At 46.2% G+C, this 144,179-nt stretch overlaps 1 protein-coding gene across 1 annotated transcript; it reads right to left on the reverse strand.

The window, feature by feature from the left end:
- Positions 1-31,256: 31,256 nt before the first annotated feature.
- Positions 31,257-94,655, reverse strand: LOC138489459 (zinc finger protein 135-like). Its single transcript, XM_069617180.1, has 3 exons — positions 94,584-94,655; positions 86,082-86,528; positions 31,257-32,898 (listed from the first exon to the last, which is right to left on the reverse strand). The coding sequence occupies exons 2-3, from the start codon at positions 86,470-86,472 to the stop codon at positions 31,637-31,639; spliced, it is 1,653 nt and encodes a 550-aa protein (XP_069473281.1). The 5' UTR covers positions 86,473-86,528; positions 94,584-94,655; the 3' UTR covers positions 31,257-31,636.
- Positions 94,656-144,179: the final 49,524 nt, after the last annotated feature.

Below are 144,179 nucleotides of genomic sequence, written 5' to 3' on the forward strand. Positions count from 1 at the left end.
TGTTGGGAGGAACTTCCAGGTATGTCTGAGTGATGACCGAAGTCCAGGGACTTGGAGAACCAAACTCCCTCCCCAGTATACACAGAAGACTCAGTCAATGGCAAGTTCAAACTGCGATTTATTACAAATAAAACCAACAGGGATAGATATCAGAGCACAGGTGGATTCCAATACTTCTCGGCTTCTCCTGGCTCGCAGGCCAGTTTTACTCTAAAAACACATCACTACTCCGTCATCACTTAGGCCTTTCTCCAAAATCCTATTGATGTGTGGGATTGGCTGTCTAATAACCTATGTGGTCACCTATACATGTTATTCTACTGGCTCTCACATGTCAGGTGGCTGGCCTGCCCCGTCCCCAATTCACTAACTATTACATTGTTGCAGAGCAGTGGGCCTACCATTGGTTCTCGGCCATTGCTAGTCACCCCTGAAGTGCTAAACTGTGATTGGCTAGAGCTGATCTCCCCAGCCCTGGGACTCGAACGAGTTCTCAGCTCGGAGTGTACCTCTTCAAGGTAATGTGAACAATTATATGTCTGTATTGTAAATTGTGTCCACCACCTTTGCCATATGAGAATATTTTCCTAACGGTAGCAATCGGGGCCAGGCTGCTGGGACTGGCTTCTTTTTCCCACCGTGCAAGTCTGTGCATTGTTCCATTCAGCGGTAACACATATTTAGTGACCACAAAATCGAGCTCTGTAGCTCAGAATTATGAGGATTTATTCTGTTTCTCTGCAGCTGGTCCCGTTGTCATCTGGGGATTGGAATGTCTACATATCTCTTGACCTTGGCTGTGGGTCCTGTCTCATGCGTCTTGCTCTCTTGTCCAGCCTGAATCGGCTCAGCTTGTTTCCTGCTCAGGGATTTGAGGCCTGCTGTAATGTTCCTAAACCTTATAATGTGGTTTCTACATTGTCCATGTTATACTACATTCCCTATGGGTTAGCTATACATGGTTTGATCAGGTTCCATATGCTCTCCTGTATGTCCGCGTAACTATTGGCTTTAAGCATTAGCAAGCTCGCTCATGATCTCTTGTGCCTTGCAGTTTCTGCATTTGGCTAATGACAAAATAATAAAAGAAATGACAGTATGATATGGATCTGTCCTCTAACTATAGAACTGTGCACTCATGTTCTTCATGTATTCCGGTGTGTGTTTATGTGGTGCAGTGCGAAATGTACATGGGCTTCATGTCTAATGCTGCTTTGTCGTGGTGTCTCTTATGACGGCAGTAGCATGGCTTCTTGGTGCTTAGTCCAGGCTGTCCCTATAGATGTCTCTCACCAGTCACCGGCTCTTTTCCCACTCAGGGATAGATCTGTATCACACCTGGTCTGTATGGCTGACTGAGAGGGTATTTGTCATTCATTGGTGCATTTGGGATGTGTACGAAATAGAATGGGTGGTTGCGTTCTTTTCTGGCCTTCCGTCTTGTCATGAACTTACTGGGACGGGGGAGTGGTCTCAGGATCCCGACTCGCTCTTCACTTTATTGCCAGTGAGGCTCCGGAGTATAGGTTTTGTGATTTGCCAGAAACTCAGGAATCGCTTAAGATATTTAGTGACAGATTGTGCTGCTCTGTCTGTAAAACATCTGTTATTTCAGCACATTTGCACATATATATCATGTTGGTGCGGAGGTAGAATTTCTGAATTAATGTTTATCAGGCTGCACCACCTCAATGGTTACAGCGTTTGTGGGTTTTATGAAACGTTTACAGATGGAGGAAACGTTATAATCTAGTGATGGCTAGTTTAATAGGAGTCTTGTCTATCAAGTCCTTTTGAATATGATGAAATGTTTTAATTGGATTATGAATTTTTCTTTTGACGGCCAAGATTTTTATGGATTGTAAACTGTCTCTTTTTGAATATGGTGAAATGTTTTAATTGGAATATGAATGTTTCTTTTGACAGCCAACATTTTTATGGATTGTATGAATTGTTAACTGTCTCTTTTTAGATCTGTGATGACATTGATGTATTAAGTGTTGATGTGAATAATTATTCTGGTTTTAGTATCAATTGTAATTTTGTTGTTCTAGAACTTGTCAAAAGTTATTTGATAAACCAAATAACTAATAAAAAATATAGGAGCACTGACCCTACCGTAGATCTATATACTTCCAGTATTTCTCAATTTTTCAACTCCTCTGCTCTCGCGGAGCATTCTTTGGCAGCTCTGAAATTGTTATTACAAGGCCTTGTGAGATTGTATGATTAAATTTGTTATTAAGTAAAGCCGCACTCGTTAGCATTATCAGATATTAAGGCCTCACTAACTGTTCTTATTAATAATCTGGAACCGAACCAGGATCACCACTGAAATACAACCTTAAAAACAAAGGAATCAGATTTCCTGATTGTTGGTAGCCCAGTTTTCATCCTGGCATCAAGAGCCCCAACTAAATTGAAAACGAAGTGAGTTACCTCACTCCTGCCTAAGAAACAATCTACGAATGTAGAGAATTATGCCATGTGGAGTCGAGCTGGCTCTCGTACATTTTTAAGAAATATAAGAGCTTCTAAAGATACTACTTCTTCGTCAGTGCCTTCCTTAGTTAGCAGGAAATAGATTGTAAATGTGGATTCCCATTGACACAACACCATAGACATTACTAACATTGAAGACACTCTGAAATATGACAAACTCTGAGGAAAGCGTCCAGGGTCCTGTGGAATCTGTCGTTTTAAGGGCTCCTAAAGAGAGTCTGAACAGTCTAATACAGGGGAAAATAAAAGGAAGAATTTCTAAAAGAAAATTAAGGACATAAGACGCTTTGTCTGGCACAAATTGAGGGACCCCAACCAGAAATGGCTATAACCCTCTATTAGAGTCGCTGCTATTTATGTCTTTATTGTGCATTTGTAAGGCACTTATAAATCAAGTAAATTGTGTTTCAAAGCGCCCTATATTTATGTTATGTGACATTCATTTATAATGTGCACCTCTACCACCCAAGGGCAGTCTCCAGGCGCTCACATGCATGGCTCTGCATGAAAGAGGATGGGGTCGGTTAGTGAGAGATGTGAGAAACCTAAAGGTGTTTCCCAGTCTAGTTCCTGGGGATCTGTCATCCAGGTGGCCAGGACACGGGCATCACCATTGGATCCAGCTCCTGGGCGTGGACCAGTGCGGGAGGATCACCTGGATGGGGGGTCCTCGGGGAGTAGAAGTGGGACACCGATGGTGAGACGTGGTATTCCCCTTCTTCTAACACCTTTTCCCCATTCTATTACGTAGGATACTCGGAAACTGCACCCCCCCGCCACCCTTTCCCGAGACAAACACTTTCTCACGACACGAAAGACAACAGACTAACACTGTTTACCTAACATGTCCCAACACAAGGGTCAGGTGAAGTCAGGCAATTGACCAAAACCACACACACCTGATGGCCCTTTCCCTTCCCCACAGGTATAAAAGTTGGAGCATGAGATCAATCAAGCAGACCGCACAATGAGACGGCTACCCCAGGGCGGCAGTTCAAGAAGAGGAGAAAAGCAGCGAGAACAAAGGGGCGACAAGGAAGGAAGCGACCTTGCCCTTTTCGAGCTAGACCCACAAAGCCTCTGGGAAAGGAATCATAAGACAGCAAACAATAGCCAGCGTGTGTTGCAGCAGATGTCAACGGTACACAGAGCCATCCTACACTGATAACCAGGACAGGGAGAGACACTTGCTCGCGTGGTACTGTCCTTGATTCCAAAGACAAGAAAAGTCAAGTGGTTCATCACAGCCGGTGAGTCGAAAGAAGAACTGATAAGAAACCACACTATGTTGAACAAGTGTTGCGAATGGCAAATTAAGGGAAAATCAAAGGTACATGGTGGTTATTGAATGGAATGAATAAGCATTAAATAACTTCTCAGATAAACTGTATTGCTGAATAGGACTGGCTAGCTTTTTATGCAATGGTTTTTACAAGGATATAGAGTGCACAGAATTTGTATCTACCGAGACCAAGGCTTCCTGGTTTTAAGAATTTTGATTACAGTGATTTATTAATAGCCCCTTCAAAGTTAAAACCTCAAGAGCCTGTGGCCCAGATGAACTTCGTAATATGACCCTTAAGAGTAATGTGGAACTGTGGATGAAGATTCTTTGGCAACTCTCCTCAGATTTCTAGTTCATTGGAGCTACTGGAGTCCTGGGTTGTTTCCATCATCGTGCCCATCTATAAAAAGGGTGATCAGACATCCCCTTTGAATTATAGACTCATTTCTCTTATAGGCTCCTCCTCAAAAGTTTTAGCAAATTTCATATGGAAAGGTCTAATTCAATGGGCTTACAAGACACATAAATTCAGAATCTATCAAAATGGGTTTTTAAAGGGTGTGGGGACCACAAGAAATGCTTGTATACTCTACTTATTACAAACTAACACCTCTCAGAATAAGCTATATAAGTGGCTAACTTAGATATGCCCTTCACCTTTGAGAAAATGGACAGAGGCCATTTATGTTCGAAATTAAGAGCTTGGGACATACCAACAAGCTTGCAACTATGCGTATCCTTTTTCATTTTAATAAATTGAGAGTGCGATTTAACTCTGATGAACTACTATCGAGGGAAGTGTTGGTTGACACTGGATTGAGACGGGTGTGTTCTTGCACCAGTTATATTTCATTTATATGTTTCTGATTTATCTATTGCATTTGTGAACGCCTCTTTCCACCAAAAATAGGATTGTTAAATGTGGGTTGGTTATGGTATGCCAATGAGGCGGCTTATGGTTAATGGATAGGTTTGTCCATGAATAAAAGCTCTTGATTAATCCAGCAATGGAAAATCTAAAACCTTCACTTGGCCTATTAAGTCAAAACTATTCCACAAGTAGAAAGTTTTGTTTCAATTAATTTCTACCTATGATTAAATTCTTCAAGGCCAAAGTGACTACAGCTATCCTTTATGGTTGTGAACTGCTTCCTCCGTCCATAATAAAATGGATGGGCCGATATGAGGGCAACATCTGGTGTTAAATCCTGGAACTCTCTTCATTTGTTCCGGTTGAAGTTATTCGGTTGGAATTGGGACTCCAATCTTGGTGGACTATTTTCAAATGGAAGAAGTTATGCCTCTACCGCAAACTTCATGTTAAGGGTGCTTCGACCATGCTTGCCAAATTATGGGACTCTGCTAGATTAAACTCAGACAAGGCACTGTCTCCCTACACATTAGAGTGTGAATCATTCCTCTGTGAGATTGAGTGACTTTCTTCAGGTTAAGAAAAGATTGTGTGCTCCCTGGATAGAAGTGAATCAATAATGCAACTTAAACAGTAGATACTAATTAGTTTTTATTTTTTGCTTTGTGTGGTTTATTACAAATCTTATACAAATATACTTCACAATTTAAAAGAGAAAATGGCACATTACATAATAAAAACTAGTTACAGTAACATTGTCGCGCTCCCGGGTAGCTGACGCCTTTGGAGGCAGTGGAGACACCGCCTCCATTGATTGCGCCGTCATGTTTTGCTACACGACTGCGGAACACTATAGTTGCTGGTTCCAACATGGCCGCCGCTGGGAGGCTCTTATTCTGCCTCCTCCGGGGGTCACCGGGTTCAACCCTTAGCGTTATTTTCCTCTTTGGGTTCGTCTCGCTCAAATTTCCCGTTAGCTACTCGCTACTCTTTCCTGCCTTTCACTTACCTTCTGAGCCCTTTTTGCAAACCCCGTTTTCCCTGCGGCGGAGCTCTCTCTCTCCCCCGTGGTCTCTCTCTCTCTTGTTCTCCCTCCGCTTTCTCAGCTTCGCTGGGATTCATCATTGTTTACTCTCAAGGAGCTTTCTTTCCTGTTTTCTGAATTCTCCTTCGCGTCTCGGGTCTCTCTCTCTCCGGTCCACGGCTTGGCTCTCTGGTTCCACGGTGGCCTTCGTTCCCTCTGAGATTAGGCCTCTCCCAGTCCGTCTTGTCTCTACTTGTTACCTGGTTGCTGGGGGATCCCTTTTCTCTGCTGTTTACATTCTGCTTTCCTGCAGAGCTGTCTCACTACCCTTTCTGCTATGTGCCTGGAGGCTTTTTCCCCTATTTTTCTGGCTACTCCAGAAGCGAGGTCACTGGCCTGCTGAAATCCCGCAGCCACAGTGGCTTCCTTCCATGGTAGGCCCTATCTACTAAACAAAACGGATTACCGCCTCAGAGGAAGGAAGAAGATTCCCTCTCCCGAGTCCACTTCTTCAGGTGAGGAGGAAGAAGGGGACTTTGTCACTGAATCTGACGAATCAGAAGGAGATAACATTGTCAAACATATCATACAATGTTTCACCATCCATTAATAAATAAGATAGAAATGTGTATAATTCCTTTAACAATTCATTTAACCAATCCCCATCATAATAAAAATTCATCCTTTAGCTTCATCATGTTTGGAAATGCTATCACTTTAATTAATTGCGGCATAGGTTGCCCTCCTAAAATACGATACCAGAAGGAATCCGCAAATAAAAAAGACACATCATGTAGGTACATGCTAAAAATGTCACAGGTTTCCCCTTTTCTCACATGTTTTCTCTGTTTTGCGGAATCCTTTGTCAGGGTTTTCTTTCGAGCACTTCGGGTCTTGTACAAGCCCGCTCGACCGTCTTCGGATTCCAGGATTCGATCAGCTTCTTCGTCCGGGATCCAGGAAACTCCAGGAAGCTTGGAATGGAGACAGCACACGGAGGCGGTCTGCGCGGAACGCGGAAGAGACAGGATCAAGGAAGGTAGTAGGAAAGGAGAAGGAGGAAGGTCCGGGTACCAATAAGCAACACAGTTCAGGAGTACGATCTATGGAGCACGTCAGGCCACAGCTATCAGTAGCATTGAGACGCGCAGAACCGCAGGGGAGTGGCTAATTCATAGAACGTGCTGCATAGGACGTAAAGGTCGATAGACCGCGTTCCGTGTATACGGCCATGTTGGGTGTACTACAGCGAGTAACCCCCGATGTGCCAGGGACCAGGAAGACCAGAAGGGGCGTGATCGATGGATCATGACAGCATGCCCCCTTCTAAAACCTGTTGCACCGGGTTTACCTGGATGTATTTGGTGGAACCTTCTGAGCAATCTGGGGGAGTTTAAATTCGAGACTGGTTCCCAGGTACGTTCACTGGGTGGATAGCCCTTTCATTCCACCAGGTATTGAAGCCGGCCTCGTCTATATCGGGAGTCACAAATACGACAAACTTCATATTCCAGCTGGTCATCGACAATCACAGGACTAGGTCTAAGAGTAGTCCGGGTGGTTTGGATGAATGGCTTCAACAGAGATTTGTGAAAAACTGGATGTATCTTCTTCCAGGAGTCCGGAAGTTAGAGTCGAAAGGCCACAGGATTAATGATTTCTTTTATAGTGAAGGGCCCATAATACCGGGGAGCCAACTTATTCGGTCTGAGATGTCGGGGCAGAGGTTTCGAGGATAGCCATACTTTATCCCCAATAGAGTAAGAAGGTCCTGGTCTTCTCTTTGAATCTGCATAGTGCTTGGTTTGGAGTCACGCACTCTCAAGATGTTCCTGGGCGCCTTTCTGTACATTGATGAGTGTTTAGATCCAGGAATCGACAGTTGGAACAGGTGTTGGATGTGGAAGAACAGAAGGTAAGACCGAAGGGTGGAATCCTTGGCTACAGAAAAAAGGGCTGGTCTTAACAGCCGAATGATCCGAATTATTGTAGGCGAATTCGGCCACTGGTATTAAAAGTGACCAATCATCCTGGACTTTGGTAGAGAAGCAACAAAGATATTGTTCAAGGGTTTGATTCACTCGTTCTGTGATACCATTGGTTTGGGGATGATATCCCAAGGAAAGAGCTCATTGGATCCCTAATATCCTGCAGAGGTGTTTCCAAAACTGAGAGATATACTGTGGTCCTCTGTCCGATATGATCTTGGAAGGAAGTCCATGCAGTCGGAAGATGTGTCCCAGGAAAATGCCAGCAAGTTCTGATGAGGATGGTAATTTATACAGAGGAGTACAGTGAGCCATATGAGTGAATGGGCCAATGGTGACCATGATAGTGGTATAACCTTGCAGTCTATGGCACACTCTTGCAGTCTTTTTCCTGTTGCTGTAGTGGGAGGAGTGACCCACACAGACTTCATAATCTCTTTTTGGCCGCGGAGCGGCCGCGGAGCTGCTCGCTGAGGTGCTCGCAGTCTACGGCACACTCTTGCAGTCTTTTTCCAGTTGTTGTTGCTGTAGTGGGAGGAGTGACCCACACAGCCTTCATAACCTCTTTTTGGCCGCGGAGCGGCCGCGGAGCTGCTCGCTGAGGTGCTCGCAGTCTACGGCACACTCTTGCAGTCTTTTTCCAGTTGCTGTTGCTGTAGTGGGAGGAGTGACCCACACAGCCTTCATAACCTCTTTTTGGCCGCGGAGCTGCTCGCTGAGGTGCTCGCAGTCTACGGAACACTCTTGCAGTCTTTTTCCAGTTGCTGTTGCTGTAGTGGGAGGAGTGACCCACACAGCCTTCATAACCTCTTTTTGGCCGCGGAGCTGCTCGCTGAGGTGCTCGCAGTCTACGGCACACTCTTGCAGTGTTTTTCCAGTTGCTGTTGCTGTAGTGGGAGGAGTGACCCACACAGCCTTCATAACCTCTTTTTGGCCGCGGAGCGGCCGCGGAGCTGCTCGCTGAGGTGCTCGCAGTCTACGGCACACTCTTGCAGTCTTTTTCCTGTTGCTGTAGTGGGAGGAGTGACCCACACAGCCTTCATTACCTCTTTTTGGCCGCAGAGCGGCCGTGGAGCTGCTCGCTGAGGTGCTCGCAGTCTACGGCACACTCTTGCAGTCTTTTTCCAGTTGCTGTTGCTGTAGTGGGAGGAGTGACCCACACAGCCTTCATAACCTCTTTTTGGCCGCGGAGTGGCCGCGGAGCTGCTCGCTGAGGTGCTCGCAGTCTACGGCACACTCTTGCAGTCTTTTTCCAGTTGCTGTTGCTGTAGTGGGAGGAGTGACCCACACAGCCTTCATAACCTCTTTTTGGCCGCTGAGGTGCTCGCAGTCTACGGCAGTACGCGGCCGCTCCTCGGCCCGATGGGCCCCAAGATGCCATTTGGGGACACAGACTGTGAAGGGCTCTGGCTGAGAAGCCAACGCACCAGAAGCGAAGATAGCAGCCTGGAGAGGCGCAGTCCCCTGAAGCGGAGGACTCGCGCCAAAAAACCGCCCTCTTCAAAAACGGCCACAGATTTTAAAAAAACTTTTCGCTTCCAAAGGCCAAGCGCGACGGCTACCGGACAATTCCAACGAAGTTATGGCCAACGTACCAACCGGCTTGGAAGATAGCCATATGCCTACATTACCAGCGTTATTGCCCACTAGGGAGGGGGTGAAAATTCAACCAGACCTGGCAGAGCAAACAGCGGCTACCCCTAACCAGGTCTTGCCGGCGGACTACACCATCGTCCCCCCCGGACGCCAGCGAACTTGCTTATCGGGGAGGGGGAGAGAACACAGCCAGACCCGGCTGAGCTGACAGCGGCTGCCCCCAAGCAAGTCGCGCTGAGAGATTTTATCAACATCGTCCCCCCTACCCCCAGCGTACTTGCAAACAACGCGTGGGGACTTACCTGCTTTGTTGCGCTTGTCGGTGAAACTTTTGCAGCGGACCCACCCGGCGCTATTACCACTGAGGAGAGGGCTACTGAGGCGGAGACGGGGACTGGAGTGCTCTGTCCCGCTTCGGAGAGTCTGCCAGTTGCGACCGACTGTGGACCGCCTCCTTTCGTGCTTGGCGCCGCCGCCGACCAGGAGCTCGCCGCGAAGGTGGTGAGCCCTGTTGCTGACGTGCCGCGCCCTGCCCAGAGTGAGATGGAAAAGAGGAGACGGACCGGTGAACCGGATCAGGATCCCCAACAGCCCGAGAAGCGGCCTGAAACAACGTCAGACTCGAGCACAATAAGGACACTAAACTCCTCAATGCAAGGCCAAGAAGGCCTCCGAAATCAGCCTGTTTCAGGGAGTTCTGAAGAAGTCCGCGCCACAAAAAACAATAAGGAGTCTCAAAAACCAAGAAGGAACTCCGATCAGGGGGGACACTCAAACTATCACCCCAATGAAAACACAGCCCTCACAGAGGCCTTTGGTAATTACCATCTCGTCAGCTAAACCAGCCGACACTCTGGAAAAAGTAATAACCAAAGTGCAAATCCACCAGCCGCACAAACCCGAGGACTCTCCTAGCCCCGGGACAAATAATGTTGCAGACAAAAGCCTGGAGGATGACTCGTACTCCACAATCGATTACTCTGAAGATGAATTGGACGTCTCAGGAGAGGTAATCGAGCCTATATCTATCCCTTTAAGACTTAACTTCTCGGATCCTATCTCCACGCCGATAGAAGCAGTCTCAGCAACTTGCCTCAACCTCAAGAGCGTAAACTACACTAAGCCCCAGTCCCAACGATGCCCCACAAAGCCATCACACAGAAGCCTGGGGAAAAAACTCAAATAAAAGGCCTAACACCATTACGAACGGGCAAGGCCCCTAAAACACCACTAAGTGGATCGATAGCCAACTTCTTCGCTACGAAAAGCAAGTCTCAGCAAGAGGAAGACAAAGCGGAGATATCGGATGCTGAATTACTAGAAGGTACCTCCCAAGAGCTGAACCGCGAAAATGACAAGGATTCTCTGCGTAAACTCGCCTTCCTGAAAAGATGGCACTTAAAAGTGGAAAGACCTGACTCTGCAAACTCTGCGGATGCTGCTAAGTCTAACCTGCCTCATAGGTCCACGCCAATTCCTTACGACCAATTGCAGAACGCACTTAGCTTGGCCGTAGGTAAACCAACCATGGACCAGGGGCAAAGCGACATTGTACCCCATACGAAGAACCATAGTCAGAAGGATTATCCAAGTAAAATTGCAAAAAACATCAGCGAGCTAGACTTAAGGAGAGAAGCCTCCCCTTTGGATAGATCCATGGAAAAGAACACAGTGAACGCATCACGTCCAAGCTGCGGCAGCCGACGTCTATACCACAGGACCAAAATCAAACCCCTGTCATCAATACCGCAGCAGGTCCCCAATCTCCGTCATCAAAAAGGAAACCAGATCTTATGGCTCTTATGTCGTCATTGACCATAGCCCTCGCTCCGTTCACCAAGTTATACGAAGCGCTTAATGATTCGGCTTAAGACCAAGTTACGCTACTGGCGCAGATGCAAACTCGGCTTTCCTTCATTGAAGGTTATATTACAGCTAAAGTAAACAAAAAGGGATCTCCAAGAGAAGACATACTGACTCCGGGCTACCTCGTAGTACCCACAATGTGCACGAGAAACACCCAAACTGAAGAAACGGTACCTAAATTCTTCAACTTTACAGGGAAATCGAACAAAGAAAGCAGGACAGTGCCTACTAACCAAGAAAAAAACGGGTCACTTGGTCGGCAAGTAGTGTCACCGTCAGAAGCGCCCTCTGTCAAAACCACCATGCGGATAGCAAAAGAAAAAGCAAAACCTTCAAGCACTAAATCACTGCAAACCATTCCAAACAAAAGCACAGGAAAAACGAGTCTCAGATCCCAACGGAAGAATGGATGCGCATCCTGGGCTGACGAACAATCAATCCATAATGATGATGTCAACCGAAGAGGACCTATAAAGGGGAAGACGAGCAATCTGCCAATTAGACTCAAAATCAATGAGAGCAGCCTGGCTCCCTCCTTTAAACAATCCTGCCTACCATTCGAGCCCAAACTAAGTGACCTCTCTCTCTCCGACCAAAGTCTGTACGCACATCCAATACTGAAAAGATGGTCACGGATGATACCGCATGGTCAATTACGGAAAGCGAGCTGATGGACGCAGCGCTGAATGAAACTGAAACTTGGGAAGAACTGGAAGAGGCTGAGAAGAATACACCACAAAAAAGGAAGAGAAACACAATCTCTCAATCCCCTGTGCTAGTTGCCGAATGTACCAATAATAAACAAAAAAAAGAAAACAAAATCAAGGAAGGCTTACCGAGTCCAAACAGCCCAATCTTCCTAACACTGGAGGAAAGAAAGCTCAATCTCCTGGCGAAAAACAAAGCCAAACTATCGTCCCAGAAGCTACCAATTAGGAAAATTGAAAAGACTCTGGAACGATCAAAGTCCAAGCCACGCAGGGCTGCTGGGACCTACCCATCGAGACGAGATGCCCAAAAAGAAAACCTGGAACATCAAAGAACGCACGGGCCGGGCCCTGCTATCTGGTCCAAACCATTGAGACCAGTCCATCAAGAAGTAAAACAGGACCGTCCATTCAAAACTCTAACCCATTGGCGCTCCAGAGTCCAGAAAAGAACCTATAGAGAGGAGCGCTCAACTATCAGAAATCGGAGCCCAAAAAGACACTACAAATCAGAACACCCAGTCAGTCCCTCGTACGTTTCAGGTGATCGACAACTGCCCAAATCTAGAAGGCCTAGATCCCACAAACAAGCGACTACCTTTGGGGAGGATAACAACGACCGTCAAACAAAAATAGACCTTATAAGGCGCTCGGCCAGATCCACAAAGACCCGCTCTTTTGTCCTGAAAAGCATTTGGAAAGAAGACACATCTTTCATCCTCAATAGGAAAACCATCATGAAAATCTTGCACCTGGTCCCGGCGTTATCCATGCTATCGACCGATGACATTACAATTGTGGAATTTCGGGACAAGATGAGAGTCGACAACGTCTACTTACATATATGATCCGAAACCATAAAAGCTGCCTTACATAAGGACAAAGCGCTAGGATATGACCTCACAGACTACATCAGCAAAGAGGGGTACAACCTTAAAGAACAACCCTCAAATCGCCCGGAGAGGCGCTCTCCTGAAAAAAAGACAAAGAACCACGAAACAACGGATCGAACGCCCAATGGAAATCGGCTCTGTTACTAAAAAACAGGAACCAATCAAGAGTTACTACAAGGGAACAGATCGAGGGTCTTCGACCGAGTTCTCTTGAACTAGAAAGAGTACCACCAGGTCCGCAGAAAAATTGGAATATCACTATTGAACAAGACATCGCAACCAAAGGAAAGGAGAAGTCAACCATGGAGATCAACCATCTTGGCACAAATGAAGATTCAAATCGTTGGGCCTGGTTGCCGAAAGCCCTATCAACAAAAGAAAGATCTTAGCAACCAAATCTATGCCAGGATAACAAGGAATGCTCTGGCAAACCACGAACCAGGGAACTCAATTCTAACCTTACCTTGGGATCTTGGAACACCAGAGGTTTCAATCATCTGACGTACGCCTCAGATGTCAACTTAGGATCGTCATATATTTGGTATTTCCAAGAAACCTGGATCCAAAACAAGCCTTCTATAGAGGTCTACGTAATTACCACTTCTGCAGCCCTGAGAGGCGTTTCGGGCAGACCAAGAGCAGGTCTATTATCAGCGCTGCGAATTGGGTCCAACCTGCAGTTCATCAAAGTGCTAAAAGCGGAGTCACATATACTGGCTACTCTGATTCAACGTAGTAGCACCCAACAAAAAGCAACTAAACAAAAGGTAACCACTTACCTACTGGTCAATTTGTATTGGAACCCAACAGAATTTGCAACAGAGCAATTCCTACAAAAAGGTGAAAACATTTTGAAAGGCGCCCTATCGAACGAACTAATCGATTGTACTATCATCTGCTGTGACTTGAACACCACAATCAAGATGAAGGAGCACGACAAGCTCCAATCTAAAACTATCAAGGCACAACTGTCGGAAAACTCACTAGAAAGAGGAAAGAAATGGCCCACCTTGATGAAATGTTTCGATCTTCACAATGCCCACTTTCTTGGCAAAGCAGTGCACCTGACCATTCCGACCTGGGAACTAGCAGGAAGACACGCAACCCTAGACCATGTCTATCTCTCCAGGAATCTCCTGTCGAAAGTCACGGGCTTCAAGGTCATCAGAACACTCAATAGTGACCACAATCTTCTGAAAATGACACTGGCTGCCCCTAGTCTAGAAGCCCACGAGAGTGACGCCGTCCTAAGAACATCAAATATTGAGACCCATGCTAACTCGACACGCCTAAGGTTGAAAGACTCTGCCATCTCGACAATAATAATGGATTACCGTCGTGAAAAAGCTTGGGACAACGAAAAAAGGTCAGGAACCATTACGGACTACTGCCCTTTATTACAGCCTTACCATATCCAAGCAACCGGTATCCGTCCCAAAGGGAAGATCAATCACCGTAACAACGCGACACTTAGAGCAAAAAGGCTGGAGATGAGACGAGCTGTCCGAACGGCAAGACGGGCCCCCTCTATCACCAACATAGAAACAGCCAGGACCTCCACAAAGGCCTACAAGAACTGGCTAAAGGGCTTCAAACTTGAACTATATCAGGAGGACTCGGAACAAATGCTGCGAGTACTGGCCAGCAAACAAACCAAGGCATTTTGGTCACTGGTCAACTCTAAAAGTCCAGCAAGCGATGACCATTTATCATCGAGTGTGCCAGAAGAAGCCTGGATCACTCACTTCTCTGCCCTCTTCGGTCCATCGGTCAAAAGGACGGAACATCTGAAACATCAAGGATCTCGATGGGAGACTGATCCCACACCGACCAACATCGAAGCAAAAATCAAAAAATTAAAATCATCACGTGCACCTGGCCCGGACGGCCTATCAAACATGGACCTAAAATCCAACCCAGATAGTTGGTCCATTTTGATAGCTGAAATTTTCGAATCATGCACAACAGCTAAATCCATTCCGAAGTCCTGGAAGACAGGAAACGTGGTACCTATATGTAAATCGGGCGATAGAAGCGACCCAAACAACTATCGCCCGATTGCACTTCTTGACTGCATCGGCAAACTTTTTGGTTCCTTTCTCCTGGACAGCTTCGAAAAATGGATGCCCTCCACAGAAGGGTGGGATACTTTCCAAACTGGCTTTAGAAAGAATATGAACACCATGGCCAACATATTCACCATCAACATACTGAAAGCCAGAGCCCAGGAAGGGGGGCCATCTCTCTGTATAGCCTTTATCGACTTATCAAAAGCATTCGATAAAGTAAACAGAGAGAAGCTTTGGACAAAACTTACTAACTGGAATTGCCCCCCTTCCTTATTGGAACCAATACAGGAGCTCTACTCGGAAACATCCATGAGAGTGAGACTTAACGGCTTAGGGCAACCCTCCTCCTCAATCAGCACAACTGGTGGAGTAAAGCAGGGTTGCCCCCCCTGGCACCGGCACTCTACAACGCCTACATAGGTGATTTTCAACACACAGAAAGGAAGGCAAAGGCTTTCCCCCCCTCTCTTGGGTCGGAAAAAGTGAGCAGACTGCTGTACGCGGACGACATCATTTTAATAGATCAAACGAAGATCGGGCTCCAACGAAAATTGGACAACTTAAACAAATACCTTCAAGTAAATGACCTAGAAAGTAACACCGCAAAAACCAAAGTGATGCAACTAACCAAAGTGGCCAAACGAAAAACTCCAGAGGCTTGGTTCTTTAACAACACCCGCCTTGAAGAGGTAGATGCCTTCAAATACCTGGGAATCATGTTCAGTAATAAAAAGAACGAGCAGCCAATGCTAAATTCTTGATACAAAGCCAATACCTGTCAAACCAATTGATCATCATGGACAAAAAATATGGCCGCTTTTCGGTCAAGGCGGCGATAAATTTCTACAGGATGAAGGCAGTTCCAGCGCTTACTTACGGCATGGCCGCTGTCAGTAGCGCTCTTGCCCTCGTAGTGTAGCCGAGGAGTTCTTCTCGCCAATCTACCGAACTAGTCAGTACAATCAACAAACAGAACAGTTGATTGGCGGAAAGATGGAATGTCAACGAAGAATCCAGAACCCGATGGAACAGGATACTGGAACGGGATGTCTTCTCAAGGAGTACAGGCAAGACCCCCAGACAACTGCACTTCGAGCAAATATCACATAGATGCGATGTATGCAAAATAAACGCAGAAAGCAGAATAGAATCCACCACTAACCTGTGTAGTTCTTCAGACTCTCCGATTCTCCGAATATTCCCAAGGAAGGAATAAGAAGGAAGGTAGAAGCCAACCCAAGATCCAGAAATGAAGGCAAAGCAAGAAGCAGGAGAGATCCACACTGACTGTCCAAAGAGCAAAACCTAACCCGACGGCACAAGGACGCCTACAAGGTACAACAAGGCAGTCTCTAGTCCGTGTACCAAAGGTGACGAGTTCCAATGAAGGTGGACAATCCTAGCAGGGTAGGACCGTGGACGATCCGAGGGCGAAGAGCAGGGCTGGCAGCAAAAGTACAAAGGAGTGGCCAAAGCAGGTCCGTGGGCGATCCGAGGTCGAAGAGCAGGGCTGGCAGCAAAAGTACAAAGGAGTAGCCAAAGCAGGTCCGTGGGCGATCCGAGGTCGAAGAGCAGGGCTGGCAGCAAAAGTACAAAGGAGTAGCCAAAGCAGGTCAGTGGGCGATCCGAGGTCGAAGAGCAGGAAGACAAGGTAAGAGGGGACAAGATGCTGGAATACAAGAGAAAGCAAGCCGCTAGAATACAAGATTCAGAAGCGCCGGCAAAACGAACAGGCGTGGCTTATATAACAGTCACATGATCACTATACGTAAACTTAACGTGTAGAGGGAAAAATGACCGACGTGAGAGGACGCCATCGTCTCCATGCCAACTTCCAAGATCCCGGCAGACGAGATCTTAAAGGGACCGTAACCACCGTTCGTTGACGAATACAAGAGCCACACGTATTAGTTCTCGTGGAAGCCGGATAACTATGGCGTCCCAACACAGATGGTCTCTGCCGATACTTGACAGTTTCCTTCCCCAAAGAGGCCCCCACCCGCCGTGATCTCCAAAAACGGGACAACAAAACCGGGGCATGTACGTTGTCGCATGGCTCCCAGGTGCGATCCTCCGGACCATAACCCTTCCAGTCAACATAGTAGAGTCTTCTACCGTTCCGAACCTTGGTGTCCAAGATGGCTGACACCTCATATTCCACAGCACCCTGAACCCTGAGAGGCGGAGGATGGGAGGGAAGACGGGTGTTAGGACGGCACGGTTTGATCAAAGACACGTGGAATACTGGGTGTATTTTCCACGACTGGGGAAGAACCAGACGCACCACTGCCGGGTTGATGACATGCGATATAACATATGGCCCAACAAAACGTGGGAGCAACTTCCTCTGACCAGGCAGGCGTAAATTGCGAGAAGACAACCAGACGTTCATGCCTGGGAGATAAACTGGAGCAGGGGTACGATGCCGGTCTGCATATAACTTGGTCCTGTTCTGAGCCTCCAACAATTGTCTCATAACCTGGACATGGGTGCCGGAAATGTCCCTAACACAGGCAAGGGCAGCAGGATTGTGAGCCGGCAGGTCAGGTGCGAGAGGCAAGGAACGCGGATGCTGCCCATACAGGGCAAAGAAAGGAGAAACCTGTGTAGCAGTGTGGAGTGAATTATTGTAGGCAAATTCGGCCATAGACAGTACCGAGAGCCAATCGTCCTGACGCTGAAAGATGAGACACCTTATGTATTGTTCCATAGTGGCATTCAGACGTTCTGTCTGGCCATCCGTCTGCGGATGATAAGCACTCGAAAATCGAGCTTCGATACCTAATGCAGCCGACAAAGCTCTCCAAAAGCGTGAAGTAAACTGAGGACCGCGGTCGGAGATGATTATAGAAGGAAGACCAAACAACCTAAATACGTTCCGCAGAAAAAGATCCGCCAGTTTGGGAGCAGTAGGGATCCCTTGACAAGGTACGAATAGTGCCATTTTGGTGAAATAGTCGATGACCACCCAAATAGTATCAAAACCGTCCACCGGAGGTAGTTCCACAACGAAATCCATGGAAATGGAGGACCAAGGATGATCTGGAAGAGGCATAGGTTGGAGCAAACCCACGGGTTTGCCATGTGATGTCTTACACTGAGCGCAAACCGAACAAGTATTTACGTAATCAGTAACATCCTGTAATAAAGACGGCCACCAACACCATCTTTTCAGTAGATCAACCGACTTCCTAATACCGGGATGAGCAGCCAGAGAGGAGTCATGACACCATTGTATAGCAGTACGTCGCGTCTCTGGAGTAGGCAGGAATATCTTACCCTGGTAATAGGGCAAGGAATTTATGTTCTCCAGCTTGTATTTGGTTACTTCTGACGGATCGTTTCGAAGCCATTCCTGTATACAAGACTTAAGTGACGGACGTAAAGAACAACCACAAACTACCTGAGTGGGTAACAGAGGTACACCAGTGGCGTGAGAGGATTTGGCGGGTCCATGTAGACGAGAGAGAGCATCTGCCTTAGAATTCTGAGAACCAGGACGATAGGAAATAGTGAAATCAAACATAGAAAAGAATTCATGCCAACGGGCATGTCGTGCAGTAGTGCATTTCACTGACTGAAGGGCCAAGAGATTCCTATGATCCGTGAACACCTGAACAGGTACTTGAGAACCCAGCAAATGATGTCTCCAAACCAAGAACGCGTCCCTGATAGCCAACAATTCGCGCTCCGTGATAGTATAATTCCTTTCATAAGGTGTTAATTTTCTGGAATGAAAGGCTACTGGATGTAAACCCGCATCGTCTGGGCAAGGTTGGGACAGGATAGCCCCCAAGGCCACATCCGAAGCATCAGCCTCGACAATGAATGGTTGGGTTGGGTCCGGATGCTGGAGCACAGGTGCCGAGGTGAAGGCGGACTTCAGAGAGTCAAACGCCTGTTGAGCCTCCCCATCCCAACGGAAAGATCTCTTGGAGCTAGTCAGAGCCGTAATGGGACAGACAATGGTTGAAAAGTCTTGAACGAAACGCCGATAAAAGTTTGCAAAACCTAAAAAGGATTGCAACGCCTTCAGATTGTTGGGAACCGGCCAATCCAGAATAGCAGAGACTTTGGATCTGCTCATCTTGACTCCTTTGTTGGTGATGTTAAAGCCAAGAAACTCGACCTCTTGTACATGGAAGAGACACTTTTCCAGTTTGGCATATAAATGGTTGTCCCGCAAACGTTGTAAGACTCTACTGACCTGGACAACATGGGTTTCATGGTTGGGGGAGTAAATCAAAATGTCGTCTAGATAAACGATCAGAAATTGATCCAACATATCATGAAAGACTTCATTTATGAAGAACTGGAAAGTGGCGGGGGCGTTACTCAGGCCGAAAGGCATTACAGTGTATTCGTATAGACCGTATTTGGTTTTGAAGGCGGTCTTCCATTCATCCCCTTCTCGTATGCGTACAAGGTTGTACGCCCCACGTAAGTCTAACTTGGAGAAGACCTTGGCTGAGCCGAGCTGATCAAGCAAGACTGATATCAGAGGAATCGGGTATTGGTTTCTGACCGTAACAGCATTCAAGGCCCGATAGTCGATACAGGGGCGAAGGTCCCCCTCCTTCTTTGGAACAAAAAACAGAGGGGAAGCTGCCGGAGAACGCGAATGCCGAATGAAGCCGGATTTTAAGGATTTATCGATGTATTCCTTAAGGATGACATCCTCCTTGGGTGTTAACGAATAAATCCTGCCAGATGGTATCTTGGCCCCAGGAATCAATTCTATAGGACAATCAAAAGGCCTGTGGGGTGGAAGGATTTCTGCCCCACCTGCGTCAAAGACATCCCGATATTCTCGATACTCTGAGGGCAATTGAGTGTTAAGAACCGCTCCTATCGTAGAGGCGGCATCCATGAGAGCACGGCTTGGGCTGGGGGTTTTCTGAACTGATGTCAAACAGAACTGGTCACAATGTTCTGAGAGGAAGTTCACTTCCCCCGACTGCCAATCCACCAAGGGGTTGTGTAGTCTCAACCAAGGAAGTCCCAGGATGACTTTAAGCTGTGGGGCGGCAATCAGGTCAAAGGTGATCTCTTCAGAATGCCCACATTCCGTCCTCATGACCACAGTAGCAGTACGTTCAGTCACTAGACCAGAAACCAGGGTTGAGCCATCAACCGCATTCACGACCTCGGGGCAGTCTTTGGAAACGATCTGTATACCCAACTCTCGAGCATAATCACCATCAATATAGTTCCCCGTAGCACCTGAATCCAAGACAACTGGAACCACCCGTCTACCGAGGGAGGTGGAATAGAGAGTGACGGATAAATAATAAGGTGTAGACATGAGGGGGTTGCTGTAAGAACCACCCGGCAACTGAACCCCTTCTATTGCCGGGCTTTCGCGTTTCCCTGTTTCTTAGCAGGTTTCTTAGTACATGATCGTAGTAAATGATCTGATGACCCACAATAGAAACAAAGGCCGTTCTTTCTTCTGTGTTCTCTGGTTTCTACTGACAACGGTCCCCGCAATGCTCCGATTTGCATTGGTTCTGAGGACCCGGTGGCAGGACTTGACGTGGCGGTCGTAAGAGGAGGAAGCGGTCGCCGTTCCCCCCTTCTCTCTGCTTGCCTGGAGTCAATTTGAAGTACCAAATCAACCAACTCAGAGAATGCTGTAGGGATTACCGGTACCGTAGATAGAGTATCTTTAAGGGAGTCAGACAACCCTTTGTAAAACAAGGAGGCCTTCTTCTCCTGTGGCCAGTTAGTTTCGGCAACCAATTGATTGAACTTGGCTAAGTAAGCCAAAAGGGTGGAAGTTCCCTGCTGTAAGGCCAATAACTGTAAGTCGGTGGCTTGCGTAGCATAGCGAGTATCAAAAACCCGACTCATAGCCTCAATCAAGGCGTCACAGTCGTACAAGAGGTGACTGCCCTCTTCCAATAGTGGATTGGCCCATGCAGCCGCCGTACCACCCAGGTGTGACAAAAGGAAGGCTGCTTTAGTGGTTGGATCCGGAAACTGTGCTGGCCTACATAGGAAATGCAACCTACACTGGTTAAGGAAGGTTCGATAGGTCTTAGGGTCACCTAAAAACCGCTCGGGTGGAGCCAAGGGAAACTGAGCAGTCATGTACACCGGTCCCGTATCAGAACGGGCGCGAGATAGCCCAGAACCCGAGGCCACAGTGGGTGAAGGCGCCCCAGCCCCGGTGGGCTGAAAACCAACCTGTAGCTCATCAATGCGCCTTTCGGTGGCAGCATGGGCATGAGCCATTTCACTGCGTAAATCCGCCACCAATTGCATTATGGCCGACAAAGACTCGTTGGCATCCATTTATATAGAAGGCTTCTGAATATGTCAGTAGCGCTCTTGCCCTCGTAGTGTAGCCGAGGAGTTCTTCTCGCCAATCTACCGAACTAGTCAGTACAATCAACAAACAGAACAGTTGATTGGCGGAAAGATGGAATGTCAACGAAGAATCCAGAACCCGATGGAACAGGATACTGGAACGGGATGCCTTCTCAAGGAGTACAGGCAAGACCCCCAGACAACTGCACTTCGAGCAAATATCACATAGATGCGATGTATGCAAAATAAACGCAGAAAGCAGAATAGAATCCACCACTAACCTGTGTAGTTCTTCAGACTCTCCGATTCTCCGAATATTCCCAAGGAAGGAATAAGAAGGAAGGTAGAAGCCAACCCAAGATCCAGAAATGAAGGCAAAGCAAGAAGCAGGAGAGATCCACACTGACTGTCCAAAGAGCAAAACCTAACCCGACGGCACGAGGACGCCTACAAGGTACAACAAGGCAGTCTCTAGTCCGTGTTCCAAAGGTGACGAGTTCCAATGAAGGTGGACAATCCTAGCAGGGTAGGACCGTGGACGATCCGAGGGCGAAGAGCAGGGCTGGCAGCAAAAGTACAAAGGAGTGGCCAAAGCAGGTCCGTGGGCGATCCGAGGTCGAAGAGCAGGGCTGGCAGCAAAAGTACAAAGGAGTAGCCAAAGCAGGTCCGTGGGCGATCCGAGGTCGAAGAGCAGGGCTGGCAGCAAAAGTACAAAGGAGTAGCCAAAGCAGGTCAGTGGGCGATCCGAGGTCGAAGAGCAGGAAGACAAGGTAAGAGGGGACAAGATGCTGGAATACAAGAGAAAGCAAGCCGCTAGAATACAAGATTCAGAAGCGCCGGCAAAACGAACAGGCGTGGCTTATATAACAGTCACATGATCACTATACGTAAACTTAACGTGTAGAGGGAAAAATGACCGACGTGAGAGGACGCCATCGTCTCCATGCCAACTTCCAAGATCCCGGCAGACGAGATCTTAAAGGGACCGTAACCACCGTTCGTTGACGAATACGAGAGCCACACGTATTAGTTCTCGTGGAAGCCGGATAACTATGGCGTCCCAACACAGATGGTCTCTGCCGATACTTGACAGCCGCAATGTTTGGTATTCCAGACTCAATTTGGCCGAAACTGGAAGGCTCACTTTGGAAAAAAGTTCTGCCACTGCCTATCTCGACTCCGATAACCCTCATCAGAAGGGAATTGGCTCTTACCTCACTCCAAGGCTCAATATCTCTAAACAGCCTGATGTTCTATAGAGAAGTTAGGTCATCGGTGGAAAAAATCTACACCCTGATTCAGGAAGAAATCGGGAAAGGGTCAAACAAAACGCTAAAAGCCTGGATGGAAAAAAACCAAACGCTGCTAAAGACAATAGGTAGCTCAGAAGAGGAGCTCCTGGATAATCCAAAAAAAAACGCAAAAAAACTGAAAGAGCAGGACTGGTGTGAAACACAACTGAAAGCAGCATATTACAAGGCTACGGCACTTCTTCCACCTTTTGCCCAAAAACTAAATGAGCCAGTCAGCTACCTCTTGAAATTCCCGAACAAATCTGCCTGCTCGACGTTCCTGAGAGCTAGAATGAATACTTTAAAAACCAACGAGGTTCTGAAAATCAGAGGAAAAGCAGCATCGGATTCGTGCCGATTCTGCCGGAACCAAGAGGCCAAGGAGAGCCTAAAACATTTGATCCTCCAGTGTCCGGGAACCAGTGACAAAAGGGGAACCCACTTGGGCCACCTCCAGTCCATTTTTCCTAAACTGGATGAGGACTATTGGTGGTCATACCTAATGAACGGGCTAAATCGAAGACCAGTAAACGCAGTGGCAAATTTTGTACATAGTCTGAAGCTGGACGTCATATGCGACCAACTAGAATGAGCACTAAAGGATTTAGCCCGTTTTGGACAAGTACCTGGACAAATTCAGTTGGAAACAGGCATGCTTCTTTTGTAAAAACTGCTAATAACAGTTAAACACAATAAAAAAATAAACCTCTGGAAGGTGGCAATTCCACAATGAAGTCTGTAGCTATGATTTTCCAAGGTCTTGTTGGTGGATTTGGCTGTAATAAGAGACCTGCTGGCTTTTGGTTCTCATGTTTGTTCTGATTACAGACGGAACAAGATTGAATGTACAGCTGTATGTCTGTCTTCATCTTGGGCCACCAAAATTGTCTTTGTATTAGAAGGAGGGTGTTGGAAATACCACGAGTATCATGGCAGAGATTTATTATCCTTTGTTGTAGTTTCTGTGTGGGGATGGCCAGGTTTAGTATCCTTGAACAAGTATCCGTCCTTGATTCTTAAGTCCCATTGATTCTTCTCTGAAAGTCCTTTCCAAAGTTCCGAAGTCTGAGTTTGCACACAAATCTCTTCCAGGAGGTTGGTTGATTGAGCTACGAATATGGTATGAGGAAACATCTTGAGATACGTTCGATCCTTCGGAGGTTCATAGTCTGGACGACGAGAAAGTGCATCAGCTATTACATTTTGGGTTCCAGGGACATGGCAAATCTGAAACTGATATTGGGCAAAAAAGAAGGCCCACCGAGCTTGGCAACTATTCCTACATTCAAGGGCTTGCAATACTTGTGGGTTTCGATGATCCGTGCGGACATGGACCAGAAATTTGGCTCCTAGAAGTAAATGACGCCACTCTGTGAAGGCTTGGCGGATGGATAGCAGCTCTTTCTCTACGATGGAGTAATGGGTTTCACTAGGAGTTAATGTCCGAGAAAGGTAGGCGATGGGATGCTCCAAGCTATCCTCGAATTGCTGTTTTAGAACGGCTCCAATGGCGTAATTGGAGGCACCTGTCTCCACTATGAATGGTCAATTAACATCAGGCTGAGCAAGAATGGGAGCTTGTGTAAATTCAGACTTTAACTGTTGGAATGCTTTCTCTTGGGCCATGGTTCAATGAAAGGGAACATCTTTTTTCAATAAGGCAATTATTGGTTGGACAATCTCGGAAAAGGAAGGTATGAATTTCCTATAAAAATTAGCCAAGCCCAGGAAGGATTGTATCTGTTTCACTGAGGCGGGGCTAGGCCAGGATAAAATAGCCTTGACCTTGGACTGATCCATACCGATACCATCGGGAGTAAGGACAAACCGTAGGTAGTGAACAGTAGAAGTATGGAAGATGCATTTCTCGGCCTTCGCCAGGAGTTTATTTTCACGTAAGCGTTGTAAAACTGCTTTCACATGTTCTTCATGTTTGAGAGGGTCCTTCGAAAATATTAGAATATCATCCAGATAGACAATCACAAAAAGGAACAGCATGTCCGAGAACACTCGATCCATGAAACGTTGGAACACCGCAGGGGCATTAGCAAGTCCAAAGGGCATGACCAAGTACTCAAAATGCCCAAAGGGTGTTCTAAAGGCTGTCTTCCACTCGTCACCTGCCCAGATACAAATCAAATGATAGGCGCCCCTGAGATCCAGCTTGGTGAACACAAATGCGCCTCTTACTGCCTCCAGGATGTCTGAGGTCAAGGGCAATGGATAGCGGTCCTTGAGAGTACATTCATTTAGACCTCGATAATCCAGACACGGTCTGAGTTCTTTAGTGTCTTTTTTTAGGAACGAAGAACAGGGAGGCTCCTGATGGAGATTTAGATGGTCGTATGGTGCCATTTGCGAGATTAGTATCCAGGTATTCACGAAGGGCTTTCTTTTCTGGTTCTGATAGGATGAACATCCTTCCAAATGGAATCACCACGGAAGGTTCCGTCTCAATTGCACAATCTTCAGGTCTGTGGGGAGGTAAGGCCTGAACAATGGCGGAGGAGAAAACATCGGAATATTCCTGGTAAGCCTCCGGGACCCAGATGATGTTTGAAACTGAGATTGTGTTCTGATGAGTTGTAGGAAATTCCTTAGATGGTGTAGGATCAAGGTCTGGATGTAAGCAGTGGGACATACAAAACTCAGAACCCAGGAACAAGGATCCCGCTGCCCAATTGATATAGGGGTTGTGTCTTTGAAGCCAGGGCATTCCCAAAACCATGGGGTAATGGGCAGACTTGATGATGTCAAATCTTATCCTTTCTCGATGTTGATTTATAGCAAGCTCGATCTCCTTGGTCTGCAGGGTTATAGGTCCGGAAGAAAGGGGTCTTCCATCAATTGCTTCCACAGGTTGCATGATAGTCCGGGATTCATAAGGAATATGGTGTTTTAAGACCCATTCATGATCTATGAATACCCCATAGCTCCACAGTCGACCAATGCCAGGATGGGATAGATTTCTTTCTTAGATGTTGTCAAGAAGGCCTGTAAGATTACCAAGGAATTTTGTCCAGGAGAGTTCAAGGATGGAATAGAGGTGGAGCAGACATCTCTTTCCCGAACCTGCGCTCCGTTTAGGATCGGGAGCTGGCATTTCCCGAGCGCCGTGGGGGGGGCAATCGGACATTCTCTTACTAAATGTTTGTCGGATGCACAATACATACATAATCCAGCATGAATCCTTCGCATCCTCTCTTGTGGTGTAATGGATCCACGGAAGGCCCCTAATTGCATAGGTTCAGGCTCATTGCTTGGAGTAGAAATGCCTTCTGAGCTCGAAGGGGTCCCAATTGGGTTTTTCTAGAGTGGTAACTTGGTTTTCTTCTTTTCTGCCTTTCTCTCCTGAATGCGAAAGTCAATCTGTAGAGCGAGATCCATTAGGGCTTGAAAGGAACCCGGGTGTGCCACTCTGGCTAGTTCATCCTTGATCTCTTCGTTTAGCCCTCTTCGAAATAAAGTAAAACAAGCTTCAGAGGACCAATCCGCTTCCTTAGCCAGCTGTTTGAAGCGCGTGACATACGTGAGCAAGTCCTGGGTACCCTGATGAAAGTCGAGTAGACGTTCCTGGGCACTGTAAACTTGTTCCGGGCGTTCGAACATGGTCTTGAGGGTCTCTATAAAGCCGTCGTAGTCATCCAGGAGAGCATCAGCAGAGTTAACCAATCGGTTGGCCCAGGTCAAGGCATTCCCGGAAAGATGCAAGATTATAAAGCCCACTTTAGTCCTCGGCGTAGAAAAATAATACGGCTTAAATGTAAAGTGGACCAAACGAGAATCTAGGAATCCACAAAGGCTCTTTGCTGAACCGTTGAATTTATCAACGACGCCGCCTAGAATTACACTCTCCTTCGTGGCGGAATCACGGGATAATACCAATTGTTTTAAAGTGGCGTTTTCCGCCTTTAAGTTTTGCACTTCGGTCATCAGCTCTTGCATGCCACGCATAAGATCCTGGACGGCCGCTTCCATGTCTGTATCGGGGTCGGTCAGGTGGCGTCTCAATCTGTCACAGGTTTCCCCTTTTCTCACCTGTTTTCTCTGTTTTGCGGAATCCTTTGTCAGGGTTTTCTTTCAAGCAGTTCGGGTCTTGTACAAGCCCGCTCGACCGTCTTCGGATTCCAGGATTCGATCAGCTTCTTCGTCCGGGATCTAGGAAACTCCAGAAAGCTTGGAATGGAGACAGCACAAGGAGGCGGTCTGCGCGGAACGTGGAAGAGACATGATCAAGGAAGGTAGTAGGAAAGGAGAAGGAGGAAGGTCCGGGGACCAGGAAGCAACACAGTTCAAGAGTACGAACTACGGAGCACGTCAGGCCACAGCTATCGGTAGCGTTGAGACGGGCGGAACTGCAGGGGAGTGGCTAATTTATAGAATGTGCTGCATACGTAAAGATCGATAGACCGCGTTCCGTGTATACGGCCATGTTGGGTGTACCCCAACCCCCGACGTGCCAGGGACCAGGAAGACCAGAAGGGGCGTGATCGATGGATCATGACAAAAAAACTCTTCCCTTTTCTGTTTAAAGTGGGGACAGCCAACCATTAAATGTTTGATAGTTGCAGTGGTTTGTTTACAGAATGCACAAACCCAGAATATATAATATTTCACGTGCATGGATCAGATTTAGGGCCTCATCAAGAGTTGGGAGGTTTCCCCGGCGGAATTACCGCTGGGGCTATTAGCGTTACCGCCAAACCCCCTGGTGCAATTAGCTATTCCCCATTGGGCCCATTCAGGAATTCCCCATTGGGCCCAATGGTTGAATTTTCAGCGCTACTACCGTCTGCTCTCTTAGCCTTACCAGTAGTACAACAAAAGGTACTCACGGAACTCAGAGTCCTTCTACACCGGGTTCTCTTTTTATTCCTCCTGTTTGAAGTAATGGTATGTCTCCCAGAAAGCACTGAAGAGACCAGTGTCTGGACTCCAAGCGCCTCGTGGACGGCACCCTCGGGAAACCCTCTGCGGAATAAAACCCGATGTAGGTGAGACCAGCGATCCTCCAAATCTTGATTGAAGTGGTTCTTGGTGAAGGATGACTGCGTGGACAGTGCTCCGTGCACCGTAGAGAATCAGGTTGGTGCCGTAATCAGGAGTCTCAGGTGGTAAGAGGAGCAGCATGGCAATGGAAACCGGTGGTTGCCTTAATCAGGAGGCTCAGACAGAAAGAGGAGCAGCACGGCAAAGGACACATGTGGAAGGTGACGGAGCCGGAGGCTCTGAAGTGGAGATAGAATTGCCGAGAAGGAGGAGCTGCCCGGTAAGGAGGCAGGAAGAAAGCGACAAGCAGGATGCTCGGCGGGCAGCAAGAGACGCTGAGCAAGGGGCGCCTAACGGCAAGGGGAAGGCCAAGGAGTGGAACTAGGGGAATGGAAGCCTAGAGGGAGAGAAGAGGGAAAGGAGCAAGAAGGCGGATATAACGGAGGAAAAGAATAGTTAGACCGAAGTCTGAAAACAAGAAAAGGTAGAAAAGGTCTTCTTTGCAAGCAAGCGTAATGCTAAAAAGCTGCACAAGGTGTGGAGCGAGTAGCGAAGCACCTACCTGCTCCCTTGCTGGAAAGATATGGCATCTGGTGAGAGGAGGTCGCCATCTTGAGGAGAACTAGACCTGCACTTGAGATTCACAAAAAGGGAACCAAATAGACACCATCTTGGTTTCTTTATCAAGTAATAGGGATGGTGCATTTTCCAATTTCTCCAATACGACCTTTGAGTTTTCCTAACAGCCTGCGGTATTAGCGCAGCGGTAATGCGCCGAAAATTGGTAAAATTGCAGCGATCTGCCCCAGCTCAGAATGGGGAAATACAGGGTCCACCAGAGGTGTAATGGTCCAGCATTTCCCCATTGCCAGGGGCTGGAAAAATGTGCAGGTTTGGCGGCAGCCTGCCAGTTTTACCAGCAAGGCCACCACCAAACTTGTAATGAGGCATAATGTATACTTGTTTCTTTGATCACAAGTAGTGATCCAATCTAAATTGAGTGTTTTCCTTTTCACCAGTACAGGATTGTCAACCAAAACCGCCACCATAATATCCTGGTCTTTTAGGGTATCCAAACACCAACTTTTAAAGCTCACCATACACCCTGTATTTGAGTCCATGATTTGTTTCTGGACAGAATGATATAATGTATTTGAGTTAACCATTATAAGTTTCCTATACAACCATAACATTTTCCACTGTACTATACAAACTGTTGATGCATGGCCCAACTCATGACTATTAATCGCACTCTGTACACAGTTAGGCAGATATATCGCTTTTCACCATATCATGCCTTCTAAGCAATCAAACCCTAATGTCCTTGAAATAGAATTTGTTTCTAAACCATATACGATGGCCGGAACTACCTTCATATTATAATACAATATTAAATAACAAAGAAAATCGACAATATTTTTTACAAATGTAATACCTTTGGGCTCCCAACTGCGTACATTTGTCTTTAAGACTTCTTTTCAAATATAGCCCAAGCATTTCATTGTTTGCACCACTTACAATCTACTCACCCTGTGAGAAACCTGAAGGTGTCTCACTCACTAGTCCCCGGGGATCTGTCATCCGGGTGGCCAGGACACGGCCATCGCTATTGGATTTAGTTATTTAGTTCCTGGGGTGGACAAGTACAGGAGGATGACCTGGATGGGGGTCTTCAGGGAGTGAAAGATCTCTGGAAACTAGCGGGTGAGACACAGTCAAATTTTTCACAAGGAACTGGATTCCCCTATTGCTCCCATGAGATTACACAGAGAGAATTGAGCGTCTTGCGACTCCCCGTCAGTTCCTGTCGTCCTTGTGGCGAGAGTTGTGGTGGGCTAGGGAGTGCCCACCGTGTACTGGTCCATTTTGCACTGAAGCCCCGTCTTCTTTGCTTTGTCCTTCTCCGATTGCACGAGTCGCTTCTTTTGAGCTGTCGTGCTTGTCCTGCACCCTTCAGTCCCCCAGCGTATCACTGGCCTTCGCTGCCTTTGTTAACAAATGTGAGCCGGGCCTCACCACAGTGTGCCCGCCCCGCCTAGCCCCCCAGGACTGCCTGTGGGGGGCCTTGTCACAGAGTTTCTGGATCTGCAAGGGTTCAAGATGTGAGTGGCTGTGCCTGGTTGGCCTGGTTGTCCATGCTCCGCTTCAGTGTGGTTGCCAGAAGCTCCCCCAACAGCAGGCTGTCTCTCAGGATATGCTCCGGTGTCCATAAATGCTGCCACTTATAGGGCAGGTGGGTGGGGAGCTTGTCTCTGATGCATTGTCATTTGCTGGATGTGAGCCAATTCACATTGCAGCCCTCTCCGCTGAGCCCTCCAGCGTCAAACTGCAGGTCGCTTGCCCACGTGCCCCTCCTCCGCCTGAATTTCATTGGGGGGTGTTATACAGAGAGTCAGAGTCTGCGAGGGTCCACTATTTAAGTGGCTGTGCCCAACTGGCCTTGGTGTCCTCCCTCCACTTGTCGCAGTACCATGCGATCCCACAGTCGCAGGTTGAGTTCCAGTATGTGCCCTGGTGTCCCTTAAAGCAGCAGCTTATGGGGCTGGTCTGTGGGAGCGTGGTTTTGATGGCACCTCATGCACCCACCTAGTATATCTGGCCAGCGTGGATTGGCCGCAGCTCCAGTTTATTTCCCGTTACTCTGCAGTGGCACCAGAGCTGCCTGCCTCCTCCTCCTGTGCTCCAACGAGCACACCAGCACAGCACAGTGTCTCCAATGTGCCTGCTCCACACCACAGCTCCCGGGCTTTTTGCTGGGTCCTGCCGGGCCTACGCCGGTTACCATTTGCCAGAATCCTTCTTCGGCCCTGCCCCAGAAGGCCCAGCCACTTGCAGTCACCTCTCCCCCGCCCGGAGACCCCACAGCTCCAGCTCACTCAGTCTCACCAATGAGAGAGGAGGAGGGAGAACCCCGAAGGAGGGGTGGGAAGTTCTGGGTTGGGTCAGCCTGTGCCTCTCTGTTTGGACACCAGCACTGATGGCGTTGCTGGGGTGTCTCCAAAAATGGCACCCACCACTATGTTTTCCCACAGCGGTTGTTTTCCAGATTCCCCTCACTGATTCTTGTCAAGGGCAGAGCGGCTAGTAGCCACTGGCGGAAGCCAGCAAGGGACGGTTATTCCGCTGATTTCATCTGACAGGGAACAGGATTTAAACTGCAGGATATCAGTAGCTTTCACGGAGCAATGGAGGCTCATGTAAACATCTCTCCGCTGTCCAACAGCGTCCCCACACACTGGTCTTACATGAATTTTTGACTTCTGTGTATATCTATAATGAACTGTTTTATCATATATGCCACCTTTTTTAGTGTTATATTTGGTTTCTGGAATGTTTATATAATGTAACCAAAACACAAAGATGAAATTAAATGAAATATGTGCTGCAAAAAAATGTTATATATGTTACAAGAGACATTTTTACCAACTCACATTCAATGCTGGAACATCATGAAACATCTTCACTTATAAAAACCAATCAAATTCAGTGAAAAACTCTGTTAAATGGACGTTATGTTTGCATAGCAAAATTCACCAGTTATGTTAAGCTATGCAACTATAACTCGCGTCCCTGCCATACACTGCTCAGACTAACACACATTACATTGCAGATGGCTTCACAAATGACATCACATATCCTTTTGGAAGCTCTTTTAAATTTAATGCATTGAAAACATGCCAAATCTACTGTGAATGTGCTATATATGTAGGCCTTGGCCTTATGAAATGTGCTTAGGTTTGTTTTTTTACGGTTTTAGTTTTTCACTGAATGTTAAAGGGTTTTATTAGAGCAGAATACCCATAATGTCTCCTTAAAGTCTTTTCACAGGCAGAAAATATATATGTACACACACACACACACACACTCTAAAAGTGTGATTTTACTTTGCCTCTTAGGCTTTACATAATCACATATCCTAATCTGTGTGAGGGGGCTAGACAGTTACGAGCCCCTTTGCCCCCACTTGCAAGTCTCTAAGGGACAAAGACAAAGTCTGAATACTTAAAAGCGTAAAACTACTTTCAACACTCCATGCATTCCGTAAGGCTTGTTGTGAGGCTGGATCTTCTGCTGGCTTTATAGATGCAAACTCCACACTCCATACACTGGTACAGTCTTTCCTTTGTGTGGAACCTAGGATGCACCCTCGTTTTTGCTCTGTTGTCACATGCTTATGTTCTGTGGAACTAGAAGGCGTTTCCCCGGTTTTGAATTCTTTGATGCACGATTAGAAATGAGGAGTCAACAAAGCTTTTCTCTCTGTGCATTGATGTGGCCTTTCCTTTGATGCTTGATAAGAGATGTGGAGTCAATAAAGGTTTTCATACACTCTGTGCATTCATAGGGCTTTTCCCCTGTATGCGTCCTTCGGTGTTTGATTAGAGCTGTGGACTGACTGAAGCTTTTTGTACACTCTGTGCACTCATAGGGCTTCTCCCCTGTATGGATCCTTCGATGCCTGATCAGAGATGAGGAGCTAATAAAGGTTTTCATGCAATCTATGCATTCATAAGGCTTCTCTCCTGTATGCAACCTTCTGTGCTTGATTAGAGCTGAGGACTGACTGAAGCTTTTCTTGCACTCTGTGCACTCATAGGGCTTCTCCCCTGTATGGGTCCTTCGATGCTTGCTCAGAGATGAGAAGGCACTGAATTGTTTATTGCACTCTGTGCACTTGTAGGGCTTCTCACCAGTGTGGATCCTAGTATGGTTTCTCAGAGTAGAGAAGAGGCTGAATTTTTTCTTGCACACGGTGCATTCATAGGGCATCTCTTTTGTATGGATTCTCTGATGTCGGTGAAGATGTGACTTTAAAGTGAAACGTTTTTCACACTCCATACACTTGTATGGTTGCTCCCCAGAATGGATCTTCTGATGGGTGTTCAGGTGTGACCTCCGAGTGAAGCTTTTCCCACACTCCGTGCATGAGTATGATCGGTCACAAGTGTGAATCTTCCGATGCTGGCCCAACGCTGAGCTCCGAATAAAACATTTTTCACACTCAGTACACTGGTACGGTCGCTCATTAGAATGGATCTTCTGATGCTGGTATAGATTTGACCTCTGAGTGAATCTTTTGCAACACTCTGTACACTGGTACGGTCGTTCTCTAGTATGGATCTTCTGATGCTCGCACAGTGATGTGCTTTGAGTGAAGCTTTTCTCACACTCAGTACACGGGTATAATCTCTCTTCAGTGCACTCCGAGATCTTTTCCCCGGTATGAAACATGTGATGCTGGTTCAGAGTTGACTTCAGAGTGAAAGTTGCATCACACTCTGTGCACTTATAGGGTCTATCAGCTGTGTGGGTTCTCTTGTGAATGATTAGACAGGATCGATTATTGAAGTCCTCTCTACAGATGCTGCAGGTAAATATTTTCTCCTTCTTGTGGATTCTCAAATGTATCAGGAGTTGGGAATGCTCACTAAAGCTTTGATCGCAGTACGTGCATTTTCCAGGGTTCAATTGCAGGCTCCTTTTTTTGGTAATGGCCCCATTGTCTGTTAAATGAAAGAGAGGTACCAGGCATTATTATTGGTAATTATTGGTAATTGTGCAACCTAAATATCAAATGAACACTACAGCTGTGAATTATTGTTTGTTCCCTTATACACACTGGATGATCCCAAGGAAATCTAGTGGTCTCCTGTCCCTCAGATTACATGTGACATAAAACTTACAACTTTGAAATACAAACTGAGTTTACAAGTGTATAATCTCCTAAAAACAAGATACTTACGAGTAGAAATGTAGTGGTCAGTCCCCATCCCCTGCTTTACAGTGGATTTCACTGAGGTGATTAGGGAAGACCTTGGTACGAATCAGACTTTCACCACATGACAGGGACTCTTTGCTAATACTCATTTTTAATTGTACCCTGTTGAGTAAATAAAAAGGCCAAATCCAAGGTCTGGGTCTTAACCACAAATCTGTTTTGCTAAAAGTACATTAGTAATAAAAAATACTTGAATTGAAAAAGAAGAAAAGAGCAACATGAAAATATGTCAAGACTGGTAATTAGAACTGTCTAAAACAAGTTTCACCAGAATACCGAAGAAATCAAGCAAAAACTGAAAGTTTATACAAAGAATCAAAAACATACATTATTTAAAATTCATAGAGTTGAGAGCATTATGTTAATCAAAAATGTTTGCAATGTTTTTTATTCATGTTTAATGGGTTGGGCCAGTAATGACAGAACACACACACAGTTATCTTTCTTTGTGCTAGAGGGGCTTCTGGAAGAGCTGAGATATTTGGCCTCATTACAAGCCTGGCGGTCCAGGAATAAGAGTGCTGGTAGCAGCGTACTGGCACACTTTTCGGACTGCCAGTCTGTAAGTATGCCTGCACGTGCCTTTGATCCCGGCAGTTCTGTACTGCTGGAGACACCGGCCCATGCAGGCATTGTTTTCATGGAAGCACCGTTGCTGACAGTGCCAGTGCTTCCATTTCCCCATTCCCGTGGAGTCCAATGGGAGTCACGTGAGACTTCACGTGTATGGGGACACTTTCCGCCGCCTGACATCCTGGGCCTCTGTGACTTGAAATGTTCTGGTGGCACTGGGGTATCAGGCGGCGGAACAGTTACGAGTTCGACAGCAACCTGCCGGTAGCACAGGCAGGTAACCACCAGACTCGTAATGAGGCCCATTGTTGTCCATTTCTTGGATTTTTCTATGGATTTGAGATATTTCAAGCGACGACTCATGAATTAAGGACACAGAGTTTTCTTGAAGCAATCGAGGATTTTTACATTTTGTTTTGGGATCATGAGGTGTTGATGAAACACAACCAGTGGGTTGTGGTGGTAATTTGTTTAGTTTAAGGTTGGGCTATTAGGGGGAGAAGGAAACAGGGAAAGTAAGTGAGATAAAGGGTGGAGAAGCTAAAGGGTTAACATCCATTTATCACTCCCTTTTAGCTCATAGATGGTGTTTTAGCGTCACCAAGCATGGTAAAGCAATTGGCATCGGAGTGTTGGAAAGGGGAGCTGGCATACAAGAAGGGAAACAGCCTGTAGGGGTCGTTATAGCACCTACACACCAAATACAATTGCTCCCATCATAGATTTAGGTTTAGATTAGGCGTTTATCTCACCAATTTTTACAGTTTAATCAACACCCTTGAACTGTGATCATTTGTGTCTGTCTCCACTGTTGCCACCATGAGTTCCTTACACTACCCACCAAATACAATTGCCATGCTAGGACCCACATGCATTCCCGCCCACTTCCAAACCAACTCTCACCTTCTGAGTTGTCATGGTATTTTGGTGTAGAACTCCTGCAGGGTTGCTTATCCCAACATTGCGCTCTTTCTGATATGGCAGGGATTCATTGGCCCACATCAGTGTTCGATTTGGGCTCTGCCATCTGAGAGCTTTCAAGAGCAGCTCTATGTACAGTGACCTGGCACCAGCGGTGCTATGATCTGTGAGGGGTCAGAAATGAGAGGCGGACAAAACATCGTAGTATTTTCACTGTCAGACACCTTTATTAAGCAAAGATGGATTGGATAAATGCATTTCTATCCCTGTCCTAAAGAGAGTGTCCCTACCTAGGAAACTAAAACTAAAGATCATCCTGTGTCAAGTCGTTAGAAACTAAAAACTGTCCTTGTGTCCAAAACATTCTAATCCGACTCTCACACTAGAATTAAAACTAAGGTTGCAAGAACTTAAGTTTGGCAAAAAGTGCTCATAATATAAATAGGTAGGACAAATCCAACAGAACAGTATTGTCGAAGGAAAAACCCTTGGATCCAAAGGGTGGTTCTCTTCCCCTAGATATTTAGTTAGGAAGGCGAAAGTGTCTCTTTCAAATAGTTGCTTCATATTATAAAAGTGTTTTTTGTCCAAGAGTTCCTTCGTTCTTATAATCAGTTGAGAAAGCTCTTGTGTAAACAATACATTCATTGGCGTTCAGCTCTTTCTTGGTTTCTTTGTACGGGAATCATGCATATGAGAAATTCCACACTGAGTTTTCCTTTTAACTTTGTTATTTGGAGGATTGCCTGATGTGTTTCTTTACCAGCATTCCTTCTGTGAGCTCTTCAGATTTCCTGGTGTACTCCCCTGCCAGGTATCTTGCCACAATATTAAAAGTCTTTGTTCAAATTTACAACTTCAAATGCCTGGTGAGTCTGCTTACCAGGACTTCTTTCATGTGTTTCTCAATTTCCCAGGTATAAAGTTCTGTCAGTTGCTTTGCAACATGGTTAAACTTCCTCCTGCAACTTTGGTGGACTTCCTGGTGTACTCCCCTGCCAGGTATCTTCCAACAAGCTTCAAATTATTCTTTACAATTTTGGTGCATCTCCTATTATTCTCCCCTGTCAGCAATCCTCTAGTGGGTTCTTCAGCTCCCCTAGTGTACTCTCTTGCCAGGTATCTTCCCACAATGTTAAAGTTCTTATTCAATGTCAAGGTGCCTGGTATATTTGACTGCCAATGCTCCTTTTATGGACTTTCTAGATCCCTTGGTATAAATCTCTGCCAGGTATGCTGTCACAATATCATACAACTACATATGCTTTTGGTGGATTGCCTGGTATACTCCTCTGCCAGGAATCCTGCGCTGGAGACCTGCAGATCCCCTGGTGTACCTCTCTGCCAGGTACCTTCCCTCCCCCACCACATGCAAACTCCCAGGTGTATTCCCTTTATCTTGTCAGTATTCAAATACACTTCATTTATTCACTTGCTTGCATGCCTGTCGGGATGCCCCGGGGTCCCCAAATGCTCTAGGCAGACTCAGCAGTTGTTTGCAAGCATTCCCGGCTTCCTTTGCAATGCGGACCTATTGCCAGTGTTTTCTGCAGCTTTAGGCTCACCTGCCAGCTTCTCCCTGTGGCTGGGACTGGAGAATGCTGCTTCCCAGTACAACCTACCTCCAGGAGCTTCGATGCGGCTCCCGGTGCTCAGATAGCCCTTCAACAGTGCCCGCTGCATCTCTCCTTCCTTCGTGCACGCCATTAAGTGAACCTCGCGTTTGCAAGCTGCTGCATGGATGTGCCTGCTTTCTTGACTTCCTCCGGCATGGTCCTCTCCCGTTCTGCTGTAGCTCTGAGGGCGGAGGCCAGTTTTAAATGTCCTGTGCACTTGTGGCTCAACCAAACAACCAGTCTTCATATTTCGTTCTTGGTTTCTCTCTTTCCTCCTATTATTCGTCTCAGTATTTGAGACTTTATGGGAGTTGAAGTCCATAGAGGCTATGGAAATTCTACATTGATGTTGTTCAGAAGTGGTATTTAGAAAAACATCTGAAACATGAGATGTTATATGTGTAATGTGTGTAGGTATGAATGGGATTTTGACTATAGTGACAAAAAGGAAAGGGTTTCTGGGTTTTACAATAAGAAGGATTTGAAGGATGACAAGTCATCAAGAACTTGGGAATTGAATTGATATTTTATTTCTATCGTGCTCGTACACAAGTGTTTCTGAGCGCGACAAGGCAAGGGAAAAGAACAGGGGAGAACAAAACAACCATCTTACTAGGCCCAGTCACATTGAGAACGCGCACGTGCATCGGAGAGGGGGAAGGGGAAAAGTGCATGAAAGGGGGGAGAAGTGGAAAGTGTGGAGCAAAGGAGAAACAGATAAATAAATAAATAATAAAGGCAACAAACAATGGTAGTGCAGCCAGCAAGTGGCAAGTGCTGGGTTTAAGGCAGCAGACAGGGTAGGTCTGATAAGTGCAGGACGAAAAAGGGGGGACGGTATGGGTACAGATACAGACCCCAGTGCAATGGGTGGCCCGGAGGCAGTGCAGGAGGGTGGCAGGGATGAGCAGGTACCCACAGGTGCACATTGCCGAGAGAGAACAGATCAGCAGGGGAGAGGGGGGTTGAAGGCAGAAGCAAAGAGAAAGGTCTTGAGGTGCTTCCGGAACCAGAGATGGTTCTCCTCAAGTTTTAGAGTGGCAGGGAGGCTGTTCCAGAGGGAGGCACCAGCCGAAGACAGAGATCTACCCTCAGCTTGTTTCTTTGAAAAACGACTGACCCTGAGGGAGTTGGAGATAGAGGTAGAGAAGCGAAGAGCTTGAGGGTAGAATAAGATCTTCAGTAGGAAGGGGAGAATACTGTGTCTCATTTGATGGAGTCACCACCTTCCCCCAACAGCCATCTCCTCCCATGTGATCCTCCCTCATATTACCACTTCCAGGGTCAGATCGGGTAGTGGCTGCCGTCCCCTGGCCACATCTATGATCCAAGAGGTGGCAAGAGCATCACCATTTATTCACAAAAAGCAGCAGAATGATGGGGCATCACCTGCATCCAAACGTCGGAATGGACAGCTTTGACAATGGTCATGAATATTGCATATCCAATACACACTGTACGGTATTACTATTCTGTGACCATAGGCAGCTCTATTTGCTTCCTCTAGACTTCTCATGAATGCCAGTTGAACTAAAAAGATGTTTATTTGGCCAGAGTGTTGAGTGCATACATGTTAAAACCACATTCTTACCTTCACCTGTCACACATTTGCAGGCAATACAAGGGAATTCCTAGGGCTTGTGTTTGGGACGAGGTGAGACACCTGGGGGGGTCATTCCAAGGTTGCAGGTAAGGGAAAAACGATGGCGGTAAAGGATTACCAGCATCGCTTACCGCTACGGGCTTTTCTGACAAACCAGACCGCTATTTACGGCACCGTAAAGTACGATGCTGTAAACAGCGGTCAGGGCGCACGCACGCGCGACACACCAAGCCGACATTAGCAGCATGCCGTAACCCGGAGCTGATCCCAAGTAATGTGGACATGCAAATAACGGCTTCCTGAAGGCCAAAAAAGACCTTACTGGCATGGAGAAAATACCAGCATCTCCGAGAAGGTGTTAAGAACCCTGAGCAGTGTTTACAAGTGCCACAGGTGCACACAATCAGCACAGGTGGAGGCAATGGAGTCAGGGCCAGTACAAAAGGAGCACACCCACACACCACACCCCCTCCCACACCAAGATGATACCAATAGTGATAGCCTTACTGGAGCAGGAGGCCCTGCTTGCAAGGCCTCAACAACAACAAGAACAGGCCCCACCACAGAGGAGACACAGGAGGAGGAGAAGGAGGGTGAGACAGACCCAGCATGCCATACCAGTGCGGCCACTGTTACCACACCGGCAGCCCCCAATCCCTCGCATCAGAGCCACCCCCTTCAACAACACCTGAGCAGATCCACACCCTGTACCGGCTTGACCGTGACACCATCACCACCGTAGTGGACCTGATACAAAACGACATAGTGAGCCTCATAGAAATACGCACCACCATTCCCCCGCTACTGAAGGTAGTGTCTGTCCTGCACTTCCTTGCCACAGGCACCTACCAGCACACAGTGGGGCACATGCACGGCATATCACAACCCTTATTTTCCCGGATACTGACCCAAGTGCTGGATGCCCTCCTCAAGCACACAAGGGACTACATATCCCTACCACGGACTCCCCAGGAGATATTTGATACAAAAGTTGCCTTCCATGCACTGGCAGGCATGCAAATTGTGTAGGTGCACTCGAATGCACCCATGTGGAGTTGGTGGTCCCGCATGCCATGGAGGTGGCGGATCGCAACAGCAAGCAATACCACTCCATCAACGTGCAGATGGTATGTAACGCCAGCAAGATCATCACACATTGCTGTGCCCGATATCCAGGATCCACTTATGACTCTTTGGTACTGCGGGACTCCATGCTACCACGCTATATGGAGCAACATGCTGGAAGACGTGCCTGGCTGCTTGGTGAGATGCCTGACCGGGCCATGGCAGTGCATCGGGGTTGTGAGGTGGGTGGCTGCATACTCCACCTGGGTGGGAAGGGGGGGGGGGAGATGCATACTCCATCTGGCTGGAAATGTTGAAGCCAGTGCACGATGTGCACCTCACCTAACACTGTGCCCCAAAGCAAGTGAAACGGCACATGACTACCAAATCCCACAGTGATGAAGTAAGGCCGACACCTAACACTACATGACTAACAGGTAACCTGGTCGCATTCAACAACACATGCACCACTCATCGGTGGCCCTCACACATCGTAAGGGCTTCCAGCACTATGCACTGTATATGCACTATGTCGCTGCCTCCAGCATATCACCACACAGGACAGTCATCCCTGGGCGTGAATTGAGGTGAGCCCAACAGGGATACCACAGCGTGTCACTGGTTCCACACACCCATAGGAGTGCTGCAAGTCACCATGGTACTGATCAGTGCAGAATGTCGAATATGCTACTGACTACAGCCAACACTCCCTACTACCAAATCTCACAGAACACAGCACATCAATGATTTTACCCCAAGACTGCTGCATAGATATACGATGCACGTGCTGCAAGATGTGAGTGCACACCATAAACCATCTTGAAGATGCTATCCCCTCCATCATTCCATTGCACAGGACACATAGCAGGGCCAGAAATGGGGTCAATGCATCCAGGGACATGTGCTTATGGGCAGAAATCACCTGCTGCCATGTAAGACTAGTTCAGTTGTCCACCATGAATGTAAAAACACTTACCTTCATTCCCCTCTCGTGCAGGTGATGGTGGCTATGCCTTGACGCCGTGGCTCATGACCACTGTCTGAAACCCACAGAACAGGCACGAGGAGGACTACAATCGTTCCCATACCCGTACACATGTGGTGATTAAGCAGACCTTTGGCCTGTTGAAGGCAGGATTTCGTTGCCTCAGCCGGTCGGGTGGGGCACTCATCTACAGCCATGAGAAGGTGTCCAAGATCCCCATGGCATGTGTAATTCTGCACAATATGTGCATCCGTCAGAACGTGCCCCTGCCCCCTGACATGGAACTGCTACCACCTGATGATGATGAAGGGGAGGAGGAGGAAGAAGGGGCAGGACAGCATCATGGTGCCGATGCACAGGAGGGACATGCCGTGCGGCAAACATTGATTGGACAATATTTCTGACACACAAGTCAGCAGAGGGTGTGAGGACATCGGGCACTGGGGGTGGGGATACATGTACAATATGCACTGTGCAATAATGAATGACACATGCGCAATGATGAATGTCCACTCTGGTTTTTTTAGATGAACAATCAGTGTATTGAAATTGAAGGTTCAAACGTGAAAAACAAACCCTCCACCACCCTGCCCCCATCACCCCATCCCCCTCCCACCACAACTCCCAAACACACCCTCACTCCCCTCCCCCTCCCACCACAACTCCCAAACACACACTCACCCCCTCCCCCTCCCACAACTCCCAAACACACCCTCGCCCCCTCCACAACAACCCCACACTAGTCCCATAAGGACCATATAGGCCACATGTGGATGGCAGCATTATCACTGTGCGCTCCCAGAGCCAGGGGGAGGCATGTCCTGGCGGCGCATCGTACGTTGGGACCGACGGAGCAGGCTGGTCTGGGTGGAGGAGCATAAAGAAGGTGTGTCCTCCTGCTGGGGCTGTCGTGCAGACGGTACAGCCTCCAGAGCACCTGCTATCCAGCCAAGGACCTCACAGAGCCTGGTTGTGCTGTCTGTAATGACCTCGCCCAGTGCCCTCAGTTCATTCTGCCACTCCTCCCTGGCCTGCCGATTGTCTTGCATGAAGTCATTGATGAGGCCTGTGAGCTGCTGAGTCCGCTCTGCGTCAATGGCTGATGTTGTTGGCCTGCTGGGAATCGGGCTCACATGTCTTTCCAGTGCTTCACTAAGGGAACTGGCCACAGGACTGGCATGTCCCTGTGTTGCTCCTTGCCCCGTAAGCCCAAATGTGTCACTCTCACCAGAGTCACTATATGAGACCTGGGGGTTGGTTTGGGCATCAGGGGTGTGGACGATCTCATATGTGTCCCCCTCAGTTGCTCCACATATGGATAAGAGGCTGTCGGCAACATCGAGGGGGCCCGTGGCTGCATTCTCCCAGCCACACTAGACTCCTCAGAGCACGGCGTAGGGCATATGTCTGCCGCCAGTGCAGGGTGGGGTAGGGGTGGGGTTTGTGCACCCTCCACGGGCCTTGCTGGACCCGGTGGTGTGCCTCCTGGCGTTTTCCTGCTCGCGGGTAGACGGTGGGCCCTGACTTGGCCCCTGGAGGTGCTGGGCTGGTTGCTTGCCTGGTCCTCGCTGTCATGCTCGCTGCCTGTGGGGGTGGAAGAGAGGGACGGCATGAGTGATGATTTGGGAGACAGCATTTGGACATGCCTACAATATCACAATCAGATACTAGTGGGTTATGGGCATTTGGGTGGTGAACGGCACATTATTCTATGCTTGGGTGGTAAATGCATGCATATGTCTTTCTCACTCATATTGGCCAGGTACGGTGCTGGGTTACATGCACACTGTTTACATCAACTGCCCTGTGTGCCTCACGGAATGGGCCTCTTTGTGTGGTATGAGTCATATAGGTTACGGCCTCGCACCTGGCATTAGCCTGGGTCTCACTTGTTACGGCATGATTTAAAGGTGGGGGGAGGTGGCCGACCATGCCGTGAAATCTTGCCCAGCTCTTAGCAGTTACTTTCATAACATTTGCATTGGCAATATTGACTTTGGACACTCACCTCCATCAACGGATGACGTTGCCTCGCACTCCATATCTCCAACCCATTCAATGGCTTCTGGCCTATCATGGCTGCACATGTCTCCTCCCACGGCATTAATTTCATGGGCGAACCTGGCCCTCCTCCTGTCTCCAGGGCCTGGCTTCTATTAGCCGAGAGGATGCTCCGCACCCTCAGGCGCAGGTCGTCCCACCTTTTTCTGCAGTCCTTAGTGGTTCGGGGGGGTGTTGCCCACGGCGCTCACCTTCTGCGCTACCATAGCCCAGATCTCTTTTTTTTTTATTACCGCCACCCTCCGCATGTCACTGCTGAAAACGGTGTTGGCATGCTCGTGGAGGGTATCCACCATCACTTGGATCTCATCAGGGCTGAAGCGCTCCTTCCTAAGGCGGGCAGCTCCCTTTTTTGGTGCTTTGGGCATTCCTCCTTGATTATGGGATGTTTCCTCTGTTTTAAAAGTTTGCCAGGGGTCCTGTCTGGTGAGGATGGCAATGGATTGTGTTTTTAAAGATGGCTGCCGTGCTCCTTCCAGTTCCTGTGCGATGACGCTGTTTCCAGTTTCAGAATTTAAGGTTGACCGTAAATAACGGTGACCGTAAATAACGGTGACCGTTAATGCTGCGTTACTCTAAGGCGGAAATGTTTGCTACGGTGCGATTCATTTCAGCCGTTTTTTGCGCCACGTCGCTAGGTTCATTACCTGCATGGCGCAAAGCTTGTGCCAGCAAACTCGTAATATGGTGCTTTTAGCGGTCTATTGCCAGCTCGGACACGCTATTTACACCATGCTGGTAATGAACAGAATTTACCTCCAAACTCGGAATGAGGCCCCTGGTCTTGGTAATATGATTTTTATCACACACTGCTTTCCGCACAGGACCCTAGCCTGAAATGACCCCAAAAAATCTTTTTTAAAAAGAAAATGGATGGAAAGAAAAAGTTGGCCTGGGATGGTACATGCATGTTTGCGCATATCCCATCCTACCATGGACCTCGCCCCACGTGCGCAGTGTTACGGGCAAGGCTTGGGGTCAGTGGGAGTGGATGACACAAGAAATAGACACCCTGGAAACGTAGTCTCTATCCCTTTCCAGAGAGCACGCTTTCAAGGTTTGGATCCAGTTGCAGGAACAAAACAGGGCTGGGATTATACGAGGTAAGAAGAAGGGCACTGCGGTTGTTTAGGGGCGGCTGGGGGAGCCATGGGGTTGTTTTTGGAGTGGGTGGGGGGGCCTGGTGTTAGTTTTGGAGCAGGTGGGGGAACCCTGGGGTTGTTTGTGGGAACGGTTGGGGGGTCTTTTGAGTTGTTTACGCAGGATGTGGGTTAGGGGGAGTCCAGGGAATATTCAGGGAGTGGGGTAGGGAGGAGCAGGGCATGGGGAGCCCTGTGCAGGGGTGGCTCATCCATAATGGGCGAGGGGGCATCGGCCCAGCAGCCCCCTCGCCCATTATGGAGGAGCCGAACAGACAGCCTTGTGAAACACTGAGCGCTCCCTCAACAACTTTTTCCAGCTGAGGGAGCGCTCCTGGACTGACTGAGCTGTCAAAGAGAAACACCGTCTCAATTTGAAAGTTTGTTGCTCAGCCACACATTCTCAATGAGCCATGCAAGGCTGGGGGCGTTTTGCTTCCCCAGCTGTGGAAATATACATTAAATTAACACCAGTTCTTTCTCTTTTCTGATAAAATGTCACAACAGTTTTGCTGTGGTCCCTCAACAGAATTCCAAAAGACCTTGCTGTGTGTATTAAGTTGGAGGCACTGCTATCAAGTTAGGAAATAGCTTGTGGTCAAAATAGCACGCACAAATACCAGCAGGTGGTGACCCGCGCCCTTGAGCTCAGGCTAAGGATAGAAAAAAACACATGTTGACCCTACCCTTACATGTCTATCTGTATTTCACAATAATTACTCACCGACCTTTCTGTTCACCCTGTCAGTAATTTACCTTTCAAGGACCCTGTGTTATTTACACGTCATGTTAATGCAGCTGAGAAAATAGTAGTTAAGGGCTAAAGATTGCAAGTAAGGCAGAGAGCACTAGCGAAGCATATGTTACTGCCTCTCCCTGCTAGAGTGGTTTAAATAAATGAATCTATGTGACTGTTATTCTGTGAAGGTGTCTCATTCTTGGTTTATAGTCCAGGCAGGAAACTGAGGGGCTCACAGCTTTTCGCTATTATGCACCTTTTCACAAATGGCACCTCCAGATGGGACATCACCGGCTAAATCCAGACGACTATGTGCCGCGGTTGAGAAAAGGCAACAGATATCAAACGACCATGGAGCGTACTGCACGATGTCACACCTCGCCAAATCTTCTGACATGTCGATTTCCCCTGACCAAGGTCCTCCCCTGGAATAGCATTGCTTTAGAGACACAGGCACTGGACAGACGAATGGAAGGGAGAACCTACAGAATAACCAATGAGATTGGAGCTGATTGGAAAAAATGGTATGAATATGCTATATTGTTCTTTAGTATTGCAATATTTGGGGACCACTGTTTTAAGTGTACCCAGACATATTGTGACCTTGTAAATAAACTAAACTAACCTTGTGATCACCGGGGTATCAATGCTCATGTAACATGGGGAATGCTAGCACCAAGTGTTGTGGGTGTAGATAACGCTTACATTAACAGCATGTTCCGACTCCCCCAGAATGGGAATTATTGGTAAAAAAAAGGAATGGGGCTGGTATTTTTTTTGAAGGAATGGCACTGATATACTGCTGACAATCCCAATTTGCAAATTCCTGAGCATGGGACTTTTGACTTTAGGGTACCTCAGGGAAAGGTTAAGAAAAGGGACCAAGGAAAATTAGATCACTTCAGTGGGAAAGATCCAATAAATGGGAAGATTACGCTAGGCAGAAAGCAATGAAGGAAGCACAGTTAAAAAAAAAAGGAAGCCACAATCAGAAAAAGAAAATCTGGAGTATATGATAAAAAGAAGTTAAAAGAGGACTGGGAACAGGATGACAGAGAAATACTTGTGCAAGAAAAAAAGGCTTATGTTGTCCACGGGCCTAAGACAGAGGATTCTGCAACATCTGAGTATTCACCAGGCACCTTGTTGGAACATTTATTGACTAAATGACCTCTTCCGCATCCATATAATATAAATGATAAGATGGACACAATTGGCGATAGTGACAAGGGATCCTCTGATCAGGGTTCCTTACTTCCAGAAACGCAGGTACGCATTAAATCATGGTTGGAAGAATGTATTAGGGAAGGAATGAAAGGACCAGCCCTTGCCTCTTAAGTCATGAAAACTCAGTCCCTAAAAGGTAAATAATATCATTGTGCATGAGTTATCTGGGTTAGTGTTTGAGAAATATAAAAATATAATGGCAGTCAGAAGGGGTCTCTTGAGGAGTGGCCTTCCTGACCAGTGTGAGGGCATAGACTGCCAGAGCAAGAGCTTTAACTTAAATGAATTGGGGTGTGAACAGGAGTTCAAATATTACTTGACTGGCTCGCAAAAGCTTCCCGTCTCCACTCAACAGGCACCTATGGGGGGGAAGTTCCAGGGTTTGCTCAGGCCATCCGACTCACCATGTACATGTATCATGAAATAGAAGAACAAGCTACTTACCCATGTTAACGTTCTTTCAATTGGATGTTCCTCCCACGTATTCCTCACCTTATGATATCTTTCCAGCTTCAGCTGCTTTGGAAAAATGTTCTTGACAGAGGGTGTTGTGTGTTGTCTCATCGAGTTGATGTCCCTTTAGGGCCTCTGTTCGACTGCCAATGTACCCATTAGTATAAGTAGCGCGTGCAGCATCCGTTGGCTTCAGTTCTGTTTTCCCCCCTCCCGTAGAGGAATTACAAGACGTGCCAAAGACTGTAGGCATAAAGTGTAAGGACACGTACATTCTACGGTGGGGTAGGCTGGGATGCGTAATGAGGAATACGTGGGAGGAACATCCAATCGAAAGAACATTACCACGGGTGACTTGTTTTTCTAATTGGATTGTGTCCTCCCACGTATTCATCCTCTTATGGCCAAAGCTGTAATAATTGGTGGTGGGAATGTGAATTTTATTACGTCTTTGGACCCAAATTGTCCTCCTTGATTGGAAGATGAATCTAAATAGTAATGTTTTACAAACGACCAAGTGGCCGCTGCACATATGTCTTTCACTGGAACACCTCTCTGAAGAGCCACAGAGGCTGTCATGCCACTTGTGGAATGTGCTCTCAAACCTTCCGGCAGGTCTTTTGCCCGCTAACCTTTACATTCCATATTAGCCAGGATGATTCATCTGGATAGGGTCTGTTTTGTCACAGCTAAACTCAATTTAGGACCTGTATAGCCAATGAAAAATTGGTCACTGACTCATTTTTGACATTGTTAATATATAAAAGCGGAGAGCCCTTTTCGGGTCCAGCCCATGTAATCTTTCCTCCTCCTTTTCCAGGATGAGCAGGTGGGTAGACAGGTGGTAAAATAATCTTTTGCAAAAAGTGGAAGTCGGAGACTACCTTTGGTAGAAAAGAAGGTTTCACCCCGAGAACAACCTTGTCTTTAAATAAAACTGTGTATAGGGATTTACAGGAAAGTGCCTGCAACTCGCTTACCCTGCGGGCTGACGTTATTGCTATTAGCAAAACGGTTATCAAAGTTAACAGTCTTAATGGGCATGAGTGTATTGGTTCAAAAGGAATGCATGTTAAAGTTTTAACACCAGGTTAAGATCCCATATAGGGATTTGGGATGGAATTGGTGGAAATACATTAGTAAGACCTTTCAGGAATTGAATAATCAGAGGGATTTTAAAATATGAATCCTCCTCTGATGAGCACTTACAAATTGCAAGTGCTGCCAGGTAATCTTTAATTGGTCAATTCGGGAGCCCCAGATTCGCCGAATGTAAAAGAAAGCACAATAGGTGTGTCACACAGAAAAGGATCCACATTCTTATCCCTGCACCAGCTGCTGAACTTGTTCCAATGGCAGCGGAAGAAAGAATTTGTTGCTGGCCTTCTGGCCGAAAGCAAGATCTCCATTATGTTATCCGGGAGGTCCTGATCCTTATATCTCAACCTCTCAGAAAACATGCGTGAAGGCTAAGTGTCTTGACCTCTGGATGGAGAACCCGACCCTCATCTCGCAAGAGAAGGTCCTCTCTTTGTGGAAGGAGGGCAGATGGACATGTCCAGTAGGTCCGGGCACCACGTTCTCCTGGCCCATTCCAGGGCAATTAGGATCATGGATTTCCCAAACTTTCTCAATCTCCTGATCGCGTGAGGAATGACTGGAGGAAATGCGTACAGAAGTGGAAATTCCCAGTCCACTACGAATGTGTCCCCTAGAGCTCCTCTAGAGGGAAATTTACCGGGAGCAGAAACAGTTCGACCTTCCGGTTGACACTGGATGCAAAAAGATCCACTTGAGGGTTCCCCAAAGGACAAAGATCTAGTTCGCACTCGTGCGGGACTGCGCTCTGCCTGCTCAGAGCATCTGCTGCTGCATTCTCCTCTCTGGCTAGGTGAATTGCTGACAGGGAGATTCCTTCTTGAATTGCCCAGAACCAGATCTGCATTGCGTCTCTGCACAGTGGTAGTGACCCTATACCTCCTCTCTTGTTGAGGTAGTACATGGCCACTGTGTTGTCCGTCATTATCAGGACATTCTTTCCCCGTACAGAGGAAAGAAAGACCTTCAGCACTAGTCCGATTGCCCTTCGCTCCAAAAGGTTGATGTGTGGTTTGGACTCTGATGCAGACCAACAACTGCTGATTTTCAGCTTGCTGGCGTGGGCTCCCCACCCCCTGTGAGTGAGACGTCCGTCACTACGGTTATCTTGGCGATAGATGCCAAAAGGGTTCTCACTTCAGAATGCTTTCCTTGTAGGCCCACCACAGAAGGTCCTGTCTGACTCTGCTTGGAACCTGAAGGTCTGACATCCTGCCTGAGAATTGGCACCATTGAGTCCTGAGAACCCATTGGAGAGATCTCATTCTCAAGTGAGCCTCGGCACCAGGAAAATGCAGAATGCCATGAGCCCGAGCAACCTCATAAAATCGAAGGCCAGAAGACACTGTGCACTCTGGAATTTGGTGACCAGCTGCAGAATGTGTTGAGCCATCACCTCGGGTGCCTTTGCCCAAAGTTGTATCCAGTACCGCTCCAATAAATTGGAGGTTTTGTGATGGTATCATGTGGGACTTCTTGTAATTGAGGGAGAAGCCCAGTCTGTGGAGAGAGTTGCATGTTATGCTGAGATGTTCCAGGGCTTGTTCGGGTGAACGTGCCCTGATCAGCCAATCGTCCAAGTAGGGGTAAACCTGAATCCCTCCCCTCTCCTGAGACTCGCTGCCACCACTGCCATTAATTTGGTGAAAACCCTTGGATGGAGGTCAGCTGGAATGGCAGAACTCGAAATTGAAAATGAGAACCACCAACCGTGAACCTCAGGTACTTTCTCTGCTTGGGATGGATTGGCACATGAAAGTAAGTATCCTGAAGGTCCAATGATACCATCCAATCCTCAAGTTGGGGGGTCGGAAGGATCTGAGAAAGGGTAACCAGCTTGAACTTGTCCTTCCTGAGGAACTTGTTCAAGTTTCTTAAATCCAAGGTGGGTTTTAATCCTCTGTCCTTTATGGGAATTAGAATGTACTGCGAGTACCAACCCTTGTTCCTCTCTGCCACAGGTACCGGTTCTATTGGACCTTTCTCTAGCAGGGTCAACATTTCCTGCACAAGGAGCGGATCTGGAATTTTGGAAGAGCTGTAACCCGGTGGATGATCCTGAGGCCTTGTTTGAAAAGGAATGCAGTAAACCCTGGGATTCCCTTTCCAGTGCCCAAGCATCTGAATTAACGCCTGACATTCTTTCAGATGCTGAGAAAGTCTGCCTCCCACAGGGGTCTTGTGGGTTAAGGCCTTAGAGTGGTTTTGAAGCAGTGGCTGAGGGTAAAACTGCTGCTGCATGGGCTGATTTAGCACCTCTCTCTCGTCCACCACAAGGGAATCTTCTCTGACCTCTATGACTGGCCTGTCCTCTCCCAACTGAGGAGTAGAATCAAAAGGACTTACCCCTCCAAGATGATGAACTGGAGTAGGAATGCAGAGGCTGTCTAATGGCAGTACTAAGGGATTTAGCTACCACTCAAGGTATGCATCTTTTCTAGACTTTGATCAGCCTTGCTGCCATACAGCCTTGAGCCGTCAAAGGGCATATTGAGGAGTCTAGATTGCACATCCAGTGAAAATCCGGACTCCCTCAACCACCCAAACCTGCACAGAACAGTGCTAGTTGCCATGGTCCTGCTAATGCTAGCTGTAGCATCCAGACCTGACTGGAGGCATTCACACATTGCCTCCTTACCATCCTTGATAACAGATACAAAGCAGTCTCTTTCTCCTCCTTCTGGGATGTGGTCAGCCGCCATGGATGGGCAGTCCCACAGGGTAAAACATGAATTCTGACGAGGCACAAGTTATGTTTGCTGATTTTGAAGCCATACTTCCAGCAGTAAACATTTTTCTAGCCCTGCCATCCACTCGCTTGTCATCCCTATCAGGAAGGATAGAAGGGTATGCTGATTGTTTAGTCTGAACCACCAAACTTTCCGGTGTTGGGTGTTTTGCTAAATATTCTAGGTCTATGCTGGATGGCCTCTGTTTTTTTTTAGAAGTTCTTACTTACAGCAGCTGCAGTTTTTGTTGTTTCCCAATTAGATGGGACCCTTTTTGTAGGGCAATATGAAAGGGCAAAATTGGATCTCTCTCGGGAACCTGATCCAATATATCAGTTAGGTCATGCTGCTCAAAATATGGTGCAGTCCTACTCCAACCCGCAAATTCAACCACAATGCTCATTAGTCGTCTGTATGAGACGTCTGCGTGGTCAGAAGGATCAGGTTTCCAAAATTCCAATTCTGGAAAGGTGTCTATACCACTGGCCGTTTGCAAGTTTTCATACAAGTCTTTTATTCATAAATTAGCTCATCTGGCACATTTGGGGTACCAAATTGTAGGCCAAATGGTGGTGTATTGTCATCTGAGAGTTCTTTGTCTTCATAAATTGAAGTTAAAGATTTAAACTCCTTTTTTGGTAAGGGTTTTAAAATCTTTTCCTGTGTTATTATGGGCTTCGACAACCTTGAAAAAATCTACGACAACGACTTCGAAGTTGGTGTCGCAGACTTCAATTTTGCTGCAGTCGACTTCGAAACTGGCATCAATGGCTCCAATGCCAGTGGAGTTTGCGAGACCGTCGGAATTGCTGACTTATGCTTCTTCGAAGTAACCTACAAAGGGCTGGATTCTTGGCTTGGCGAAGCCCTCAACGATTTCTCGCCGGATCGAAAGTTCTCTCGATGTAATTTCGGCTTATGCCTCGGACTCGAAGATTCACAGGGTTTAGTCCTCGACTTCCCTTTGCCATCTTTATGCAGATCGACAGAGACATGGCCCTTCTGCTTTTCTTTCGAGGGGGTCGGGCCGCCGCCTCAAAGATTTTTAATATCTCTTTTCGAAATGCATCCCATTTTGCTGGGGAGTCCGACTTAGTTGGACATTTGATTACCTCGGCAGAGGAATCACTAGAGGTTGAAGATGAGCTGTGATGCTGTTTCTTGGCCTTCTTGGAATGATGCCATTGACTTCTCGGTTGAGCTCTTTTAGACCTCTTCCGTTAAGGAGAATTTTGTTTTTTTCGAACTCTTCGAAGGAGACTTCGAAGGTAACCTACCGATCTGCCAATTTACCTTTATGCTCCCAGAGGTATGATGTTCGGTTCTGAGACATCACAGGCATCTGCAGTGGTCGGTGATCGACATTTTCGACCTGCAGTCCTGACATTTCTTGAAGCCTATCTTAGGCATTGATGTAGCCGATGGTGTAGACATTTTAGTTCAGAAAATTTGTAACGAAGTTCAGTGAAGAACCGAAGCGCGCCGCGATTCTTCGAAGAGAATGCTCAGAAAAAACAGAACTGAAGCCAATGGATGCTGCGTGCGCTACTTATACTAATGATGACATTGACAATCAAATGGGGGTCCTCGAGGGACATCGACTCGACGAGACAAGCCACAGAGCCCTCTATCGAGAAAATGTTTCTGAAGCAGGTGAAGCTGGAAAGATTATCAAAAGATGAGGAATACGTGGGAGGACACAATCCATTCGAATGGAGCTTTTGTCTTTTACCAAAGATTTTGCTGACATCAGACAGAACCCTGAACAGTGGTATAATCAGACTAACAGAATTATACGTACAGGCCCATTAATAATAGGGGAAATGAACAAACTTTTTGATGCATATTACATCCTGACATATGGAAGCAGTCTAGGAAACAGAATAGTGACGAACCGTAAATCAAGTGGGAGGATTTGGAGAAAAAGTAAGTAGTGAATTTTAGAGGGGAAGCAGGGTAATTGCATGAGGACACATTGGCTACCTGGGGCTGTTATCAAAAGAATTGTGCAAGTAGTGCCCCAGAAACAAATGAACTGGGATAAATTAAAGACCTGTATGTAGACAGGACGAAGGCGAGTCGGTAGATAAGTAATTTGCAAGGAAAGAAGAGGTTTTCTCCTCTTACAGTGGTATGGATCTAAGGGCTATAGAAGGGCAAAAAGCCTTTTGTCCACACTTTGTGGAAGGACTGCTCCCACACTTAAAAAATGACATACAAACATATGAATCAACATGGCCCATGCAGATTGTGGCTCAAATTGTGACTATGGCCAGATAATATGCGAAATGGCATACAAAAGAAAAGGGTGAAAACGAAAGAACATTTAAAGATTGAAATACTAGTATTAATGCAGCAAGCATTTCTAGAACGAGGCAGAGGTAGAAGTATGTCACGGAGAAGAGGAATATTGAGTGGAATGTATAGAGGAAGAGGGGTAAGTTCTGCTCCAGCATACAGAGGAGGAATAGTGGATGATGTATGCCATTTTTGCAAAAGCCTGTCTCATTATATTCAGGAATGTCCCACACGCCCAGAGGGAAGAGGAAGGTCTATGGGACGAGGAATAGTACAAGGAAGCGAGAGTCAGTTTGATGGTAATAATGTGGGAAACCAGGGACAAGGACAGTCAAATTATTTTGATCCAAGGCAGGGACAGCAGTATTCTGCCAGGTACTATTATGAAGACCAGCCATATCTAGATTATTATGCAACATAGGGATTCCCAGGAGAGGGGAGATGCAGAGTACAAATACCTGTTGACCCCATAGGTCCATGTGTAGAACTTTGCATTGCAGAAAAGCAGCAGAAGTTCCTTTTAGATACAGGAGCAATCAATACTTCTATTTCCCACAAACTAGTGCCTTCAATATCCCTCTGTGGGACAGTTAACACCTCAGGGGGATTTTCTAATGATCTAGTCTGTAGTCCAGTATCAGAGCCCATTAGCTTTCAGATCGAGCCCAATTCCTGCATTGCTCAGTTTGATGTAACAGATAAATGTGCTTTAAATCTTTTGGGCATAGGCTTATTGAACCGCTTACATGCAAAGATTTACAGTGCGCCGGATGGCATCTACCTCACTTGCTCTTACTAAATCTTTCACTAAATGTTATGTTTCAAACACTACTACTTAACCACCCGTACTTGAGAAGGTGGATAAAAGGGTGTGGCCATTAGGTAAAAACTAAGTAGGATTTATGACGATAGATCCAATTCAAATGCACGTTAAAACCAATGCCATACTCCCAAGAATACTCCAATACAAAATATCCCATGAAGGATTAGAAGGGATAAGGGGAGTGATTAAAGATTTACTGGATAAAGGGATTGTTAAAGAAATAGTGGGGAGGCTATGCAACAGACCAATTTTGCCAGTGCAGAAAAAGAGGGATGGCAAGGAACGCTCACTTATTGAATGGAGAATGGTAATAGATCTGCTCACTCTCAATAAACGTGTTGTGCCCCAGTTCCCAGTTGTTCCAGATATGACATCACTTTTTACTATGGTTCGTCCTTCCGCACAATACTTTACATTTGTGGACTTAAAGAATGCCTTTTTCATCATTCCAGTACATGAGTACCTTTTTGCCTTTAGCATAGATGCTCGCTCTTGCACATTTTGTAGAGCACCCCAAGGATACACAGAGAGATCAAGCATTTACAGACAGCCATTAAAAACACAATTGGACACTTTTACCACATCTCCAAGCACTGTGTTATTGCAGTATGTTGATGACCTACTTATAGTGACAGATATCAATAAAGATATAAGAATAAATATTCTCGATCCCAGCAATCCTACCAACTACAGGCCCATCACCACGGTGCCTTACCTACTCAAAATTCTGGATCGTGCAGCTTATCTCCAAATCCAGGACTACCTTGATACTAACAACCTATTAGGGCTCAGACAATCCCGTTTCCGTCCTAGACACGGCACGGAGACAGCCCTGATCGATTTGAAAACCCAAATCGAGGACCTGAAAGATAAGGGCAAACAAGCGCTCCTGCTCCTCCTTGATCTTTCAGCTGCTTTCGATTTGGTTGATCATCAAATCCTCTGCCATCACCTTAAGATTGCCGCTCACTTCTCTGACGCAGCTACGTCCTGGATCAGCTCTTTCTTAGCAAATAGATCCATGAGGGTCTTCTCTCCCTTAGCCGCTGCTGACCCAGCACATGTCCCCACAAGGCTCTTGTGTATCACCCACACTTTACAATGTGTTTACTAAACCACTCTTTGATATACTTGACTATCTGGGTGTCTCCTACACTAATTATGCGGATGACACCCAGATACTTATCCCTATCACTGGCGACTATGTAACCAATGCCAAAGCACTCAATGCAGTCTACACTGTCATCCAGGCTTGGATGGCACACCATGGGCAATGCCTTAATGATGAGAAAACAGAGTTACTCATCCTAGGCTCTCAGTCCAAACTCACGAAACTTGACCCCAAATACAAATCCTTCATTATTGATGGAAACGTTATCAAAGTCACTAACGTCACCAAAACACTTGGAATTTACCTAAACTCCACTCTCTCTCTCTCAATAGGCAAACCAACTCAGTAGTCTCAGCATCATCGTATACTTGTAAACTTATCACAGCGTGCCGTCCCTTCTTGACAACGGACAACTGTCTGATCCTCACCAGAACCCTCATCATGTCCAAAATTGACTATTGTAACGCCCTCTACTTAGGGACTAATCAAAGAAACCTTGATAAACTTCAGGTCACCCAGAACAATGCCATTAGTGCAGCTCTCAACGTTCCCAGGCGCTCCCACATCTCCTCCACCAGACACAACTTGCATTGGCTACCAATCACACATCGCATACCCCTCAAAGCACTTGTTCTAACCCACAAGGCCCAGAACAATACAGCACCTGCCTACTTGTCCACGCGCTTCACACAACATACAGCATCCAGACCCTTGAGATCTGCACAGGCGCACACACTAACCATTCCCAGTTTCAAGCTTCAGACAGCCAGAGGCTCCAGCTTCCCAGTCCTTGCAGCTAAGCTTTGGAAACCCCTACCCAATGCCCTTAGAAGTGTTCCATCCATCCAATCCTTCAAAAATAAAACCAAACTGTGGCTTCACGGACAGGATGCCCTGGCCACCTCACTGTAATCCATGCAGTTGTTACCCACAAACTGGCTGCTCATTGTATATACCGTATATGAAGGCCGCTTGGCCCTTCCGTGCAATGTTCTTATTCATGTTGTAAATATGTATATAATGTACCTATTACTGTAACATGTAACTGTAACTGCCTATCTAAACATGCGCCCTGATGCCCCTGGGCAGGGTGCGCACTACAAATAAACAAAATACAAATACAAAGAATGTGTGGACTGCACAACGCGCCTGCTGGAGCTTATAGCTCCCTTGGGGCGTAAGATTTCCCCAAATAAGCTACAATTCTGTCAGCAGCAGGTCACTTATCTAGGTCATTTACATACTAAGGGAGAGAAAAGATTGCTCCCAGGTCTCCAGATAAGGTGTTTACAAGGCTTTTTTACGCATGAAAATCTTGCAAATAAGACTGCTTTATTGTTTTCCTGGGTACATTTACACACAGGTTTAGAGCAGAGGGCAGTGCAAAGGTCAGGTTAGATGATAAAAATCAAAAGAAACCTCCTAGTTTCTATCCTCATGGATGTAATTGCAAGCCACCCCTGAAACAGAATGTATTTCTCTGAAGCCTTTAAAAAAAAGAAACTGCACACTGTGGAATAGTTTCTTTCCATTCAGCATTAGAAGCACTGTGTATAATATCCTGGAATTTTAGGATTGTATAATCAATAAGATTGAAAACTCATTTGCAATTGAGAATTAATATTTTGTAACAAATTATGCTTTTTTTCCAGTGAAAGCAAACCAGTATTGCACAATTGTATTTTTCAGAGTTCCGGTGCTGTGTGCATAATCATGCAGAGGCAGATCATTTTTACATTGATAATTTAATTTACATTCTAATTATAAGTGTGTAAAATGATGACTATGCACAGTCTAGTTTACATCCATTCAACCTTTCAGTTAATGGGGTACATTATTATAAATGGTCAGTGACCGCAGAGTCTTTGCTCAAGGGTGAGTAATTGTCATTACACTGATCACAGGTGTTCTAGCCTCTCAAATCTTCAAGGCTACAATTAAAACATCCAAAACCTGACTCTCCAGGAAGTGCAAGCGCTGTTCAAAAACAAACAAATGAAAGTTACATTTGTAATTGAAATAGAAACTCAGCAAAACCTGTCCATGCGATAATCCAGATAGGTATTTAACTTCATGTAGTGCCTCAAATGGTTCGTCCAACATCTAGGTACTGTGGTTATTATACCTCAGTCGATACTCAGTTAACCGGCCTCTGAAGGATGTTAGCCAATAAGATAGCTCAGCCAGTTAAGCACTCATTGCTCAATCTGTGTGTGATCTGTAGGTTGCAGGCTCGAATCCCGGCAAGTCAAACTCAGCCTTTCATCCTTTGGAGGTCGATCAAGGAGTACCGACTTTAGTTTGCTGATAATTGTGATAAATATGTTCCATGTGCAGCGCTTGGCCAAAAGCGCTATATGAATAGCGATTTGACCATTAGATTAGATGTAGGATTTAGCATAGTCATTGCCTCGCTGCACTGTTATATCATAACATTGGAATACCATTAGGTAGTAATAGTTTCAGAAAATGAGGACTCATTAAACATCAAATGACAATTCTGCTATCGAACCTCAAAATACACAATACAAATCATGTTTGCTTTACTATGTAATTGGCTAGGTTTTTGTGATTTCAACATTTAAATATATACAGGCGAGATCAAATAGCCAGACCTTAGAGAAATAATGAAAGGTGTATTCTGTCACAATGCAGAAAGCTGCTGTACGGTAATGATTTCCATACAGTTTGTGCATGCGTCGGCTGGATGTCACATACATTTTACTCTCCTGCAAAGGAGAAGTCATTATGACTCTCTTAAAATCACATTTACTCTCAAAGTTTAAAAACAGGGAGTAGAATGCTCCCACCTCAAAATCTTATCTGGAGCACTGATTGCACCCTCAGCGTTTACAAATGATACTTAACATGCAACTATCCAGCACACAGCAAGATATTAGAGGATTTGTGGAAATGTCTTCATGCTGTAGACAATGGATTCAGAACTTTGTTAGCTAAGTCCTTACTGGAACTTACTACTAACACTACTCCTGCACCTCTCCCATGGACTCTGTCTCATCAGGAAAGCTTTGAGGCAATCAAGTATGTGCTGTGTAACTCTCCTGCATTGGTAACACCAGACAATACTAAACCCTTTTCTCTGTGGGTGTGCCTTGTCGGTCCTTACTCAACCACATTTAATTTTCATTCAGAATTGTCAAGGCCTAAGAATGACAACTGTATTCCCTTGTTCCCTTAGCGCGTTGAAGCACTTTACTTGTGTATAAGCGCTTTACAAATAGGCAATTACAAGTTGGGAAAAATAGGCCATGCGCCTATTTTTCGACCACCCTAGACCCAGTGGCGAAAGAGTTGGCACATTGCCTAAAGGGGGTAGTGGCTGCTGCCCTTTCTATGAAACAAGCGGAAACCATGGTATTGGGTCATTGTTTAACTGTTTCTGAACCTATTTTCCAAGCATTTTCATCTGCTTGTGTGGAGCGTGTCCCTCGCTCCTTCCCCGACACCCTTTCGTGTTCCTTGTCCCCATCCCGCCTCCCATGCCAGCTCCCAGGCCCCGATTGGTCCGCCGCCTCTGACCCACACCAAGGGCCTAACCCTCTGTGAACCGCTTCCTGCGCCATTTGAACAACAAGGCAGCAGGTAAGCGTTCTTGTGCTCATGCCCCTGAGCCTATTTTCCAAGCATTTTCATCTGCTTGTGTGGAGCACGACCCTTGCACCTTCCCCAACACCCTTCAGTGATCCCTGTCCCTGTCTCGCCTCCCGTGCCCGTCCAAGGCCCCGATTGGTCCACTTCTCCCATAACCCACACCCGACCTGGGCAGCCTTCCTGCCCAGCAGCCTCTGCGACTAAGGGCCCAAAAGCAAAGGGCTGCCCCCAAAGAAACAGACCCAGGACGTGTCTGCAGGTGTCAGCAGGGGAGGCAGGCACCCGTCAACCAACAGCAACTGACAAGGTAGGCAAGGAACAGCCTCACTGTGAACGACACTAAGTTAGCCTGACTGTACAAGTAAGCATATCTCGCAATTAGCCTGACTGTGCAAGTTAGGCATATCTCGCATTTAGCCTGACTGTGCAAGTTAGGCATATCTCGCATTTAGCCTGACTGTGCAAGTGAGCCATATCTCGCATTTATGTTATGTTATAAAAATGTATAGAGCGCACTACCGCCTAAATGCATCTTGGCGCTAGGGAACCACAGTACGGACCACCTCATTATGCTCTAAAATAGAAAGGTTTTCAAGGACCATCTAAATTCAAGATGATCCGTTTTCTGTTTTAATGCGGCAGGGTGTTCCCACAATTAGGCCGCTGCCACCGAGAATGCACAGCCCCCCAACCTGGCACCCCTATAGGTGGGGATCAACAGAAGGCCAGCTGTCCGTAAGCATAGGTTGCATGCTGGGCAGTAGCGGACACATTTTTCCTGCAGCTAGCAGGCCCCCAGACCCAGCAAAGCCGTGTGAACCAAACACAATGATTTGAAGTCAATGCGCTTGGACACCGGAAGCCAACGCAAGCGTCGTAGGGTGTGGGTGATATGGTTTCCAAAAGGAGAGGCAGTGGCCACCCATGCTTTCAAATTTTGTAGCCACTGTAGACGCTGGATCAGACCCTTTGGCTGGGCTAGACAGAGTAAATTACAATAGTCTATTCGACTAAGGATAAGGACAGATACCACTGGTGGACAAAGATGGGAAGGAATAAAAGGGATCACCTTTCGCAGAATCCTAAGATGGAAATGCCCTGATTTACAAACTGCTGCCACTTGCTGAGTCACAGACAGGGCAGCTGAGAATGCCAACCCCAGATTTTTCACTACAGAGACTAGGGCAGGAAAAGTGCCCTGCGACGAAGGCCAGAAAGCAGGGACCAAAGTAACAAACCTGCTGGTGCATCCACCACCAGCACTTCCGTCTTGTCCCCATTGAGCTTCAGCCAGTTCTGGTTCATCAAAACCCCCACAGCCCCCAAGCACCGGCACCGCCTGGTCAGCATCTAGATGGACCAGGATCTGTGTGTCATCGGCATATGAATAGCACCTGAGGCTGCAGGAGACCCAGAAGAGGCTGAATAAAGATATTAAAAAGTATCGGGGACAAGGCGGAACCCTGAGGGACACCGCAGGAAAGTGAAGAGGGGGGAGAGAGAAATGGGGACAAAGAAATGAGTTGGCCCCTGTCAGCCAGGAAGGATGTAAACCAGGCAGAAGCTAGCCGGGACTGAAGGGTGGAATGATCGATGGTGTCAAAAGCTGCCGACAGCTATAATAATATCAGAGCCCCGACACCGCCTTTATCAACCAGTCTGGTCGTATTGTCCATCACTGAGACCAAAGGAAGATAATCATCATGCACACCTATTTTTCATTCGTATTATATTGCATATGAAAAAGTATATCTCAAGATAATTAGGTCAATGTAGTATACTGTTTGAGGTGCCGGGGAGAAGTGCTCAGCCTTGGTATCTAGGCTGGAATACATACATTGGACAAAAGTTTCCTAAGTAAGGAAACCTGCGTCCCCTGCACACTATTAACAAGAGGCACAAGGCCTGTAAAGGAGTTTTATAGGGTACTGATAGTAACCTAATGATTTTTAACAATTTTTGACAAGAAATATTTCTCTGTTTCAACAAGTTAAATTGCTTTGCTCAGCTCGCAAAGATATTCTAAAATCACCCAATTATTTTTTGACAACTCATCTGTTTATCAAACAAACAGTTATTTATTCATTTTTATGACAACAAATCATAGATCACAATAAAAATGTGGCCCAACGCGTTTCGAGTATCGAAATTCACTCTTCATCAGGGGCAATGTGTTCTGCATTCTTAAATAAATTTCTGAAGAAGAAAATGAATTAAATTAATTCAATAAGTATATTCATGTTTGTACATTTAGAGACACAACAAGGTATTTTGTTAGTCAGATAGTGACACAAAAGAGAAAATATACACAATTCACAACATTATTGCATTTCTTTAGATTATAAATCATTAATCAGCTTCATTGTTCAAACAAATGAAAATGTTTATAAATGCTAGGAGCCTTTTAAGTTAGCAGACAAGACCCAACCATTAGTTGAAATGCTAAAAAACACCCACTGTGAATAAGGTGTAGAACGGTGTGTGAAGGTTCTGATCCTATAATCTCAAATGCAAGCCTAGTTGTTTAAGACATCAGAAGTGAGAATAAGGTAAAGCGTCTGGTTGGACTTACTCAAAAAGAATCATGTATGACTCCACAAACAGTCATGTGTAGCTTCAGTGTGGAAAAGTAGTCATAATCTGTTTTGAAAAAATAGGGAAAGTAAGTGTAAGCTAAAGCAATAGTGTCCAAGACACGTGCTCAATAGAGGGTAAGCGTTGACCAAAAGAGTAATGGCCCAGAGGGTACTTACAGAGTAGGCAGGTAACTGAATGATAGGAGGAACTGGTGTGGCTCCATCCGCATACAGTAGTGGAATGGAGAACGGTCGTGAATTTATGGCCGCGAGTGACGTCATCCGCGCATGCGCGTGATGACCTCACGTTGCGAGTCCTATCATGGATTGGTTAAAAAAATTGTAAACAAGGGCGCGAGTGACATCACCCGCGCATGCGCGCGATGACGTCACTGCGGCCATCCTTCCAGCCGTAACGGTAATTCATGATGAAGGGAACATCAAGAATAGAAGTATGTTTGCATATAGCAGTTAGTTATATATAAATGATTAGCAGAGTCATCCCCCATGTATGCGCAAGACGCCTCTAATGTTGTCATCATTTATGCAAACCGGCAAAAAATTGCTCAAGGCGGCTTATCTGTATCAAAAAAGTGTCTGTATCTAAAGGTAGTGATAAAGTATCTTATCACTAGCGCGTGGCCTGAACCTACTTTCTAACTGTCTATAAAGGTTTAGGGACTATTGTAGAAATGAAATCAAGAAAAGAACGTGCTGGCGAATTTGAAGTAAAAGCACGTGATGAAATGTTCCCGTGGCCATCTTCCTAGCTGACCAGTGAAACTGTCATCATATTGGTTGAGTGTTTAAATCTGTGTTAATAGTAGTGTACATATGACACTATGTGTGAACAAGGTGCCATGGTGCAACATGGAAATTGGAGAAGAAGGGGGTAATGTGGTCTCAGGGGTGAAAAGAAAAACGGAATGAAAAAATTATTGTAATGAAGGAATGAGTCTTAAAAACAAAAAAGGCTCCCCTGCATTTTCAAGCAAATGCATCATTATAGCAACTTAAACTGTACATATGATTCAATCTAACCCAAATGAGGGTGTACATTCTGAAGTATCGAACCCTATACTTGTAATCATTACTTGTGTATCTCTTCTGTTCTCGTTTAGCACATAATGTTTTAGAGTAGGGTTTTCCTCCTATCTAGTGAAGGAGATATATTTTTTAACATGAAAAAAGACTACGGTGCTTGCTACAAATTAAATTGATCAAACAAATTCTATTTTTGGCATAAAAATAACGGAGGTCATGAAATAATTAAAAAAAGGGATACCATGGCTATGCTTACAGATAAGCCTACATGTTCACAAAAAGGGACCCAAATAGTACTCCTCATTCAACCCTAAAGGGTACATGGCATCTAGTTTTTGTATCCAATACAATTCTCTTTGATCTAAAAATTTTTGAAGATCACCTCCTCTTGATAATGGGTGGACTACTTCCAGGACTACAAATCTCATTTGAGAAATGGTATGTTTTTGCTCTTGGAAATGTCTGTAGACAGGTGACTTAACATTTTTTGTTCTTATAGAAGATTTATGTTCTGTCCACCTTTCTTTTACTCTCCGAATGGTTTTTCCAACATAATATTTTCCACAGGGACAACGAATTGCATAAACTACATTTTTAGTATCGCATGTTGCATAGTCTCTCAAATTTATTTTTTTGCCTGTGTTGGGATGTCTCACATGGTCTCCGTTTATGATATTATTGCAATGTTGGCAATGTAGACAGGCAAATGTGCCTTTTTTCTGTTTGGTAAGAGGAGTCTGAGTTGTTCTTATTGGTTTCTCTGCTTTAATCAGTTGGTCTCTGATGTTACGACCACGTTTATATGCCATCATAGGAGGGTCTGGAAAGAGTTCCTTCAAAGTATCATCTGTTTGTATGATGTCCCAATTTTTGTTGATAATTCTTTTGACCTCGAAGCTTTGGCTTGAGTATTTCAACGTATGTATTATACTTTTGCTTTCTTTCTTTGTGTTCCCTTGGAGGAGGTCTTCTCTTTCTTGTAAGTTGGTTCTGACTATGGCCTTACCCACTGTTTCTGCTGGGTATCCTCTTTCCAGAAATCTTTGTTTCATAATGTCATATTCATTCTGAAGAGTGCCTGATCTGATGTTATCCTTTTGAGTCGCAGTAATTGACTGTAAGGTAAATTCTCTTTTAGATGTTTAGGATGAAAGCTGCTGTAATGAAGGCAACTATTTACATCTGTCGGTTTTCTATATATCTTAGTCTTGAGTGTTGTCCCTGATGACAACATTAGAGGCGTCTCGCGCATACATGGGGGATGACTCTGCTAATCATTTATATATAACTAAATGCTATAAGAAATGCAATAACGTTATGAATTGTGTATATTTTTTCTTTTCTGTCATTATCTGACTAACAAAATACCATGTTGTGTCTCTAAATGTACAAACATGAATATACTTATTGAATTAATTTAATTCATTTTTTTCTTCAGAAATGTATTTGTTAACAATACAGAACGCATTGGCCCTGATGAAGAGTGAATTTCGATACTCGAAACTCGTTGGGTCACATTTTTTTTGTGATCTATGATTTGTTGTCATAAAAATGAATAAATGTTTGTTTGATAAACAGATGAGTTGTCAAAAAATAATTGGGTGATTTTAGAATATCTTTGCGAGCTGAGCAAAGCAATTTATCTTGTTGAAACAGAGAAATATTTCTTGTCAAAAATCATTAGGTTACTATCAGTACCCTATAAAACTCCTTTACAGGCCTTGTGCCTCCTGTTGATAGTGTGCAGGGGACGCGGGTTTCCTTACTTAGGAAACTTTTGTCCCATGTATGTATTCCAGCCTAGATACCAAGGCTGAGCACTTCTCCCCTGCACCTCAAACAGTATACTACATTTGACCAAATTATCTTGATATACTTTTTCATATACAATATAATACGAACGAAAAATAGGTGTGCATGGTGATTATCTTCCTTTTGTTACGTTTCCCCTAAGGGGTTGGTATCACTAAAATTGTCACCTGCACCCAAAACAACTAGTATGTCATTTTCAACGATTAGTGGTTTAACAGATAAAACAGCAACCACTTTGGTGTTTTCTGATGAAGAAGCAATCAGGATTTTAGGACTAATTAAAGACACAAGTAAAGAAGTTCCAATAGATGAGAACCCTGACCGGTTGATACAAAAACTTGAACGTCTGATCAGACGGGAGATTTCCCAAAAACTTCATGCAACTACATTAGCACAATAGTTTAAAACAAACGCATCCCTAGAGGTCTAAGGGTTTACCTCAGACCGACTTTGTGCAAAGAAAACAAGGATTTTGTAACCAGGTGGGAGCACATTCTAAACAAATGCTCTTTGGATTTAATCCTACTAACAATTAGCTAAATCAGTAAACAATCTTCAACAGGAAATAGATTAGGTAACAAAGCAGCTATCGAAATTGAAAACGAAAACTGAATTGGAGAAAATTCTAGAGGACACCAATACTAAACTTGACAGATACAAAAAGGACATTGAACAACGTAAGATTAGGAAATTTAGAAGGGACACGTTGGACTATGCGAGAGATATTGTCTACACTTGGCAGGAGTTTTAGTACTCCACAAAACCGACCACCAAGACAACCCCAACAACCAAATAACAACACGGACAGCAGTGAAGTCACAAGTGGTGAATTGGAAGATAGACCAACAACAAGACCAACAAGAGGTCAGGAGATTGGAGGAACAGATTCCACAGAAGAACCATTAGCAGGAGCATCAACACATACTCCACAAATTCCTTTTTTAGGAGGCGCAAGACAAGAAGAGGAAAAAAGAAAATTACGACAGAAAAAGAAATAGACAGAAACTTGGTCGTAAATATCTCATCTAAACCTCTGACTAGGACCCAACTGGAGACATTGAACCTAGGTATTTCATTCATACCTACCACTAACACCTCCTTTTTTGAGGAAGAGGTTAACTTGTTTAAATTAATACGCAAAATGGAATTGAAAGTCTTTTTTAACAACATTAAGGACAATCTACAACCAACAGATAAACACAAATACCTGGAGTTAAAGAACAAAAGTAACTTTCATCCACAAGTGAATCATCCACTGATCAATTTATTTAAACAGAAGACTACTAAAGATTTAAGGCGTATTAAATATGAACCATCAAGAACCAGTAATATCCGTAAACATCAACTACTGGTAATCAAACAATTAGCAGAAGACAACACCTTGACCTTAAAAAAAGCAGATAAAGGAGGCGCCCTTGTTCTAATGGACACTACCTTATACAACACAGGATGTTTGAAACTCCTCAATGACAACAGGACCTACTTACCACTAGATGGTGACCCAATTATCAACATCAGAGACCTTATCAAGAATATAGTCGACAAAGCTACAGATATGGATTGGATTAGTGAGAAAACAGCTGATTTCCTCATACAGAAACATCCGGTGACCCGAGTGTTCTACGGGTTACCGAAAATACATAAAAACAAAGAAGATCCACCCTTTCGACCAATAGTAGCTGGAACAAACAGCATATTCCAACCTCTAGCAATTTACCTGGACACTGCATTACAACCTCTGGTACAAAAAACAATGACCTACTTAAAGGATACAACACACTTCCTGAGTATTGTTAACACATTAAACCTAGTGGAGGAAGAACTTATCCTGTTCACAATGGACGTCAATAGTCTTTACACCTCAATCCCCCACAAAGAAGGTATAGAAGCCATGGAGTGGTTTTTATTACTGAATCCAGAAGTACAGATACAAAAAGGTTTTTGCCATTGAACTGATCAACATCATCCTTTACAATAATTACTTTAGACATAATGGGCAATACTACTTACAAATTTCTGGCACATCAATGGGCTCATCAGTGGCCCCATCGTATGCCAATATTTTTATGCACCAATTCGAGACCAAATTTGTACTGGAAAATCCACTATGGTGAGACAAAATTAAATGCTGGAGACACTATATAGATGACATTTTTGGGATCTGGTATGGCACCGAAAGCGAACTTCTTGAATTTGGAGAATCTCTAAACAACTACAATGACAGAATCGGTTTTACCATGGAGATAGGAAGACCTGGAGTCAATTTGCTGGATGTCACAATTGAACGTTCAGGGACAACACTCAAGACAAAGATATATAGAAAACCGACAGATGTAAATAGTTGCCTTCAACACAGCAGCTTTCATCCTAAACATCTAAAAGAGAATTTACCTTACAGTCAATTACTACGACTCAAGAGGATAACATCAGATCAGGCTACTCTTCAGAATGAATATGACATTATGAAACAAAGATTTCTGGAAAGAGGATACCCAGCAGAAACAGTGGGTAAGGCCATAGTCAGAACCAACTTACAAGAAAGAGAAGACCCCCTCCAAGGGAATACAAAGAAAGAAAGCAAAAGTATAATACATACGTTGAAATACTCAAGCCAAAGCTTCGAGGTCAAAAGAATTATCAACAAAAATTGGGACATCATACAAACAGATGATACTTTGAAGGAACTCTTTCCAGACCCTCCTATGATGGCATATAAACATGGTCGTAACATCAGAGACCAACTGATTAAAGCAGAGAAACCAATAAGAACAACTCAGACTACTCTCACCAAACAGAAAAAAGGCACATTTGCCTGTCTACATTGCCAACATTGCAATAATATCATAAAAGGAGGCCATGTGAGACATCCCAACACAGGCAAAAAAATAAATTTGAGAGACTATGCAACATGCGATACTAAAAATGTAGTTTATGCAATTCGTTGTCCCTGTCGAAAATATCATGTTGGAAAAACCATTCAGAGAGTAAAAGAAAGGTGGACAGAACATAAATCTTCTATAAGAACAAAAAATGTTAAGTCACCTGTCTACAGACATTTCCAAGACCAAAAACATACCATTTCTCAAATGAGATTTGTAGTCCTGGAAGTAGTCCACCCATTATCAAGAGGAGGTGATCTTCAAAAATGTTTAGATCAAAGAGAATTGTATTGGATACAAAAACTAGATGCCATGTACCCTTTATGGTTGAATGAGGAGTACTATTTGGGTCCCTTTTTGTGAACATGGAGGCTTATCTGTAAGCATAGCCATGGTATCCCTTTTTTTATCATTTCATGACCACCCGTTATTTTTATGCCAAAAATAGAATTTGTTGGATCAATTTAACTTGTAGCAAGCACCGTAGTCTTTTTTCATGTTAAAAATATATCTCCTTCACTAGATAGGAGGAAAACCCTACTCTAAAACATTATGTGCTAAACGAGAACAGAAGAGATACACAAGTAATCATTACAAGTATAGGGTTCGATACTTCAGAATGTACACCCTCATTTGGGTTAGATTAAATCATATGTACAGTTTAAGTTGCTATAATGATGCATTTGCTTGAAAATGCAGGGGAGCCTTTTTTGTTTTTAAGACTCATTCCTTCATTACAATCATTTTTTCATTCCGTTTTTCTTTTCATCCCTAAGACCACATTACCCCCTTCTTCTCCAATTTCCATGTTGCACCATGGCACCTTGTTCACACATAGTGTCATATATACACTACTATTAACACGGATTTAAACACTCAACCAATATGATGATAGTTTCATTGGTCAACTAGGAAGATGGCCACGGGAACATTTCATCACGTGCTTTTACTTCAAATTCGCCAGCATTCTTTTCTTGATTTCATTTCTACACTAGTCCCTAAACCTTTATAGACAGTTAGAAAGTAGGTTCAGGCCACGCACTATTTATAAGATACTTTATCACTACCTTTAGATACAGACACTTTTTTGATACAGATAAGCCGCATTGAGCAATTTTTTGCCGGTTTGCATAAATGATGACAACATTAGAGGCGTCTCGCGCATACATGGGGGATGACTCTGCTAATCATTTATATATAACTAACTGCTATATGCAAACATACTTCTATTCCTGATGTTCCCTTCATCATGAATTACCGTTACGGCTGGAAGGATGGCCGCAGTGATGTCATCGCACGCATGGGCCGGTGACATCACTCGCGGCCTTGTTTACAATTTTTTTAACCAATCCATGATAGGACTCGCGAAGTGACGTCATCACGCGCATGCGCGGATGACGTCACTCGCGGCCATAAATTCACGACCGTTCTCCATTCCACTACTGTATGCGGATGGAGCCACACCAGTTCCTGCTATCATTCAGTTAACTGCCTACTCTGTAAGTACCCTCTGGGCCATTACTCTTTTGGTCAACGCTTACCCTCTATTGAGCACGTGTCTTTGACACTATTGCTTTAGCTTACACTTACTTTCCCTATTTTTTCAAAACAGATTATGACTACTTTTCCACACTGAAGCGTCACATGACTGTTTGTGGAGTCATACATGATTCTTTTTGAGTAAATCCAACCAGACACTTTACCTTGTTCTCACTTCTGATGTCTTAAACAACTAGGCTTGCATTTGGGATTATAGGATCAGAACCTTCACACACTGTTCTACACCTTATTCACAGTGGGTGTTTTTTAGCATTTCAACTAATGGTTGGGTCTTGTCTGCTAACTTAAAAGGCTACTAGCATTTATAAACATTTTCATTTGTTTGAACAATGAAGCTGATTAATGATTTATAATCTAAAGAAATGCAATAACGTTGTGAATTGTGTATATTTTCTCTTTTGTGTCACTATCTGACTAACAAAATACCTTGTTGTGTCTCTAAATGTACAAACATGAATATACTTATTGAATTAATTTAATTCATTTTTTTCTTCAGAAATTTATTTGTTAAGAATACAGAACGCATTGCCCCTGATGAAGAGTGAATTTCGATACTCGAAACGCGTTGGGCCACATTTTTTTTGTGATCTATGATGTTGTCATAAAAATGAATAAATAACTGTTTGTTTGATAAACAGATGAGTTGTCAAAAAATAATTGGGTGATTTTAGAATATCTTTGCGAGCTGAGCAAAGCAATTTAACTTGTTGAAACAGAGAAATATTTCTTGTCAAAAATTGTTAAAAATCATTAGGTTACTATCAGTACCCTATAAAACTCCTTTACAGGCCTTGTGCTTCTTGTTGATAGTGTGCAGGGGACGTGGGTTTCCTTACTTTGGAAACTTTTGTCCCATTACTGAGACCAAGACACTCTCCGTGCCTCAGCCAGGACGGAAGCCTGACTGGAAGGGGTCAAAGACTTCAGAAGACTCAAGGAAAGAGGACCGAAGGGGAGAAACCAGTGCTTCCAACAGCTTCATGAAAAAGGGTTAAAGAGAAATAGGCCAAAAGCTAGAGGGGAGTGTATGGTCAAGGGATGGCTTTTTAAGCAGTGGGGTAACCGTCACTTTTAATAGCTCTGCAGGAATGTAGCCCGTCTGACAGGAGGCATTAACCGCTTTGCAAATCCAAGATAAGATGCTAGACGAAATATCTTTCAGGATCATTAGAGGAACAGGATCGGCTGACTTCAGGCACACAATGGCCCAAGTAGAGTGGGGCTCGAGCATTATCCCCAGCCGGGGTTTGACCAAAGGATCAATGCCTACAGAACTTGCTTCAATATTAGAGCAAATATTTTTCGATCTTACTGGTAAAGAAGTTAGCCAACACATCACAGAATTCCTGAGTTGGAATCACTGGCTGGACGAGTCCGATAGCGAGGAAAGTGATTTTACCAACGCAAAATGTTCTCTAGGTTGGCTAAGTGCCTTATTGATCTTTTGGGCAAGAAAAGCTTTTTTGGCTTCCCTAATTAGGGTATGGTAGTCACTAGTTCATTCTTTAAAGACAATATTTTCTTCCTCTCCATAGGCAATGCGCCATTTTCACTATGCCTGCCTCAGACGAAGGCGAGCAGCCTTAAGCTCATTGGAGAACCACAGCTAATATAGACGCTTGCGAGTCTGAATGCTTTTCAAAAGAGCCACTATGTCTGCTGCTCTTTGCAAAGAGCTGGTGAGCAACAAGAAGTCGACTACCGGCGTGGGCTGCCAACTAGTGTCCACAAGGCCAACCAGTGTCTACAGTTTGGCACCATGCCACTTCTGTCGTAGGGCATTAGGTAAAGAGATGTTATGAGGTGGCTTAGGGAGTTGAAAGTGAAATGAGACCAGATAATGAGCTGACCATAATTTACTGACCAGTAAATATCCTGTAGGAGATCCTGTATTTCGGAAATCAGTACATTAACCTCACTGATAGGTTTAACATTGTATACAGCTTTTCTTTTGGTTAACATCCGGCGGGCTTGAGTTCATGACCTTTTGTTTTGATATGATGGCAGATTATAGCACCAGCAGCTAAGCACTCTGTCAAGGGATATATACAATTACTGTGTGGTGAGTGAGGAGTTGCAGGGAACGCCCAAATAGCTTAAAGGGCCGCCTGAGTCAGTCTCATCCCACCTGAACCCCGCTCCACGGACAGTCCACAAACAGTCAGTAATTGCCAGCTTTCTGTCTCCACTCGCTTGTAAGATTCTGCCCGTAATGTGACAGTGCCACAATTAAAGTCAAATCTTGCGTTTTAATATGGTTGCTTAAAAGAACAGCGATGCACTATGAAACCTATGTATTACTGTGATATATCAGCCTACACTGTACACCTGATGAATTTGACAAGTGCTCCAGCTCCGGATCCCGCTGTGTTGGCTCATGGGCTCTTACTGAACAAGAGAGAGAACATATGGAAAGTAAATAATATAACAAATGGGATTGGTCGGTCCTACTTACTCTTTGTTACTGGATTCTTTGTTTTTGGCTCCTGTCTAACTTGACTTGCTCCCTTTGCTTTGGCTTAGCAATCAACCGATCAAAAAGCAGGGAACTAGGAAGAGAACATCCTACAGCATGTAAACACTCCCGCCATTAACCCCCACGTGCTTTGCCGCTGCTGGGTACTACAGAAGGTTTTAACGGCTTCTGGGTAGGACCAGCAAATCAAATGGAGCTTGCCTCCTGTTCCTGGATTCCAGGTGTCTGTGGCACGCAAACACCTGTCCCCGTATTCCCCACAAGCTAATGCAAACGCATCAGCAAATAAAAGGTACTAGTGTTTAAGGATAACAGCTTCCAACTATCAATGATATCTGCAGAACATTGGGCCAGCATCCTGGCATTGCCAAAGATTGTCAGGCACCCTTCGCAGCTAGGGGTGGGAGGCCTACCAGAGAGGAATCTAGAGTCAGTCCTACTCCAGTGGTTGATGGTGCAGCAGAGAAGGAACACATTCCTGCCCCCCATTTGTGCCAGAGTCGGTCTTTGCAGATTCATAGCTCCAGTCTTGCCTCTTGTTACATATTCGGGCCACTGTTAGTTTTCCTTGCAGAAACATCCAGGCTCGAGAAGGGAGAGAACCAAGAAAACCAGCACCACATACTGGAAAGGAGCACGCCGCTAAACAGCCACACTGCCGCAGCGACTCGATTGCAGCACTCTGCTCACCAGCAAGAGGGACGCCAGGCCTGCATTGCTACAGGGTGGAGTCCCACTTTGCGGGACCACCAGAAATTGGCAGCAATCTCGTGCCTGTACACAGCACCAACCAGATAAACAGAGACTGAGAGGGAACCAGGGACTGTTTCCCAAACTCACCAAACTGATCCAGGAATTCGAACTCAGAAACCGCCACCATGTATGCAGAGAAAGTGGGCGGGTTGATCCCCCTTTTCAAGACACTTCCGAGGAAGAGGAAGAAAGGGCCAGATTGGTTAGGGAGAGTTGGCCAATCTTCGCAGAAGGAAGGATTTTTCAATGATTGTTATTACTAGTATTATTAAGCACAGACCTAGCTTCGGAAAGCAATGGAGCACTTTACAATCACAAGGGTGGAGGGGGGGAGGAGAACATGGTGAGACAAGCAGAGAAACAAGGGAACAGGGAGCTAACAGGGGAGGGCTGGCAGTGTGGTAGCAAGGAATCTACAAGAAATCAGGGGAGGAAACCGTGGATACAGATCACCAAGTCTCCAGTAGGGTGGGGGGAGTGGAGGGTGTGAGGACCTAGTTGTTAAGGAGGTGCCAGTCATTGAAGAGGAAGGTCTTGAGCTCCTTCCGGAACTGTAGAAGCGAGTGGTTGAGACTAATGTTTAATGGGAGGTGGTTCCAGACTTTTGGTGCGTAGACAGAGACGGGAAGTGTGGGTGTATCGGATGGGGCCAGAGGTGGAGGTGTACAGTGACCAAGAGGCCAGCAGGAGGATAGCAGGCAGCTCTTTGAAACGTGTTGTAGAACAGGTGAAGCAGTGACCTGTTTGTAAAACATGTGTATAGAGAGGGGTAGAGTAATGGGCCAGGGTTCGAAATTGAGATTCGATGAGCGGGAACTAAAAACCAGCTCCTGGGTGTAGGCAGGAGCTACCGCAGGGGAACTAGGAGCTACCAGAGATGCTACTTTAACTTTTTGTCCATTTTGCATGAACCATTGTGTTTAAATGTGTATTAGATGTGTCCTAATTCATCTTTATTAACCTTCTGAAATACTGAAAGTTAATGTCACATTTACAAGTTTGGAAGGCACCAGTTGGCCCTAGGAGCCAAAAGCAGCTCTCAGTAGTGGTTGGTTTCAAGCTAACCAGGCTCTACTATGCTAGAAGCAGGAGCTAAATAGCTCACAGCTCCCTTCAATTTCGAACCCTGCATTTGCTATTGTGAGAAGACTGGAACAGGGCGAAAGGAGGGTGGGCGAGTATTAGTGAAGGCGGCGGCTGAGTGGTGGTGGGGTCGGCGGCGGCAGAGTAGTAGTGGGGGAGGTGGGGTAGTAGTGGGGGAAGCGTGGTGGTAGTGGGGAAGGAGGTGTAGTAATGTGGGAGAAACCTCAAAGGGTGGAGGCAGGAGGAGTGACACATCTATGGGGCAGAGAATCGGCGGGTGGAGTAAGGGAAAAGAACTAGAGTAGAAGAGAAGAGCGTCCGTGGGCGTCACTGAAATCAGATGAATTCTGCAGAGCAAGTATAAGGCACTAGCCCAATCCCAATTAGGACACTAGCCTTTGGTGAGAGTAGGGAAAGTTAGCAGTCCCTGGGGGAGTCAGTGAGTCTGCAATTAGGGGAGTCCTACTTGGTTTGAGATAGACCTTAGACAGTAGGGATCATCATTCAGTAGCATTAACTGAGGTAACAGACACCTGGGTTAGGAAGGAGGGTTATAGCAAGACGAGGGGACAGGAAACCCTTGCTCTGTCCTTGATACTCAGCGTTTTCTGCACCATCTGTGACAGATATCTCCTTTCCACCGTATTGCTTCATCACAAGCTTTCCCACCACTTTGCCTTGTCGGCTCCCTTTGGCACTTCCTTGTCGCTCTGCCATGCTGTGCGCTATCAACCACTCCACCCGCAGTGCATTCCTTCCCCCTACAGCCACGCTGCTTGTTTGCGGGTCTCTGCTTAAAATGCCCAAAAGGAGTGGGCCCGGATGATTGTGTGAGACAGCCCCGACATAGTCAAGTGGGTTGATTCCAGCACATGGTGATCAGGAGCTCGACAGGGGAGTGGATTCCAGGCTGTGCAGCAGCCAGGTGGTGACATGAATTGTAATTTATAGAGGGGCAAGCTGCCCACTGCCAGCAGGGTACAGTGTCAGACACCTGTGAGCAACATACTGATGCGGTGGGGATTGGGAAGGGAGTTCCAGAGGGAGGGCAATTCAGCATTAGTATTTCATTAACATGTAAAAGTGGCTTAAAATGATTCATGCTTATAAAGCCAGATGACCTCTGATCATAAGCAGTGAGCAAAAGGTGCAATCTAATTTTGTTTCCATTAAAGGTGTTTCATTGTCTCTTCTGTTCCTGACCTTTCCTTGATCTCGTTTTTTCTTCTCGTTACCGCTCATTTTTACAGTCGCTTGCCTTGAAATCCTAATCCACTCAGCCTCCGGATGCCCCAGTCCACCACTTATTTCCCCATTTCCCGTTAGTGTGGCAACATGGCTTCGGAGAAAGGTAGGGCCAATCTATGAATGCTATCCAGCTTGAGAGAAAAGGTAAGCGTCCGTGTTCATCCTGCCACGGACCCCCTCAGACCCATAAAGATTTCTGTCTGGCTTCTAACAGGGTTCAGTTACCGGACTGAATAGTGGCTAAACAAGCTCAAATGATAATAAATTTGAATGCATTTGGCAGGTGTCAGCTGCCAGGGACACCATCACCTTGAGCAGATGATTGGCAAGTATTATGGTTAGTCCACGCAAATGCAAGAAACCTGTAAGTGTTTGTATATTGCAGTTAACTATGATAGTGAGTATGACCCTGTTATCCCGCACCTCCTGTATTCCCTCGACCTAGGGTAGGCGACCTACCAAGGCAATGCCAGAATGAGACCAAGACCTATGCTAGAGGTGTGAGCGAGTTGAGAGGGACCTCCGTACCTGGCATGCATGGAGTCCTGTATGTACCCTGGTACCATGGCAAATCCAGGGAGTTAGCCACCTCCCCCCACACAGGAACCGACCCTTTGGGACTAGGGAGGGGACCCTGCTATGCTCAACTCCCCCTAAGCATGATCTTTCTTGAGACGAAGAGAGACACAAGTCACCATCCCCCACAGACCATACCCTTTATGGGGTATGCAAGAACTAGTGTGTGTAAGAAACTTTTAATACTGGCTGACAAAGCTTCCAACCCCATCTTCATGTCTTCGTCTTTAGGGAAAGGAGCAGCACAGCAGAAAAACTGACCTCCTGAAGGCACGTTAGGCGAGGAACCAATCGGGAAGGAGTATCCATGCAGCCCACAGAGTTTAATTATGCCACAATGCACATTGAGAGGAGAGACAAATATAGAGGAAGAGAGTACTGGCGTATCTGGAGAGAGTGAAAGGTGTTGGGATTGAGAGCCCTGCACCAATTTTGTTGTAGGTCTGTGTGAGGGAGTGCCGTGAGAGAGTGAGAAGGAGATTAAGATCAGGAGGGAGATGGAGAGAGGCGTCAGATCAGGCAGGACTGGGAGTGTAGTGATCGGAGGGGTGAATGGTGGAGTAAGATCAGAAGGGGAGAGGAGAGTAGAAATATGGGGGGTGAAGAGAAGAAAACCTGTGAGGAAGAGTAGACGGGAAAAGCAGAGGGAAGTGATTATCAGGTTTGGAAGGCCATAGACATAAAGGAAGGAGACAGTTAGATGGTCAGGAAACCTCTGGTTGAGTCACATAGAAAGTCCCAGAGGGACAGGGACATAGATGAGGCTTCAGCCTTGAGGCCTCCTCTGAAAGGACTTAGCCAGTATGGGAACCCTGTCTATAGTGAACCAATATGCCATTGAGTCTTTTGGGAATAGGGAACCTGGGTAAGGGAGGTTGGAGCCCCCTTTCAGGTGAAGGGCAAGTGTACAGGAACCGCCCTTCATGCTTACACTTGACTCAGGACCCCAATTGCCTTTACTTGCCGGTTGCATCTTAATAAAAAATGAAGATGTACTCGCCATTAACATGCTCACTGCTAAACTGGTGAGTTGTAAAGTGGAGTAAGTCATCGGTTCAGAATTGCTGGAGCTATTTAGCTCATGGTTTGAGCCTACGAGAGCCTGGTTAGATTGGCATCAACAACTATGAGGAGCTACATTTTGCTCCACAGGCCAAACGCTGCCATACAAACACATCCATATGACATTTAGGAATGTGTATAAATAAGCAGTAGGGCACATCCAGAAGGCATTTATTCATTTAAAGCATACTATATAATTGCCAAAAAACTATAGCCTGCATCTCTTGTGGGGTTACATTTGCAGCTTGCTATGTAATAGCTCCTGGTTCCTAGAGGTAGCTCCTGCTCAATGGATGATGCTGGATACCCAGGACCTGCTTCTAGTTCCTGCCAATCAAATCCTTACCTTGATCCCCATCAGTTACTTGTATGGAAATGCCCTTGTTGGGGCACACACCTTGTAACCACTTCAAATCTCATGCTGCACGACTAGAATGCCTTCACAGCCTCCTTCAAACCAAGAACACACCTTTTCCTACTGCAACAAGGTTGTTCTAACATAATCGTATACCTGAAGTAAGTAACGTGGTCTTCCATAGGGTCCTCTTTTCTATTTTGGTGGCCATGCTGCGTGTAGCCCTTTAATGAAAGAGGGAGGGAGGTTGTTAGTGGGTGCATATTGAAAGAACCCAATTCCCGAGTGCCGCTCTGGTTCTACTTGTTTGGCAGTGGCACTTAAAATTCTATCCACCCAATCAAATTGGCTTTAGAGCGAAATCGAGCACAACAGATAATCTATTTATGTTAACATCAGCTATTGAACATGCGTGGATAAAGAGAGAGAACTGAATGTCAATTGTGTCGATATAGATTTCTCCGCCGCCTTCAATACAGTGATGAGAAATCACCTATGGCGGAAGCTAAACTCCTGGAATATTCCCAAAGGATTATTGAGAATGTTCATGTTATTATGTTCGGACACATGTCCGTTTGCGCCTGGATGCTAAGGGCAGACTCCCATGTATGATGGCTACTAGCAGCGGAGTGAAGCAAGGCTGCATAGTGGTGGCCATCTCATTCAATGTATATTTAGCAGACATGCAGGAAGCTTTTGAGAACACTGATGCGAACCCTGTAAAGATGAGCACAGTGGTGCTTGGATGGTTGGCTTACGCAGATGACTTGGTTATCTTAGATTATACTCCCACAGGTCTTCAGCGAATGCTAGGTACTCTAGCAGCTTACTCTAGTGTCAATGGGTTAACTATCAATATTGCGAAAAGTAAAGTGATGGTCTTCCCTGCGAAAAAAAAAGCTAAGAAATTTGTGTGGAAACAACAATATGAGGTTAGAACAAGTCACTACCTACAAATACCTAGGAATAGGGATTGATGAGAAGTTAATCTGGGTTGACCATTGGATTTGCATTAAAGAACGTTGCCTAATAGCAGTAAATGCCCTCATTGCCTTCACTGGGAGAAATGGGGGATACTCTGTAACGGCGATTCTGACACTATATATTGCGAAAGTAAGAGTCATTTTGTTGTATGCAGTGGCAATATGGAACACAAATATGTTAAGAGACTAGTTGCATTCGAAGCCAAGATGTTACACAAATTAATGTGGTTTCCCCAGAATGTACCTATTGAGTATTTATATCTCGGGTTGGACCTCAAGGGAGTGTTGTCTGCATATCTAAGCCAATCGGTATTGTTATTTGATAATCTCTGTACCCTAACTACAGATACAATTATAGTATCGTATCTTCAGGTGCTTCTGAAGTTAGAGGGCAGCTCGAAGTTTGGAACAGTGGGAATTTTAAAAGCCTTACATGGGAAGTGGTCAGCAAATTATATGGAAACACACACAATCCAGGGGCTAAAGTCCTGGTTAAAAAACAAACTTCAAGCATATAGTTATGACCAATCCATGATCGATTTAGCAACTAAAACACATAGTGGGTCCTATTGCCAAGTAAGGGCAAATCGAGCATCCATACGCAAGTACACTATAGCATATCCATGTATAAGAACATTTTGCACTTATTTAGTAATGAAATTTAACATCTCAGAAGCATTGGAGACAAAGGGTGCGTGGCTGGGCCTCCGCAACGACAGGCGTTATTGTCGACTGTCTGGGAATAACGTAATTGAATCTCTACAACATTTAATAATTGACTGTGATAGTTTACTTTTGCTTCGGCATACGTTTTTGAAATCATATGTGCTGGGCCCAGGGTTGCAGGCAGCAAACTTGTTCAACAAAGAACTTGTGTAATTGAACTTTAAGAAACCCTAGAAAAAGGTTCAGAAGCAGAGTGGTCAGACGTTGCAGGGCGCTCATTCGAAGGACTCCGATTAATTATCTTTTTGGGTCCTATTGTTTTGTTGAAACTACAAGAATCAAGAGGCCAGTGTGAAGTGTCAAAGTGGTCCTAAGAGGGTCGATCAAAACCCCTCGTACACCCTAAAGTCTTTGGCACATTGGAGAAAACCGTGGGAACTGTATATGCCTGACCGGGGGCCGAGGCCCAGACTTAGGAAAAGCAAAGAGCCTAAGGGGACTTAAAGGACTGTCTATTGAACAGTGGCAAGTGTGAACTCGATGGAGGGATGCCAAGAGAAAGCTATAGGAAGAGAACCCGATGAGATGAACATATCTTGAACTGTGTGAGAATGGCTATGTGAACCCGGCTGAGGGATGCCTGTGAATTGAGGATTAACTGTGATATACCCGTGATCATTGTGACGACAAATGTGAACCTGGCTGAGGGATGTCCACAATAGATAGTTGGTGAAAACGACATTGAGTCTGTCGAATGATATGTTTCTTGAGAGAAATGCTGTAGTGAACTCGATTGAGGGAGGCTAACGTTGCAAGAAGGATCAGAGCTCGGCTGAGGGGGATCCAAGGGGCGAAGAGTAATCGCCCAACGTGAAAGGATTATCAAATCAAAAATTTGTTTATTATCTCAGGCAAGAGACTTTTGCATGAAAGAGACTTGGTCCCGGAAGGTCTTGGCATCGTTGAAAGAAAAACTGTAACCTTGTGCTGATTAGGCCCAGGAGTTTGCTGTGCTCCACAGTCCTGCCTTGACCTGTTCTAAACAACCATCCTGACTATCATCTGATAAACACTTCTTTCTTTTCTTGAAACAAGTTTCTTTTAACATTTTAAATTGAATGCAATTGAATTGAGGAAGTTTTCTTTATTGTGCTTGTCAAATTCTCGTATTATTTGTTCTGGTTTGTGTTCGTAATCTCTGTATTTTTTTCTTTTTGGTTCTTGGTTTGCTAATGAAATTGTCCGACATATGTGAAATTCTTGGTGAAATTCTTGGTGTTCTTTATTTTGTAATTCTCTTAAGAAATGTCACAAATTTGGGTTGTTTATATTGATTTTTTTATTGAATCTGCTGTGTCATCCTTCTAATGCATTGTTGGCACGTGGCTTACCTTCTAATGTTGTTTGGTAGCAGTTCCATAATGTTACAGGGAATGTTAGCCTTCGTCTTGTTCCACTACGTGTCAATTGTCCTATCCAATTGTTCTCCATATAGTCCAATAAGTCCGAATTTTCCTCCTCATGATTCTTATAGTATGTACTTTCAATCAAATGTTCGTAAAAATGTACAACATGATCTTTTACAAAAGCCAAGGCAAAAAGTTTTTTTATGTTGTATTGGTTTGAACTGTCCTCTGTATATTTCGTGCTTAACCCCAGTTCTTGTAATTTTCTCCATATGCTCTGTGTAAAATGAAAAAAACACCTTTGTACCCTTGTTTCTTTGTATACTGTTGAAAATGCCTTAATTTGGGCGATTTCATAGTCCATGATTATTGTATTCGGATGGGAATCAGGTGCAGTCTCTTTAATTTTGTCAAACAAGATTCTGTAGGTTTCCTCATTTTTTCTTGGCATTAAAACATATACAAGTGGTATGATTTTGTTATTAATTGTCCCATGAACTATGAAAAATTGTTGAAATGGTTGTGGGCACACTTTAAATGTGGCGTCGCTTTGCCAATGTTGACTCTGACTGAGATGTACAAAGTTGGCAGCAGCCGAAAAAATTATTATTTTTTCATTGTTTATTTCCAGTGTGGCATGATGGAAACTTTCTCCTTTTGCGGTCAATTTAAACACTTCTGGTATTGCCATTCCTGAATACACCATTGGTACCGGTGGTAGATTCTCCTTTTGTTGTTTGGTACGGTTTATTGTACGTTGTATACATTTTTCTCCTGGTAATTGGGCCAATATATGCATTGGTAACTTATCACAGACACTAGAAATCACTGACCCACTTACTTCTCCTTGACTTTCTATTGCTTTTCGTTTCAGTTCATTAATTGTTTTTTTAATGATGATGTTAGTTTGATCTGGTAGATGGTTGTGTTCATTTTTGGTTTTTACATTCGTAGCTGCAGTTATTGCCCTTGCGTTGCATTTTGTTTTCCCGTACTCTGCGCACTTCCAATAAGTGCGTTCATTTTTCTCGGCTTCTTTATAGAAAATATAACCATTATAAATCATTTGTTTTCCTCCTTTTTGTGTGGTGATAAACTCCACCTTGTTCTCCATTTTTTACTCTGAAATAATGAGGAAAATAAACTTTTTTATCAATCCTGTCACATGTTTTTTTATGGTTAATATATATCAACCTTTAGTTACATGTTAGTTATGTTATTATTACCTGTATTATTCTGAAGTAACGCTGTTCAAGTTCCTGCAGTCCGATCTCAAGTGTGGTTCTGTCAGGTAATGACGGTTTTTCACAACCGTTATTCGTTCATTGTTACCTAGGCAAGGTTATTTACTCGTGGTTGTCACCTATGTGCTTAACCCTTTCTACCCTGTTCTGTTGTATACGAGGGGTGTGATGGTGGTTCGTGGGCATGGGGGGGGAATGCTGTGTGGCAGCGGGGTGTCGGCTGAAGGGGGTTGGGGGGGATCCCCCCATATTAAACGGTATTATTTATGACATTTTATATTGGTATAGTACTATTTTTTGTCTACTTATTTTCGACATTTATTTTTCAACATATTGACTCTTTCTGTTATATGTATATTTTTTCGATATTTTTGTTTTTGACATTTTTGTTGTTCGACATTTTTGTTCTCGATGTTTTCACTATAAACCCTTGTATGGGGATACCTGGAGGCGAAGTCTGGCCACTGGACGTTCTCCAGCGTTGTGAATAGATCGATATGTGGATGACCCCATTCTAGTAAGCCGTTGTGTAAAATGTCAGCGTGCAACTGCCATTCGTGCTCTACGGGAGGTTGTACGTTTCTGCTGAGGACATCTGCTAGAAGATGCTGTTCCCCTGGAACAAGAGGAACATGCTGTGTTTCAGCGCCAAATTCCAGCTGGTCTAGCTAGTCTAGACAGACCTGGAGAGTGCGCCCCGCCCAGTTTGTTCATATAAAACAGGGCTGCCGTGCTGTTTGTTAGGACTAGAATGGTTTTCCCTTGTAACTGGTCTTGAAAGGCTTCTAGAGCTTTGAAGACTGCTATAAGCTCTAACAGGTTGATGTGCGTGTTTGCTAGAGTCTCAGTCCACCCGCTGTATGATGGAGATAATGTATTCCCCACCCTGATAGGGAAGTATCTGTAGTAAGAGTGGCCTCTATTGCTGGTGTGATGAGTGATTTCCCCCCTTGACCACCACTACAGAGACAGACTAGAGGCTGCGAGGCAACCACTAGATCGTCCCACTGACTGCTTGAGACCATTGTCGTGCGAGCCACTCTAGTATTGGACGCTAGCAGATGCGGGCATGGGGCACTAGGTAGATGCAGGAAGCCATTATTCCGAGCAGGAGCATGGCCTTGCGTACGGTTATCCGATGACCAGCTATAAATCATGGAATAGCATGTGTTGGAGGGGAAGACAAGACTACACTGTCTTCTGTCTAAATTAAAGCTCCCAGAAATTGTTTGACTTGACTGGGAACGAGGCTTGAATTTTTCTCATTGATGGAGAACCCTAGCAGAAACAGTAGGTTGATGTTTTCTTGTGTGTTCTTGAGACACGCTTGAGGTGTGTCTCCTGTAATTAGCCAGTCGTCTAGATAAGGGTACACTGGAATGGACGTTCTGCAAATGTGGTCCGCCACCACTGCTAGAACTTTGGGGAAAACACTCCACTGAGAATATGCCAAATGGCAGTACTTTGAATTAATAATGAGTGCTCCCCACTTGGAATATTACGAACCTTCGGTGTGCTGGCAACAATGAAATATGATAGTATGCATCTTTCATATCCAGTGGTGCCATGTAATCCCCTTGTTTGAGAAGAGGGATTACCTTCGGCAGTGTAGTCATCCTGAATGTTTGTGGCTTGGCATACTTGTTTGCAGGACGCATATCTAGTACAGGGTGCATTGTTAATTTCTTTTTGGGTACAAGGAAGTACATTGAATAAATATTGCTGCTTATCTCTAGAAAGGGAACAGGCTATAAGGTTCCTTTCTGAAGTAACGTCTCCACTTCCGCTTGCAGGATGAGCTGATGTTCTTCGACATCCTTCAGTGCTTTGGTTGATAGTAACAGGGTTTTAGTAGAAACTTGATGGAATATCCGTCTGCGATAGTAGACAGCACCCACTGGTCTGAGGTGATTTCCTCCCATGTGTGGGTAAATGATGAAATCTCCTACTGGAGATGCATGGGAGGGAACCTTTCAAATTCCACGATCTTTATGTCGTCAGTAGTGACGTATCTTAATAAAAGCATATAGAAGAACAAAATCATCACGTTGGAGCGATTAAGGATTACACCATCTTTTGCTGGTAGCACACGCTCCAAATGGACAATATGCATTTTTGAAACCATTGGTTCTCTCCTGAAAGCGACTATCTAATCTTTATGGTTCAGGAACATAGCTTCTAGATCAGAATAGTTCCTCTGAGTATGAAGGACCATCACTTTGGGGTTGTTAAACTCAGAGTTCCTACCAACCACTTTAAATGTGGAATCTTTCGCATTTTGTCGGCCACCGCACTCCATTCTGCCTTATGGGGCAGATCTGGCAGATAGTTCCGGTTCCCTTTCGACAGAAAACTCCTGACTTTGTGGGTCTTGGAAACTGGGAATCATTGGATTATCACTTTACAAGGTGTCCTCCACTGTATAAGTAGAAAGGTTACTATCCTCGAATTTCTCATCTTCAATCACATCTCGTGATCGGCCTGCCTTTAATTCCTGTTCTCATCAAACTGATCTGGTTTATGGTCAAAAAGCCAGTCACTACTCCCGTTTCCCAGCTGGTCCTAACCCCATCTGTCTTCCTACTTTGCGGCAGCGGCGTTAGATTCCTTAAAAAGGATTTTGCCTCATTTCATTTCTGCCCTTTCAACTGTCCGATGTTCTTCAATTTCTTTTCTTGTATCAAGTCCTTGTACTTCTTATTATTTGATTTCCTTTTCTTTCTTGATTGAAATATTGGAAAAGGACTGGCATCCCCCGTGGATGGTTCCATCAACTCCTGTTTGATTTGGACACAGGCAATACCCTCAGCACCCCTTAAGTTCATTTATGGGGTAACCAAAAGGTGTCCAAGTTGGTAAATTATTTGAATTTGTCGTGTCTACTCCCAATAATGGATTAATCACCAGAGGTGGCCATACCCTTGCCATCCACAAACTTATTTTTTTGGCAAATTAGTCTGTATCAGTGTTTCTGCAGGTCGGGCGATGGCATCCCTCTCCCTCGATGGATTGGTCTTGGAAGTATTCTCCAGGGCTTGAGCCTTCTTAGACAATTGTTGAGCCTCTGTATCTTTTTTCCCCGTAACAAATACATTAATAAAATTAGCAATTCCTTCGTGTGCCTCCGTTCAAATTCCAGCGACTCTTGCAGCTATATATATATATATATATATATATATATATATATATATATATATATATATATATGCACACACGTTGGGGTAGCTGCCTCATTGTCCACTCTTGTCTGTAAGGACGTGATCATTGATTCTATAAATATCGATTTAGAGTGAACCATAGCCAAGAGCGTCACTTGATCTTTAAAGTTCTCATTGATCGAGCCGTACAACTTTATAAACAGAGTCAATGCTGTCATTAAAGCTGACATGTTTGAATGGGCATAAAATGCTGTCAAATTATTAAGCTGTCCACCGAGAGTTTCAGGCGAAAAGATATCATCTTGCAGCGAGGTGGAGGATGATCAAATCCTTTGGCGAGCAAAGCTTTGGCTCTGTGGAAAAGGAAATAAATCGAGCCTGGGGCTGAAATACACATTCTTTTTTTTGCCCAGTTTCCTCATTAATCTCCATTATTGGGGCACTGAGAGAGCTATATTACTTTTCTCAATAACAATCTTCATTCCCGTCAAGCAATTATGCTCTCCTATGATGTAACCTGCCGTTTCCATTTTTAATTGGCTTACTATGGTTGCAGACGTAGATTCCATATTAGACTGGCTACCAACTAGCTGGTGGCTCTGCGTACGCATTATTTGGGGAGGCAACATATGAACCATTAAGTTTTGCTCCAAGGTCACGATTAAGATTTTCTCTTGATTTTCCAATCCCAATGAACCTCGCCACATTCGCTTTTTTTGTGATTTACGTTCTTACACAGAGTGGGCTTGTCGGGCGATATAGACATTTTTCGTTTGGGATGTTAGTGTTGCATCTCCGGTGATAGGCCGGGTTCCAAAATCTCTTGACATTCTATACCAGCCGTCAGATCAGATCGGCCCTCCATGTTACAGCATCTTTTAGATCCGATTATTATTTTAAGCTCGAATCCCGTGGGCAAGCGGTGGAAACCACAGAAGGAAAAGCGGCAGGGAGAGGGCTCTGATTTTTGTTTGCCAAAGGGTTCCCGCCCTCCTGGGTCTTAACTTTTAGCCTTGTTCTTGGGAATGACATCCTGAACAGCCGTCTCGTAATGGGTAATGAGTGGGCACTATAAATAACGGTCTCAATCAGTTCAACAGTTGTAGTAGCGCACCACAAAACGTATCCCTATATGTCTCAGTGTCAAGGTGCAGCCGGGGTTGGCCCAAGGCTCCGGGGGCTCCCAGGGAACACAGGAAACACTCCTGACACTGTGCGACGCTCGCATCAGAGGAGGAGATTTTAATTAATCAGTCACCTCTTCTCTGAAACACCACTGAAAAAAAGACTGTCCACAGTATTACAGCACAATAGCAATTCCGGTTAACCTCCACACTGGAAACGCTCCCGACGCTCCGCATTATCCCGAAAGCGGCTCTTAACCGCCCAATCCCCAATCCGAGCAAATGAAGATTCACTACCAGGCGGCGCCGGCCGTTATCGCAGCAGCCCGACCTCACAACATCGGTCGGCACTGCCCATTATCACAGTGGCTCGGACCTCACACACTCCCAAACACCTTGGCTCTCACAAGCAACTCTATCTGGACACAGGCCTCCATCGCTTTTTACACCATGAAATGTTCACAGGACCAATATTGCACTGGTCATGTATGGGGAAAACAGGAAAATCACAGTCAAAGTGGTTGAGATAGAACGACAACACTGCCGCACTCGGATAGATTAAGACGTCTGGTGGGTCATAAGAAATCGTGCACAACAAAAGCATAATGGCAATAGCACAGTGAGAAAGAACAGGCAAAGTTAGGAAAAAGTTGAAACATTGTAGCTAGCAAATGGTAGGAGTACACTGCTATATTGTGTGATATCTGGTACATGGCCTATTTGGGCATCTGATGTTACCTTGTCATCTACTGCTTCTATGACTTTTTTCATGAAATTCCATTACTTTTTCTTTCATATACAACTGAACAAAAGTGAACACCTGGTCAATATCTGACACAAAAGGAGTATGCACAGGTTAACATCCGAAACAGGAGTGTCTCAGCTAAAACCCTGACACATGTTGCTCGTACATAAACAGTGGACACGGTGAGAGGCATGGTATCAAGAGAGACGCACAGACTCAACGATGTTCGTTTTAAAACATTTATTTACTAAGGTTCCTGGGTTGGCTTAATGCCTAACTGGCCCCATCTTTGAAGGGATGGCTCCCTTAAATGATGTTTCTAAAGGCCGTCGACGTTGGATAGTCCAACATTCTTTACAAAATGTGATAGGAAGTCTTTAAAAAGGAAGAATACTGTAGTTCAACAGAAAATAGGGAACCATGGTTGGTTTAGGCGGTCTTCTCACCAGGTGGGGTTAGGTCAATGTCACAAAAATTAGCTAAATCAAAAAGGGCTGTTCGTAAATCCTTCTCCACAGATCCCTTGCAATATTCTCGTCAGCGTCTTTGGTTCCTTGGGGTTCCCTTCCCCAAGCTTCAACGTGTTCAACAAGTCCCAAACACCACAAAAGAAATATAACCATTCCTTATGAAATTGCTCAGGGTTCCCGTCCCCAAGCTTCAATCCTTTCAACACTACAAAACAATAGGTCTCCAACCGCCTGGTTTTTTGCTCCTCCTAGGCATGGCAACTCTGATCTGTAACCCCCCTCTTAATTCCTGGCTCCTCCTTTTAAACCTTTCACCTTGAGGTGATTCCTGCACCCCTTCTTTCTTGTTCTCCTTTGCTTCTTCCTCCTGCACACTTGCACCTTCCCTTTTCTGTTCCTTTTTTCGACCGTCCACTCTTGCACCTTCCTTTGCTTTCTTATTGTGCCTCTTGCACACCTTACACACTTTTATTCCCTTAACGTGCACCCTTGCACTTATCCGTTTCTTTCTCATGCCTCCTGCACACTTAGCCCCTCACCAACACCGGATCAGCGTCCGGCATGCCTTTCTCCTTCAGGCTTCTACTCCTTGGCTTCTCGGGTCCAGACAGCATCCCCAGATCGCTTGCCACCTTGTGAAAAACCACACCTTTTATAGTTGAAAGAACAGTCAAGTGGAGTCAGGTGTGAGTGGTCCTTATTAAATGCCTGACCGTGCCGGACTCTTTAAGTGGGACAACCTCAGTTTTTCCTATTGTAGGTTTCCCTTACTTTCCGCCATGTTGTTTCTATGGGTAATCTTCACTGCTCCCTGTTACCTCTTCCTCGTCCCATATTGGTTGAAAATGTGGAGGGGGTGATGGAAGGGCTTTGGAGGATAGATCTATTTCTCGCTACTCTATCATGGAATCGACAATGGACAAAGGCTGTCCGCCCTCGAGGGGATGGTTGCCCCTACCATATTCCTGATGATTGATTATACAAACATTAGTCTTGATGGTATTCCCTGTGGTCTAGATTGGTAGAGGACAAATGGATATTAATATCAGATGTCAGTCTTTGTTTTAGTAGGTTTTTCTTCCTTTCCCACCTTGGGCAATTGACTCTTTCCTTGCTCCCCCTTCGCCCATAGATGACGGGATTGGAATAAGGAAAAATTGGACCTGGATTAGGGTGACAGGAATCAATGTATCCCAATAAAGGTGTCTGGGACTTCCTCCTCCTATTCTATCAGCCTGTCAAAATACTGCATCTCGCCTGGGGTATTCCCACGAAGGCAACCCTAGATTCCCCTACCCAGGTGATCCTTCTCTTGCTCGTCCATCCCCAGAGTGATGGCCCTCCCCTGGCCAACTGAGTAGAGGACTCTCCGGGTCTTAATTGGAGAACAACCCGATTTATTTATTTTAAATCTACTAGGTTTCTCACAATACACACAGGTCAACACTTTACTGTAATGAGTGCTCCAAAATCAGTAGGAAAGGTCAGATTATTCTGGGAGAAAGTACATGCAGCCTTCATTTTCTACACCCTACAATATATATCAGTGCAAAATGTTGGATTACGGTTGTTTGGATTTAGTAAACTGTGTCACATAAAATTGGAACAATGTGGTATAATATGTTTACTCCTCACCTGCAGCTAAGCTTCCAATCCTCCTTCCACCAGAATCCTGAGAATCTTCGGCAAACATCTCCTCCTCGACTTCAACTTTTATCAACTTCTTAAAGCCCTGAGGTTCTCCGTCAGAAGCTTCTTCCATGTCTTCTGTTTTCACCACGGCAACTAAACTCTGACAATCCTGGGCAGGTGGCTCCTCTCCCACTACAAATTTCACCCAATCTTCTGAGGTCCCACAATTCGCAGACAAAACATCTTCCTCTTCTTTAACCTGCACCTGGATAACAGGGTGCGAACAATCAGTAAAACACAAACCATCTTCTACTTCAACCTTCACCATCTCCATCAAATCTTTACAGTCCCAGACAGAAGGTTCTTCTGCTTGTTCATTCTTCAGCTGGTCCATGGTGTCCTGGGAATTCTTAGCAGATGGTGCTATGCCCTCTTCAACTTTCAGCAAGACTATAACAGAGAAAGAAAAGAAATGGAAAGATAGAGTATGTGAAAGAGGGAATACAGATGTTAACCTAAGCAAGGAATCTTCCTTTCAAGCTTGCTTACTGCCAGCTTTGTTTCATGTAAACCACGTTTCACCCTATCCATTTTAAAATAAATAAGTGCATTTAGTTTTTACTATAAACCATTTACACTATTAAAATAAACAATGCATATCATCAAAATACATACCATCACAACATAATACAAAATATGAATACATTATATATATCAAAGCATCCTAAAAATCACAATAACAATATGATGCATATGAAAACACAGCGACAAATTCAATTCCTTTAATCAACACACGTCCTTATTTAGGAGGTTCACACCGCTTTCCAGATGTCAAAGAAGCACCTGTAATAACTAAGGACTCTGCTGTATAGATACAAGACCACAATGTGTCAGTTGCAATTTGTGCAGAGGAACTAACAAATTTCATGTATCCTTTCCAATAAAATGTGGCTACACAGGAGCAATCGGCCAAAATATGCCTAGCTGTTTCAACACATTCCTTGTAAAGACAACACTTCCTTTCTTCGTAGGCTATACCATGCCATGCCCCTGTGCACTCACAAGTGGTATAGATATTAAAATGCAACTCATAATCTAACATCTAAGCTCTGCAATACTTTAATAACTAACTAGGGGATTGACCTGACACGAAACTTCTACGATACTTACCATACCTCTTTTTACATGAAAGTGCAGGGAGATTCAACACACAGTCCTAATCGGAAGCTTTGATTTTTTATTTCACTAAGCAAGATTAACAATGGTGGGTGTAACGAGAATAAGAAATGTGAGTAATTCCATACAGGTGCTTTGCAAGTCTAAATACGCCTGATTAATGGCATTAACTCCAGTGTTCCACTCTTTAAGACCTAAAATTTTAGATTAATCTTCAAATGAGTACTAACCGCATAAGCATAAATGACATCTAATGAACTCTGCAATCCCGCTGGGTTGCGGTCCAAAATCACCATCATCTGTATAAGAAAGCCATGATATAAATTCAGTTCCTATTTTAGGGGGAAAGTTGCGACAGTTCTTAAGTGCAGCACCCAATTCAGCGATGTATAAATTATAAACAAAGGGGGCCATCACATACCCCTGTTTAAGGCCATGATCAATGTCAATTGTCTTAGAGACTGTCTGTCCATGTTCCAATCTGGCAAAGACTGAGGTTTTTGAACACATCTGTTTAATGAAATATGACATAATGGGATCGACGCCCCACTGTTCAAGCTGTTCCAAAGTCTAGGGCGTACCACACAATTGAATGCTCCTGCATAGTCTATATAACACAAATAGAAATTCAATCAGTGATTTGATGGGTATCTGCAAAGGTCACAGACGATGAAAAATCTGCCCTACTCAATAAACATCCAATACTATCAACCATGGACGTCCTCCCGAAGGTGCATAAGACGTTTGCAAAAATTCCAGAAGGCTGCGATCTTATGTGGCATAGGATGGGCCACTGAGAGGATTTCAGAGTATATTGATAATGTATTACGCTCATAAGTACCGAAACTGAAGGCATATATTTAAGATAACGCTGAAGCCAAAAGGGTTATAGATCGATTGGATTATGATAACTGTTATACTGAGCAATAGTACATTGTTCAATCATTGACTAATACCCTTCAAACATGGCGCTCTTGGATTAGTGAATGGCAGCTGAGGAAGGACTTCCCTGGTTGCTGTGACAACGAGATTACAAACACATAATGGATCAGCACGCCGGCGTCCGATACTGCACAGCCGACGTGCGGAGATCTGAACTAGCTCTTGTTAGGTAAGACACAGAGGGGACGTGTTTAAACTGGTGGGGGACGCAATGACATGCCCACTCATTTTGGTGAATCATTACACGGACAGGTGTCTGTACAATTTGAGGAGTTTCAGTAAACATATACAAATGTCTCACTAATTGATAACGGTAACAATCACGTTCTTTAACCCCAATGCGGGGCACTGTTGATACGGTATGTCTGTCATACCGTATGTTAAGGGCAATATGTAGGCACCAAGAAATATAGAACAATTACTGAATTTCGATCACTTCACTTATTTGAATCTATTGGTATTAGACATTGGACCGCATGTACACGGTGTGGGCACCAATGTGGATTTAACCAATAGTGACACAGACTTTCACTTTGTTAGAGGTGGGGATTTAACCCAGAATTTTCATCAAGAAAGGTGGTAATCTTTTCCACTTGTAATTAAATTACCAGGATTAGGTAAGCCAAATTCCCATGTGGCAATAGCGCAATCACATGAATATGTAATGTACCAATAGTATTTTTACTAATATTCAACTGAGTCATGTTCAACGTACAGTCTAACAATAAGTAGATGAGGATCAATAGAGCATACATTGGCCTGATTAGCAGTTATTTACAGTTTAATGGATGACTTGAGTGTTTATTATTTTTGACTGTTTGCGCCATTGTGCTAAGTAATTACCTCTAGTCTAAAGAAATCCTTTTGTTTTTTCATTTCTGGTTTTTTCCTCCCCTACCCTCTTTTTTGCTTTATCTTAAACCTCAATGATCCAACCCTATACCCCACCCCTTTTCTCTGTCTCTCCTTGTGTGCATAACTAACCTTATATATGTATTGTATTTGTTATCAAATCTGGTGTATCGATGTATATGATAAGTGACCAGAACATGTGACTTGAACATATGCCCTATTTTGTTTTGAGAAAGGCTCTTGTGAAGCCGAAACACGTGTAAACCACAAGGTTGGCACTACAACATTTTTTCTTTTGCCACAAATTATTTCAATACAATTTCTTTGAAAAAGACTTAAAACAGTGCGGCACAGTTATTGTGTGTGAAAAAATGTTTTGTAACCAACCACGGAGGTAGGGGTTTTGGTTCTGCCGCAACCTTCCACATCAACGCGACACGTCCTTACGGAAGTAACATCAGGTCGCAGGCATAAAAGGTTGTACCCCGGCTTGATCCCTCAATTTTCATTTTTGTATCTGCAAACGCATATTGGAGAGCCCAGATGTTATGGACAGTACGTAGACCAAGTATTTGCGATCAAGTTATGCTCCTCAAAACAATTAGTCACTTCACCCAACAATAAAAATGAGAAGATCTTGCAACTGGAATCCATCATTGCCAGCAGATGGCAATTATGGGGGTCTGTTCTCAGCCACTTTTTAAACATTAGGACAAAAGTAGATTACTTCCAACTAGGCGGGATAACTCCCACGCTCCAAATGGAAGAAAAGATCTTGAATAACAATTGCGCCCACAAAGCAGGAGCTTGTTTAATGACTACGTTTGCATTTAGATCCAGGCCCGGCACCCTCGATGCCTTAAGCCCCTTAATTACATTCACGATAACATCCATATCAAAACATTTGCATCCCTATCAGTCCTAATCAGATTTTCCACTTCATTCATTTTTCCATCGAGTTAATAGCAATATATCTCCTTAATGTATGCCTCCCAACAGGCCTCCAACATGGGGTTCACTTTAACTGCCCTGCCCTCAGTATGATGCTTCCTATATAATTGCCAGAAAATGTTTGTGTTGTGTTTGTATTCTTAACATCCCAAATGTAGCTGCCAGTTAGCATAGCACACGTGTTTATATGACATCAACCAGTTTTTATAGCGTGTGCACTGCTGTGCAGTCAGCTTTAATATATCTGCAAAAATGCAGATTTCCACATCTTTTAATCTGTCGAAGCAGTATGTAACCGTTTTTTCATTCTACTAATAGCAGCATCATAAAAGTTATTATGCTTATAACAATTATTCACAACAACTTTATTCTTCATGGTCAATTTCAACTTACTAATTAACTCAGTATAAATATGCAAATGGTCAGAGGCACACGATTCAGGCATAAGGACACTGATACTCATCAATTTATAATGAAACCTTTGTAGATTATCCTCTGTCTATATAATCCTATGGCACTGAGAATTAACCATAATATTTTGCTGCATCCCATGATACTTCCTTGCTTTACCCATCGCAAGAGAGAAGTATAATATGGTATGATCACAGTATGAAGCATGTTATATTTTACAGCAAGCTTCCTTATCCGTGCTCCCTTAAATCAATCCTGGACGATACTTTCCCATTTGTCCAAGTGTTAAGGCCAACTCTGCCCGTGCAGGGCAATGGGTTTACATAATCCAAATCAAACCTGTGTAGGAATTCAAACTATTTCCAGCCATTATTGCACTTAGGACTACTATTCTTCTCCCGATTAATATTCTTGTGTACATTTTTTGTCATGTCACCTACAATCAGCAGGTACTGTACTCAAATAAGCCAGGTCACAGTAGGAATAAAAATCATCCGCGACTATCATGTGAGCCTTGGGATGCTTGGAGGTCTACCCCATCATAATATTATCACAACGGTAATTCTGCTGATTTTGAGGGAGCATGATGCTGGGGGTAAATCCCCTACTCCTGGGCCAAACCCGTAGTATGGGGGAGCGGGAAAGTGGCAGTAAATCCATTACCACCACTTTTCCCCCTGCATCACCATACTTGCAATGAAGCCCACAGTACCTGCAGAGGACTGAACCGGGTTGGCTGTTAACCAAAAGATAGATCATGGGATAGGAAAGCATTACCCCTGACACAGATCTTCATAGTCAAATTATCTGGCCATGTGATACGCCAGGTTGGTAGTGAAAAGCTAAGAAACCAGGGGAGTCACTCCCCCTGCTGTTTGTGGACACTGAAAAGCCAAGAGAAGGGAGTCATTTTCCTGGCAGTGTGAGAAGCTGAAAAAGACCTGGGCAAGGGAGACAATTCCCTAGGGGTCGGTGAACATTGTTAGGGAGTCATTCTCTTGACAGTGTGAACTGCACGTAGAGCCAGGGAAAGGAAGCCACTTACCCTGGTATTGGGAAAAGCACTGAGAAACACAATGAAAGTCAGGGGGGTGGGAGTCATCCACCTAACACGGTAAAGACACAAGACTTTCTTGTTATGAGCCTTGGGGGAGCCTCAATCCAAGGAACTATGAGATACCTTAATGGTGTCTCACACGCTAGTTCTACGGGGATCTGTCATCCAGGTGGCCAGGACACGGCCATCCCTTTTGGATCCAGTTCCTGGGGGTGGACCACTGCGGGAGGATCACATGGGACTTCCATCACACTTCCCCACATGAATAAAAGGCAGAGCACGAAAGCACCCTCTGGCAAAACACACATGGAAGCAGCAGTTCCAAGATGGCAGTTTAATACGAGGAGAAAAAAGGCAAGACCAGAAAGGGTTGCAAGGAAGAAATTGCCTTTGGCCTTTTCACAGGAAGGAAACCGCTACTTTCACAAACCCTTGAGAATAAGAAACATAAGACCAGGAATTAAAGCTGAAGAAAGGTGCATTGTTGTCGAAGGTACCTGTGGTTCTCCCGCATCGATAGCCGAGGTGGGGAGTAGCGATTGCCGCTGTGGCACTGTCCTTGGCTCCTAAAACATAGCCGCTCTAGTAAAGTCAGCACAGCCGGTGAGTCCTAGAGGCTGATAGCAGACCGACCCATGTTAGAACCAAGGTTGCACGCAGCAACATTGTATGATGAAATCTGCAAAGAACAGAGTGTAAGACGTATGTGATGAGCAACGTGAATATAAATGAATATCCAAGGAGTGACTGAACTTGTGAAACCAAGGCAAATGCCATATACAGTGTGGTCCGGTGCCACATGAGTGCTCATTCGAAGATCTCCGTTAGGTATCCAACTGTGAGAGTGTAAAATTGTTGGACTGTGAAATCGAAGTGGTCCCGCAACGGCTCAAGCTAAATCGTTTGCACATTCGAAAGTCTTCGATACCTGATACGAACTATAATTGGTCTGAGCCTGGCTGAGGAAGACTAGTTGTATAAAAGGGATTTGAGCACGGAAGAGGGGGTTCCGAGATAAATTGCCCGACTTGTCATTGTTTTGGTACATCAGGCTCTCTAAATCAAGATACTTTGATGAGACTTTTTAAATTCAGCATTCAGGCCTTTGAAATTGCAGCTAAAATTAGTTCAGGGATGTTCTACAGACAGATCCATCTAACGGGGTGGCAAATGCCGTGCCACTGATGTTCCAAGTGCTTAACTTTCAATTTGAGAGGTTTATGATCTTCAGTAAAGCAGGGGGGATGGGGAGCAGGGTTTTAAGTGGGTCGGGCCAGCCAGGGCCAAGCCCCGGCAGGCTTCGAAATCTCATTTTGAGGTCGGACCCTGCCGGGGCTCACTAGTCCCCCCCTGAGAGCCCTGGGCACAACATGACAAGGATTTTTTTCTAAACCTTGAAGCACTCGCTCTTGTGTGAGAACATCGGACTTCAAAAAAAAATGCCTTTCACCCATATTGGTGGTGCCTCACCTGCGTGGCATCCCTTCAAGTAAGAGATGCCCATCAGCCGGCGCCATCATTATGGAGAGAAACGCGAGGCCACTGGAAGCAGAGGCCTCGTTTTCTAAATTTTGAAGCTTGCGCGCATTCACAGGAGTTTGAGTCTTTAGGAAAAAGGCCTCCGCTTCCAGCGGCCACACCCTTTCAGCCTTAATGGTGATGCTGCCCCTCCTCAGCTGGCGAGGTGCAGGGCCACCATTAAGGCTGAATAGGTGAGGCGTTATCCCCTACCAAGAAAGCCTATAGAAAATAAATGCAGAAATCAGCCCCCTCTTACCCTATAGGAAGAAGGTGCTGATCTGTACAAAAGGCTGCATGGCAGGGGCGCTAGTAGCCCATTGTGCCTTGGGGTCGTCAAGGGGGCGCGGTCTAACAGGCCATTAGGCCACGCCTCCTTGATGAGCCCCAGCTCATTAGCAGTGCCATTTAAGGCACTGACGGTGAGGGAGTTGAGTTTGTCGTGGAGCAGTGCCGATCAGGTAAAGGGGCTAAATGATTTATTTGAATTGTTCATTTATAAGTCGCTTAATACTAACCAATGGTTTCAAAGCGTGGGATCGGGATTCAAACCTGTGTTGCGCTGCGTTGTCTTGCTTCCAGTGTTCAGCTGGTCTGTCACGTGGAGATAACTTTCCACTTCCAAGCTTTGGGTCTTAAATTGGGTTTAGAAAAGGAAAGAAGAGCTGGGATGCAGACAACGTGTGCTAAGTTTGCAGAGGTGTGCCCTTATGCGAGGAGAGAAAAAAACACTTCAAATAAAAATGCAAAACTTGTAAAGCAATGTCCTGCAGGCTCTGGCGTTCAGCTCGTGTCATTCTGAAGTCTTACTGTGTACATGTGTATTTCCCTTTATAGATGTAGATTCGGAAGTATCAGACTGAAAAGTGATGCGAGCTCCTAGGCCAGTGCTGAATGGAGAAATGATACCAGAGCACAGACATAGTAATATCTCTGTAAATGATGCGCCCACAGCACAGGGGGGGTGATTTACACTCCTTCAGCGCCTTGTTCTGCTTCCAGTTATTCTGCCACAGGGGCACTGCTGGGGGTGAGAGGCAGGAGGAGACACATCTGCAGCTCCAGGGAAGGAACTCTGTGTCTGGGTCATGTTGGGCAGGGGATGGAGAGCCCATCTGGATCCAATGTGCACTTTCCTGAATGCAGGGATTACTGAGCAGGAAATGTGGGGGCTGGGCTCCGACATGTAAACATGGCCCAAATAGGAGGAAGAGTTCGGCCCCGAGCGAGACCCTGCCGGGGGGGACAGGGGGGGCTCAGCGTCCCCGCCCCCCCTCCCCGGCCTAGTGAAGTCCAGTGCCCGTGTGGGAAGAGTAATAATAATAGGAGTAATCTGTGGGGCTGCTGGCTTTGGACCCCGGCCCGTGTAGGTATGGTGGGAGGTGGTGGGGGGCAGGTCGTGTTTGGACCCAGGGCATCATCATCATCACCCTCCCCACCCCCCATGCTCCGGGTATTGGAGGCTGCGTGACTTTGCCACACTTGAGGGGGCGTGACCTCGGGGGCGGGTTCAGGTGGTGGACACGGAAGACGTGCCAGTCCGGGGGAAATATCTCCTAACACCCCCCAGAGGTTTGGGAGCGGCCGGCACTTCTTACCCCGGTTTCCAAAAGTTGCTTCTCCCGCATCTTCACCACCGGAAGTGACGAAAAAGAAGCCGCCAAACTCACGGCGGTTTCCTGTTCCGGGTCAGCGGAGGCAGCGGCAGTACAGGCAGGGCGGAAGTGTGTGGGTAGCAGGGATGGGGGGGGGGAAGAGGTCTAGCTATCCCTGTCTAATGGAAAAGGGCTGGTGCAGAATCCCCCCAACACACTCTCAGAGGTGCAGCCAAGCTTGCCTAACAAGTGGGGCCTGAAGCTAATGTAATGTAGCATCTGTAAATGCCCACAAAGCATTGCTGAGGAGGCATTTACAGACTGTGGGTGGGCCTGGCCCACTCAGGCTACACCCTGTCTAGCCTCTGCCCACTCTCCAGCCAACGAGGACGCCTGTGAGGGAAATAGCCAGTACTGTTTACTAAAATGCCACTGCACTCTGATTCCTCCCACCACTAATGCCCCCAGCCGCTCACATGCCTACCATCTCCCGCCTTCCCTTCACCCTCACATTCTTCAATGTACTCCCCTACCTGACACCGCCCACCCCCAATGTCTATCCTCGCTCCACACATCCAATTTCCACACCTTGACCTCGACTTCCAACAGCTCACTTCCCAATCCTCCCGGCTCCCAAATTAATCAAGGAGTTTGTTGAGATTGGCCTTAGGGTAAAACAGATAACCCTGGAGCCCAAGTGACATAGACAGCTTTACTGGGTACATAGACTGCAGGTAAATACAACAGGGAGTAGATACAGCATACTCAAGACAAGTTCATAGACAGAGTAGCATAGTTCATAGCTAAAGAAGCATCCACCGGTCCCCCTGTGCTCAAACTCCAGATCCCAACTGATTCCCAGGAGCCTTGCATCATAACATTCTCAAAGACCCAACACACCATGCTCAGACACACACCAGCTGTCACCATGAACCAGTAATCAGAAACATCCCCAAAGGAGAATTCATAAGAGCGAGAAGGAATTGTGCTAATTCTTTACACTTTAAGGAGGAATGCCGCCTCTTAACCAACCGATTCAAAGCCAGAGGTTATTCATCAACAAGCATAAACATTGCCAAGGAAAAGGCAGAATTAATACCAAGGAGCCAGACTTTGATCAAAAAGAGTAACCACAGGGAAGACAACAAGGTTCAATTTATTACGACCTACTGTGCCAATAACCATGAGATCAAAAAAATCCTTAAAAAAAGCTGGCATTTGCTTAAACTCGATCCGCACGTGGGGATCTTTCTACATGATTATCCTTCAATTATCTACAGAAGAGCAAGAACACTTTGCACAAGCCTGAGCCCGTCCTTATTACCGGAGAAGATTAAAGAGAAAGCCCAAACCTTGCTAGATGACCCCAAACCAGGGTTCAGAAAATGTGGAACTTGCAGTATGTGTAGATATGCAACAACTAGCACAGATGTACGCAGAGACAACAACAGTATTCTAACTAAAATAAAATAACAGATCAATTGCCGCACCAAATATGTAGTTTATGCTATTATATGCACTTCCAAACTAACATAAATCGGCAGCACAATTAGAGAACTGCGGACATGGATTAGGGAGCACCCAGTGCTTTAAGTGGGGTAAGAAATTGAGGGGGGGCCTTCGTTTGGGGGCGTGGCTTTCATTGTGGGCGTGGCCTAAAAGTGCACAAATCATAGTAAGGTGCGCAAACAAATATATAAATGTATGTGAGCATTTATATGTTTGTATGCGTACTACTATGGTGTGTGTACTTTTCAAGCCATATTTTATAAACATAGCAATGTTACATATTTCTATGTTTATAAAAGGTGGCTTGAAAAGTGCACAAACCATAGTAAGTTACCTCACTATGGTTTGTGTACTTTTCAAGCCACCTTTTATAAACATAGATATTTGTAACATGTTTCTATGTTTCTAAAAGATGGCTTGACACGTAAACAATTCAAGGCATCTTTTATGAAGCGTTGATGACGGATAAAATAAACCGCAAGGTGGCTTTGTTCGTCGACAAAGCTTTATAAAAGATGCCTTGAATTGTGCACGTTTCAAGCCGTCTTTTATAAACATAGATATTTGTAACATGTTTCTATGTTTCTAAAAGATGGCTTGAAACGTACACAGTTCTAGGCATCTTTTATAAAGCTTTGCCGACGGAGAAAGCACCTCGGGCTCTGTGATCTATCTGCTCAGAGCACATAGATCACTGAGCCCGAGGCGTCTTTCACCCTCTGCAAACCCGCGGGCTCAGTGATTTAATCTGCATAGATCACGGAGCCCGCGGGGGTCAGTGACCTGGGGAGGGAAAACAAAGGGACAGTAACTTCCTCTGATGAGGGGTCATCAGAGAGAGTTACACTAACTGACAGAAGTGCCGCCAGCCTCAGCGTCGCTCTGGCTGGCTGGCACTTCTGTCAGCTTGGCCGACATAATGACGGGCGCATCTCCAGTCGCGGCTGCGGCCGCGGCGGGATAATGCATCCCGCCAATGTTGTGTGGGCCGGGGGGCCCCGGCTGGGCCCCGGCTCAGCCCCACTTTCTGGAGACTGCCGGGACCCGGCCCCGGCAGGCCCCGGCCCACTTAAAGCACTGGGAGCACCTCTCAACAATTGGTAGCCAAGACAAGAACTTGCCGTTGGCTGAACATTGGCAAAAAACACACCAACTGCAAGACAAAAAAGACATCAGGTTCATAGGTTTGAAAAAAGTAACTCTGGGACCCAGGGGCGGTAACCAGGAATTGCTTCTTCGCCATGAAGAGGCCAGATATATTTGCCGGTACAGAAGTGTCGAAACAGGTCTAAACACAGACAATGAGATGTCGTACTTCCTGTAATCAGGAACTGAAGATTGTGTAGCAATTACTAAATGTATACAGTCTCTTGTCTCTTGATTATGTTTGATTATGCATTATGATCATTTTACACCATATACATGTTTAATGCTAGCAGTAATTGTCATGAGCATTTTACTAACATAATGAGACCACTAGAACCTTATCAGGGGACTAACATGAGATTTTCAAGTAAACTACTTATTTCTCAGTAAGTAGCATTACTCATGCTAACTACGACTCCCACAATGCATCACTTAAAATTACAAGGATAAACACTAGAGCACTAAGCATGCTAATCCGTTTGCTTAATAGATATAGGCCCTCATCATGCAACCGTTCCGCTCTGGTTTTTCAATTCAAAGAGGACTTAATAAGCCTCTCGATTCTTTATGGAGATGCCAATTAATTTTAATTTTAAACACAGCCCGAGTTATTTGTTGTGCTTACGTGCAGGCGTTCAACTCTCAGTAATATGTGACTGCCACAAACAACAAAACATTTACAAGGACCACACTGCCTGCTATCCCGACAGTATAATCACAAATATCATTTCTTCTCAGGTAGATACGTACATCGTAGCACCTTCCAATATGGCTGCTCGAGTACCCTGAGTATCTTTCCTTCACTACGGACATAGACAAAGGACTTTAGGTGTCACTCATTCCCTTATTGCATAGCAACAAGCAGAGGCAACAACCACATTTCGCCGGAGACGCGGGACGCGAGAATGTTAATTTGGAGGTAAGCCCTGGGGTCCTTAAAGCCCACCCGCTCACAGGACCAACCACAACACGATGCGACTATTAAAGCACATGAATGCACACCAGGGTGATGGTGGAAGTGTCTACTTGAATTGTAGCACAACAAGCATGTTTTGAAAAACTCGCTTCAAACGTGTTTTAGTTATGTCACGGTAGGCTTTCAATGACAGAGAAAACATGAGTTTAATTAAGCACCCACATGCCTTATAAAGCCGGCATTTGCTATAAGAATATGGTAATAATTGCATGGCTGCATTAAACAATTTGTCAAAAATCTGTCAAACAACGTATTTACTTGCAAGTTCCAATAATGCCTCTGCAAATCTGCCAAGCATTGCAGCCAAATGACAGACTTTAATTACGGTCTAAACCATGCGCTTTAGATGCAACGCTAGACATGACTTGATTACAGTATTACTAAAAAACCTAAATACAATTACCTTTGTCTTCCTTCTCCCTTACCCCTCAGTTGGGATTGATCCCAGTTATGACAGTTTCATCTGACCTTAGAAATAAGCAATATTTGGGTAAGAAAGCTTTCTTTTTTACGGTAAAAATAGCTAAAAATAAAAATTAATTCTTTGAGAGTTACTTACCTTTCTCTCTGTTTCATCTCTCCTTACCTCTTTATCCTCCCCCATTCCCACCCCTTTTTCTCTGTGAACTTAAACCTAAAATGGGAATATACACACATGAAAATGTGAATTGTGCAATGTTATTTCCATGATATGCTTATTTCAATCACACCTTTTGTGTTTATTTTCAATGTATTTTGAACGTTTTAATCTGTTTGCCAAAATGGGTGATGGTGCTTGGTGATTATGCAATTGCTATTATCACATATGATTTTACAAACTCAGACATGCTCTGATTTGAGAAAGGCGGTACGCCGAAACACGTGTAATCTATAGGGCGACACACAAAATTTAACAATAAAAACTTCCACAGTATAAAACTCTTTGGTTTCCAAGATCTTTTTCTGGTGCAGTAATAAGGCGTTGCCTTAGCAACTTGGTCTTTCATTATACAAGCGGAGTTAAGGAACTCTAAGTCTCCGCTCTAATGTCACATCAATGCGACAGCTTGAAAATTTACAAGTAATTAGGTTGCAGGGGTCACAAGGTGATATCAACCCAAAAGTTCCTTTGCAAGCCTACATACATACCAATTGTGAATGAGCCTCCAATGATGTCAAGATACACAATAATGGGAAGAGAGGTCGACACTCTCCTCCGAACCAAAGAAGCCGAATGAAGTCGACCCACCCACCGTGGTTGGCACAGGTACCTGATATCTATAATAGACAGGACACCACGTGGCAGCCAGTAGGGGGAAGAGGGTTAGGGAGAGGTTGTGGACATGGTAGGGTGGTTTAGGAACACCGGATAGAGGGTACATGAAAACCTAGGTTGGATAGGACTGGGGAAAGCACAGGGAAAAAACCTACTCTTATTAATAACTTGTAATACCATAACATGAAATGCTTTGATCCCTTGATACCATATGCCGTAATACTGCTCGTAACCTATAAACATATACCTTGAGAACACCTTATTACATGTACCTCAATTACTCTATGACATGAAACAGAAAGCATTTTAAGCAGGATGAAACATACAATGGGAATGTTCCCATGATGAAAGACATAACACATACAAATAAGAACATGAACAATACTTCACATATAAGCATAGCGTTTTGCCAAAAATGCACTCTTTCAGCATTAACCTAGAAATGTGCTAAGTGCTTGTTTAGTAATTTTCTCCACTTGCATAGAGTTAGCAGTCCATACCCGTTGGCAGTAATGTTGGGACTAATACATACATTCACACAATGTGCAAAAATAAAGAAGGGTGAGGCGCGCACTCCCGGTCCTGGTCAATTAAACCTGTTGCAAAAATTAAATAAATAGCTGGGTCAAATCCCAAAATGGACAAGTATTCACAGGGTTAGATCCCTTCTGCTGCAAAACAGGTACTCAGTGTTCACAGGGTTAGATCCCATCAGCTGGAGTTCTGTGGTCTGTAGTAGTTCTCCTGCAAGCGCTTTCTTATCTCAAATAATCATCAGGGAGGCTGTGTTTTCTATCGCAGGTGTAACTAATTAGACTCTAAGGATTGTGGTAGCTGTAGTGAAACATTTTTTTTTTGTTCAGGTGACCAGCAACCAACACCCCTCCAACAGCACAAGTCCTTCCCAAATTTGGGGGAGGGGAGAGAACCATCTTTATGATTCTCCAAAGTGGGGCACAGTCACCCCGTGGCGCTGCCTCTGGAGCCCGGGACTCCCATAGCATTATGTGCAAAAATAAAGAAGGGTGAGGAGCGCACTCCCGGTCCTGGTCAATTAAACCTCTTGCAAAAATTAAATAAATAGCTGGGTCAAATCCCAAAATGGACAAGTATTTACAGGGTCAGATCCCTTCTGCTGCAAAACAGGTACTCAGTGTTGTTAACAACTACAGATAACAGAACTGCAGCTTAAGGGATTTAACCCTGGTAACACTGACCAACTTGTTTTGGGATTTAACCCAGATATATTAAATTTTTGGCAACAGATTAATTGACCAGGACTTGGAGTGCACGCCTCGCCTTCCTTTTTCTTTACATACATTCACACAACCCAGAACACAAGTTTAGTGCGTCCAAAAATGGGAGCTGCCCCAACCCTAACAAGCCTTAAGTCCTTCTGATAACGTGCTCGTGGTCAGCTTGTGCATATTCAAAAGAAATAAAGCCCTTCCCGCACTTATCTTAGGTCCGGGAGGCTCCAGAGCCTTCCCGGACGATGCTTGCAGTAGCCCGTAGCAGCCGCCATGATAATTCCTCTCAAGGCTGCAAACCTGCTCACGCCCGCCGTCTCTGCATTCCTGCAATTTCCATGAACGAGCGGCTCCTGACTTCTCCGACGCAGCTTCATTCTCCAAATCCACAATAAGCCACACCTGCCGTGCGTCTTGGGCCCTTCATAAACCGTTGCTAATCAGGATCAGCTGGCCCATGCCCGCACGTCAGTAAACTACCCAGTCTCCCAAGGGCTGCTGGGAATTGTAGTCTTTTAGTGTTTTAGCCCGTTCTGAGCCCCGAAACACACGTCTGCCCTTATTCCTAACATTACCTCCTCTCCCAGAACCCTTCCCAGAACCTGGCTTATCCGGATGTCGCCGATGAAACTGTTTAACCAACCTTGGAGCATGTACTGCTTCCGCCGGCTCCCAAGAACAGTCTTCCGGCCCATTGTCATGCCCCGCATTCCTATTTCAAGACACTTGCAGATATCTACTTCCAGTTGGAAACTGCCCTGGAGACTGTTTTCAGCCCACGGAATCCGCCGCACTACAAGGTCCAGAATTCCTTCGGCTCGCAGTCACGGGAAACGCCCACAACGTGACTTGCGTTCTGAAACAGATCCCAGTACTTAGTGTGGCGTGTCCTTGTAACGGGTGCTCCTAAAACTGACTATTCAGTTCGAGTACTCGATCTACGATTACCTACGGTTATCTTCCTGTTATCTGATTCCTGACCCGGCTTTGTATCAAGGATTATTCTGACGTCTTTTCCCTCGATTTCTGGCTCCTGGCTCCCTCGGTTGTTTCCCCCTGGTTAACGAACTCCTGGCTTGTATTTTGGATTTGTTCTTTGCCTACTTCCTACACAGAAAGTATACGAACTCTTTACCACAGGAAAATACACGGCGCTGCTCACAAGAAGACAACGCTCTACACACTGAAGTGACCAAACGGACGCTCTCCTGTTTCTGCTGGTCACTCCCTGGATTTGGGACGCTTTGCTGTTTATATTTGGGGTTTATTTTGGACACTATTAGACGCGCCCTCGTGCCGTTCGGGTTAGGTGGATCTTTGCACAAACTTTCTTCTACTGGGACTTCCATTTTCTACCATCAAGCCAACCTCCTACTACACACTTTCAGGTTACGGGACTTCCTACCTATCTAAGCAGGTAAGAGGGGTCAAGAAGGGAACAAGTATTGTATTTTGTACCTTTGGCTGCTATCTTAAACTATCCTTTTCTTTGTTCCTCTAGCTCTGTTGTCGCTGCTCCTGCCTTTCCACTTAAGCCCCTGGCCTGTTAGTTACTACCTTCTACAGGCTGCGCTCTTGGGGGGAAAGTCTTGTGCAAAATCACGTTTCAAGATATCCCAGAACCATCTTGGTTATAATCCAGGTTATCCCAGAGTGAAGAGGTTCCCTAAGCGGAGGCTGATCTTGTATCCTTTAAAAATCTGTATCCTTTTCCTATTGCGTAAAAGTTGTGACAGATTTAGGAGCCTATTACTTTTGCCTATCGGTTATGGAAACGGGAGCGGATCCAATGGCGGCTTTGATACAAGCCTTTGCGACCTTACGCACCGATATGGCATCTGCTAATGCGACTCTCCATCAACGTATGGATGTGCTACAGAGTTTTGTGCAGCCCTTACCCCCCGATGAGGAGTTCGGTGATGCCGCTGCTGCAGCAGCCCCTCCTGTACCCCAGGCACAATCGTCTGCACCCATTGTGCTTCCTGGACCTTTCCCTTTGGCCCCTCCAGAACGCTTCTATGGAGATCCTAAGACTTATCGGACCTTTGTCAATCAATGCCGTTTACATTTTCTTTGTCGACCATTGGCATTTCCTGACGCTGTTACCAAAGCAGCGTTTCTCCTTTCCCATCTGGGAGGAACAGCGGCGGCTTGGGCTAACCCTTTACTCGAAGCCAATGATCCAGCCCTATATAACTTTGATGCCCTTATTCAGTCTATGAATAGCGTATTTGATATGCGTTACAAGGCACAAACCTCAGACCTTGAATTCCTTGCTATCAGTCAAGGCAAATCAGATCTTCTGTCTTACCTCACTCGCTTTAACCAATTGGCAGCAGAAACCACCTGGCCCGAACAGAAGAAGGCAGCTGTCTTCTATAAGGGTCTTTCGGATGAGTTGAAAGACTCCTTATCAGTGGTACCAGCTTTACCAACGGGCTTCCCGGAACTGTTGGACTTGGTCCTACAAGTTGACGCTCGGCTACGGCAAAGACGTGGCGAACGGCGTGTTCCTGACCTTCGCTTCTCAGTCAAAGCAGAAACAACTCCTGCTACTCCCTCAGGAGAAACCGAGCCAATGCAAATAGGGGCCATCAGAGGTCCCTTAACCAAAACAGAACGAGAACGACGTATGGTTAACAACCTGTGTTTCTATTGCGGTCAATCCGGCCATTTCATTCGTGCATGTCCCAAGAGACCTGTTAAGGTAGCGGGAAACGCCAGGACTCGTCCTTAAATCGAGCCCTAAGGATGAGTCGCAATATGGATGGCTCGGACCAGTACCCTTCCTCCTCACACGTCTATCTTGCCATGCGTTTCGTCCTCCCGGGTGTTGAGGCCTTCACCAGTCCAGTTATGATCGATTCGGGGGCTAGTGGAAACTATATGGACATACAATTAGCTCAACACTATGGTATACCTGTGGTTCCGAAAACTACACCTGAGGAAGTACACGCAGTGGATGGTTCTCATCTGGTGTCCGGATGGATAACGGAACAGACTGTCCCACTTCGCATGTCTACCTCGGGAGAACACATTGAGCAAATAGTTTTCGACCTTATTTCAGCCCCGCAATTCGGGATCATTCTTGGTCTTTCTTGGCTCCGGACTCATAACCCAATTATTGATTGGGTTAAACAAACAGTTCATTTTGCTTCTGCGTTCTGTACCCAACATTGTTCTCGAAGCCCCGGTGCGACACCTTCGTCTCCCTGTTTGGCTTTGGTATCTAACATCTCCTCTGTTAATGCCACGCTGGGAGACTCTAATCCCGAACTACCAGCAGTATACCAAGACTTTTCCGATGTGTTTGACAAAGGGTTATCAGAAAAACTCCCTCCGCATCGTTGTTATGATTGTCCCATTGATTTGGTACCTGGGGCAGTAGTACCTCATGGTCGTGTTTACTCTCTGACCCGAAACGAAGAAGAACACTTGAAAGAGTATGTGGAGAAGGCATTGCTTCTGGGACATATTCGACCTTCCCGGTCCCCTGCTGCCTCACCTATCTTCTTCGTACCGAAAAAAGAAGGGGATCTACGCCCTTGCGTGGATTACAGAGCCTTAAACAAGGTAACAGTCAAGAACCAGTACCCATTGCCCCTCATAACGGAGTTGCTTGATAAGATGACATCATCCACTATTTTTACCAAATTGGATCTTAGAGGGGCATATAATTTGGTGAGGATACGAAGCGGGGATGAGTGGAAAACCGCTTTCAAAACAAAGTTTGGACTATATGAGTATTGCGTCATGCCCTTTGGACTTTGCAATGCTCCAGCTACATTCCAACATTTTGTTAATGATATTTTCGGAGATGTACTAGATTGCTATGTCGTGATCTACTTAGATGACATCTTGATCTTCTCGGATTCCCTCACCCAACATATCCAACACGTTCGCTCTGTACTGCAGCGATTACGTACACACTCTCTCTATGCCAAATTGGAAAAATGTGTATTCCATGCATCATCAGTTGAGTTTTTGGGGTTTCAGATATCTGCGAATGGGGTGCTCATGTGTACTTCCAAGGTTAAAGCAGTAAGGGACTGGCCAGTCCCAGATTCTGTAAAGGCACTTCAATCTTTTTTGGGTTTCTCGAACTTTTACAGACGCTTTATTGCCTCATTTTCTGAGATAGTAGCGCCCTTGACCCGTCTCACTAGCCCGAAGATTCCATTCCTTTGGGATTGCAAAGCCCAGTCGGCCTTTGAGGCATTAAAGGAGGCCTTTACTACTGCTCCCGTTCTGCAACACCCGAACCCTTCCCTTCCGTTTATAGTGGAGGCTGACGCATCCGCTATCGCGGTGGGGGCTATTTTGTCGCAGATCTGCCCCACTACACAACAACTACATCCGGTGGCTTATTACTCCCGTAAATTGTCTCAGGCTGAACGTAATTACACTGTTATGGAAAGGGAACTCCTAGCAATTCGAGCAGCCTTTAAGGAGTGGAGACACCATCTTCTGGGTGCTCGACATCCAGTAACTGTGTACACTGACCATCGGAATTTACAGGCCCTTTCCAACGCAAAATGTACCAATGCTCGACAAATACGTTGGCATTTGTTTTTCACGTTATTTGACTTTATAGTCACTTATCGCCCTGGACCTCTCCACGGAAAGGCAGATGCATTATCCCGAGTCGGTGCCGATTTCGACACCCGGGACTCGGTTACCCCTATGCTACCTTCGGGTTCTGTCATTTGTGTTTGTTCGGTCTCCCCCTCACTTCTGGATCAAGTTCGACAGTGGGCCAATGAACATGCCGCTTATCTCGACACCTTGGGTGCCCAGGTTGTCACAGGTCTTCCTTATGTTCATGGTCTTTTATACTTACCTGACAACCACACCAGACGGAAGGCTTTGGAATGGGCCCATGATACCCCGTTAGCTGCACATCCAGGCCAGCTTAAAACCTATGACCTGCTACATAGATGGTGTTGGTGGCCAGGTATGAAAAAGGATACCGCGGCATACGTATCTACGTGTGCAATATGTATACAATGTAAAAGACAACCAGGGAAACCATTTGGTCTATTAATGAACATGCCGCTTCCTCCACGCCCATGGCATACGGTGTCACTCGATTTCGTGGTGGAACTGCCCTTGGTTAAGGGAATGTCAACGGTGCTGGTGGTGGTGGACGTATTCACTAAAATGGCACGGTTTGTACCGTGCTCAGGTATACCTACCGCCTCCTCATTGGCTACTCTTTTTTTCGATCATGTGGTACGATTCTTCGGACTACCCACAATCATGATTTCTGACCGGGGTACTCAATTTACTTCACGGTTCTGGAAAGCCCTTACCCATTCTTTGGGGATTGATGCACGGCTTTCATCATCTTATCATCCTCAAACGGACGGACAAACCGAACGCACAAATGGCACCATGGAACAATACCTTCGTTGCCTGTGTTTACAGCATCAGACAAATTGGTTATCCGTTCTGGGGACAGCGGAGTTTGCTTATAACAACTCTCGACATACTTCAACAGGATGTTCCCCATTTTACGCCTTGTATGGATTACATCCAAGAATACTTCCACCTGTCTTACCTTCCTTGGATCAAATCCCTGCAGCAAAATCCACGAGAGACACTCTGATTGCTATACGGAATTCCGTTATATTACATCTACAAGCTGCACAACTCCGGACAAAGACGCAAGCGGACAAACATCGGTCGCCTGCCCCCTCCTATGTCCCCGGTGATCGTGCCTGGTTGGCAACCAAACACCTCAACATTCGGGGTAAAAGGAAACTCATGCCCCGTTATGTGGGTCCCTACAAGATCCGTTCTTGTCTCAATCCGGTTGCTGTCCGTTTGGACATCCCATCCCATTGGCGGATTCACCCAGTCTTTCATGTATCTCTACTCCGTCCTTTTGTACCTGGCACTCGACTTCCTGTCGCCCCTGCTCCAGTTATGGTACAGGGTGATGATGAATATGAAGTACATGCTATATTGGACTCCCGTCTGCGTCGTGGAGTACGTTTCTACCTGATTGATTGGAAGGGTTACGGTCCTGAAGATAGGACTTGGGAACCGGCCTCGAATCTGCATGCACCCCGGCTCTTGCGGGCCTTTTGGTTGGAAAGACTGCGTGCCCGCAGGGGTGGTCGTCCTTTGCGGGGGGGTACTGTCATGCCCCGCATTCCTATTTCAAGACACTTGCAGATATCTACTTCCAGTTGGAAACTGCCCTGGAGACTGTTTTCAGCCCACGGAATCCGCCGCACTACAAGGTCCAGAATTCCTTCGGCTCGCAGTCACGGGAAACGCCCACAACGTGACTTGCGTTCTGAAACAGATCCCAGTACTTAGTGTGGCGTGTCCTTGTAACGGGTGCTCCTAAAACTGACTATTCAGTTCGAGTACTCGATCTACGATTACCTACGGTTATCTTCCTGTTATCTGATTCCTGACCCGGCTTTGTATCAAGGATTATTCTGACGTCTTTTCCCTCGATTTCTGGCTCCTGGCTCCCTCGGTTGTTTCCCCCTGGTTAACGAACTCCTGGCTTGTATTTTGGATTTGTTCTTTGCCTACTTCCTACACAGAAAGTATACGAACTCTTTACCACAGGAAAATACACGGCGCTGCTCACAAGAAGACAACGCTCTACACACTGAAGTGACCAAACGGACGCTCTCCTGTTTCTGCTGGTCACTCCCTGGATTTGGGACGCTTTGCTGTTTATATTTGGGGTTTATTTTGGACACTATTAGACGCGCCCTCGTGCCGTTCGGGTTAGGTGGATCTTTGCACAAACTTTCTTCTACTGGGACTTCCATTTTCTACCATCAAGCCAACCTCCTACTACACACTTTCAGGTTACGGGACTTCCTACCTATCTAAGCAGGTAAGAGGGGTCAAGAAGGGAACAAGTATTGTATTTTGTACCTTTGGCTGCTATCTTAAACTATCCTTTTCTTTGTTCCTCTAGCTCTGTTGTCGCTGCTCCTGCCTTTCCACTTAAGCCCCTGGCCTGTTAGTTACTACCTTCTACAGGCTGCGCTCTTGGGGGGAAAGTCTTGTGCAAAATCACGTTTCAAGATATCCCAGAACCATCTTGGTTATAATCCAGGTTATCCCAGAGTGAAGAGGTTCCCTAAGCGGAGGCTGATCTTGTATCCTTTAAAAATCTGTATCCTTTTCCTATTGCGTAAAAGTTGTGACACCCATATCCTTTCCATTGGATCAAGTACCATAACCGTTGATTCCTTTTCTTGGCATCCTGAATACTTTTCACTTCATATTCCATTCTTTCATGATGGCTGGAGGTCTCTTAGTCGTCATTCCTGGAGCTGCGGGTTTAAGTAAAGATACATGGAATACTGGATGGATAGGTAAATATTTTGGCAAACGCAATTTCATGGCAGTGGCAGACACACATTTAATTATCTCGTAGGGCCCAATGAAACGAGGTAGAAATTTCTGTGAACCTATCAAGGCTAGATTTCGTGTGGACAACCACACCTTATCCCCCACTGCAAATATGGGACCGGCTTGTCGATGTTTGTCCGCCTGAATCTTATATTGTCTTTTTGCTTGTTCCAGATTCTCCCGTGCCTTTTGCCTGACCTCCGAAAACAACTGCTTTCGCTCGTGTAACACTGGCATGTTGCCTACTTCTGGCAAATGTTCTGGTAGCATATTCTGCACTTGACCATATAAACATTCATTTGGTGCCATTCCCAGGGAGGTATGATAGGTATTATTGTAGGTGAATTCTGCCAACCATAAGGCTTGTACCCAGGAATCTATGCCATCTCCCAAATACCCTTTTAAATATTGCTCTAATGTCTGATTCACGCGCTCTGACTGCCCGTCAGTTTGAGGGTGATAGCTAGTAGAGAGCGCACAGTTGATTCCCAGCATCTGACAAAAGGCACGCCAAAACGTGGAGGTGAATTGTGAACCTCTATCCGAAATGATACACTTTGGTAACCCATGCAATCTGACCACATGTTGCAAAAATAACTCTGCCAACTTTCCTGCTCCTGGTATTCCTACACATGGAACAAAGTGAGCCTGCTTAGACATGAAGTCCACCACTACCCAAATGGTATCAAAACCATTATCAGTAGGTAAATCCGTAATGAAATCCATTGAAATGGAAGTCCATGGTTGACCCGGGGTTGGTAGTGGTTGTAACAACCCTCTCTTCTTTCCATGCTCTGCCTTGTTACGTGCACAGTTCTCACACAACTTTAAGTAATTCTCAGAGTCTTGTTTTAATGTGGGCCTCCAGAAATATTTTCCTAACATCTCTTGCCTTTTTCTCAAACCTGCATGCCCTGCCAATGGAGAATTATGGCACCAGTATAATGCTTGCTTCTGTAATTCCTTGGTGGGTAAATACAGTCTACCCTGATTATAGGGCAAACCCTCCCGTATGGTACGTGCAGGGTTAGTTTTACTCCATTCTTGCAATTGTCTAATTGGTAATGCCTTCTTGACCTGCTCAATGACGTTCTGTGTAATAGATCCAACAATTCTTTCAGGTGAAATAATAGTCTTAATTTCCCCTACTGAATTATCCACATTTTGTTGTCTAGATAGAGCATCTGCTTTTCCATTCTTACTACCTGGTCTGACTGTAACCACAAAATCAAATTCATTAAAATATTGAGACCAACGTAGCTGTCTAGGGCTCAGTGAGTGTGCCGTTTTGAAGTATTGCAAATCTTTGTGGTCTGTTACCACCACCACCTGATGTCTTGCACCCATCAAATAATGTCTCCATTCCACAAATGCTAACCGAATGGCCAACAATTCTTTATCAGTGATGGAATAATTTTGTTCACACCCCGACAATTTCTTAGAGAAATAAGCCACAGGATGCAATATTCCCTTTTCACCCTTCTGTGATAAAATAGCTTCTACTGCCACATTACTAGCATCTGTCTATACCTGAAAGGCTCTCTCTAGATTAGGATGTCTTAACACAGGAGCGGTAGTGAATGCTGTTTTTAATTGTTGAAAAGCTTGTTCTGCCTCCACACTCCATGTAAACCTCACCGCCTTTTTTAGTAGTTGTGTAATTGGAGTAACGATCTTGGAGAAGTTACCAATAAAACGTCTGTAGAAATTGGCAAACCCCAAGAAGGATTGTATGTCTTTTATACATTGTGGAGAAGGCCAGTTCAACACTGCTTGAACCTTTTTTGGGTCCATCACAATTCCGGTGTTTGTCAATATAAACCCCAAAAACTTCACTTGGCTCACATGAAATGCACATTTCTCTGATTTCACCCATAATTGATATTCTTGTAACCTTTTCAATACTGCTTTTACATGTTTTACATGTTGCTCTGGGGAATCTGAATAAATCAAAATGTCATCAATGTACACAATTACAAAGAGATCAATAAACTCATGCAATACCTCTTGCATAAAAAAAACTGAAAAGCTGCAGGGGCATTACACAAACCAAACAGCATGACAAGATACTCAAATAATCCAAACTTAGTTCTGAATGCCGTCTTCCACTCATCTCCCTCTTTTACCCGTATCAAATGGTAGGCTCCCCTTATATCCAATTTAGTATATATCTTGGCATTCTTTACTTGGTCCAACAGAACTGAAATCAAGGGTAAAGAAAATCTATTCTTGATGGTCACCTTGTTTAATGCACGATAGTCTATGGAAGTGCGTAATGTCCCTTCCTTCTTAGGAACAAAAAATAATGGTGAAGAAACTGGAGAAGTAGAGTGCCTAATAAATCCCTTAGACAACATTTCATCAAGATACTCTCGTAAGTGTTCATTTTCTTTTTCCGTGAGGGCGTATATTCTACTACAGGGTAATTTCACCCCTTCTTCTAGTTCAATAACACAATCATAGGTCCTATGAGGAGGCAACTGTTCCGCCACTCTTTTATCAAACACTTTCTCAAATTCCATATATTGTGAGGGAATTCTCTCTCCCACTGCTCCCACCACTTGGAGCCCTGCTACTTTCTCGATTAACAATGATGCGGGGCCTGTTTTGGGTAGAATGTGTTCTTGACACCGTTGTTCATCAAACTTTACTGTTTGTAGTTCCCAATCAATTTGCGGGTTATGCAGTTTTAACCATGGCATCCCCAGTATCAACCCAAATTGCGGGGCTGCTATAAGGTCAAAAGTGATTTCCTCTTGATGAACTCCTACACAAATCATTTCCAATTTCTCAGTTTGTTGTCGTATGGGACCTGATATTAATGGTGAACCATCTACCGACTGGACTCCTTCTACCTGCTGCTTGTCAACTACAGGTAATCCTAACTGAGTAGCCAGTGTAATGTCTACAGAATTACCTGTGGCCCCCTAATCCACCATGGCCATAACCTCCTGTTTCATCAAAGCAAAACATAATGTCACAAGAATGTATATATGTGAAGTTTTACCACCCACAGTATTTGCTATCCATCTGGGGAATGTTCCCTCTAATGGGCCTGACACCTGTGTTCCCCTCAAGGCCGGCCCAATTCTTTTCCAGCCTCCTTCGCACTCTTTTCATCACTCTTCTGAGGGGTATTGGTACATGTCCGTATAAAATGCCCTGCTTGCCCACAATACAAACACAACTTATTGGTCCTACGTTGTTCCCTTTCTGCCACCGACAATGGCCCTCTGACACTTCCAATCTGCATGGGTTCTACTTCACTTGTCCTTCCTCCCCTACTTCTGTCTAGTCGTACAAAAGGCGCTGCTTCCGGTCTCTTTTTATCACCTTTCCTTTCTTTCATGCGATGATCCAACCTCAAAGCTAAATCTATCATAGCAGTACATGTTCGCGGTTGGGGTTCCACTTGCGCAATGACATCTTTGAGTTCCTCCCGTAATCCTTGATAAAATAATACTGTTTGTTTGGCTGCCGGCCACTCAGTCTCTTTGACTAACCTGTTAAACTGAGTTACATACGTTACTAGATCCCGCGCTCCTTGTTTTAATCCCAACAATTCCTTATCCTGAGCTAGAGACACCTCTCTGCGATCAAATAGTCTGCCAAATTCTGCCAAAAACCCATCCCAGTTATATAATAGAGGATCATCTTCCTGCACCAAGGGCATTGCCCATGCTGCGGCATCCCCAGTCAAATAAGAAATTATAAAAGCCGTTCTAACCTGGATAGTCTCGAAGGCCGTGTATTTACACAGGAAATGTAGTCTACATTGTGTAAGGAACATCATGTACTTTCGAGGGTCCCCCGAAAAATGTTCGGGTGCTGCCAAAGGGACAATACTGGGAGGGTGGACAATTACCATGGTATTCTGACTGGAAGAGGCAGCTCCCATTGCGCTAGCTCCTTCTAATGGAGGTCTCTGAGAAACCAAACTTTGTACTTGAGTCTTCAAGTTATCAGATTCTTGTCTTGCCTGAACGAATTCTAACTGAATATCTTGGAGGGCCTTTAGCACATCGGCCAAAGGCGGAGGAGTCGCTTACATTTGGCTTGGGTGGATTAAGTATCCCAATATGGGGGTGGCTTATTATGTCAAGATACACAATAATGGGAAGAGAGGTGAACACTCTCCCCCGAACCACAGAAGCCGAATGAAGTCGACCCTCCCTGATATCTATAATAGACAGGACGCCACGTGGCAGCCAGTGGGGGGAAGAGGGTTAGGGAGAGGTTGTGGACAGGGTAGGGAGGTTTAGGAACACCGGATAGAGGGTAAGGGAAAACCTAGGTTGGATAGGACTGGGGGAAGCACAGGGAAAAAACCTACTCTTATTAATAACTTGTAATACCATAACATGAAATGCTTTGATCACTTGATACCATATGCCGTAGTACTGCTTGTTACCTATAAACATATACATTGAGAACACCTTATTACATGTACCTCAATTACTCTATGACATGAAGCAGAAGGCATTTTAAGCAGGATGAAACATACAATGGGAATGTTCCCATGATGAAAGACATAACACATACAAACATGAACAATACTTCACATATAAGCATAGCGTTTTGCCAAAAATGCACTCTTTCAGCATTAACCTAGAAATGTGCTAAGCGCTTGTTTAGTAATTTTCTCCACTTGCATAGCGTTAGCAGTCCATGCCCGTTGGCAGTAATGTTGGGAATAATACATACATTCACACAACCCAGAACACAAGTTTAGTGCGTCCAAAAATGGGAGCTGCCCCAACCCTAACAAGCCTGAAGTCCTTCTGATAACGTGCTAGTGGTCAGTGTGTGCATATTTAAAAGAAATAAAGCCCTTCCCGCACTTATCTTGGGTCCGGGAGGCTCCAGAGCCTTCCCGGACGATGCTTGCAGTAGCCCGTAGCAGCCGACGTGATAATTCCTCTCAAGGCTGCAAACCTGCTCACACCCGCCACCTCGGCATTCCTGCAATTTCCATGAACGAGCGGCTCCTGACTTCTTCGACGCAACTTCGTTCTCCGAATCCAAAATAAGCCACACCTGCCGTGCGTCGTGGGCCCTTCATAAACCATTGCTAATCAGGATCAGCTGGCCCAGGGTCGAACAGCAGTAAACTACCCAGTCTCCCAAGGGCTGCTGGGAATTGTAGTCTTTTAGTGTTTTAGCCCGTTCTGAGCCCCCGAAACACACGTCTGCTCTTATTCCTAACAAATGACTATATAACATGAGCAAGTCTTGGTAGTTGCATCTTGCTGTGCTGGATGGATGGATGCAAGCTTGTCTAGAATGCATGATGTCAGAGAGAGTGTTGATGTGTGAGTGTGAGAGTGTTGCAGTTGGAAATATGTAACCTAGGTGGTAACAGCAAGCGGGTCTCTCTCTGTAACTGGATTGAAGGACTTACATATAACATACCTGAACTGGCTGATGATATTGCATTACAACAGTAGTAGCTATTGCAAATTGCCTGTACACATTACAGCACAGATTGCTTGGCTTGTTAGGTATTCAGATACGTGTCGGAATGCCACTGGAGTAAGGGACCGCTTTCCAAGGTAGACCTCTGTGGATGTTAACTGTTGGTCACTACGACAGCCAAGCCCACTGCACATGCATCTGGAAGGATTTCATTGTGCTATGCTTGGGCCTAGCATGATCCAGGGCCACTAATGACAGCCAAGCCCACTGCGCCTGCATCTGGAAGGATTTCACTGTGCTGTGTGTAAGGAAGACATGGTATCAACAGTAAGGCAGACACAAGTGACCACAGTTCAAGGGTGTTTACTGAACTTTCATAGGGGTGAGATAAACACCTATCTAAACCTAAATCTACAGGTGGGAGAAAGCTATGACCATCAAATAATAATGCAGTGTTAGTGGAGTCTTGTCATATTAAAAAGGACCTATAGTAAAAACACTATTGCCAATCCTTACTACTAATTCACAAATAGTGTGGGGTGAAGTTCACAAAAAAGAAAGAAGTGTTCACAAAATGATAGGCTGTTGGCCTCCCTTCCCTACGTTTTCAGCACGGTGCAATGCGGTTCACTCGAGGCTGGCACACACTCTGGCTTCAACGGTACGAGGATACCGTTCTATTTTCACAGTTCAGGACCGCCTGTGTCCAAGTTTCTTTGCTTCTTGCAAGTCTCTTGGCTCAGAGTGCCGGGTGTACACAAAACAACACGTAAATGTTCTTTTCCTTGGATCCCCCTAAGCCGGGTCATATCCCTTTCAAAACAATAGTTCAAAATATTCTTTCTTGGGTGACACACGGTTGACCCCAGATCCCCTTCAGCAGGGCTCAGATCCCTTTTACGCAAACAGCTAGAGGCTTAGGATACAGCTGGTCTGTTCGGCGACTCTTAAATCACCAGTTATAATGAGTAAACTATTCCATTCAGTGGAATAAGGTTCGAAAAAAAATATGGAAAAACCCTTTTCAAAAATGTTTGTGTATTGTCGCAGTTCACGGGAATGACGGTAAGCCAAAGGCCGTCAAACCAATAATGAGGAAAAAGAAATACAGGACTCTGCGCCAAGTTATGGTTTGTGTTATTTTCTTTTCTTGTGGTGCCCATTGAGTGATAACACGTGTTTCGGCTCTGCTGAGCCTTTTTCAAGTCCTGGATTTCTTTTTCCTCAGATCCACGTTGGAGCCCCCTCTTCCGGGCTCAGATCGGTTTCAAAGCAATGTCCGAGAGTTATTTCGCGGGTGATTCACAGTTCACCCCTGAATCCCCTCTGCTGGTCTCAGATCCCTTTCTTTTGTTCAATTAGTCTGCCTCAGCCAGGCTCGGACCAATTGCGATGTACTTTAATCTATCGAAGCCTTTCAAATGTGCACACGATTTAGCAAGACCCGTTGCATGACCACTTCGATTTCAGTATTCCCTTTTCTCACACTCAACATCAGTTGGATACCTAACAGAGACCTTCGAATGAGCACCCACGTGGCACCGGATAACTCTGTCCATGGTATCTTTTCTCCCAAAGTTCAATTACTTCTTTGGTTCCAATTATACCCGCGTCACTCATTGCCAATGTCTCACCCACTGTTCTTTTTACACAAAGTTTGCAGCTTGCCACCTTGGTTCAAAACACAAGCTGGTTTGGTATAAGTCTCTCTGACTCCCCAGCTGTGCTTTCTTTTCTGATGCCACATTGTTGTAGAAGCCAACGACAGTAACACAGTGGCAGTCGCTCCTCCCAACCCTGGTTATCGATGTGGGAGTGCCCCGGGTACCTCTGACACACTGTGCAGGTTTGATCAGCCGTAGTTCCTGGTCTTTGGTTTCTTACTTTCCAAGGCTCACAAAAGTAACAGTCTTTAGCGGTCACTCGTACTTCCCTCCTTGTGACTCTCCCTGGTCTCACCGTCTTTCTCCTTATATTAAACTGCCATCTTGGAACTGTTGTGTGATTTGCCTTGAACAGAGTGTGCTTTCGTGCTCTGCCTATCATCAGTGTGGGGAAGTGTGATGGATTTAATGGCCTAACCTTGCCTGTCCATGGTGTCGGGACATGTCAGGTATACGGCCCTGGTGTAAGTCCGTTGTCGCTTACAGTGAGCTGTCTGTGAGAAAGTGTTAGTATCGGGAAAGGGGGGGGGGGCTCAGTTCCTAAATATCCTACTTCCACTCCACGAAGACCCCTAATCCAGGTGATCCTCCCGCACTGGTCCACCCCCAGGAATGGATCCAAAAGCGATGGCCGTGTCCTGCCCACCTGAATGACAGATCCCCGGGGAATAGCGGGTGGGACACCTACAGGTTTCTCACATGTGCTTGGAGCAAGCATGATGTAGGGCCACTAATGACACCCAAGCCCACTGCTCCTGCATCTGGAAGGATTTAATTCTGCCATGCTTGGGCCAAGCTTGATATACAGCCATTAATGACAGCCAGTAAGATATCTCAGGGTACTGTGCACTTATTGCACAGCGGCAACGGGTAGGTAGGCGGCCTGTCAGTGACAGATATGAATTCCATCAGGATCCATTGAGTCCTACATCTTTCCATGTTTGATTAAAAAGGAAGCAGGTCAGTTTGGAACATGTGTTGTTGGAATATCAAGAGTGCCATGGCAGGGTCCTGGCCAGATACCCGGCTGAAGGTACGCTGTTAGGTCATACATGGGTGCGCGGACATTTGCAAATACTTTTATTTGATGTTATCACATCCTAATGGATGTAAACCTAAGGTGGTACTGACTGACACAGAGAAGATAACCTCACCAATCAATGTGCTTCAGTCCATTGGGAGTATGCCCAGTTCTTGTCCACTATGTGGAGGAACTGGGCATACTCGTCAATGTCACCCCTCCTCCCCATAGATGCAGCGATTCTGTATTTGCCCACATGCAACATGTTTTTCTCCTCCCACATGACAAACACTGGGCTCAGACTATAATGCCAGTAATGTCATATTTTAATAACTGTCACTTCCATTGGGGAAAACAAGTGTCACCTCATTGCCTTATACCACTGGTTCCTCCACGTCAGCCACTTGCTTACAAAGAGGGATTAATTGCTACTCAGCGGAGTGAGGGGTCAGAAATGTGAGGCGGACACCTTTTGAAAACAATTTTTCAAAATATTACATTTTATTAACTCAAAAGGTTGGATAAAAACCTCACTATCCCTACCTTGATGAGCATGTGTTTGCCTAAAACAAAACTTAAGGAAACACTCTAACAAATGGTGTCTGTCCCTCACATGTACATACAGCAACTGAACAATGTAATATTTGGCAATTCAGATAAACCAACTATAACAGTTGTGTTCACAACCTGATAACTGTCTCTCTTTATAATCTGGTTGAATTCCCCTTCCCCAGATTCAAGCAGGATTATAGTCAACAGTTCCAAAAGGATAAGGAAATCCTGTCTTGTAACAAAGTTTTACTTTAGTTCTTTTGGCTCCAACTTGACAAGCAAAGTTCGACTCAAATTCAACCACAGTTCAAAAATGTTCACCAAGGTTTTCAACTTTTCACTTGTGACAAAGATCTCAAAATAACGTCTTCTCATCCGCCAAGAATACTTCCATAGTTCCTTAGGATCAACAAAAATGTCTTTGTCAGGATAATTCTGCAACAATTCACACAGCACTTGCTTCAACGATAATAATTTGTCAGGATGAATCTGTTAACAGTTCACAAAACACTTTAGTGGTTCTGCCACTTCTTCAAGATTTGTAACCACACCACAGTACTTCAATAACTTCCACCTGGTGCACTAACCCGCCAGGCCTACTACTGCAAAGTCCTCTGACCTGGTGTACTCTCCTGTCAGGACAGAATAAAACTACTAACTATAAGTACTTCTGTGGTAGAGGTTAGCTTCCAACAAGTTAGCAATGTCTCTTGCTTCACATCAAGTTTAAGGATTTCTTCTGCGAAAACAAGAAATGCATTAGTGCTATTTATTACACACTTGTGATTGCCACACGCAATTCAGGTTATGCGCCACTCCTCTTGACTATCTCCTGCCAGAAGGACAGCCCTCCTGCCACTCTTGTTTCCCCACTTCCATATAAGCCAAATGCTGACTGTGGCGTTGCCCGCAGTGACGGGCTTAAGCGGCGGCGTGACATAGCACGCCGCCGCCTAATGTATAAATAAAGGGGCGTTCCCGGCCGCGAGCAGAGCGACCGGGAAGCCTGAACCGAAAGGCTGTGTCAGTGTCTCCTTTCGGGGCTGGGGCTTACGGGAACGCAGCGGGGGGGCTCAGGACCGCCCCCCAACAGTGGCGACGAGCGAGTGCGGATGCCCGGGCCCGGCGGTGCAGGCTTCCGAATTTTTTTTCTGCATACACGGAGCGCCTGGATGCTCCGTGTTATGCCGTGGCTGCGGCTCGTACACGCGGCCGACGGCCATTTTGTGTGACAGGCCGCGGATGTTCTCCGAGCTCCGGTTGAGAAGGGGAAGTGAATCCGGGCCTAATTTTTGGCAATTCTGCTTGCAGGCAGCTTGATCTGCACACCCATGTTTGGATTGTGGATTTTTATGTAGTTTTGGTGTAACTACGTCGTGTGAAAGCCAGGAGAAGGGTTAATATGGCTTGACCTGCTTAGCCTACTCCATGCTTATGGCTTAATTTTTGGAACTACCAAGATATTGGTGGATGCCAGTGGATGGAGATTGCAATCTTCTTCATCCCTTTCATCATCAAGTCGCTGTGGCTTCTTCTTCGTCCTCTTCATCATCGGGGAAGGCTGGGATTGGGAGCCATTCACACCTGTATGCTGTGGTAGTGGTCTTGGGAGCTGGTGCCCGTCCCAGGTGTGTACTTGACATCGGATGTGACTGTTGAAGGCACTCATACTGTGGGTGGTGAAGCGTGGCTGAGTTGCGGCCCCCAGGGTAACTGGTTGGGGTGCCTGTTCGCTCAGACCTATGAGTGACTCTGGAGACTCGGATGACGGGGTAGGGGCTGCGCCAACTCCTCAACTGCTTGGGCAGCCTCCAGTGAGTCCAATGCAACAGCCGCCACCGGCTCCACAGTTGCCCCTGCCAGGACCTCCCGCAGTGCTGCCAGCTGCCCAACCTGGAATCCCCATCATGGCTCAGGCGAGAGCTCCTACGGCCCACGCTGCTCTGCAGCCCATTCCCGAGTTTGATGCATCAGGGCCACCGTCGAGCATGGGCCCCCGGTGGAGAAGGTGGATGAGTCGCCTGGACATGTATTTCAGAGCCTCTCAGGTGACGGATGATGACAGCAGAGTGGCCACCATGCTGTATTCCGCAGGACCTGTGGTCCAGGAGATATTTGAATCCCTCACACCTGCTAATGCCTCCTATGATGCGGCTAAGGCGGCGCTCCTTGCACATTTCCTCCCCCTTGCTAATGTGGACTATGAGAGATTTGTCATGCTGTCGGCCAAACAGAAGGACGATGAGACACTGGACACCTTCTATGGCCGTTTGCGCCGCCTCTCCCTTGGATGTGCATGGACGGACGCAGAAGACATGATGCGCACAATGCTCATCCAGGCAAACTCGGAAGGCAGGTCCTCAGAGAGCCAGGCATCACTCTGCCCCGCATACTGGAGCTCGGCTGGTGCCATGAGGTGGCAGAGGCTCGGGCCAATAAGATGGAGGCAGGGTCCCGGTCAGTGCGATCGGAGGAGGTGTGTGCTGTGTGGCGAGGCGGCAGAGGCATGAGACGTCCTGGTGGAGGACCCCGTGACAGGGCAGGCAGAGCCACGGAGTCATGCCAGAAGTGTGGATACGACCTCCCTCACCCGACAGAGTGTCCGGCGGTTGGAAAAACCTGTGGTAGATGTGGATTGGCCGACCACTTTTCGAGAGTATGCCGTGCAGCCCTGCCCGTGATGGTGCCGAGAGGCCAGCCAAGGACGTGGACTCCATGCCAGAACCCGCCGCCAAATGTGGCCCAGGTGGATCAGGGAGAGGTGGATCCCCAGGTTGAGGGTGCCGAGGAGGAGGACGAGGAGAACATCTTCTTCGTCTCGAGTGTGGAGGTTCTGAAAAGGAAGAGCCGGAGACAGCCCAGATGTATGGTGGAGGTCAACCACTCCCCAGTCCCGGTGCTCGTGGATACGGGGGCCTCCGTGAATGTAACGGCCAGAGGACATTATGACAAGCTTGATCCCCTCCCGGGTCTGGACGCACCGAAAGCTTGCATCTTTGCGTTTGGAGGGCTGGAACCGATACCACTGGATGGTGCCTTTGTAGCCCATGTGGAGCATGACAGCGCACAGATTAAGGCTCGCTTCTATGTTACCCCAGTGAGTGACAACACCCTGCTCAGCTGTGCGGCCGCCGAGGCCCTGGGGATCGTCAGCTTCGCCTATTCAGTATACTTGGAAGACATCAATGATCTCCTGGACAAGTACGCAGCACTCTTCAGTGGGATCGGGAAGATGACCGGCGAACCGGTTAGGCTTCACATTGATGAGTCGGTCCAACCGATCGCCCTGAAACATCGCAGGGTACCGTTTCATCTGAGAGAGCAAGTGGACAAGGAGTTGGACAGTTTGGTAAACCTAGACATCATCGAAAAGGTGGAGGGCCCAACCCCCTGGGTGTCTCCGATCGTGGTGGCCAGAAAGCCGAAGCAGCCTGATTCGGTCCGCATCTGTGTCGACATGAGGCTCCCCAACAAGGCAATAAAGAGGGAGCGGCATCTCACCCCCACGATCGACGACATAATTGCGGAAGTGCAGGGGGCGAGGTTCTTCTCGAAACTGGACCTCCGAGCTGGTTACCACCAGGTCGTTCTTCACCCGGAGTCCAGGTACATAACGACGTTTACCACCCACCGGGGGTTGTACCGGTACAAAAGGTTGTGTTTTGGAGTGTCATCTGCAGCGGAGGTGTTCCAGAATATCATCAGGGGCGCCCTGGCAGATCTCGAGGGCGTCCTCAACATCAGCGATGACATCCTGGTGTTTGCTAAAACGGAAGTTGCTCACATGAGGAGGCTGGGCAAGACACTGGAACGACTCCAATCTCTGGGCCTTACCCTGCATAAGGAAAAATGCGAGTTCATGCGTACTTCCATCGAATTCTTCGGGTTCGTGTTTAAGGAAGGAGGGGTATCGCTTGATCCAGCAAAGGTCCAGGACATCAAGTCGGCACAGCCCCCAGAGTCAGTGTCAGATGTGAGGAGTTTTCTGGGGATGGTGACCTACTGTGGACGTTTCATCCAAAACCTCGCCTCCAGGTCGGAACCACTCCGGGCACTGACAAAGAAGGAGTCAGCGTGGCACTGGGGCCCACTTGAGCAGGCCGCTTTCGAGGACATTAAAGCAGCCCTCACAATGGAAGACACCATGGCGTTCTTCGACCCAGCCCTGCAGTCGGAGATTGTTGTTGACGCCAGTCCTTTTGGCCTGGGGGCCATGCTGACTCAGGTGGACAGCAACGGGGGAGTTCGACCAGTGGCATATGCCAGTAAAGCACTATCAGAGACTGAGCAGAGGTACTCCCAGATCGAGCGGGAGGCCCTGGCGCTGCTGTGGGGCTGCAGACATTTTCGACTCTATGTCCTGGGTCGTCCGGTGACGGTGGTAACCGATCACAAGCCGTTGCTCCCGATCCTGGTGGGGTCTTCGTCAAAGCCGCCGGCAAGGATTGAGAGATGGATGCTTGCCCTCCTTGAATATTCTGTCACCCTGGTGTACCGGCCTGGGGCCAATAATGCGGCAGACTACCTGTCCCGCCACCCGGGGGTGCGCGGGGGAGAGGGGCACGATGCCTGTGAGGAGGAGGCTGATAGCCATGTGCAGATGGTGGTGGAGGCGGCCACACCAAACGCGATGCCGCTGGCGGAGCTGGAGGCCGCGGCGGCCCAGGATGAGTGCTTTCAAGTATTGAGGCGGTGGCCGGGCGGACACATGATGCCAAAACAACGCTTGAGCAGCTGTGGAAGGTCAAAGATGAGTTGTCGTTTTCGGAGTCGGGCCTTCTGCTCCGCGGTGACCGGATTGTCGTCCCCCTGTCAAAAGTGAGGGAGGTAATCACGCTGGCACACCATGGACACCAAGGCGCGGCCAAGACCAAGGCGCGACTCCGGCTGAAGGTCTGGTTTCCCGAACTAGAAAGGAAGGTTGATGACTTTGTAGCGGCATGCGTGTGGTGCCAGGCAGCCTCTCCTCTGCAACGGGAGCCCGAAATAGAAGTGATGCCTCAAGGTACCCGGCCCTGGGAGGTCGTCCACGCGGATTTTGGATCGACGTCGGTGGGCACCCACTTCCTGGCCATTGTCGACGAATACTCTAGATATCCAGAGGTGGAGTTTGTCAAATCTGTGGCGTTTGAGCATGTGGTGGTGGCGGTGGAGAAGATCTTTGCAGCCCACGGGTTTCCCCACACCCTGTGCTCAGACAATGGGACTCCTTTTCAAAGTGAGCGGTTCTCCGAGCTAATGGAGAGCTGCGGGATGCAGCACAGGAAGGTGTCCCCGCTGTGGCCCCGAGCCAATGGCGACGCAGAGAGACTCATGCGGACTCTTAATAAGACATTCGGGATCGCCCATGGACAGGGTCAACCCCTCCAACGGGCCCTGTACCAATTCCTGCGGGTGTATCGAACCACCCCGCATGCTTCAACTGGAGTGGCTCCCGCGGAAGCGCTGTTCAAAAGATGTCCCCGAGGTCTGCTCCCTGAGGTTGGGGAGAAGGAACCGGGAGTGATTGACGATCAGCGGGTTGCGGCGGAGAGGAGAATAAGGATTGACCAGGAAAACCTACGACGGGGTCTCCGGCCTCAACAGCATGAGCCGGGAGACGAAGTTCTGGTCCGCAACCGACACCCCCACGGGAAGCTCTCGCTCCCCTATGAACCCGAGCCCTTGGATGTGGTGGCTGTCAAGGGGTCCATGGTGACGGCCTCGGATGGGCGGTCTGCCGTCACCCGGAATGTGAGTTTTTTCAAGAAACTGGGTGATCCCCGGACTGACACTCCGCCGGAACCTGACCCACCAGAGGACCCCGGCGCCGGAGACTTCCGGGACGAGGTCCCGGACTCCCCAATCCGGGGAGCCGCAGCTGAGGGACACCACGGGCCGGAGGTAGGCAGGATGTACCCCCAGAGGGCTGGGCGAGGGAAACCTGCTTACCTCAACGAGTATGTTCTTGGACACTTAGCGTGTAAATTGTGAAGCAGGGATCCGGGTGGTTGACAATAAAGGGGCGTTGGGTGTGCAGTGGAGTTTTATAGCATAGTTGTGTGTCGAAACATAATGATCATTAAAAGGACTTTTGTGGTTCCTCCCGAAAAAGGAGGAGTGTGGCGTTGCCCGCAGTGACGGGCTTACGAGGCGGCGTGACGTAGCACGCCGCCGCCTAATGTATAAATAAAGGGGCGTTCCCGGCCGCGAGCAGAGCGACCGGGAAGCCCGAACCGAAAGGCTGTGTCAGTGTCTCCTTTCGGGGCTGGGGCTTACGGGAACGCAGCGGGGGGGCTCAGGACCGCCCCCCCAACACTGTCAGTGGTTTTCTCTCACTCTTACACTTCTTTGACCTTGGCAATATGGGTTTAAGCCAATTCCTCTTATGACCCCCTTTACATATAGGCAATATGTTCTACAAACACTTGTATTCTTTTTTTTTTTTAATATATTTTTATTGGCAATTATTTAAACATGAGCATCGGGACTCAACAGTGTCCCTCATCCCCCCTCAGCCCACCCCCCTCCCTCCCCACCGGTTCTATAGTCTCTGCAGTTCCACTGCGTTCCCAGGGTTTTCCATCCTAGCCTGTGAACATGTCCAGGATGCGAATGTTGTGTTGGCACCACTGCATCATATAGTCACTCTGCAGGAAGTCTATGGCGTCTCCCCAGTCTGTAGCGAAGCTCTGTCTGTCTCCTTGGAGATTATATGTGATTCTTTCCATAATTGCCAGATAGTTCCATATTCTGTGTAGCCATTCTTGCGTTGTTGGAGGAGATTTTTGTTTCCATTTTTGTGCTATGGCTATCCATGCTGCAATGAGGAACCCCATGAAGTTTCGCTTTTGCGTCTTTGTGTGCGACCTGTCTCGGGGGGCCCACATGCCGCACATCCATATTTCTTCTCCCAGTTCGGCAGCTCCCTTGAATATCTCTTGCATCTGTGTTTTCACTTCCACCCAGAATTTTTGTATCTCTCTGCAGTCCCACCAAATGTGCCTCCAAGTTCCCTTGGTGTCGCATCCCATCCAGTATTTCCCCGTCGTTGTCGGGAACATTTTGTGTAGTCTCTCCGGAGTGTAATGCCATTGGATCATCACTTTGGTCGATGCTTCCCTTGTCTGTATCGCCCGTGTCCATTTGGGAATTATTTGCCATAGGTATATCCATTGATCCCTCGCGATTTGTTTTCCTATCGTGGTTTATCATTTTTTCATGTACTGCCAAGTTATGTTTTCGTTCTGGGCGTTCATAAATTTGTAGAGGGTTGAGATAAATTTCTTTTCTCCCGTGTGGGTCATAATGTAGGTCTCGAATGGTGTGGGATCCCTTGTCATGGCCTTTGTTATTCTTGGAGTCGTGAGCCAATGGTGAATCTGTTCATATTGGAATCTATCCTTTTCCGTGAGACCCAGCAGATCTTGGCATTCTGTGAAGGTTCTGATTTGCAGGCTCTCGAACATATCTCCCACTTTTGTGCAGTCAGCATCTCGCCATTTCTGAAATGCCCCTTTTTCCATTCCCGGGGGGAAGTCTGGGTTGTCGAAGATTGGAATGAATGGGGCTGGATCTATCGTGAGGGTTTATTTCTTAGTTGCTTTGTCCCATATTTCCATGGTTGTACCCATGACTTCGCTTATTTTGATGTTTTGATGTCTGTGCTCTGGTTTCCTCCACAGGAGGTGGCGGAGGTTTGATCTTGCGACTGCTCTGTCCTGAGCCTCCCACCATTTTTCTGATGAGTTCGTGATCCATTCATTAAGAACCCACAGCTGTGCCGCCTCGTAGTACTTTTTGAAGTGGGGGAGCGCCATTTCTCCGTCTATTTTATGTGCTGTGAGTGCCTGTTGTGATAGTCTCTGAGTTTTATTCTGCCATATATATTTTATAATTGTTTTACTGAGTGTCTTGAAGAATGATGCGGGAATCCGAATGGGGAGTGCTTGGAAGTAATAGAGCAATCTGGGTAGAATCGACATCTTGATGACCGTTATTCTGCCCCACCAGGAGATGGTCAGTGGGTTCCACCTGTTCAGGTCTCTTTTTATGTCTTCTAAGAGTTTTGTAAAGTTCCCCAAGTACAAGTCTTTTATCCTTGGGGTCAGTGTCACTCCAAGGTATTTCACTCCCCCTTCCGCCGTTTGCAGATGTAGGTCTTTCGTTTTCTTGTGGATTTCGTCTATCTCTCCCGCCAGTGCCATTACTGATGATTTCTGCTTATTTATTTTCAGCCCCGAGATTGTCCCATAGTCGTCTATCTGCTGGATGAGTCGCGGGAGTGTTTTACTTGGTTCCGTTATTGTCATCATCATATCATCGGCATATGCAGCCGTCTTATGCATGTGTCCCCCCATCTCTATGCCTTTTATATCTGGTGATGCTCTGATTTTGGCCAGGAGGGGTTCTAGGAAGATTGCATAGAGTAGGGGTGACAAGGGGCATCCCTGTTTTGTGCCTCTTTCTATTCTGATGGGTTCCGACAGTTCCCCGTTTACCGCGATCCTGGCCGTAGGGGAGTTGTAGTTCGCCCTGATCATTTGTATGAACTCTTTCCCCATGCCCATTTTATGTAGTGTCGCGAAGAGCATGGTCCATTCTACCCGATCGAACGCTTTCTCGGCGTCTAGCGATATTATTGGCCATCTCCCAGCTTAATCTCCATGCTGAATGTGTTGGTAGTCTTCATGACCATCAGTCTGGCTTCAGAGCTGCCAGAAGCACGGAAACTGCTCTCCTGAACATCCGTGAGGACCTGCTCTCGAACCTTGACTCTAACATTCCATGTGTTCTCATTTTGCTTGATCTCTCTTCTGCCTTTGATACTGTCAACCATACCATCCTGCTCAACCGTCTCCGTGATAACCTCGGTATCACTGGTCAGGCTCTGGCGTGGCTGACCTCTTTCCTCTCAAATCAACCCTCCCAGGTCCAACTGGGGTCTTTCCTCTCTGACATCTTCTTCTCTACCTGTGGTGTCCCCCAGGGATCTAACCTCTCTCCCTGGCTGTTCAACCAGTATCTGGCACTTCTCGCCCACCACATCGCCGCTCTCTGCCCCTACTTTCAGTGCTATGCGGATGATACCCAGCTCATTTTCAGGCTACCCTCGGCCTCCTCTTCTCCTTCCCTCATCTCTGACTGTCTTTCTGCTATCCAGGAATGGTGTGCCGCCAACGACCTCTGCCTTAATGCCAGTAAGACTGAGATTCTACTCATCGGCACTCCCACTCCCTCCTTCCCTGCTGCTCTCTGGCCGGCCTCTCTGGGCCCTCTTCCTGCTCCTACCTGCAAGGCAAAAAACCTTGGGGTCATCTTCGACTCCACACTCTCCTTCTCTCCTCAAATATCCGACGTATCTAAGAAGTCACACTACCAGCTAAACCTCCTCAGAGGTATCCTTCCTTTCTTCTCCTTCCCCCAGAAGCTCACTGTCTCTAGAGCCCTGCTTCTCACTAAGCTGGACTACTGTAACAGCCTCTATCTAAATCTGCCCGCCTCTACTCTCCGCCCTTTGCAACTCATCCAGAACTGGACTGCAAGACTTGTCCTTGGCCTCAAGCCCAGGGACCGTATCTCTCCAGGACTGAAATCACTACACTGGCTCCCAGTGACTGCGAGGATCAAGTTCAAAACCCTCTGTATTGTCCACAAGGCCGTCTGGGGCCTTGGGCCAAAATACCTTCAACTCTCTCTTCCTAAATATCTTCCTTCTCGAGCTCTTCGCTCATCCGCCTCCAACTCCCTCAGGGTCAGCCGCTTCTCCAAGCAACGAGTTGGGGGTAGATCTCTCTCCGCAGCAGGGGCCTCCCTCTGGAACAGCCTTCCTGCCCCCCTGAAACTTGAGGAGAACCATCTCTGGTTCGGGAAGCACCTCAAAACCTTCCTCTTGGCCTCCGCTTTCTCTCCCCCTCTCCCCTGCTAATACTACTGAAACTGCACTGAATCTGCAACTGGGCCAGTCACCGTTCTCGGCCCAGCCACTCTCCCCTGCACTGCCTCCATGGCAACCCCTGCACTATGGGACTGTGTCTGTATCCATACAACCCCCTTCCCAGCACTTGTCTGCACTTACCTCGCACTTGCCACCAGCTGGCCCTTGTTATTTATCCTGTATGCTGTATGCTAATAACCCTGTACTGCACTTTCCCCTCTCCCTTTCCCCCATGCACTTTTCCCTTCCCCTCTACCCTTGCACTTGCGCGATCTGAATGACACCTGGCCTAGTAAGATCGTTGTCTGTCTCCCCTTGTTTCCCCCTCTGCCTCGTCGCGCCTTGAAACACTTGTGTATAGGCGCGCTACAAATGCCTTATCATATCATATCATATCATTGCTGATGGGAGTTTCATCATTCCGGCCTTCTCTATTAGATGTACTATGCGTCTGATGTTGTCGTGGGTTTTCCTATTCGGAATGAATCCTGCTTGTTCTTGATGGATCAGCTTAGGGAGCAGGGGTGCCAGCCTATTCGCGAGTACCTTCGTGTAGAGCTTGGCATCCACGTTGATTAGGGTTATTGGGCGGTATGAGTTCGGGCTTTCTGGATCTTTCCCTTTTTTGTGGAAAACTAGTATCTTCGCTTCATTCATGGAGGTGGTGATGTTGTTCGTAGTCTTGAAGGTGTTGAACATGGTGGTTAGATATGGTGTTAGTTGGTCAGCGTATGTTTTGTAGAAGGCCGCCGTGAAGCCGTCCAGGCCTGTAGCTTTGCTCTTGGGGAGGTCTTTTATTGCTTTTGTTACTTCTCCTGGTGCTATTGGCTCATCCAGTGCCGCTTTTTCTGCTGGGGTAACCGTTGGAAGAGTAATATGTTTCAAGAATGACGCCTTTTCCCCCACTCTCGGGCGTTGTGAGGAGTATAGGTTCTGGTAGAAGTCCCGGAATATTTCCTTGATGTCTTTCGTTTGTGTTTTCTTCGCTCCCTGTCCATCCAGCAGGGATTGTACCATTTGCTCTTGTTGCTTGCCCTTTAATTATCTTGCTAGTAGCTTGTCTGCTTTATTCGATTTCATCGCGTACCAATGTTTTGTGTGCAGTAGTTGCATCTCCGCTCTCTTGGTCCTTATCAGATCTATCTGGGTCTGGATGTGTTGGTATGCCCTCTTTATTTTCCTGGAAGAGTTCTTTGTCATTTCTTCTCTTATTTCCTCCAATTTTTTCCCCAGTTCGTCTTCCCATTCATGTGCGAGCTTATCTTTTTGTGCTTTCATTGCTATTAGTTGTCCCCTTATCACTGCCTTGAAGGCGTCCCATGTCGTGCTTGGGGAGACCTCCGGGGTGACATTGTCCCCAAAGTATTCCTCTATCTTTTCTCTGATAGATTCCCTTGCCACTGGATCTTGTATGATGTCTCTGGGGAGCGTCCATCGCCAAAGCCCGGATCTTTTTCTTAATTTGGGGAGTGTTATCCATAGCGGAGCGTGATCTGACAGTGAGATCTGGCCTTTTTCGATGTCCTAGATTTCTCCAACTAGGGTCCCTGTCGCCCATATATAGTCGATTCTGGAACTGGTATCATGAACGTGTGAGTGGAATGTGTTCCTTTGAGTCTTCGCCACACGTCCTCTAGTGCTATATTTTGCATTGCCTGTTTAAGCGCTTGAGTGGGGGACCCCTGTGGGCTATTTTTAGGGTTTGATCGGTCTTCCTTCTGGTTCCATGCTAGATTGAAGTCACCTGTCAGGATCACCTCTCCCTCTGCAAAGTTCTCTAGTTTATTGATCGTATCTTTGATAAATCCTTCCTGGCCTGTATTTGGAGCATATAGGGTAGCTATTGTTATTTGGCGGTTGTCTATCTGAGCCTTTGCAAAAACATATCTGCAATTTTTGTCCGTTTGTGTCGCTTTGATGTGGATCTGCAGTTGGCTAGCGAATGCTATAAGAACTCCCTTTTTTTTCTCTTCGTCATTGAATTGGAGGATTTGCTTGTAGCCTCTCATCCGAGTTAGGCCTCTCCTTTTTTTCTGTATGTGGGTTTCTTGGAGAGTAATTATGTCAAATTTCTCTCTGTGCAGGAAGTGTTCCATTTTTTTCCTTTTAACTGGTGTGTTCAGCCCTCTGATATTATATGTAAAAATATTATATTTAAAAAAAATTTAGCCCCATTCCCCTTGTGGATTGCAGTGTTGCGCAATAGTACCGGTGTTAGAGTCTTTTCCCCTCCGAACTTCCTCTTTAACTTTCCCCCCTCCCCCCATCCCCTTTTCCCCCCTAACTTTGTCCCTGAGGAGGGCTCTGGGCCCTATGGTTGCTCCAGCGTTGTGCCTTTGCTCCATGCCCTCTAACATCTCAGGATTAACAGTTCGCAGGGATTCCTAAACCCTGCTTGTGGTATGGATTCCATGGCCGTCCCTTGGCTCTGCCGCGCCTTCATGTGGGCACCTGCCCTGGCTTGCTTGGTTGTGGATTAATTGCCTCTCCCTCCATTCGTTTGCGCATGCCTGTTTCATTTCCGGGGGCTCTCAGTTTTCCTCCGGTTTGCGGGATCTGGGTCTAGTTTTCCGTTTCTCTGTCTGCCATCCCCTCGGTTGTCTCTTTTCTCTCCGGGGTTCGCTGGTATTTGAGGGGTCTGGGTCAAGTTTCTGATTTCCCACTATCTTGAGGCCTTCCTCGCAGGTAGTGATTCGATGTTGTCTTTCTTCCCATGTGAATAGAAGGCCGAATGGGAATGTCCATTTGTATTGGATTTGATTTTCGGTTAGGAGTTTGGTGATCCGGCTCATTTCTCTTCTCTTTCTGAGCGTGGATTGAGCTAGGTCTTGGAACAACTGTATTTCTTTCCCGTTCATCCTTATTTGTTCTAAGGTCCTGGCTTTCCTTAGGATTTGTTCCTTTTGTGCGTATCGAGTCATGGCCACTAGTACGTCTCTCGGGCGGGATCCGGGCTCCCCTGTTCTTCGTGGGCCCACTCTGTGTATTCTGTCGAAGTGGATGTCCTCCCCGGTGTCGACGTTTAGTAAATCCTGGAATACTTGTTGTGTCGCTGATAGGAGGTCCTTTTCTTCTACGGATTCCGGCATGTTTTTAATTCTTATGTTCGATCTTCTGGACCTGTTTTCTAAATCTTCGCATTGGGATTCCAGTTCCAGCGCCAGTCGTGCGAGGCGGTCTTGCGCCTCTGCTTGTTGAAGTGCTTCTTCATCCATATTCTGGACCGTCCTTTCCAAGTTGTCTGTTCTTTCCTCTAGGTTCTCTATGTCCTTCTTCAGTTCATGGACAGCTTGTTTCAGTTCGCCCTTCATGTTATCAAACTGTGCCTGCGTGGAGGTGAGGAACTGATCCTGAAATTCCTTAAACCAGGCTTTCATGTCGTCCCTCGTGGCCATGTTTGTGTCCGGGTGCTGCTCTATTGGGTCTGCCTCTGAGTTCTTCTGCTTGTTTATTCGCTTCAACCCTTCGTTTCCCGTTCCCTAGATTTGGGTCAGATCCTGGCCCTGTCTGGATCTGCTTTTGTTCGCCGCCGTTGCCTGTGATCCCAACCTCGTCCTGGCTTTTGACATGTGTGTATTTTCCCACTAATGTATTACTTTGTCGTGTATCTCTCTCCTGGTCGTGCGATTTCGGTAGATGCTTGTGTTTGGGTCTAGTTTGTACCTTGCTTCTCGTGCATGCGGATGAGCTGATTAGGGAGGAGGGTGTCCCCTTTTCTGGAGTCCCATAGATTTATCTCCCCGGTTTGGCACCTTCTTTTGGGGTTCGATAGGATTTTTCTTGGGAGTTCCTTTGCGGGTCCTCTGTGGGCCTTCTCTTTGTTTCACGCGAGCCCTGCGTTTCTTCGTGGACTTTTTCTTTTTCTGAACCTCCACTATGCCCCCTTGTTGTGGTCTCCCCTCTCTGTGGGTTCAAGCTTCCTTGGCCTGTCGATGGGGTGCGAGGCCTAGTCTTTCTGCCGTCTCGGAGCGTTGGGGGGGTTTGATGTGCTCTCTCGTTTGGTTTGGGGGCGGTCGCTCCTTTGTCGCTCCCTTCACCCGTTTCCCCTGCGCTTAGGCCCGTTTTCTTCCCCGTTTAATTTCAGGGGGGGGGGGCTGTGCCGTCTTTGTCGGGGGGGGGGTGGATCTCTCCCAGCTGGTTCCCGGTTCTCTCCCCCGCCTCGTACCTGTGTTTTGTCGGCTGCGCCTGGCACCATTGGGCTACGTACTCCGCTGCCTCCGTCTCTTACTGGTCCCGACCGTTGCCTGGGGGGTGAGCGTCTTCTCCCGCGTCTTCTTCTGTTGGGCCGCTTCCTTCTCTAGGCGGATTCCCCCTCGTCCTTTTCCTTCCCCGCCGGGGTCCGACCTGCTCGTCTTGTGCTCAAACCGTCTGGGTGGCGATCTCCTCCCGGCCCCTTCTCACTCCGGGTGGATCTGCGTGGTCGATGAGCCCTCCTCGATCTCTCTGGTTCCTCTTCTCGGCTCGAGGGTTCCTCCGATGATCAGCCTGAATCAGCCGCCGCTTGCGGGTCTGGGGGCTCTGCGCTTTCCGGGGTTTCACGCTTTCTGGATCTTCCGGATTGGTCCTGGGCGCCGATTTCTGCGTTGGCTGCTCCGCCGCTCGACTCTCTCCGGGGGCCCGATTCCACTTCTTCTCCTTCCGAGGGAGGGAAGCGCTTCTTGGTTGGCACGGTGTTGCTTATTGCAGTTGCCTATTTATTGCGGCCCGAGCTGGGGGACAGAGCTGCGCTCACGCACGTCTGCCCGGCTCGGCCGCCATCTTGGAATCCAACGCTTGTATTCTTAATTGCCCCTTCTTGGCTTTAGCAATGTTTTTTTTTTTCACTTGCCTTGGAATTATTCTCTTTTGGCTCTGGTAATCGTTGTTTGTATTGTTGTTTTGGGTTATTGCCCTCTATTGTTGCTGGCCTTTACTCGAACCCACATAGATACAATGACACTCTTCTGGTCTGATGGTTACGTTCTTATTCTGCCACCTGCTCCTTTTTGAGTCAGTTTGATTAGCAAAAGAATGATTAATCTGCATTCTATCAGTTCCGCCTAAGGCACACAGACTTGGCCAGTGGGCGGTTACTGAGCGCTCCGGTATCACAATCTACTAGTCAACTCACTGGGATCAGGCGTGGGCATCCGCTCACCTCGCTACCTCCATGTCTTCTGCTTTCCTGCATGGCCTGGCAACCTCTCCTTCTCAGCTTCCCATGGCCCGCACTAGTCGATAAAGCAGCTCTTCTCACTCCTCCGGCTCTCCAGTGCTCACTTACCACCGGAGCTTGACTGACAATGGGGAAAGCTTTCAAATTGCACGCTTCCCGCTACTTGACCTCTGCAGCTGCGGTCCTCATGGGGAAAGCCATCAATCCCAATGGTTACCGCTGTGCAACCTCTGCAATACAGATCTAAGACAGAAGAGACCCTCCCAGGACCTGCATCTCTCGACACACGACTGTGGTCCCAGCGTCTCTGCTCTTCTCTAACGTCTGCTTCTACTGCCACGTGGAGGTGCCACAACTACTCCACCTCCTGCTACTGCTCTTTTTCATGGCCTGCACCTGAGGCGGGCCTTGTATCCCTCGCAGTCTTCCACTGTTGTTGGTCATTACCACTAATTGGCTGCAATCTAGTCTCGTGCCTCTGCCTCCCTCTTCTTCGTCCTAGTACTTTGGGAATTGTGGGACTTGCAGTCCACAATGTCAAAATCAGCTTTTCTAATGAAATATCAACACTGAGTTAATTTCCTTCCTTATTTATATTCCATAAAAGAGTATTATAAGGATTCAATGAAGGATTTGGCTTTACAGAGGAATGAGGGTTTTCAGTATCTAAATTGATAATATTTAAAGACTCATCTTTCTTATTCCCGTCAGGGTAATAGGATCTCTCCTCTCTATGAATGGCAGTGACTTTAAAAAAGGGGGGTTCTTACTCCCAATACACAACTGGTTAGGCTTGTGTCCACCCACATTCAGATATTAGCTTGGGATGATAAAAACTCTCTCTGACAGCAAGCCATTACATATTCCGGTATCAATGATATTTCCTTCTGTGAGGAAGACAAATACTGCATCTCACGCATCAGAATACTCCTGTTCCCCAGGGGTCCTTCTCCTCCCAGGTGCTCCTTCCGGCTAATAACACCGCCAGGGTCAGGATTAGGAAGTGTCTGCCTTGCCCTGGCCACCTGGGAGGAGACTTTAGGCAGGATCTTTGTGAGGACTCCATAGGATGCATCACAGGGGGCATTCACTGTTTCAGCTCCCTGCTGAGTAGCAATGAATCCTCCTTTGTAAGCAAGTGGCTGACAGCTGCTGGCTCTCTGCCTCATGATAATTGGCGGATATTAACCTTATTTGTATCTCCATTATAATGTATGCCCCCCAGGGGTGCCTCAGACTGCTTTACGTTCTAAGCAATGGAGATAAAGGTAAGGTTATTAGCTTCTCTAAAGAGGTGCAGACATTTGCCTGGCAAACTGTTTACTTATGTAATGAAATGCGGCCGACTGCTTGAAGTGGGTCGTATCTCATTACAAAAGTAAACACTCTTGGCGCGCTGCATTTGGCCCGCATGGCGTATGTTGAGCACCCCAACTTTATATGAAACTAATTCAATACATAATCGCATCTCATACAAAAAAATTAAGATTCTTAGGTGCATTATTGGTGTCTTGATTTAATCAAGAATAATTTTGAGCAGAAGTCTCAATCATCATAAATTCACATCATTTTCTGAAAGGGTTCAACACAGGTTTACACCCTGACCATATTCCAGAGGGAAGTGCTTGGGCATAACACACTTCAGACATCATTATTTGTACATAATTCCGAAGGTGGGAGACACAAAGTGATTCAAAGGTGCACAATTATTTTTTGCCTGGGCCTGGCGGTGATTGAAAATCAATTTTTGTTCCCTGAAATGGAATTCAGATTGCATTTCGTGTCATGCCGTAGGCTGTGCATCGCCCACGCGGCTGGTGGCCATTTTGAATTTCGGCTGTGGAACTTCACCGAGCTCCGGCTTGGGCGGTGAGTGTCATCCAGGCCAAATTGTTGGACACACTGTCAGCAGGCAGTTATACCTGCATAACCATGCCCAATTTTAGATTTTATTTTGATTTTTGGGCCTCTTACATCGAGAGCAAGCGAGGAGGAGGGCTATTATGGCTGGGCCTGCTTAGCCCAAACTTCTCTTTGGCTCAATTTTTAGAGCACCTGTGCCTACAAGGTGCTGCTGCAGCTGAGGATTAGGTTCTTCATCATCCTCTTCATCATCAGGATGGAGATCTTGTTCCTCTTCATCCTCTTCATCATCAGTGAGGACTGCTGCAGCTGTGGACCTTCCATTTCTCTTCATCTTAGCTGCTGTGGCTGTGTATGAGGCAATCTGTGTAGGGGGACACTCTGCCATCGTCACATTCGCTACCGGGTTGGATATTTAATTTGCCTCGGTGTGTATCTGGACTGTGCTGTGGTGGTGGGAGTTGAGTTGCAGCCCCCAATTTCCACGCTGGGGGTGCCCTTGTGCTCAAACCCATGAGCGGGGCTGGTGATCAAGACGGTGGACTGCCAGCAGTTCAACAGCAGCAGCCACAGGACGGTGGGCAAACAGCAGCTCAACAGCAGCCCCCCCAGGATGGCGGTGTGGTGGAGCAGCTATACAGCAGCCTCCTCAGGCTCAAGCAGGAGGCCAGGCGCCTTTGCCTCAGGCGCCGCCAGTGGTGCAGCCGGTTGCTCAGCCAGTGCATCCTATCATGGCCCAAGCACGAGCCCACGCGGCCCTGCAGCCCATCCCGGAATTTGACGTCACAGGCCCGCCGTCCAGCCTAGGGCCCAGATGGAAGAGGTGGGTTGACCACCTCGATATGTCCTTTAGGGCCGCACAGGTGACGGATGATGACAGCATGCTGGCAACCATGTTGTACTCGGCGGGACCTTCGGTCCAGGAGATATTTGAGTCGCTTCCACCAGGGGATGGTTCCTATGTGGCGGAAAAGGCAGCACTCCAGGCTCATTTTCTGCCCCTTGCCAACTCTGACTACGAACGATTTGTGATGCTGTCCGTGAAGAAAAAGGAGAATGAGACTTTGGACACCTTTTATGGACGCCTAAGGCGCCTGTCGCTGGCTTGTGCATGGGGCGATGCTGAGGACATGATAAGAACAACGCTCATCCAGGCGTGCTCCTCGGGCAAGCTCAGAAGACAGGTCCTAAGAGAGCCCGGCACCACGCTGCCCCGCATCCTTGAGCTGGTGCGGTGCCATGAGGTGTCTGAGGCTCGGGCAGCGAGGATGGAGGCTGGGTCACGCTCCGTCAAGACAGAGGAGGTGTGTAGCATGTGGCGAGGTGGAAGAGGCATCAGAAGACCTGGTGCTGGACCCCATGACAGAGCTGGAAGAGCGGGTGAGTCCAGCCAGAAGTGCGGGTATGACCTTCCCCACCCAACAGAGTGTCCAGCGGCCGGAAGGACATGTGGAAGGTACAGGCTGCCCGATCACTTTTCCCAGGTGTGCAAGGCAGCCCTGCCCGTGATGGTGCCCAGAGGCCCGGCCCGGTCCAGGTTCCTTCGCCAGAATCTCCCGCCGAATGTTGCCCAGGTGGACCAGGGCGAGGAAGATGCCCCGGTGGAGGAAGTAGATGAAGAGGAGGAAGAGAACATTTTCTTCGTCTCCAGTGTGGGGGCCCTAGAAGGGAAGAACAGGAGAAAGCCGATGTGTGTGGTGGAGGTCAACGAGTCGCCAGTCCCGGTCCTGGTGGAGTCAACGTGATGGCCCGTGGGCATTACGACGCCATGGACAGGCCTCCCAAACTGGTCACACCAAAAGCTTGCATCTTTGCATTCAGGGGTCTGGAACCCATCACGTTGGACGGTGCCTTCGTGGCGAAGGTGGAGCATGATGGCTCGCGGATCACCGCACGGTTCTATGTAACACCGGCAAGCACGAACACCCTGCTGAGCCGTGCCACGGCCGAGGCCCTAGGCATCGTCAGTTTTGCTTACTCGGTGTACCTCGAGGACATTAACGACCTGCTTGACAAGTATGCCATCCTATTCAATGGAATTGGACAGATGGCTTGCGACCCCCGGTGAGGTTGCATATAGACGAGTCGGTGCAGCCCATTACCCTAAAACATCACAGGGTACCTTTTCACCTTCGTGAGCAGGTGGACAAGAAGCTAGACAATCTCGTTAATCTCGACATAATTGAGAAGGTGGAGGGTCCGACTCCTTGGGTGTCCCCGATTGTGGTGGCAAGGAAACCCAAGCAACCAGACGCTGTCCAGATCTGTGTCGATATGAGACTGCCAAATAAAGCCATCAAGAGAGAGGCACCTTACCCCCACAATTGATGACATCATTGCCAAAGTGCAGGTTGCTCGTTTCTTTTCCAAGCTGGACCTCCGAGCGGGCTAGCATCAGGTGGTCCTTCACCCAGAATCGAGGTACATTACCACATTCACCACCCACCAGGGGCTATACCGCTATAAAAGACTGAGTTTTGGGGTGTCCTCGGCAGCGGAGGTCTTTCAGAATATCATCCGGGGCGCCCTTGCAGACCTAAAGGGCATTTTGAACATCAGTGATGATATCCTGGTGTTTGCCAGGACGGAGGTGGACCACCTGAGAAGGCTGGCTAAGACTTTTGAGAGGCTGCAGTCACTGGGCCTAACCCTTCACAAAGAAAAATGTGAGTTCCTACGCCCGTCTATTGAGTTCTTCGGTTTTGTTTTCAAAGAGGAGGGTGTGTCCCCGGATTCCAAGAAAGTCTTGGACATCAAAAAGGCGCAACCACCCGAGTTAGTGTCCGATGTGAGGAGTTTCCTCGGCATGGTTATGTACTTTGGACGGTTTATTCAAAATATTGCCTCGAAATCGGAACCCCTCAGGGCCCTGACGAAGAAGGACTCCACCTGGCACTGGGGCCCTCTTGAGCAGGTGGCGTTCGAGGACATCAAGGGTGCGCTGGCGGCACCGCCGGGGAAAAGGGTGCCAGTGCAATTTGAAGTTTTGCACTCAGGGGAAAGAAATCCCTCTCACAAATAGACCGAGCCTGTGAAGTTAAAAAGATTGGACTTCAATCGTTGAGCATCTATTCATCAAGTATAGTGGAGAGGGTTAAATGAAACAAGCTCCTTTTGCACAAATAAATATATATATATTTATATAGCCACGAAACTTGGGACTAAGCTATCTTACCCGTGGCCGGTTGTTTGGAAGAGGCATGCAGTGATCCTGTTCGCTCAGGATGCAGAGACCGACTGCCCTGAGAAGTACTATATAAATATATATACGAAGTCTAGCGATAGTTTGTGACGTCATCATGTCGCATTGGTGGAAGCTGCAGCGTCAGGCTGTCCTGAAATTCGCCTGCATGACGCATTCCTTTACGATGTTAACACACAGACATTTGATCATGCCAGTAAACAAAGCTCAGGCCGTTGACACATTTCATAATTTTTCTGTTAACACCCAGCAGACGCAACCTGGTCACATTTCTCCTACTGCTGCATCACAAGTCTTGTGTAATTCTTCAGTCCGTCGGTTCAGTTCCAGGCCAGACCGTAAGTGTTAGGCTGGTATTATGTATTGGGTCCTGCCCTTTCCCTCAAAAGTCAAAACAAAGGTAGATTCTGTTCACTGGGACTTACAGGCAGGGGTAGGAGCAAACAAACTAAGAATACTAAAAGGAAAAGTCATCATAACACCTCGTCCAGGAAGTTCCTATGCAATCTTACCATCCAAGAAAGTCCTAAGATTCTCCTGCGGCACTTAGGAGGCATACTGAAATAACTGTAGATGAAGACTCCATACTGGAATGCAGTTTAGAGGAGAAAGAGGCCCTGTGAGCAAAGATCATTGCTTAACCGTGGCTGCACCAACGGTCTCTGCTTACCATGGTACCGCTAGTACCATTGTATTTAGGCCCAAAAGGTCTCATTTTGAGAATGGCGTTTCTTCTGTTGCACTGCATGCTGACATGCCTAATTCTGCCTTAACTGTTGGGTTGTCCTCAGTGAATTTGTCCTCTTATAGTGGGTTCTGTTCTGGAGTTGCCGCTCGCCACTGTTTGGATAAGCCTCTTTGCAAAGCTTTTTGCACTACTGAGGCTTCTAAGACTAGGGGTATGAATGCTCCCCCTCTGTGCTGGTGAAGTCCTTTGAGGGAAAAGGGCTGACCACCACAGCAGTACAAACTGAGCAGCCTATTTTTGTCTTCAACTCTGGGGTTCAGTTTTTAGTATACTTAGAAACACGTGTGTACAGGCGGGTTATAAATGACTTATCATATCATATATAATTTCATATCATATACCTTCTACCAGTGGTGTGTGTTCGGAGGTGAATGCAAGTCAAGAATGTCTTGAAAATAATTGTACCAAAGAGTGTAAGGTTGCCATGAATTCTAACCAGGGGAAGGTTTGGCTTGCACTACAGTACAAACTGAAAACCCCACACGTATATCAACTACTGGGGTTTCCTAAGTGAATATGCCTTCTACTAGCGGTCTCTGTGCAGGAGCGTTACGGGCACTTTGTGGAGGATTCCCAAAGGTTTAATTTAAATTTGGATAAGTGCAATGGCAAACCTCGTGCAAATCAGATCCAACAAGCATGTTGTGGGTTCTGAGAAAAGAGGCTTAGCGGGGGATCCAGCAGTTTATAGTGTGTTGTGGGGTACAGGCTCTAAGAGGAATGGTGCAATTAGTACTGATTTATCCTATTGACATGATGAAATGCGTGGTGACCCCAAAGCTGTAATTAATTCATGGGAGAGGTTGTGGTCAAATCAGCTCCTAGTTGAGTTTGTTTAGAGAGGATCGCCAGTTAGTATTAAAAATACCTAATGTATTGGCCCTTTTCTCAGAAGTCCTCAACCTGCGTGCTATTTCATCTAAAGATATTGAAAGAGTTCATTTCATTAGTGGCAAACGTACAGATAAGGTTGTGTTAGATATTGGTTCTAAGATCGTTCTTGATGCTATCCTCGGGGAGTCTTTCCCGCTTAGACAAATGGGCTTTGATATCACGGCTTACAACTCTAGGATTATGAGTCTTCCAATGGACACCCCAAAAGAACTAACCATATCAATATCACAAGTGGCCTATGATGCAAGGGAAGTGCAGTTTGTTCATTCATTTGGCCCCGGCTGGCATCAAGTACAAGACTGGTCTTGGCTGGCGGGCTCACTACAAAATAAGTCTAGAGGTCCATTGGGGCCATCTAATCTTCAGCAATAGTAGCTGCCTGAATCTTTATTCCCGGAACTCCCGGGGGCATTCCTATTTATTTACGGGCCCAGAATTGTGTACTTCCTTTAGGGGATTTGGAGTGATCCTAATCCAAGAGTCTTGGTTACTTGAATGTACGGTATTTGATGGATATACAGTTTGTTTTCAGACGGACCTTAAAGAAGTGGGTGGTAGACCCTCAGGTGGCCGGCTGTCTATTATTAAATCCTGCCCCCAGTTTGTAGATATCAAGATGATTCTGTTTCGCATGGGTGTCCTGGCAAATGCATTAAGAAAGTATTTGTACATCAATAGACAGAGGAAAGCTCCTATTGTTGAATATTTGTTAGCACTGTGGAGTATGTATACTAAGTAGACATTTTGATGGAATTGGGAGCAACGGGGAAACCTATCAAATGTGCCCACATCTTTGATCCTATTGTTGCTAATGAAAAAAAGGTCATGAGGTCCTGCCTAAAAGCTGTTAAAAGAGCAATTTATCAGGGGCTGAAGTGTTTTCCGAAATTAGGAAGATTAGATTACATTATAAGAACTGGAGTAAAAGGCAGAGTGCTCGCCTTTTGCAGAACGACGCAAGAAATGGTGTTGAATATATTAAAATTAATTACTCAAGAAGCTTCTGCAGCATCATTAATTCCCTGGTTTAATCAGAAAAACTAGTAAATGCTGTCTCGGAGGGTAAGTGATTTCACCATTTTGAAGAACTTTATCAGGTTGGTGGTGCATATTCCCTCTATTTCAACACATTGAAACTATCGCGTGACAAAGTAAAAGATATGAACTGTGATCAGGATCTGGTGCAAATCTTATCTTACGATCTAGTAATTAGCGGGCGCCTGGCCCAAATAAAGTGTGCAATAAAGCAAACCAATCGTTGAGTGGGGATAGGGGTACTGTGAGAAACCAAAAGGGGTCTCGCCCGCTAGTCCTCGGGGACTTATCATCCAGGTGGCCAGGACAGAGCCATCACTTTTGGATCCAGTTCCGGGGGGTGGACCAGTGCAGGAGGATCACCTGGGTGAGGGGGTCTTCGGGCAGTGGGGGATGAGGCAGCCGATGGTGAGACGCGCTATTCCACCCTTTTTGTACATCCAAACACTCTTTTTTTTGTAGGATCTGATGTCCCATCCCCCCACTTCTGCACAAACACAGGGCTGAGGAAGAGGGTGACTGAGACTAACTCTTATACATCCTACTGGACATGTCCCACTAATCAGGTCATGCAAAGTCAGGCACTTGACATCAAGTGCATACACCTGATTCCAATTAGCTCTCCTCACACGGATAAAAGGCGGAACATAGAGACACACTCTGAGCAAGTTGGAACACGAGTACGAGCAGAACTTCTGGGGCAAAGACAAACCTACTGGAGCAAATCGACAGACCAAGGGACAAGAGTAGTGAGCCGAAAACCCCAAGAGTTCCCTACAGGAGGTTGTTTCCTCCACAAGGCCGTGAAAGACACATGGAGAAGGCCAGATTGCAACATAGAAGATTGTGTTGTGTTTCAAGGACGCCAGTGACCCTCCTGGGTGAACAACAGAGTTGGGGAGGCGAGGCAAAGACTGTGATACTAACCTTGACTTGTGAATTGGAAATCAAAAAAGCAAGAGAGAACTGTGCACAGCTGGAGAGTTGACAAGTGACCTGAGAAACCGGTGTGTGCTAAGAAAGACTGAAGCTTGCAACATGTGTGGATGAGACCCAAGGAAAGGCAGACCTGAGAATGAACTTTAAAGCAAGAACAGCTGTAGTATCAGTGATACTGAGTAACAGAGTGGTCAGGCGAAAAGGAGTTGCTCACTCCAAAGTCTGAGTGAAAGGTACATTGTTTGAGATGATAAAAGTACATGAACTGTATAAACGAAAGTTAAGAAAGTTAACCCGAGAGAAGGGGAGAGGAAAAGCTAAGCATTGAATACTGAGTCAAAGTGGTCCTGCGGTGGACTGTAAAAGAAGCCCTGCACATTCCAAAGTCTTTGACATCCGAAGAGCGGTCTGAGCACGGCAGAGGTAGACCCAGAAGTGGAAAAGGCTTGGGGAAGGGAGCCCCGGTAAGTATTGTTGAACTGTGAAAGGTCTGAGCCTGGCAGAGGGGGACCAACAGTGAATTATGCAAGGTCTGAGCCCAGCAGAGGGTGATCAATGTTAAACTTTTGTTTTCTTTGAAGAGGTCTGAGCCCGACAGAGGGGGGTCAGTGTGAACCTTTTGTTTTGTTATTTGGGGAAGACTGGAACAATAGCCTTTAACGTGGAAGGGCAGTCAGGCCTCGTATCCTCGTCCAAACTGTTTCAGTGTTAAAGCCCGAGCCAGAGTGTGTCATCCTGCCTACGAGGACGCTTTACTCCGTGCTTTCTAAACGTGGGTAGGAGAGCTGATTCAGCCACATTTATTCTTTGTCGAACACTGACTTCCTTTTTACATACATACTTCCTTTGCACACTTTTTTGTACAAGAGCTAGGGCAGGCATTAGGTTTTGTTAGCAACTGCCTTTTTGATTTGACAGACACGATTAAGACTGTTTTCTTTATTATTTGATGGCCGAGACAACTCCCATCTTAGTTATAGGGTAACGTAGGAGTTTTTTCAAAACCCACAAAGTTAATAAAGGTTTTACAAATTGTTCCTTTTGTGTCAGTGTCATACTTGTGATACCATGCCTCCCCTACAGTACGAACGTAAAGCGACCACTTGTAGTTTTATATCCTGTCTCGGGAGGATAGATCAGCAGCAACGTGCTCATCTTGGAAGCAAATATGTATGTTTGGATTTGATGAATCATGCCCGGGACAAGGATGACAGAGGATTTTGGAGGCTGATTAATAACCAAAAATTGTTGTCTGTACTAATTAACAGGGTTGAGGGGGCCGATTGGGAGTCTTACATAGTTGCCACTTTAGGTGACAGCGGGCAAGTTCACCAATATGTGGACGCCAGATGGGATTGTAACATTACAACCAAAAAGTTGACTGAGATTATCAGCAAACCTAGTTCTCTGCGGGCTGTTGGGCCCGACGGGACTTGCAATGACTTATTAAGAATAGAGCCTAAGATTTGGCCAAGGGCATTGCAGAGGTTGTTCAAAGTTATCTACAACACAGGAAGGATTCCTGAATCTTGGAAGGAGGGAATTATACTTCCAGTCCATGAATAAAAAAGGCAGTAGAAATGACGCCTGAAATTACAGCTTGTTGGACATGCTGAACATTCCAGCGAAAGGCTTTGCGAGAGTCTTTCTTGTTCAATTTATGGAATGGAGTGATCATTGGCAAGTGATCCCATTCAATCAGACAGGATTCTGCAAAGGGTGAAGTACAATATCTAACCTAAAGATAGTGTGCCTTCATCTAATGTGTGTTAAGATGTGCATCTCGCAACCTGGACGTACCTCTGTTTCCGGATGATGTCCGCGTTGGGGAAGCCAGTCTGAAATTCAGGTAAACCAGTCGAGATTATGGCACAAGGAAGCAGCCTCAATCCTGTCCTGAGGACACAGGAATGAACGGGGGCTGCCTCCCGATGCCAAAGATCTTCTTCCTGTAGTGATCCTGGTCGCAGTAGCTGCACAGGCAAGACGGGCAACAAGAAGGTCCTGAAGTCCAGAGAGGAGGGAGCTCTGAAGAATAGCCCCGAAGGAGAGCTCAGAAGGTCGCTGGACGAACCAGACACTCTCAGTTCAATGGGAATCAAAGTGACAGTCAATTTGCAGGCTGAGGAATGATGGGTTGCCGAGTAGCCGGAGAGAGTCCAGGCCCAGGAGAATCCAGAAGATGCTTAGGTTCAGTTGGGGCAGGCAAGAAGACTGGTACCCCAGCAAGGCAACAAAAATAGGGATACCCAGTAGACTGACAGAAAGACCTCCGGGAACCCCAAAGGAGGGAACCAGGGAGAGAGAAACAAGGGGAAAACTGGGAGGCCAGGCGAGGAGTTGGGAGCCAGTCAGGGAAGCTGGGAAACCAGGCAATATGCAGGAGACCAGACAGGGAAACCAAGCAATGGAGGACAGGATGGTCCGGTAGGAAAAACAGGAGAACCGGACAGGGAAGCAGAATGGCCTGGCAGGGGAGCAGGGAACCAAACGGGGAAAAACTGAAAGGTCCGGCAGAAAAACAGGGAGGCCAGACTGGGAGAAGGGCTGGAATTCCAGGCAGGGAAGCAGAGCGAAGCTACAGAATCCAACTGGAGCCGGACGGCGAAACAACGGTGGGTCAGGAACAAACCGCGTTAAGACGCGATTCGTTCCTGCACCCGACCGCTATTTACAGCCATGGCACGAAACCGAGGCTTGGAGCGCGGAGAGGTCCGCGCATGCGCCGTGGTCCTTCCAGGGCGAGAACGAGGCTTGGAGTGCAAGCCATCGATCGCCTTAGTCTGCTGCACATGCGTGCGTCCATAGCCGGAACAAAACAGCTGATTCGGACGTCGGGGAATCTCCCTCAAACTGATCCAATACCTGGAATAGAGCTGCCAGGGAAAGTGGCGACCCGCAGCCTTCCGGGTACGTGTCCTAACAATGTGCTCCTCTAAAGATATCCAGTCAAAATGTACAATAGGATCCCAACAAAACCTCAGTCAGCCAGCAACACATATCTTTAGTTTTTTAATGGTTGATGTCCTACATCAGTTGCTATAAATTGCCAATGCGTGTGTCGACCAACGTGGTCCTTTTCAAGGCAGAACCCTATAAGGCAACTTTAACACACATAAATACAATATCTAACCTGTTGACGTTAGTCGAGCTAATTTACTACTCGTGGCACAGTCGGAATGCTGCCTTTATAGATCTGAGTGCAGCCTTTCATACTGCGTTAACGGAATGGCTATGGAAAAAAATGACAGAGTTGGAATATTCTAAAGGGTCTTTTATATATGATTCAACAGCTGTATAGTAACACACAGGTTACAGTGAGGCTGGAAAAAGTGGGTAGGTTTACTAACTGGATAGTTGCGAAGATAGGTGTCTACCAAGGGTGCATTTTAGCACCAGGGCTATTTAATATGTATCTGGCTGATATACATGAAGCTTTAGATTTGGGTGTGTCCTACCATATTAAGTTCGGTAATGTGGCCTTCTCTGTACCGATGATCTCCTTTTGATAGACTATACCCCGGCTAGACGACAGAAGAAGCTGGATGCTCTTGATGATTGAACGGGTTCACTATTAATATATTAATATATAATGAAAACAAGAATTATGGTGTTTAAGCCTATAGGGGTTCATACTAGTAAGTTTATATGGGTTCTTGATCAACAGGTT

This window comes from Ambystoma mexicanum, chromosome 9 (genome assembly GCF_040938575.1).
Source record: "Ambystoma mexicanum isolate Mex_15411 chromosome 9, UKY_AmexF1_1, whole genome shotgun sequence".
Taxonomy (NCBI): domain Eukaryota; kingdom Metazoa; phylum Chordata; class Amphibia; order Caudata; family Ambystomatidae; genus Ambystoma; species Ambystoma mexicanum.

Coding starts and splice junctions, on each gene's coding strand:
- LOC138489459 (XM_069617180.1), bottom strand. CDS start 86,472: ATGGACCAGCTGAAGAATGAACAAGCAGAAGAACCTTCTGTCTGGGAC. Junction 32,899..86,081: donor GATTGGAAGCTTAGCTGCAG/GTGAGGAGTAAA, acceptor TTCATTTAACAG/ACAATGGGGCCATTACCAAA.